The following is a 144179-nucleotide window of genomic DNA, read 5'->3' on the forward strand; positions in this document are numbered from 1 at the left end:
TGTTGAGAAAGAAAAGTTGGCTAGAAGATGGTATCAACTTGATCAAAGAAGTTTGATAGTAAGAGAGTATATCAATCACTTTCTAAACTTAAGAATGTATGTGGACAATGTTAGTGACTATTCAAAGTTGAACAAATATATTTATGAGATGGGGCCTAACCTTTTAGTCGATGGTGTGGTTCAAAGACCTTTGACTCTCTTCCAGGTAATAGAGTTGGCCAAGAAGTATGCTCTAAACATAGAAGAGACATGAACATTCAGCAATCATTTGGACCTCGACCAAAGATTCCAAACAAATAGGGACAATTTGAAGGAACCTTTTGAGAGTGGATTTTAAAGGATATTTTTGGAGCAGAATAAAGCTTGGGAGGCCATCAAAGACCAAATTTTCATGCAAAATGAAATAGTTGTGGATCAATGAGCTAGAGTTTTTCTAGATGGAGTTTGATGCCAAGAACCCAATGCAAGTCTCCATTCATCGATCAAAGTCCATTTGATCCCCCATTTAGTCCCTGCAAGGTTTCATGTCATCACGAAGCTAGCCGTCCAGACGGATCTCAATTCCGAGCGTATTTGCCCCCTTAAAATCGGAAAAACCACTTAGTAGAAAGTGTGAAGCAAAAACTTGAACTGGTTATTTTAAAACCAAACTTTAAGCTTGGTTTAGTAGTGTAGATTTGAAAAGTCGCCATTTTGCAAAACATGGGGGGTGGGGGTGCACCATTTTTTTCAACACCCCCAAATCATTAAAATAATGTCATTTTTTTATGCATTAGGAAGAATCCTCAAGGCAGCATGATGCTCTGATTCCTCACCCTCCATCATGACCAACAATGCTGGAAATGATGCATTATACAAAGAGATCTGATTTCAATATTTCTCTCTCCTCTCTCATCTTGTGGGATGTTCTCATGGATCGATGTAAAATAGAGGGGGATGGAGGCTCAGATTGACATTTTGGTCCAACGATGATGTAAGAGTGGAAAGAGATGTGAATTAGAGTTGACAGACTATCAACAGCCTTGGAAGAGAGTCAACAGGCCTCCAACATCAAAAAATGCACATCATAATGAGTGGTTTTATGAGAAAAAGATAGATTTTACCATTTTATGATGAATTCTTGTTTGAAATGTTTAATAATACTTGGATTTGATTGACAATCCTTTCCTTGATCACTTATGTTGAATGAATCATGAAAAAATCATTCATATAATAATTCTATGCAAAACACGCAAAACCCGAGACTAGGCGGTTTAAGGAAAAATATGTGGTTTTTGGGTTTTTGGTGTGCATTTGTCATTCCCATTGAATGAAGCATGCTAGGAAAATCATTTTCTATAAGAGTAATTAGTAATTATCTTCAATTTTCTATAAATAATTAGGAAAAATATGAAATTTTAGGTTTTTTATATTGTAAAAATAAGATAAAATAAGATTAATGTGTGTGGACTTATGATAGAGCTAAAGCATGAGGCTTATCCTCAATTCAGCCCTATCCTTTTGTTAGAGTGGGTTTTTATCGCTTTCAATAAAGAAAAATACATTGAAAACCATGCCTTACACCTATCAAAGCATACAAAATTTTAAACGGTAAGGAGTACGGGGAGAAATGTCAAAATATTTATGACCAAGAAATGTTGTCTATTCTCCATGCCATAAAGAAATGGCACTATTATTTGTATAAGATATGATTCAAAGTTAAAAGTGATCACAGGGTTCTCAATTATTTTCTCTCCTAGTCAAATCTCACTCCTAAACAACATATTGACATTACTCATAATCCAAGCAAAGGTAATAGAATGGTTGATTCTCTCTTTAGAATGTAGGCATTAAGTTTTAGCCATTACTAAGCTTCATGTGATTGGATTGAAGAGTTACAAGAAGCCTATCAATTGGATGAAGAAATTAGCCATGTACTTCAAAAATTAGAGCAAAAGATCATGGAGAAAAACTCACTTTCAACTTAGAAATTGTCTTATTTGGTTTAATGGCAAGTAAAAGATAATGGAGGAGATGGACTCTTCATCTATGGTTGAACATTTAGGTATCTTCAATACCTATGATAATATTTCCAATAGCTTTTACTCAAAGGTCTTATGGAAGGATATAAAGGATTACGTTTCTAGATGTATTGCATGCCAATAGAATAAGGACATCACTCATAAGCCAAATGGGTTTTTGCAACCATTACCTATCCGTGGGGAAAAATGGATGCACATAGCTATGGATCTTATTGATGGCTTATTTACAACTAAGAAGGGGTAAAATAGTATACATATGATAGTGGAAAGACTCACCAGGGGAACCTATTTTGTTCCCACCAAGACTCAAATTATTGCATCAAAATTAGCTTATTAGTTTAAGAATTATATCTTTAATTGCATGTATCAACATAGGTCATTATTCATGATAGGGACATCAAATTTATGAGCAACATTAGCCAGGTGGTTTTTAGCTGAATGTGGACCAAGTTAACTCCATCTATACCATACCATCCTCAAATTGATGGCTAGATAGAAAGGATTAATCAGTGAGCTAGAAACTTATTTTAGACAATTTTGTCATGATCTGCAATATGCATGGGACTCATGGCTCTGTTTAGTTGAGTTTGTGTGCAAGAACTCTATCCATTCCAGTATTGGATTTTCTCGCTTTAAGGCCTTGCATGGATATAAGGTGCCATTTCCTACAATCTTATTCAATGAAAAGATAAATCCTCAAGAAAAAGAAGAGTTGGGTCACATGGAGGCCCTACTTCAATAGTGCAAGTTGAGTTTTAAGAAAGCCCAAGAACTAATGAAATTGTATGCTAATGAGAAAAGGCAATCCATGGAGTTCCAAGAAGAAGAGTTAGCACTTTTAAAAGTGCCAAGTCACAATCCTCTACTTTGAAGGATGGATTAAGTAATTAGTTAGCACACAAGTTTTATGGGCCAAACAGGATCCTCAAGCATATAGGTGACTTAGCTTATTGTCTCAAAATCCATTCCTCCATAAAAATTCATAATGTCTCCAGCTTAAGCCTTTTGTTGGCACCTAAGTTCACTATGTGGAAATGTTTCAACCCATAGATGAAGAGGACAATATAAAGCACATCGAAGCTTCAATCCTAGTCATGATTATTGAGTATTTGATAAAATGAAAGGGTTTACCTCTTAAGGAATCTTCTTGGAGGCCAAAAACCATTTTGGAAGATTTTTTCCATCTTGAAGATGTTCTTTTGGCTAAACCACCTTAGCTAATGTTGGCCTTGTTTTGCTAGAAGCAGTCCTCAAATAGTCTTCTCTTCTAAATAGATTTTACACTGGCATGACAACAAAGTGCAACCTACATCTAGATGTTATACTTAAGAGAGTCTCACTCTTTAGTCTTCATTTCAATCAAATTATTTGAGATTCCTCAAGATATGTGTATCTTTATAATGCTGAAATAAAGTAGTACTCTATCATTCCCATCATTCCAACCATTCTACTAAGGTTCTACTAAATTGTTTTTTATGAAAAAACTTTGGGTGTGGGTAGAATGTTAAGAACTAGGAAGATATTAATAACTTGAATAACATGGAAAATATTTAGCTACACTAGCTTCGTATAAGATGTAAGAGGCTTTCATTTTTTCATTATTTAGTAATAATAAGATAGTCTCTTTCATTTCACCTTCACTTGTAGCTGTCATGGCTTTTCTCTCTTTCTCTCTCTACTTTTAGTATTTCTCTCTCCTCGTCCAATATTTATCTATATTCATGCTCTCTCTTTTGTAGTCTTCTCTCTCCTCTTAGTCCCCTTCTTAACAATAAGATCTTGAAATTGACATATTTTATTGGTTTTTAGCTTTAGCTTGGCCATTTTAGGTCATTTCAGATGGTATGAGATTCAATGGACAATTTCTAAATATCTACAAGTTCATCCAATATTTCTAGGTGGATTAGTTAGTGCCAGCTTGCAAGGTGAAGAATAAGAATTGTTTTCATAGATCATATAAAATATTTAGAATTCTGAGGTGCTTGGGATATTATAGCCAATTTTGAGGGAAAAGGGTCATTTTAATTAGTATTGACTAATGAGGGAATTAGTGAATAGACCAATGGAACACTACCATATGTGCTTCCAATGTAACATTTAACTCTCTAATAATTTGACCAAATTTCTTCTAACATTAGTAAAAATGTAAAAAAGTGCCATTGAGCTTATCCTCATGAGGCAATTCCAACCAAATAATTTTCCCTTCAAAATGATGATATCTTTTCGGGCTCTTTTTCCTTGCTTTTAACTCCTTGATGTGATTTTTTGAAAAATGGGGTACTTTAAAGTCCCTTCAAAATAATAAAACTAAATATATTTTAACTTTATTTCAAATTGAAGGTTTATTTGAAAGTTTTGGTAGTTCATGCTCTTTTTATATACATTCATCTTGTAACTGTCATTATTTAATTGTCCTAGCTTCTCTAGACTCAATTTTATAATATTTCTATTCTATTTCAACCTCATTCTTCATTCATACCTCAAGATTCATCCTCCATGGCTTCTTCTATACTGTGCTCTACCTTTATATAAGCATGTACATACTACAATTCAAGAGATGATGATCTGTGGTATCCATCAACCTACAAGCTCTAGGACTGGATATCAATGCTTCCCCCTTGTGAAGATCCTTACAAGATCAACATAAAAAACAAAGAAAATGTGATCTTTGATTGGAAAGACAAAAATTCTAGGACTTAAAATATAAGATTAAAAATATTGTGCAAAAATTCACCATGTGTATACTATAAATGATTTTCACTTAGCACCTTCCATATATAGCAATGCTTTTCACCTCATTGTAAGGCAATGAAATTTACCTTTTAAGAAACATTAACATCTTGTAGGAATTTTTACTTTAGTTCATATGGTTTTCTTTAAGCATGTAGACTAAGTTTTGGTTTGTGCATATGTGTTTCCATCAACAAGTATGGAATGGTGGCCACTGAAGTCATTAATAAGTACACTCTGTGTCATGCATCTTGAATTCAAAAACCTTATTCGGGCCAATTGCCCATCATCCTTTTTCATTGAAAATAATTTATATTTTTTATTTGCATCATATATTGTTTCACTAAACACACAAGCATTTGGAAGGTTGGAAGAGCTTCACTTACTTTATCATCTCAATGGGATAACATTTTGGGATAATCTTGACAATGGAACCATCCAAGGCTTCAAGATAAAGATTATTGAAGATATCCAAAATTTCATGAAGATTAAGAGGATATGAAGGAGAGCTAGTTTATCTTTGTTCATACCAAATTATGTTTTTGGATCAATCTTTCAAGGAACAAGGTTTTCATACAATAAAAACAATGTGTTTGGTTGGCAGGAGAATGACATTTAACATAATAATTAAAATCTTCAAAGAAAAATTGTTGTCAATTGAGAAAGTGCTCAAGGATGATTTGTTTCTCTAAAAATGATCAAAGAAACTTGGTACCTTATCACACAACATTTCATGGCAATCACTACATCTTTCTTCCAATATTAGAGATGGAAGAAGATAAAAGTGCATGGATACCTTTGGACTCTTAGGAAAGCAATAATAACTTTACAGTGGCTATTGACTTGGAGGATAAGGATCATATGTGTTTATAAGAAAAAATAAATGGGCATTGGCAGACGTCAAAGCAGCACTTCAAAGTCTATTGAGAACCATGCATACAGGATCTTATTTGAGATAAATGGTGATTTGATTGGAAGAATGTCAAAAAAAGTGTATACATGTGATGAGCTATCCTAGAGTACGTTGTAAGATTTTCAAAGCATTGAACTTACTACCTTTGTAAATATTTTTTCATTTTCCTTTCAAGCGCTTTAACTCATAGAAGACTTGTATGCCTGGAGTGAAATCTACCATTACATATAACAAAACTCATGATCATAGAGAGAATTCTAAACACTAACATTTCACAAGGAGATAAGCCAAAAAACTCAATAAATGACCAAAAATCATCGAGTTAGTATTGATTTTTGTTGGACACAAGAAATTATCTATATTTACAAAGGCCTTGTTTGATACATCCCCAGTTGAGGTATTCCCAAGTATATAGGAAGATGCTCATTTTTCACTACTTGCTTGGTGTCCTAAGGGATCTTCTAAATAAGGGAGGCTTGAGATCTACCTTCCCTTTGTGAGGACTTAAGTGGGACATTTTGGGAGCTATCTAGTGTTCTTTGGGGGATCTTCTTAGTCCTCTATGGAGAACTTTATCATGGCATTTCTGGGAAATGTTGTGGTGGCATTGGGCCTATGTCATCACCATGCTTTTTTTTCTTAATGGCTCTTTTCCTTTGTTGTACCAACCATTTCCCCAATTGCCTTCTTACCCTTGAAAAATGTAACCGTAGTAGATGCAGACTCCTTAGTCTTTCTTATAAATACAAGCTTCTTAGTTGTAGATGGCTCCTTGGCATTTGGGTTGTTGGCAACTGGCTCCTTAGCAACTAGCTTCTTGGCTGCAACTAACTTCTTAATTGTAGTTGGTTTCTTGGTTGCCATTGGCTTCTTTACACTAACTACCTCCTTAGCTACATCTACATTATTAGTTGCAATTCTTTAAGCTTCTAAGAAAGCTAGGTTCGAAGGGAGTTGAACATGCCTTTCAAGGAGAACTTTGATTGTGAGTGCCCTTATTAGCCAAACAAAATATTCTTTATAACAATCTTGTGTAAACTACAAAAATAAGACAAAGATTATAAGAAAGAATAGAAATATATTTATATTATGCAAACTAACTAGAAACTTTCTTATAGTTATTAATTTATTCTCAAGTATTAACTATTATTGTAGAAATCTCCATGAACTTGAAACTATCCTCCATTCACAAGAGGAGGTGTCTTGTTGGTGAAAACTTGTAAGTTGTAAACAAAACCTCCTCATCCCTTTTTAGCACTAGAAAATTTTCCTCAAGAGCATCAAATATACTTTTTGAACACTCATAGAGTATGCTTGTGACTATCATTTGAATTTTACTTGGAATACACTAGCAACACAAAATTCAATTCATACTTACAATTTAACATCCCCATGGAAACCATTGAGGCAAGTCATAAGAAAATTTTTCCTAAATTTGAGGTCCAAGATTGAGGTACTCAAGTGTGGATTGCATATTAAAATATAAATAAGCATGATAAATCAAAGAAATGGCCAAATTCTAATCTATTTGTGGTGGAGACGTTTATGGACAAGAATATACCCATCATGATATAGAACAATGAAAAACTAAAGCTCATCAGGGTTTATCTCTTATTAGAAGAATTCAAGTGGATCTGAGTTTGCTTTTGTAGAGACAAGAGGATCAACCACAAAAACCTTTTTAATCTTGTTAGATGGGAGTGTGAGCATCCGACACCTAGACATGATGAGATTAGACATGTGATTAGGAAAACAGTGACAAGAGGATGTAACTCATGACCTAGAACCAATGACATGTAGGCAAGCAATCTGAAGGTGGCTCACTATCTTTGCGTGCATTGTAGGGTTTGGATCCTTGTTTTTTTACAAAAACTATTTTACACAAAAAATAAGCAATGGGGACAACACAAGTGAAAAGTCAACAATAAAATGAAATACATTAGTGGACTAACATTCCTAAGAAGAACTAGAATTGTTGTGCCATTTATCTCCTTGTCCTTCCTGTGAAGAAATATTGTGTCCTCATGTGAGATAAAGAGGTATTGTGGTTCTTGTTCTTCTCCAACATTAACAACAACCGATTGCCCTGAGATCTCATTCAACTTTCTGGCATTTTTCTTCTTTAGATCCAAGAGCATGTTCAATAAATTTTCTTCCTCTATTTGTTTATCATCATCTTTCTTGTGTTGCTCTTGTTCTTTGTCATCTATCTTTTTATATTGCTCACCCTGTTGTCAAGAAAATTGTCCTCTTGTCCTCCATATGCAAACCTGTCATTTTCATTTCCATTTTCAATAAAATCCTCCTATTGAGACTTTTCTTTATCTTTTCTAGAAGTCGCCTCTTTAATATGCACATCTATATGAAGGGAATCAATTGTGTGGATTGGCATAAGCAATTTGTCAAATTTGTACCTTATCAACTTGGTACATGCATATCCTTATCCATCTGTGACTTTGTGTGCATGTGTAGCACAAACCTAACTATCTTAGAGGAAATCAATCAAGTAGTTCTCATTATATTCCTATAGACATGCCAAGGAATAAATTTTCCACCTAAATCTTAGGCCATATCTATCTCAAATGTCCTTGACAAGCCTAAGGAAAGGGATACTTTGGGATGAGCTTATCAAAGGACATTTGTCCCTTGTTCATTTCCCTTAGGGCATTCATTTGATGCTTCAAACCTCCTCCTAATAGACTTGATAGCACTCTCTTTTGTACTATTGGCTAATGCATGGGCATATGCATCTTGTTTACACTTTTCAAAATTACTTAACTTCTACGTTTTGCTATTTTAGGTCCCTGTGTTGGGAAGTGGAGCCTTTGAATATGTCATTGTATCCTTTGGTATCCCAGGATCTTATCCTTCACTTCATGCTTAAGGATCTACAAGTGCATGGGATACTACTTTAGCTTGTCCTGGGAATTTAGTTGTTGTCTGAAGTATTGCTTCACCTTGGCCTTGAGCTATGTCCTTGGGTACCCCATGGCCATCACTAGAGCTCTCCCTATGAATGTAATTTGATGGATTTACTTGCAATCTCAAAGGTTGGATTTGTGTCTTCTATCCTTTAAGGACTTCCATGCTCAGAAACCTCTAGTGGATTTCTCCTTTCTTGGGTTGAATCATGTTGCTATGTGACCTCTGGTCCCTTTCCAACTTGGTTCATTAGGAGTTTCTTGGTATAGCATGTCTAATTCTTGCCATTGTCTCTACAGATTGCCTTTATGTCAATGCAAGTATTACACCTTGGAAAAAAAACTAAAAATTCCTACATAAACTTACATTTGACAACATGGACCTGGTGGTGTTCAATCAAAATGGACAACCCTACGGTATTGCCCCCATGTGCACCGTAGGGTCAAGATACACACTTCTATACATACCTAATTTTGGACCTTGAGATAGTTGAGTGTGTCCACACCAACCACAAATTTCTAACAAATGTGTCCACAAAAGCTACAAGAGGAGATGGAAAATTTTGGATACAACTTATGGACTTGTGATAAGATATAGGATTGAGCAAACTAATGAAGTTAGCTTCAAGGTAGAGTTATTTTATTCTTCTTAATAGATATCTAAATAAATCAATAGAACTAAAACATATCTTCCCCAATGTCTTGACCAATAGGATTTCTAGGAGCATCTTGAAGGTTTTAATTGTGACTACATGTCATGCTTAGGGTTGGATGTCATATGGTTTCATCGTGCAATGCTTGAAAGCTTTGTCCTAGTTGTATGCATAGGGGATTGCACTTGTCCTAGTTGTATGCATAGAGGATTGCATGTGTCGTGAGTCTTGATGGTGGCATATATCCTAAGTTAATATGTCATGAGGTCTAGGTAAGGTTCTATACTATGTGTAGATTATTAGTAGTAGGTTGATCGATTAACTTGTAGACTAGTATTAGGAAATCAATGCATTAATCAATTATTTGTAGACTAGTATTAAGAAATTAGTACATTAATCAATTAGCTTGTAGACTAGTATTAGGAAATCAGTACATTAATCAATTATTTGTAGACTAGCGTTAGGAAATCAATGCATTAATGGATTATTTGTAGACTAATATTAGGAAATTAGTACATTAATCAATTAGCTTGTAGACTAGTATTAGGAAATTAGTACATTAATCAATTATTTTTAGATTAGAAGATTAGTAGTATTTGGTTAGGAAAAATGCCATGGTGGGTTGGATCCATGCATCTACTAAGATGTAGGACTAGCTAACTTATCAATACAGTGTTTACTATTAGGCCTTGGCTTTGACATGACATTTCCTATTATACTTTAGCCTATGTCTTTCTTTAATCATAGACATGGATACATGTAAAATGACTTTATCTTTTATATGAGTAGTTAATTGTATACTATAAAGGTGTGGCTTGCAAGTTGAGAAGCATCATTCTTGTAATCTTGATCACACTTAATAAGAGAGACAAGAATATTGTGTAAGACATTGATGACATAATGATCATGGATATTTGCACCCTAATTTACTATGTTTATTCTCTATTTCTTCTCTATTTTCTAATGTTACTCTCATTGTACTATAATTGTGTTTACGTCTCATGGCTATAGTTTTTCATACAATTTTGCAAAAGTATGTTGTAATTCTTACATCACTTCTGTAGCAGTTTTGCTATAATTGCTTATTAATTTTGCAATTCGCTATAATTCCTCATATAGTTTAATATAATACCTATAATAGCAATGTAGTCCTTTCTTCTATTTTATACTAGGGTTAGGGCTATAGCACTTTGGTGATGTTGCACATGATGTCTTGTAACTCTAGTTTGAATTTCATTAAAAACAAGATTGTTTGACAGTGAAGTCTGAAGTTCTTCCAAACCTTAAAGAAATGAAGTCCAGAGAATTGCTATTAATGAAGCAACAATAGAAGGTTTTAAAAAAAGAAGTAGGAGAAGTAGAAGGCTCGTCAACCCTGGATGAGTAAAGTGACATGTTGTCCATAGATACTCTCCAAGATGCAAGTTTCCTAGATGCAAAGTTTCCATGTTGTAGGAATAGCGACAAAGAGGAAGCAATACCCTTTGCTTGCCCTACAGAGAGCCTAAATTTGTTTAATGGAAGGACTAATATTTTGCAATGGTTTAATGGATAGCCTAAAGAACTTAATTTTGAGGATTCAAGTAGTCGAGTCAATGGAATGTTAAGGGATGAAGATGATCTAATAATATCATAAGACACTATAATTTGTTGAAGATGTGGCAAAAGATGAAAAAGGGAGGCAATGATATTGAGCACATGGAACCTTGCAAGCAGATTTGAAAACTTTAAAAAGCAGAGTAGTAGGAAAATTTGTATATTCAAAGCTAATAGGAGAGACTCACTCAAGAGAAACAAGATCAATATCAACATCACTATATCCATCCCCAATAGATCCATGTTCTATGATAGTGGCATCATATATGGAAGAAGGACATGGTCAAACAAAGAATCCCAAGAAACATTAGTAATAACAGGGGCAACATTAATGCTCCTTGCTCATGTGAATTGTTGTTTTCCTTGTAGGCATCATATTTATGAATTGAGCGAGAACTAGAAGAAGTGGATGGACTATAACAAGATGAGAAATTTCAAAACAACCCAATGATGTTGTATAGCAAGAGACAGATGATGCATTGTTGCAGAAAGAAGGTCACTGTCTATCTAGGCTTGTTAGTAGTTCTCCATGTAGTAGCAATTCTTTACTTTCCAAAGACTAAGCAATGGCAAACCATAATAATATGTTGTGACATTTTGTAACTATAAAACTTATGTTCAAATTCAACCAACGGCACTTGAGAAAAATAGTGGTTTCTTTAAGATAGGCATTATGGTATCCCTTAAAGCTCATGCTTTCACGAAAGCTATGGCCTACCATAATGTTCAATGGCCTTTATACTACCACAAAATAAGGGCTTCAGTGGATAAGCATGGATGAGAATGGGTGTTCAGGTAAAGGCCTATATATATATATATATATATATATATATATATATATATATATAGAGAGAGAGAGAGAGAGAGAGAGAGAGAGAGAGAGAGAGAGAGAGAGAGAGAAAGGGAAATAGGGAGATTGAAAGAGAGAGAGGCAGAGAGAGGGAGGGTAAGAGATGTTGAGAGTATAGGCATATGAACTCTCCTTATGCAAGAGTGGATAAGGATGGGTAGGTGTGAATGGTCCTGAAGGGAAGGGGAAACCCTAACCCTAGCCAGTTGAGGCTATATAAATAGCCTATGGGTCTACATCGATTGATTGAGTGAGGTGACTCTAGTTGTACTCATAAGCAACTTTATAAGCAAGACATGTTCTTGTATTTTGTTCCTCCTCTCCCTCTTATACACACTTCAATGATGGCTTGCACTCTAATTTTCCACATGGTGTTAGAGCCATCTCTGATCTCTTCAACTTCCTTTAGCATCATACATCACTAAGTGCACATGAGCCTTCATCTTCTTCATCTTATCTCTTGACCTCCATAGCCACAGCTAGACCCCCTGACCTTGGAGGAGCTGGTGTGGGAAAAGGAGGCAATATTAGCTCCTGATTTCTTCTAGAGACTTCACTCCTAGCTTAGGGCACTCTAGAACGGCACATCGAAAGCAAACATTGGGCAACATGGAGGACATCATTACTGAGGTTGCAGAAAACGATGCAGTATGGGCAACGCGACGTCTTAGAGCTTGGCGCGATCAGCAGGTGGTGCAATCACTTCGACTACCATAGGGTTTTCATAGCCCCCCTAGTGGACCATCTCCCTCTAAGAGGGTTTCACCTCATTCCACTCCTAGTGTCTGCTGTAACCAAAACCCTAACTGTGGGTTTCTTGGAAGCCATAGCCAAGAAGCTTCAAGGTTTCCCATTCTCACTTTTTTCAATCTGGGAATTATCAACAATGATTCTAATCACTAAAAAACCTTTTTCAAGACTAGTTATTACTGTCCTGTGGAGCTCAAATGCACAGGTTTTTCTCATCTCATAGGCACTGCTAAGCTCGTGAAGTTCGGCCTTTATTATGAGTAGAAAACACTAAGATTTTCCTTAAGATTGAATTCTTTAGCTTGGAATATAGAGAAGACTTGGAAATTTTTATTTCTCATATGAAGGGCCTCATGGCACAACTTTCTTCAATGCAAGCACCAATCCATGATGAGGATGCTATTGCCATTCTTTTAAAAGTTGTCAAAAAGGTATTTCCCACACTTGTAACAACTCTTACTAATATTCCCAATCCTACCTTGGCAAGTACCATCCAATCCTATTTGGATGAAGAAAAAATGAATCACAAAGAAGGAAGCACCGGTTAGGCATCTACTTCAACATCCCATGACCAAGTCTTAGTGCATACAGTTGTCAATAAGTGTATTTTTTGCAAGAAGAAAGGGAATATTGTAAAAAATTGTTGGAAAAAATACCCAGAAAAGATGAAATGTAATAAATGTAAGAAGACATGACACATTACCAGTAAATATCCTAACCATCCCGAAGTACCTAAGGAATTGGAGGCCAATTTTGCCTCCCAATCCACCGATGATCAACTCTTTTGAGTCATGTATCCTTTCTACCTATAACCATCCTTGTAGCTTGATCTATAAAGGCATCCTATTTTGGGTTAAGGGGGGGCATTCTCTTACCTTGTATTCCAATGCCACCTAGCATTGAGGGGGGGTGTTGAGAGTATAGGCATATGAACTCTCATTATGCATGAGTGGATAAGGACAGGCTGGTATGAATGGTCTTGAGGGGAAGGGGAAACCCTAACCCTAGGCAATTGGGGCTATATAAACAACCCATGGGTCTACATCGGTGAGGTGACCCTAGTTGTACTCATAAGCAACTTTATAAGCAATACATGTTCTTGTATTTTGTGCCTCCTTTCCCTCTTGTGCACACACTTCAATGTTGGCTTGCACTCTGATTTTCCACAAGAGAGAGAGGGAGGGAGTGAAGCAAGGGAGAGATTCTCTCCCTTTCTCTCTCTCTCTCTCTCTCTGACCCTCTCTCCGTCTCTCTCCCTCCCTCTCTCTATCCACAAGAGAGGAGGGTCCCTCTCCCTCTCTCTGTCCATAAGAGAGGAGGGAGAGAGAGAAATAGAATAAGAGGGAGATGGAAATTAAGACAAATATATGGAAAGAGAGAGGGAGGGAGGAAGAGGCTAAGAGAGACAGAGAGGGAGTTACAGAGAGGGAGGGAGGGACGGAGAGGGGGGATGGAGAGAGAGAGAGAGAGAGGCTAAGAGAGACAGAGAGGAAGGGAGGGATAGAGAGGGAGGGAGGGAGGGACAGAGAGGGGGGATGGAGAGAGAGAGAGAGAAAGAGAGAGGCTAAGAGAGAGAGGGAGTGGGAGATATTCATTCCCTCCCTTTGTCCCTATTAGCCTCTCTCTCTTTCCTTTCCTCTCTCTCTCTCTCTCTCTCTCTTTCCATGAGAGAGAGAGAGAGAGAGAGAGAGAGAGAGAGAGAGAGAGAGAGAGAGAGAGAGAGAGAGAGAGAGAGAGAGAAGAGTTGTGTCTTTCTCCTACCATTAATGACAACAATTATGGAGTGGATATAAAGTTCTTTAGGGACTTACATTATGATTGACCTTTGTAAAGACTCATCTTCTTCTTATGTCCTAAGAATATCGGCAATAAGTTGAATACACAAGGAAGTGATTGTATGTGCTTGCCATTTGAGAATTAAGGTTTTACTTGGATAATAATCCCAAGTATTGATATATTGTGCTCATAACTATAACTACCGTTATCAAGTTCTTATACTTGAGAGATAAGGTAAGGGGGAGAAAGAGAGTAAATAATATGGATAGAGAGCATGCATAAAAGAGTGAGGAGGGAGATAAAGACATAGAGAGAGAGAGGGGGCGGGGAGAAGGGAGAGAGATAGGGGGGAGAGGAAGATGATGCCCCATTTATGAGTTCTTATCATTTTATGCACATTGACTTAATTATTATTATTTCATTTAGGTGGCCAACCTCATGCATATTGGCATTGTTTTATACATATGTATTCAAGTCCCCATTATTCGATCAGCCATTCATTTGCATATATCCATAGCAAGTATTGCTAGAGGGCATAAAGCAATGATACATGTTGTTTCTGCACTGTGTATCAAATACCTTGATTGAGATATATGCTTGAGAAATAAAGATTAGTATGAGAGAGATGGTTGAGAGAGGTTTCATGAAATAAGGAAAATGTGTATGAGAAAGAAAGGAAGATAAGTAGGCCTTTTCAAAAGTGGTAGGAAGAATATGGAGTTTTACTTGGTCATGTTTAAGGTTTTTTGTTTTAATATCTAGTATGTTTAATTTTTTCTTTTTTTGTTGGTAAGACATTTAATACATTGTCTTTTATGTTTCAGATGCATATCACTCACTTTATGTGAGAAAGGGTGATACAGATTTGGTTGTCATAGTCATCTATGTGGATGACTTGATTATTATAGGAGAGGCAATAGTGACAACAGGATTGCTAATATCAAGGACCTTTTGAAATACAAGTTTAAGATAAAGGATCTAGGTAAGCTAAGATACTTTCTTGGTATTGAGATAATCAAATGTGTAGATAGTATATGACTATCGCAAAGGCAGTATGGCTTTGATATGCTATCTAAGTATAGTATGATTGCATGTAAGCCTCTTTCAATGCTATTAAAGCAAAATGTAAAGTTTATTGTTGATGTTGGGGATGAGTGTTGCATAGATTGGATGCAAGACTTACGCATAATGAACCAAAAAAGCTCTCCCTTACTCTCTTTTCTTATAAAAAATAATAGCATGACTCATAAAACTCAAAATAGACTAAAAGAAGAGTAAAGTATATTTAAGTGATACACTATTGGGTGCAATTTTCCCCTGTACATGGAGTGGGCATCTCCTCCATGCCGTATTTATAATATTAAAGAGAATCTTACTTTGCCCAAAGATAGGCCCTTTACAATCACTCTTTTCACAAAAGAGTTTGAATTAACTGAATCAATGGTTACAATCAGTTGCACAACCCACAACTGTGCTGAGAGCCATAAAGTATTTCTAAAATTATATCTTCAGCATCTCTCTTAGAATCTCAAATATCAATAAATATTTACAAAAAGGATGTATCCACGCTTGAAAATAAAGGATGGTGCATTTATTTAAATATTTTAATGAAGATATATTTGGAATAAATTGTGCTTGCCACATATATCCAATTCATCTTGCTCTACACATCAAATATTAAAAATTCAAAAAATAATGTTAGAAAAATAATTAACTAAATAAATGCAACTAGCCATAATAAATTAACTAATAATTGGAATTCTATAAAATAATCAAATCATGCATATATTAGCACTTGAGATATGAATATAGTGGCATCACCCACATACGGCTTCACCCGCATTTACACCTGCAAGTCTCACGCTCAAAAGGGATAGGCATCCCCATCGACCTTTGCCCAATATTCACTCCTAGGAATGTGCCTTGCATTAATGGAGAACCGTTCAAGGCACTCAACCCGTCAACATGCACACAAGGGAGAACCATAGAAGGCGCTCACCCCCTCATGTAGGTACCACTTGGCAACATATCCTGAGGGTGGAATAGCATTTTTCTTCAATTGCTATTGGTTGGATGTGGAGTAAACAAATGTGGATAATCATACAAAGCACGAGCAGTCATCCATTGAGCTTCCTCAATAGGATGGTTTTACAATTTTACAAGATAGAGAGGATAAGTATTGCTAGTGCGGATGGTCATGCAATTAGTATCAATAATAGATTCAGGAATTAAAAGCTCATTATCATCTTCAAGAAATGGTAGAGAATCATGTACATGATGGACAAGTAATGAACCTTTAAATAAACTAAGAAGACTAATATGAAAGGTATTATGAAATTTTTAATGTGCATGCAATTCTAATCTAAAATCGTTAGCCTTTATACGATGAAGAATTCTGAATGGTCCATAAAATCTAGGTGCAAAAGTTTAACATTAGGATTCTTCGCAACACTATACATTCTACATTTCTCAATGAACAACCAAACATAATCACCTGCTTTAAAATGCATAACTTGGCATTTCTTACAGCTTGCTTAACATAGGATTGCTAGGCATTAGCAATCAATTGTATAACTTGTTCAAAAATAGTGGAATGAGTATGAACCCAATTATTAGCAATAGAATGTACTTTTTGGCTTAAAAGAAATGTTGGAGTCGAAAATTTATAACCATAGATAATTTCAATAGGCACTTTGTTGGTGGTGGCAGAGTGAGGTGTATTAGTGTGGGCAATTTGTAAAAGGTGTAAATGTTGATCCCATGTGCTAGGTGAAGAGATAGTATAGGCACGAATTAAATCAAGAGTAGTGCTATTAGTAGCTCTAGTTTCACCATTAGTCTCAAGATGAAAGGCTAGACTAAAATAAATTTTAGTATCAAGGTTAGAAAAATTAATAAGTTATCCAAAATTTATTACAAAAATAGGGATCACGATCATATACAATAATGTTTGGCAAACCATGATGTAAAAAGCTATGCTTAAGAAAAATATTAGCAGCTTGTGAAGCAATTAATTTTTTTTTTTCATAGAATAGAATATGCTTGCTTACTAAATCTATCGATAATAGTCCAAAGCATATTATTTTGTGAAAAAGTCAATGGTAAACCAATAATAAAGTCCATTGATGTTTGTTCCCAAGGTGAATTAGAAATAGGCAATAGCATTAGCAAACCATACTGCTAACCGTGATGACTTTTAATACATTTAACAAACAAGACATTCAGAAAGAAAGGTAAAAACATCTTGATTCATATGAGGCCAATAAAAATCTTCTTGCAAATTACAAAGAGTAGAAATGATACCACAATGATCCATATAAGGTGGATTGTGAACTTCTTGAAGAACAAAATGATAAAATGTTTGAGTAATGCACAAACATTTCTCATAAAAGAGGAATCCATCAACAATAGAAATTTATTAATAAGAATCCATTGATTCTGAGACAAATTCAACCAAGCACCATGAAAATTAGAGTCAAATAAGTATTTTTCATACCATCTAATGAACATATAGAAAGCACATAAATATTATTGACAGATGGTCTACGACTTAATGCGTTAGCTACAACATTTTCTTTACTAAGCTAATATTGGATCAAAGGATGGAAAGACTGAATGAAATATGCCCATTGTATATGCCTATAAGAAATTTGCATTTTAGAAAGAAGGTGTTTGATACTTTGTTAATCTGTCTTATAATAAATTTTGAACTCATTAAATAATGCTTCCATATTCGTAATGCATGTGTTACAACTAAAAGTTTCTTATCATATGTACTATACTTAAGTTCAAAAGGTTTTAATTTACAACTAAAATATATAATTGGATGATCATCTCGCATCAATACAGCATCAATGCTAGAACCACTAGTGTCAGTAATGACTAAGGAGAACGGTCTATTGAAATTGAGAAGTTGTAAAATAGGTGGTGAGCTAATGCATTCTTTAGTAAATCAAAAGATCATTGTTGGTTGTCACCCCAATGAAATACAATATCTTTCTTTAATAATACAATTAATGGCAAAGTAAGTAATAAAAATTTTCTAACAATTTTACAATAAAATTTAGCTAAACCTAAAAATGAGTGAACTTCATGCACATTTTTGGATGTAGGTCATGCATTAATAGCCTCAATTTTGCATAGATCAACTTGAATTCCTTTAGCATACAACCTGATATGACCTAAGTATTCAATTTTTGTTTGAAAGAAAGTGCTCTTTTTTAGGTTAGCAAAAAGATGGTTTTGTTTTAGTAAACAAAGATTAAATATAAATGATGTTCATGTTCTCTTTCTGTTTTACTAAACACAAGGATATCATCGAAAAAGACAATAATACAATGCTAAAAATTTAAAAGGTTTTGATTCATCATTCTACTGAAAGTGACAAGTGCATTAGTAAGACCGAAGGGCATTACTAAAAATTTATAATGGCCAAATTGGGTCCCAAAGACTGTTTTGTAAATGTCAAGGGTAGCCATGCATACTTGTTGATAATCAGACTTGAGGCCAATTTTGCTAAACATAGTAGCACCTTGCAGCTTGTCTAACAGATCATCCACACAAGAAATTGGATATCGGTTTTTAACAATAATTTTATTTAGAGCTCTATAGTCTATGCACATTCGATAGGTTTGATTTCTTTTTCTTCACTAAAAGAACAAGACCTCCAAAAGATGAATTGCTAGGTCAAATTAATTTTCTATTTAATAGTTCTTCAAAAAATTTCAAGTTTCTTTTTGTTCTACTTAATTATGGAAATAAGAAGTTTTACAAGGAGGTTAACTTCTAGGTAGAAGATCAATTTGATGATCCTCCGAACGTGATGGAGAAAGTTGAAGAGACAAATCAGAAGAAAAACAATCAAAAGTTTTATTAACAAAATTTTAATGTCTTATGGTTAACTTAGAATTAACAACTTTGACTTCATTAAGTAATACAAGAAAGGCTTTAAATAGTTTTCGAATGTCATGCTTTGCCTGAGTATGGATAATTAATGGATATAACTCAATGTCAGTTAGTCCTTCAAGAAATAGAGTTATACCTTGGTGTTGAATATGCATCGAATGCATGTCATAATCAATATTAGGATTAAATCGATGCTAACAAGGCATACCCAAAATTACGTTGCTACATATTATAACGGTGCTATTAGAAAATTTTATTTTTTTATAAGGTCTAATGAAAATTTCTAATCCATGTACTTCTTTAGTTCAATTATATCATTGCCCTAAAAATGCAGCCTTAATTTTTTAAGTAGACAGAACAATTTTAAGTTGTAATTTTCTAAGTATCTTTTCTGACACAAAGTCATGCGTACTTTTGTCATCAGCCTCATTTTCAATAAAGCATAGATAGAAATTGTACTGGCAGGTTCGTCAATGTTGTTAGATTTTTCTCCCATAAGTGTAGCTTCATCAATATTAGGCATCCCTTCAAGGTCTGCAATTGCTTCATCATCTCCAAGATAATTTAGATACACATTGGGCTTTTTCCAATCACGAATGTTGCCCATAGGACAATAACTCGCATTATGTCCAAAACAATTACATTTTAATAAATTATGTTCTTGGAATTGGTATTTGAGACATTTGGATTAACATTTTTAGGTTCAAACAGCTTAGAAGTAGGCAACGAAGAAATTTTAGAATTAGACTAGCTTCCATTATTATAAAAATTTTTCATCTAGGATTGACAATTAGGATGCTTCTTTCCAAATTGAAAGTTGAAAGTACGAAAAGAATTAAAAACCCATATTATTTTCTATGAAAATTGGAAGTTGTCATCAATCCTTAGTTTGTTTCTTTTCGGTGTCATCCATGTGTCGCTTTCCAATGATAGGTCACATCATATGGTTTTGAGAAACTTATAGGCATGCTATCCAAGTGCCACCTTTTTAGTATTCAAAAAATGTGAATTGGGAGATTCCCAAAATAACTAATATTGTGTTCCTTCTTCTTTCTCCTAGTCAAGAGTGTTATTTTCTACCTAAAATTTGTGATGGCGCACCGTGCAAATTAGAAAGTCCTTTTTTTGCATGAGATCTTCCAAACTAATTGAAAAGCAACTTGCTTTTTGCATGTTATCCTATTCTAGAAGCTTTCTACACATTTTTAGGATATTTATATGAAATAATATAAAAATATCAAAAATATGCTAAAATTGTCCAAAAATCTCTTATTTTTAGCCATATATACTATGGACACTAACACTAATGACTAATATGACATTGACTCTCTAGATCAATAAGAAACCCGGATGATGATGTACTCTATGGTTTTTCACACTGTGTTTGCATAGTGGCACGACATCCACCCCCTCTGAATTTGCATATCCTCATGTATGCACCAAAGTCCTAGTTGTCACCAAATTCTAAGTTCTCCTCATCCTTTGCAACCATATCATTTGCTTCTTCATCTTCCATATCTTCCTGGCTAGCCCTTGTATCATGGCCACTATTTTCATCTAGTTCTAGCAACTCATAGATAATTGATTCCCACCTCTTGAATAATTTGATTCCTTTCCCTACTAACCAGAATTTTTACGGTTGTCCCATCTAGCTCATTTAATGCATAAGTAGCATTATCAAACACCTATCTTACCACATAGGGAACCATCGTTTGGAGACTTTACACATGGCACTATATTGGTTTTTCAAATTGACATCATAAACCAACACCCAATCCCCATCTTGTATTATTCTTGGCCTCAATCTATGTCTTTTGTCAAACCGTTTCTTGTTCTGCATCCTTGTTGCCCTTAGCTTTGTAACTGCTATCTCTATGTCTTTTGACTTCCTTTTCAATTGTCTAATACGTAAGGCCAATAACTCCTCTTTGTAACTGCTATCTCTATGTCTTCTGACTTCCTTTCCAATTGTCTAATATGTAAGGCTAATAACTCCTCTTGATTCAGTTCCTCTTCCCAAGGTAGCACACTCCATGTGATTGTAATCTCTTCTATCAGCAATATATGTTTTTGACCATATATCAATTCGGTAGGCATATATCCTATAACAATGCTATGAGTTGTTCTCTCAACTCACAAAAGCATAAGGAAGCAATCATGGCCGCTCTTTTAGCTTCTCTCCACATGATTTTGCCAATACCTTCACAATAGGTGGGTGATCTCATTCACTTTTTCCATTTCCTTCAAGGTTATAAGCTGAAGTTAAAGCAAGCTTTATCCCCAATCGTGCAAAGAAATCATGGGCTTCATCTACATCCATTTCACCCCTATTTGTTGTAATTTTTCTCACATAGCCATACTAACGAAAAATATCTTCCAAGAGAAAGATACACACTGCATTTATTATCTTGGTACATAGAGCTCCCCCTTCCACTTGATTAGTCAAGTCTTCATGGGCAAGTACAAGATATCTCATTTGCCAAAGAGCTAAAGACATCATGACTAAATCCACCACCCACCTAAAATGAAGAAACAAGGGATATGTGGGCTGCAATCCATCCTGATGTCTCATAGATGAATACATTTGATATGTCATACATGTTTCCACAAAGTGAGCAACATCCTTATACATGCCCTACCACCAATATATTTCTTTAATATTTTCAAAAGTATCCCAAACACCTCTATGACCAATCCATAAGCTTTCGTAAAACTCTTGCATAATGTTTACATGTGAAGCTATGTCACCCAGAAATTGCAATGGCATACCCTGTTTCTTCTTAGTATATTTCCACAAGTACCCATCTTTTAAGAAAAACCCATAGTCTTTCCTCTTGATCTTCTTAAACTCCTCATCTGACCTATTGTCTCTCTTTGTTAATGTGCTGAGGTATTGACCAATTCTCAGCCATTCTTCTACATATTTGTCTTCCAAAACCACTTCTACACAAGATACATAGCATCTAAAGTGTTTTCTCTTTGCTGTCCAAGCTTCTGTTAGTGTTGTAGAAACTCCTTTCATTGCTAAATTCACTCTTACAACTCTTTCACTTGATAAACTAGCTATTCTATTTACTGCATTTAATGTTGTCCTTGCATACATGAGAGTTGTACCTATAGTTACAACAGCTACCAATTTAGTTTCACCAATCAAAACATCATTTTCATTCGTAAGAAAGTCATCTTCTTCCTCCTCATCCATCATCCCATCTTTATTCTCATAGCATGCACGAGATAACATGTTTGCCACTGGGCTATGTCTTCCCACAATATGCCAAAATTCAGGGTTCAAAGATTTTATGTATGCAATCCATCGGAGCATAGCAATGTCTAGGGTAGCATAACTAGTAATGATACCCAAATCAACCTCAATGACTACATGACTCGAGTAAGTTACTCATGAATATATGTGTGCATCACGTGTGTTCAAAATAAGGTATTTTTAAAATACCATTTTTATACATTTTTTACATACAAAAGGGTGTAATAAAAAGGGTTTATTTACAAATTGAATAGAAAATGGTTATGTTTTATTCAAGAAAATTTTACAAATAAAGATATTTATAAATAGGCCTTGAATGCACGTGATGTAGAGGATATCCATATAGTAACTTCCCCGAGCTACATGAGCACCCATAAAATACTCCTTGTCACACAATTTCCCATAATTCTCTTTTTTCCTATGGATATCTTCTCTCTCGTTTTGTCAATACTTTAGAACCAAACTAAATTGCATATCTTTTCCCTTCCTCATCATCTTGCCCAATTGCCTGTCCAATCCCAATTGGACTCGTATCAATAGTAATAATGACAGGCTTTCCATGTGAATAATCAACCTTTCTCAATGTAGGAGAAAATTTCAAGAGCTGTTTTAATTTCTTCATTGCTTTCTGATGCTTTCTTTCCAAGTGAAACCTCTAACCTTTCCTCAAGAGCTGATATAGAGCATCAGCTACATCTGCCAAGCTTGTGCAAAGTGAGGGATCCATATCAAATAAAACTGACATGCAACCAAGAAACTACACACTTGAGATACATTCATGCATACATCTTACATTCCATCAATCCCATCTATTTTCACTAGTGATGGTCTTTGCCCATAGGGCCCACATATATGCCTAACAATCAAAACCTCTTCAACTCCAAATACTAACTTTTGTCTAGAAAGAGTTAAATGCACCTCTTCTAGATGCGTCAAAATCCTTTCACAATAAAAAATATGGTCTGTAGCAACAAACTGTCTATACCCATGAGCATCCAGCTCCCCCAAAGAATTATTTACAGCCCCCTCATACACCAACCATGATCAATATCCACAGGCCATGCGCCATTCTCATACAATCTATGCTCTATGACATTAATCTCAAACCCGTGGTCAAGCAAAGCAACATAAGTACTTTCACGCTCCCCTATTTTCACTATCGTCTCACTGGTAGCCCTTGCCCAATAATTTCTTGTGTAATGACTCAGAGGAATAAAAAATGGAGTCTCTTTTCCATGTTGTTGCATTTGCCTGACTCCACCATGCATATTGCTACAATACAATACATTTTCAGCCACTTTTTTCTCTTTTCCACATGCTTTCCATTGATTGGCAGCATCCTCCATTGATAAACCAACACTTACATCATGCTCATATTCAACCTAAATGCCCAATAAACCAAATTTCTCCTCAAATTTTAGCAATACAACACTAGTGACATCACCAAGAAACTGGTGCTTCCTCTTAATTACATCAATGATTTTGTCATGAAATTCCTCCTTTGGCGATGCCAAGAACCTCTCTAAAGGTGAATTTTGCCCGACCACCATTCTTCAAGAACCTTCTTGAGATCTGTGGCTGTCTTGGTATGAAACTGCAGCTTATATCCTGACTATTGGCTCTTCTTTTTGCCCTCTTGTTTGCTATCATATTTCTGCTCTTTCCCAACCTCTTCCATAACATGCTCGAGAGGTGGTTGATTTGCAACTTTAGGCTAATCCACACTTCTTCTTGTCACTCTCTTTGATGTCTCTACATTATCTTCATTTCTCTTCCATTTCTCTTCCACATGTACATTTGTGTTTTGTACTTTTGCTAAATATGCATACACTAAATATATATCTACTGGTGATTCCCAACTAGTTATGTGACAAATGTCTTGCCCTACACGAGACATTTCACTATCAGTAACTTTCCTCTTTTTAGTTGCATGCAAAGCATGTGCCAATATTGCAGCCTTCAAACTGACCATCACTTGGCCAAGCATTCTATCCAATGGTGGTAGACCAAAAGTAGCAGCATATACAACCGCATAAGCATTTTAGGTAGCCAAGTCTTCCAACAACTTTTGCATATACAACTGCATAAGCATTTCAGATAGCCAAGTCTTCCAACAACTTTTGCATACCTTCCTTTCCAAAATTCAAAGCAAGAGGCAATCTTTTTTTTGTGCATGGATCTTGCCATCTTTCCAAAATATGAGCTCTCTTGCCAAGGCCTCCTGATAAGCAACACAATCCTTCCTTTCATTCTGCAAACTATTACACCACATACATATTTTCCCTAGTTTAGGGGCTGCTACATGTCCCCTTTTCTTTTGTATTTTCTCATCCAATTTTGCAACCTTTAACTGAAGATCCCACATGCCTTTAACCAATCCATCTAATACATCTTCCCTAACAATAGGAACAACAATTATTGCCATAGGGTTAGCCAGAGAAGTAGGTGGGTTATTGGATACACCAACTATTTTGCCCATAACAGTGGGCAAGCTAGATATATGCAAACTTTCTCTTCTTCTATGGCTTTTCACTAGTGCAGTAACAACATCCTCAACATGTCTCCACTCTATTTTCAACCCTATCTCTATAGTCTAATCCTCTAACAAATCATCAAGCTTCTATTGAAGCTCACGATCTGCCACTTGTAGAAACAATTCAATTTTCCAACTTGCAAGAGCTTGTTGTTCTACAAGATCTAACTATTCAAACCGACTTTCAAATTCACTTATTAGCTCTATAGCGACAAGATCATTATTGGGTTTTAGAACCCACTCTCGGAAAGTCTTATGGGAAATCAAACTAGTGTCTTCAATGTAAAATTATTTCTTGAGTGTCTTCTTGAAAGCTACATAGTCAACATTCTACATGTAGAATTCAATAACTCGAGCTTTCAATTCATGTACAATGACTCGTACAAATTGGCTTCATGGAAGTTGAGCCACCCCAAAGAACTCCATCTTTTGAGCATAGATATACAGATATATAGATATAGTCTTGCCATTAAACAACTTCATCTCATGCTCTATTGCCTATAAGGCATTCATTACAATAGTTTTTGTTTTAGCAAAAACCTGCATCACCTGTCATTGTTGTTGTACATGCATAAGCATGTTCATATTTTGCACTAACTACAAAACATCACTAGAAATTCTGCTTGAAGATTCTCTAATCTTGTCTTTCCTTCCAAGGACATTTCATACAGAGTTCACCAATATTAGATGGGTTTTAGTCGAAAAGTTGTATCAATCGGGGATCAAAGAGAGAAGCAACTAGAGAATAGGAGATAGAATAGAAGAAAAAGAATAGGCAAGGGATTCAATCTACCAAAGCCTTTCACAATATAAAGACAAAGCTCAATGATTCAAAGCACTGTGTTATCGATAGAACTTGAGATGATAAACAAAATCCTTAACTGGGACTACTCGAAAGAAATTTCCAAGCATTAGATCTCTTGAAGCTCCCTGGTGTACCAAATACTAGCTTATTCCCTACTGCTCTAACGCACACTAAACACCATCTTCTTCTCTGCTACTTAGACAACAAATCTAATGGTTCCCTTGGCTCCAAAACAAGGGGGGGGGGGAATCCAAGATGCTTTGTTAGGATTCTCCCAAATTGCTCCTTCTTCATCCCAATCCTCTGGAGTGATGTTTGTTGCCCTGAAAACTGTGATCCTACACTACGCGAATTCGAAAGTCCTTTTTTGCATGAGATCTTCCAAACCGGTTAAAAAGCAACTTGATTTTTTAATTTCACCCTATTTTAGAAGTTTTTTCACATTTTTAGGATATTTATAAAAAATAATATCCAAAATATCAAAATTAGACTAAAATTACCCAAAAATCTCATTTTTTTGAACCATCCATATTACGAACATTGACATTAATCACTAATATGGCATTGACTCTCTAGATTAATAAGAAACCTAGATGATGATACACTCTAGGATTTTTCACACTGTGTCCATATAGCGGCATGACATCGCCATGGACAAGGGGGTTGAATTTTTCAATCTTGCCTTAAACTACAAAATTTCTGAGTAGAGATAAAGGGGTTTGAGGTTTTGAAGCCTTGGGAATCCAATTGTGCAGTTAGTTTGAGCTAAGACAAATAGAAGAGCCCGATTGGTTTAGGGAGCTCACTTTTGTGCAAAATAATAGGCAATTGGAAGCTCCAAATGTAAGATGAGATATGATACCACCATTGTGTAGATTATATGTAAGGCTTACATATAATGAACCAAAGAGGCTTATCCTTACTCTCTTTTGTTATAAAATTTGATAGCATGACTCATAAAACTCAAAATAGACTAAACGAAGAGTAAAGTAAATTTGAGCGATATACTATTTGGTGTTAGAATATCAAGCTCCCGCTACTCTTCAGTCAGTCTATCTTTATGTGTGTGATTGACATTAGCTGGATAGAGCTATACACGTGTGTGACATTCAATAAGTCGGTGTAGCCAATGACTTAACCATAGTTATTCTTGGTTAGTCATACCTATGTGTGTAAGTCTCTTTCAGTTAGTATGATTGAAGAAAAATGGAAGAATAACAACAATGAACGAAGGCTCATCTTTCGCTCCACTTTGTCTCTCCCCCTCTCTTCCAACATGGTATTAGAGCTTGAATGCCTAAATCCTGAAGGCTTCGCAGTGGCCATTTGACATCGATACATCAAATCTGAAGAAAATGTCATCAGAGGAGACTATTCTTGCAACCCGTTTTTTTGTAGAAGCTATATCTTACTATAGAAATGGTTTTTGGAGAAACGGCCCTTTCAATTTGACCATTCAACGTGGTCTACAACTTTGCAAAAGAAAGTTTTTTCAAATTCCTCACAGATTTTAAGATATTCAGCACAAACCTGTGCAGACTGCCTATTTATTGTAGTAAACAATAGGTGATTCTAGGGCACTGGTTGCTTTCATCCTAACAGTGCATATGCCCTTATTATCATGTATTTGAGAATGATATTGGAGTGTTAAATGCTCAGTTTTGGAGCTTATTTGCAGGCTGGAAACATTGAACTGGTTGTTGTCCTAAATTTGGAAACAATATACCTACATGGTTGAAGTATCTATGATGCTTATTTGCTAGTGACAAATGCTTGGATCATACCACTTGAGTGGTAGATGCTTTTTGGGATATTGTGAGTGCTGAAAGTCCAAAGTTTGGACTAATTTGTTGCTAGTTATACTAGGGTATTGACTGGTTATTGTTTGTAGGAAGGATACCTATCATCTTCACTTGACATACATGCAATATATTTTGACCGATTGGACATGTATCAACTCCTGCATAGAGTGGCACTAAATGAGATGTTTTGGGGATGTCTTGAGGTTTGAATACTCTTGTTTTAATAGAGAAAATACCGCTGGTTATAGCAATGGGCTGGCTATATTTGGTACTGCTACTTGCATACAATACAAACATTGATACTTGTATGGACATAGTTTGTTGCTGGGATATTTTGCCACTACCATAGAATGTTTTGAATTGATTTGACCTTGCTTTATGCTTAGTTGGATATGCTTTTTCATTGTTGGAATACAGTTTACAGCAAGCAGGTTGTCAAAAAAACTATCCTAAATTGCAAAAAATTGTCCTGAATAGCAGGAAACTGGTCTTGAATTGTAGGAAAATGAGTTAGATACTTACAGGTTGTATACATCACTGAATACCTAAGGTCCAACTATGGAAAATGCTCAAGACACTGACAATATGACTCAAATTGTGGGAGAAAAGCTGGATAACAAAAATTTTGCTTTATGGAAGTTTCGTGTGAAGAATTTTTTGGTTGACAGAGATTATTGGGACTTATGTACAGGTGATGAGGCTGAACCTGAAATACATGAAAGGAATCTGACAAATGATCAGAAAAGGGGTCATAAGCTATGGACTGAGAGAGCATGAAAGGTGTTACATTGGTTTTTCTTATGTATATTAGATGCTATGGTTGTACAGATTACTGGATGCAGTTCTCCAAAGGATGCATGGGACATACTCATGAAAAATTATGCAGTTCAATAACATGTCTAGGAATGGTAGAAGCATTTAGGTCTACACTACAGAGATCAAGAACATAGCGGATCAACTTGCCACCATTGGATCTTCAATGTCTAAGGATGATATGATTGCAATGACATTGAATGGACTTGGCAAAGAGTATAAAGAATTTGATATGTCTATTTCTGTGAGAGTTGAATCCCCTGATTGGGATGAGCTGATTGTTTTGTTGTTGCTGCATGAGGAAGTTAATCTCGGGTTGAATATAGGTTCTAGTACGTCTCAAAGCAGAGACATTGTTCTTTACTCTAGCCAGTGTGGCAGAGGCGGTAGAGGTCGTGGCTCTTTTCGAGATCAAGGAGACACTCGAAACACTTATGGACAGCATCAACAGAATGCCTGGCATGGCACAAATACACAGGGCCGGCTGGCAGCTTTAGAGGCAGGAGGAGATCACCCCATGGTAGAGGTGGTGGATCTAGTTCATGGCAATCAAATGATCAGTCAAAAAGAGATAAGGACTGTCATTACTATGGTAGATATGGACACATTGCAAAGGATTGTTACAAGAAGCAGGGAGATATGAAGGCAAAGGGCAAACAGCATGGGCCCTATGCATCTTCTAGCGGTGCTCATGATGAGCAAGTTGACAGATTGTTTGCCATGTAGCATGTGTCTAAGAATGCATCTAGGTAGAATAGAGATGAGAGATGGTACATTGATTCATGGGCTTCAAATCATATGACACTCCATGGAGAATGGTTTGATGAGATGATTGCATGTTCACATGGTTATGTGTGTACCGAGGATGACACCCAACATGACATTTAGCACACAAGAATTGCTGCGTTGTTGATGCCCGATGGCAAGAAAAAGAGCCTGCATGATGTACTACACGTACCTACAATAACCAAGAATCTTTTGTTAGTTGGACAGATGGAAGAACAGAATCTATAGGTGAGATTTAATAGAGATGGATGCTTTGTTGAAGAATATGGTAATGGATGCAAATTGATTGCTAGAGGCTAAAGAGATGGTAGAATGTTTACTCTTGATGAGTCAATTCCAGAATTAAAAGCAGCCATGTTTGCACATGATGATGGTGCTATACGGGATGTTGAGATATGGCATAAGCGGATTAGCCATCTGAATGTACAAAAGTTGAAATCTATGCAATAGAAGGACATTGTGCTTGGACTGCCTAAGTTCAAGTATCATGACTTTAGACATGTATGTGACACGTATCAGTTTGGAAAGCAAGCACGGTTTCCATTTATAAGACATGTATGGAATAGCTCATGACCCTTCAGTTGGTACATTCAGATGTATGGGGTCCGTCTCATAATGTTTTGTTTGGTGGTGCTCGTTACTATGTATCCTTCATTGATGATTTCAACAGCACGTATACTTGGCTTCACATATTGAAACATAAGGATGATGTGTTTGATGCATTCAAAGACTTCAAGAAGCATGCTGAAAATGATTTGCGTTGTAAATTTTCATGTCTTAGATCAGATGGAGGTGGAGAATATGTCTCTAATTACTTTGACAAGTACCTTGGTAAACATGGGATCGGAAGATAGTTAGCTTGTAGCTATACACCACAGCAAAATGGTGTAGCAAAAAGGAAAAATAGGGTATTGATGGAATCAACAAGAGCTATGCTGAATGAGAAGATTTTACCAAATGGTTATTGGGCTGAAGCAGTAATGACTATTGTCTATGTGCTGAATAGAATCCCTACAGCAGGGATTCATGATGTAACTTCATATGAGAGGTTGTATCGTCATAAGCTTGACATTTCACACTTGAAGGTATTTGGCGGCATTGCATATGTGTATGTTCTTGATAAAAAAGAGGAAGAAATTGGATCCTAAAGCTGTCAAGAGTGTGTTCCTTGGTTATGCACAAGACCGGAAAGATTACAAGTGTTATGTACCATCTACACATGAGACATTGATTAGTAGAGATGTTGTTTTTCATGAGTTGGCATCATGGTATGGTAATCATGTTGCAGTGGCTATTGATGGATAAGCCAGCACTAGTAATGTTGAAAATATACCTACAGTGAGTACATTTATGAGTGGTCCTATAGGTGATGGGTCACCTACAGTAAGTCCTTGGTCAGGACACTTGCGGAGTTGTACTCCTATGTCCACTGACACGGATATGTTAGTGAGGGCAAGATTGGATAAGGGAAAAGAAAAGATGCTTGAGGATGTGACAGGTCCACTTACAATAGGTAATGAGTCATCTAACAGTGACAGTTTGGATAGTGAGTTGGGCATTCCATCTATTATGATGCCTGGAGCAAGGCAGAGTCATCATGTACTCCCTCATGAGAGGCAAGCTCAGAGTGAACCATAGTTATAGAGATTTCAGAGAGTCAGAAAACCAGTTGAGAAGTTTACATACACTGGTTATTCAACCCCCCATAAAGTTTGATGATGCAGTTACAGATGATAACTGGTGTGCTGCCGTGGATGAGGAGTATGCAGCCATGGCTAAAAATGAGACATGGGAATTGGTTGAGTTGCTTGAAGGCAAAGTACCCATTGGCTGCAAATGGGTGTGCAAGGTTAAATGCAAGTCAAATGGTTTGTTAGAACGCTATAAGGCCAAGATGGTTGTTGCAAAAGGATATACACAGCAATATGGCCTTAACTATGAGGAGACTTTCAGTCCAGTGTGGCTAAAATGGCAACATTTAGAATTGTCATGGCTTTGGCAGCATAAAATGTTGGAAATTATGGTAAAGGATGTCAAGAATGCTTTCTTAAACAATGATTTGGTTGAGGAAGTATATATGGAGTAGCTTGAAGGCTATGTTCACTCGGACTTTCCTGCACATGTATGTAAGCTGAAAAAGGCTTTATATGGATTGAAATAGGAACCTAGAGCATGTAATGCTCGGATCAATAGTTATTTACAGCAACATGGATTCAGATTGGGTGATGCATATCACAGTATGTTCACGAAGAATACAAATCATGGATATGTGTTTCTAGTGGTTTATGTAGAATCTAATCTTATCATCACTGGAGATGATGAAGAGGACATTGTTGAAATTAAATCATGTTTACAGGCTGAATTCAAAGTCAAAGACCTTGGTGAACTAAAGTATTTTGTTAGGATTGAGGTAGTCTCTACGCCTCAAGGTATATGGCTGCTACAAAAGTAGTATGCTCATGACATGTTATAGAAGTATGGTATGGCTGAATGCAAGCCTATGGAGACACCTCTTGATCAGAATATCAAGCTGCAAATTGATGTTGGGAATGACATAGAGAATGTGACCATGTATCGACAGAGGTGGGCAACTTGATATACTTTACTATTACCCGTCGTCTTGACTTATGTTATGCAGTGGGGCTGATTAGTTAGATCATACAAAAGCCTCGCAAACCACATTTAGATGCAGTCATGAGGATCATGAGATATGTAAAGGGTACTACAAATTATGGGATGTTTTATGCATGTGGAAAATCCCTTGACTTGACAGGGTTTACTAATGCTGATTGGGCTGGTTGTGCCTATGATAGGAGATCAACTAGTGGTTATACATTTGGATTGGGCAACAGTATGATTAGTTGGCAGAGTAAGAAACAGCCTACTATTGCATTGTCTAGTACAGAAGCTAAGTATAGAGGAGCTACCTTAGCAGCTTGCAAAGTAGTTTGGTTAATGAAACTACTAAAAGACTTGGGAATACAGCTGGAAAGCAGAGTGAGATTGCATTGTGATAACATCAGTAGTGTTATGTTGGCTAGCAATCCTGTCTATTGTACTAGGTTCAAACATATTGAGGTTCACTATCATTTCATCAGAGAAATGGTTCTTACAGGGTAGATTGACTTGATTCATTTGAAGACTAAAGATCAGGTAGCAGACATATTTACCAAGTCTCTTGGTAAAGAAAAGTTCATATACTTCAGACAGCTACTTGGAGTTTATTAGATGGTTTGAGCTTGAGGGGGAGTGTTAGAATATCAAGCTCCCTTTACTCTATAGTTAGTCTATCTTTATGTGTGTGACTGACATTAGCTGGATATAGTTGTACACGTGTGTGACATTCAATAAGTCTATGTAATCAGTGACTTAACCACAGTTAGTCTTGGTTAGTGATACCTATGTGTGTAAGTTTCTTTCAGTTAGTATGATGGAAGAATAATGGAAGAAGAACAACAATGAGCTGAGGCTCATCTTCCGCTCCACTTTGTCTCTCCCCCTCTCTTCCAACATTGGGTGCAATTTTTCCCCATACATGGAGTGGGTAACTCCTCCATGATGTATTTATAATATTTAAGTGAATCTTGCTTTGCCCAAAGATAGGCTCTTTACAATCACTCTTTTTACAAAAGATTTTGAATTAACTCAATCAATGGTTACAATTAGTTGCATGATCCACAATTGTTGAGAGCCATAAAACATTTTTAAAATATCTTCAATATATCTATTAGAATCTCAAATATCAATAAATATTTACAAAAATGATAGCATACTTGAGAATAAATTTTGGTGCGTTTAGTTAAATATTTTAATGAAGAAGTATTTGGAATAAATTGCGATTGTGCCATGTATATCCAATTCATCTTACTCTACATATAAGCTATCAAAAATTTAGAAAATCGTGTTAGAAAAATAATTAACTAAATAAATGTAGCTAGATATAATAAATTAACTAATCATTGAAATTCCATAAAATAATCAAATCATGTAGATGTTAGTACTAAATATATGAATATTGCAGTATCATCCACGTACGGCTTCACCACATTCACATCTGCAAGTCTCATGCCCGAAAGAAATAGATATCCCCATCAACCTTTCACCCAAGATTCACTCTTAGGAATGTGCCTCGCGTTAATGGAGAACCATTCAAGGCACTCAACCTGTCAACGTGTAGTACATAAGGAAGAACCATTGAAGGCACTCATCCCCTCATGTAGATGCTGCTTGGCAACAATGAGATAGAAGACCCTACTATTTTTAGAAAGATAGTAGGGAGTTTGATCTATATGACAATCACAAGGTTAGTCCTAAGCTATGATGTTAGACTTGTGAGTTAGTTTATGCAAGTACCTAGGGAGCCTCATTTGGATGCAGTCAGACACATATTGAGGTATGTGAAGTCCATCTTGCATTATGGAAATTTTAAAGAGGTAGATAAGGATGTGTAGGTGTTTGGGTACATAGATGTAGATCAGGCTAGTAGCAAGTCTAATAGAAGACTTACCAGTGTATCCATGTTTTCCCTTAGTTGTACAACAATTACTTGGAGCAACAAAGAGTAACCAATGGATGCTTTATTGAGTACAGAAGCTGAGTATAGAGGTGCTGCTCTATGAAAGCATGTTAGGTAGTATGGTTATGGTTGGATGACAGAATAGGATTGGAGCAACGAATGAGCAGTTAGCTCCTCCCATTTCTTTCATTATTCCCTCAAGTAACTAGTAGAGTAGAATAGTTACAACTAGGTCATCTAGCCAATATACTAACTATGGTTAAGTCAAAGACCACTGGCTTATTAAATGTCCCACACTTATTGTGTATAGCGGGACATATAGTTAGACTATTGGTGACACACATAGACACATAGATAGAGCTTGAAGTCTTAACAATCCCCCTCAATCTCAAGATAACACATGTACTATCGAAATATACTAAACTTATCTTTACCTAAAGATTGGATAAAGATATCTGCTACCTGCTCATCCATCTTCACATACATAAGATCCACTTTTCCTACAAGAACCATCTCATAGATAAAATGGTAGTGTACCTCAATATGCTTCATTCTAGCATGGTAAACTGGCTTTGTTGCCAGAATTGCACTACTAAGATTGGCACAAAATGGAGTCACTGGAGCATCCACCTGCATATCCAAATTAGCCATAAACTTAAGCAACCATGTAATTTCACAGGCTGCCAAAGCAACATCTCTATACTGTGTCTTAGTACTAGACAATGCAACAGTCGGTTGCTTCTTGCTACTCTAGCTAATCATCCCACTTCCAAAGCTGAAGGCATAACCACTCATAGACCTATGATCATATGAGCATCCTGCCAAATCTGCATCAATGTAACCAATGAGTTTCAGGACCTTATCCTTCTCATAGAACAGCCCATGATCTACAGTGGAATTTACATACCGCATAATCCGTCTAACAACATCCAAGTGTGGCTTTTGGGGCTTCACCAGCTATCTCTACTTCCTTCTACTTCTGATCCCCGGTGGATTCGACCTTTCGACAAAAACCCCTCCGACACCGAGTTGTAGGAGAGTCATAGTGGAGACGTGGTAGTCAGCCGATATGTGCTTCCCTATGTTCGTGCTACGAGGTATGATGCCTATACGTTATGGGATCTCCCTCTGAGGAGAAGGGATGGTAAACATTGGACTATGACCTAATACAAATGCAGAATCGATAGTAGAATTTAGTGTAGAGTGAGTCTTAGATGCTCCTGGCCGCGAGGCCGTGTGGTGGGGTTGTTTGGTGTGTGCATGAGGTCCTGCTAGTGCCATAACCAGTGTTGGCCCATTTTAGATCCCATCAACCCTTAAGCTCATTTCCTATCATCTGTCTGGATTGCCATTTAAGCTTCATAATGGAAGCGCATGCGTGGATAGAGTGAACTTTGTATTAGTTTGTTTGAAATTAATGTAGTCTTTGTTTCTTCTCATATTTACCGTGTGTCCTTGCTCAGATTCTGTCCAATGTGCCATGTAATTTCCACAAAAGAAACTCCTCTTAAAGTCAAAGGAATAGCCAAAAGAAAGCTATTATTCATCTAGTGGCCCTAGTTCCTTATGAGACGAAAGAAGGAGACTTAGATATGGAGTTTGAATGAATAACTAATGAGGCTATAAAGTAAGAAACACATCTAAGTAGGAGATTTTGACGAGAGGCCTTTTGAGACAATAGCTAAAAGTGGAGAGAGGTATTTATATAAGCCAAGAAATACATTTATACCTCTTCCAATATGTGAGGTAGAATCAAAACCTTTGATGCAATCTCAAAGAAGGATAGGGACCATGTTTCCTTCTTTGCTCTCTTTAGAGCTGCTTGATTCAAACATCAAGCGCTTAGATAATCACCAATTAAATATAACTTTGAAAAGGTCCAAAGACACACAGAACTCATTTGTTCACCATCATTGTGGTGATGTGTTGAAAACACTCCTAGGAATAAATGATTTCACCATTGTATTGATGGTTTCTTCTAGTGAAGAATAAGTCTTAGAATGGTTTTAAAAAGTAGTGTTGCAAACTTTATGGAGAAAGATCTAATTGAGACTTCTTATCTTAGATGTCTAATGGGTACTTAGGCACTTGCATTTATGAAATTTTATGACTCTAAGATGGCAGTACATATGATAGATGTGGGTATGATAGAACAAACACTTGTTTATCAACTAAACCCTCATGTTTCTTCACTTGGCACAACAAAGTATTATGCAAGCCCTCATCAATCTTTATGCCAACATTTTTTTCTAAGATATAATAGTAATGTGGAAGCCAAAAGAATGTTGGTTGAATTGCTAACCATGGTAAATCTAGAGGTTCAAGTAGATTTAATGGCATCATTGAGGTATTTTTGCAGTAATAATACTATTCTTTTGCAGTCTTTTCAAGGTAGGGATATACTACATTTTCTTGTATCATTACTAAATCGGTCATCATAGTAGCGATTAGGATATGTAGTGGTATTATTGTCCATTATTATTACAGAGGTTGATGCTAATGAGTGGACCATAAATTTGCACACCTACATTGGTTACACAACTATTGTGGGCTTTGTTGGAAGGGCAAATAGCATGGAAAATTGTAGATATAGGCATGACTTCATTGGTTAAGCTACTTGAGATAGGTTCCACTAAGACCAAAGAATATGTTTCTTTCATTTTTCTTCATCTTTATACTTACAATGAAGATCTTCGTGCTTATGTGGAGATGGCGATAAATCTCTTGCTAAAGAATACTAAATTGAAAAAGAAAATGCTTACATCAATTGCTACTTGGTGCACTCATGAGGGTAAAATTCAATCTTCCCTACAAGATGTGATCATTTATTTAAAACATTCTAATACTAGTCACATGACCAAATGTGAAGAGATGGCCTATGTTGAGAATGAAGTAGATCATGGGTAGCATGTATACTATGTACAATGTCCTGATGAAGAGATTACTCTAATGAACTTGGACAGTGTGTCTATGGAGCTCAACAAATGTAACATTCAATTCTTTGTTTGTTTAAGGTATTGATGATGAAGAAGAGGATAATGGGAAATACGATGGGCACGATGAAGAATAAGAAAAGGGCAATGAGTAACATAATTAACAATAAGATGATTGGCGAGAAGATGAACTAAGAGAGGATAATGAAGAGGACAATGCATATGAGGATCCCGTAGTAATTGAAAAACTACATGGACCATTTATGGAAGAATATGGGTAGGTTGAATCTAAAGATTTTGATGCTTCTGAGCACTCTGATGATGATTGCATTGAGAATTTGCAACAACTTACGCTCTCAGAGGGGTTTTAGTTGAAAAGTCATATACATCAGGGATTAGAAAGAGAAGGAAGTAGAGAATAGGAGATACAAGAGAAGAAAAAGAATAAACAAGAGATCCAAATGAATCCCAAGAATGCTGGAAATCAAGTTCTATTCAAGACATGTCCATACATCATGAAGCAATCATAAAATCTTTTGCCAAGTCTGCCAAAGCCTTTACACGAGACAAAGACAAACCTTAATGATTCATACTGTACATGTATGGCATGTTGTGAGGTGTCCACTAGGCTCATTCCAAGGCACACCTTTTTGTAGTCCATTAGTAGGTTTTCCAAATGACGCCGCCCGCCGGCACTCCCTTAGAACATCACGGGGTTTGTCACTTAGACCCCACTGAGTCTACATCGCAATAGAAGAGTTCTAGCTGAACCCATTAGGATTAACCTAAATATTTGGGTTCCTAAAATCAGATGGGTCTCCTAACAATCAACTAGCATCTATACTTTCAAGTTCCCACTTCTACATGATTACTCAATCTGAAGCAGACTTTCCATTGCACTTGGTTCAAAGAGAATTGGAGACGGAGGGGAGTGTGGTACGTCAACCCTCCTGCCCATAAGGAAAAATCCCATTTCGGCCCCCTAAAACAATGCAAGTCGGTTGTACCTAATGATAGTTAGGCCGTCTTCCTATTTCTATCACCGATTTAGAAAAGCTCCCAACTAACCGAGACCACCCTACAGTGACGGACTCGTCACGGGTTACGCCCACCTACTTGATGTATGACTGAGAATCAATGCTAAAATGTATCTTTAGATACACATGCATTCATGTATGCAATTATAACAATGAATGCAACAAACAATGCATGTATGATGCTCATATGTGAGTGACACGGTCATGGGAATGCTCATTTTCATGCTCAGTGATGTTATGGTGTAGACCATGTGTATGTATGCTGAAGCAATGTATGGTGCCATGGGAGAAGTGGTTGCAGACATACAATAGACGGGGGACCATATTTTAACTCTCTTGAATTCCTACAGGGTGCTATAGATCCTCTTTATCTCTCTTCCATTTCTCTTCCACAAGTACTACATCTGTGCTTTACACTTTTATTAAATATGCATACATTGAATATGGATCTATCGGTGATTTCTAGCCAGTCACATGTCATGAATGTCTTGCCCTGCATGAGACATTTCACTATCAGTACACCTTTTCTCTTTTTAGCATGCAAAGCATGTGCTCATATTGCAGCCTCTATACCAACCATCACTTGGCTAGGCATTCTATCCAATTGTAGACCAAACATAGTAGCATGTATGGCCATATAAGCATTTCAAACATCCAAGTCTTCCAACAACTTTTTCATACCTCCCTTTCCAAAATTAAAAGAAAGAGACAATCCCATTTCTTGTACATGGATCTTGCAATCTTTCCAAAAGACAAGTTGTCATGCCAAGGCCTCCTGATAAGCAACACAATAACTCCTTTCATGTTGTAAACTATCACACCACATACATCTTTTCCTTGGTTTAGGGGTTGTTGCCCATCCCCATTCCTCTTGTCCTTTCTCATCCAATTTTGCGACCTTCAACTAAAGATCCCATATGCCTTTAACCAATTCATATAATGTATTTTTCCTAACACTGGGAACAACAGGTGCAACCATAGGTTTAGCCACGGAAGTAGGTGGCTTACTAGATACGTCAAATAGCTATTTTGCCTGCAATAGTGGCCACACAAGCTAGATACATGTAATCTTTGTTTTCTTTTATGTTTTTTTACTAGTGCAGTAATAACGTTCTTAATATGCCTTCACTCTATTTTAAGCTATGTCTTTATAGTTTGATCCTCTAACAAATCATCAAGTTTCTCTTGAAGCTCAGGATCTGCCACTCGTAGAAACAATTCAATTTTTTGACTTGCAAGAGCCTACTATTTTGCAAGATCTAACTACTCAAAGCGACTTTCAAATTCTCTTAATAACTCTATAGCCACAAGACCCTTATTGGGTTTTAGAACCCACTCTTGGAAAGTCTTGTGGGCATTCAACCTTGTGTCTTCAATGTAAAATTCTTCCTTGAATGTCTTTTTGAAAGCTACCTAGTAAGCATTCTGCATGTGGAATTTAATAACTCGAGCTTTCAATTCATGTATAGTGACTCATATAAAATACCTACTCCATGCAAGTTGGGACACCCCAAAAAACTCCATTTTTTGAGCATATATATGCAAACATATAGATACATTCTTGCCATTAAACAACTTTATCTCATGCTCTACTGCCTATAGAGCATTAATCACAATAGTTTCTATTTGAGCAGAAGCCTACATTACCTGTTGTTGTTGTTGTTGTACCTACATAAACATATTTATATTCTACACCAACTGCTGCAAAACATCACAAGAAACTATGCTTGAAGGTCCTCCCATCACACCTTTCCTTCTGATGACCTTTCACGTCGGGTTCACCAATGTTGGAGGGGTTTTAGTCAAAAGTTCATATCCATCAAGGATTAGATAGAGAAGGAAGTAGAGAATAGGAGATACAAGAGAATAAAAAGAATAGATAGGAGATCCAAATGAATCTCAAGAATGTTGGAAATCAAGTTGTATTCAAGATATGTCCATACATCATAAAGCAATCATAAAATCTTCTACCAAGTCTGCCAAAGCCTTTACACAAGACAAAGACAAAGCTCAATGATTCATAATTTGCATGCATGGCATGTAAACTTTGTTGTACATCCAAGATAAAGAGTCTAAACATTTCAAATGTCAATAGTTTTAGATGATTTCTTGGTAGAGAGCCCAACTACTTCTCTTGGATGATGTAATGATAGAACTTGAGAAGGTAAACAACAAACTTGCTTAGGACTCCAAACACACTTTAGCCGGCCTGTGTATTTGTGCTTATTATAGTAGTCATAAACTAAATCATTTGATGGGTAAAGTCCAAGACAAATGGTTCTTGGACAAATGGGTAAAGTCCAAGACAAATGGTTCTTGGACTATCTAAATGATGTCTACTAGTACTTGGAATCTATCTCCAAGAATTAGATCTTCTGGAGCACCCTGTAGAAGTCTTGATTCACTTATGGCAGCTTGCTTCCCTATTTTAGAAAGTCAATAACAGCTTATAATAGTTCTTAACAAGAGCTTTCATGTAATCAAACTTCTCTTTGATGGATGGAGATGGTTCCCCCAAGGTAGGGGACCTAGGTCCCCATGATAGATCTCTTTCGGAGCTAAAAAATGGAACCTTAAAGTGTCATGGTTGCTTCCAGCCCTATTTTTACTGCTCAAAACAGTCCATTTCAGCGTGTACAAAAACTCTCTTTCCCTCTCCAAAATCATGCTCCATGCAGTCTCCTCCTTCCCCACTTGTTGAGGGCTCTCTCTCCTTGTGTCACACTTGCCTTGCATGATATTTTTCTCTTCATCCAAGTGTCCATCAAAGAGAATCCCCCCTCAGCCTATTTGTGCTAGTTTTGGCTGAAAATAGCCTCCTTTTCTCCACGTTTTTCTCCTTCTTGTTGATCAAGTGATTGTTAAGTCACTTAAGTGACTTCCAACTCTCTATCTCATGTCATATACCATAGTACTTAATATGCCAAGACTTTTAAAGACCCAAGTGTAGAACTATCTGATTATATGACTTAATAGAGATAAGTCCCGCCTCCCTCTTAGGCACCCGACTTTTTGCATTTTCACACCATAGACTAAAGATTGCATGGCAATGCTCAATCAAGATCCAAACTAACCAAGAGATGAGCGGTATACTCTTTTCAATGCATATGCACATAATCATGAAGATTTTCACAATGGCTATTATAATTTGAATGTTGATGATATGGATCCATATGGATATAATGATGGTTATGATATGGATTATGGATGTGATATTGGGGATTATGGGGATACTTCTTTCTACCCATTTGATTTGGGTGGTCATGATCATGTGGTCAATGTCAATTTTCTTATCTTGGATCATTATTATGTTGATATACCGTTTGATTTGGGAGGATACAAGATGCCTTTTGAATATGCTTTAGACAAAAATCCATCATGGAAACAAATATTTGTCTTTAAGAGATTTACTTGGCTAAAAACTAGTCATTTTAACCCATGTTCTATTGTAGTAGGTAGTTTCCAAACAACTTGCCATTGTAGCTCAATTCCAATTTTGATTTGCTTATAAAGGAGAAATACCTACATGGGTTGAAACTATGCCAAATGAGATTTCTTTTGACCCATAGCATACTTGATTCGAATAAGCCCATCAAAAGTTATTTCAATTTTACTATAGCAAGGACTATAGTAGACATCACGCTATCTATTGTTTGCATATGCCTTTTCATGGAGTTATGGTTGTCCAATTCTTAGCCTTATCATCTATAATGGATATACATATAGTATACTTGGTTTTTTTCTATCAATTCCATCCAATACATGACACATATTTGAGATTTTTCTATTTTTCTAGCCATTGTAGCAAAGTAGTACTTTGATTTCCCTTACATTTGAGTCTTTATACTAAGTCCCAAATTATTTTTGAGGACAAAAACTTCTTTTGAGTGGGGATGGAATGTAAAGGATGGGAAATATGGTAGAAAATAGTGGAAAATAGAATAATACATAGCATGTGTAAAAGGTGTAAATACCACTTGTATTGAATATCATTACAAGCCATTTTCTTACTTCATCTCTCTCCTCCAACTTTCATGGCTGACTACTTCTTTCATTTCATGTGTTTCTCTCTCTTCTTCTAGTGTATCTCTCACCTATTTCCACTTTCTCTCTTGTTATGCACTCTTCTCTCTCCTGTGTTGCTCTCTCTCTCTTACTATAGCGCCACCGGGGAACCATACCCCACCGATTCAGCCTCTCCATGCTAGACAGGCCCATGCAGGACATCTTAAGATGACCACGCTCCATGAGCAATTCCACGCTACACTTGAAGTGCATCTAGATTGTATCCAGTCTATATACCATTTTGTACCTACTCACCTAGTTCACCATAACACCAGATAGTAGCTTTATTGGGACTTGGAAAACTTCCTAGACATTTTGTATGTAACATTTTGGTCTCATAGGCCAAGTTGGCCTTTTGTAGATGTTAATATAACTTTCTTTCTTTCTTTCTTTCTCTCTGTCTTTTCCTTCACACTACCATGATAGGATGCTCTTTCTTTTTCTCTGTCTTTTTCTTTCTTTCTTTCTTTCTCTCTGTCTTTTTCTTCACACTACCATGATAGGATGCTCTTTATTTTTTTAATAAATCAATTTATTCTCTTGGGATTATTTATTTGAAAGTTGATATTCTATTAATATTTCTATTACCAACTATGGTAGATTAATTAGGCCATTTATTGTCTTGAGTACATTCAAGACTCTTTGAATAGATCAATTTGGCCTCTATCATTCTAAGTTCTTGGAAACCTCTACACACACACACACGCACACACACACACACACACACACACACACACACACTATATATATATATATATATATATATATATACCTCATTGTTATTACTTATCATCTATTTAGTTTCTTGTTCATTTCTTCTTTTTAGGTAGAGAGAGAGAAATTTTCTTCTTGTGGTGGAATTCCCAATTGATAATAGTATTAATGATTGTGATGAGGCCAAATTATCCATCATGTGAAATATTATCATAGCATTTCCTTATTTTAGTTGAAAAGGCACTAAATATGTTGTCATGCAGGTTGATGAAAACATGCTGGCTAGAGTTTGTAATCTAGACGGATTGGATGCTAAAACTAGTAAGTAGGGCTGCTTTTTGATTAAGTTTAGCACAAAAATTCATTAGTTCAACCTTGAAAGAAAAGAGTATTTTGGTAAGGATAGAGGTATATTGCAAATAGACAGAAATTGATGCATTTGTAAGACATCTAAAGTAGTCTTTGTGAGGTTTGTAAATACCCATTAAGAAGGGAAGCTTTTCATGAGAATGAATTCGTTCTAGATTAAGAATAATGAGGGGTCCATACACCATTTCATTGATGGAAGGTGCATCCAAATCATAGGAGTCAAAGCTAACTCCATTGAATCTTTCTTTTGTAAGGGAGACAATTGACAGCTTACCAAAAAAGAATGGTTGTTAGCAGACTTATCTATTTGTACAATATAAAAGGCATCAAGTGTAACATAGAAAAAGTATTAGGTTTGAAATCATAACTATGGACAAAGCTAGTAAAGGAGAATGCAAAACATAATTTTTGGGTAACATATGAGGAAAATCTTTCAAGATAACCACTTGTATCTAGATTGAGAATACATAAGAATTCCTCAAAACTAGTAAGTAGAGCGTCATGAGTCTCTTCAATATTAAATATTCTAGAAGGGGTATGATTTAATCCCTTAGAAATTAGAAGCCTTGCAACAATTTTAGGGTTAAAAGTACCAAGATGGCACGAATTTTAAAGGTGAAATATTTTATTATAGGAATAATAGTTATGAAGGGGGTGAGAGGTACCATAAGAAGTATCCATGAGTTTCTAGAAAAAATCTCTTAAGGATGTTAAAAACCTCTACCCAAGGATGAGGTCATTATATCAAGTTTGGCAGAAACCTCAGTGGGTTTGTGTATGAATGTGTATATATTTGTGTGTATATGTGTATGGTAGAGAGAGAGAGAGAGAGAGAGAGAGAGAGAGAGAGAGAGAGAGAGAGAGAGAGAGAGAGAGAGAGAGAGAGAGAGAGAGAGAGAGAGAGAGAGAGAGAGAGAGAGAGAGAGAGAGAGAGAGAGAGAGAGAGAGACCTAACTTGCACGCTACATAGAAATGTGAAGCTATAGTTACTTTGAATCTTCTTTTTTTTTTTTTTGGTTTACATGATATCATCACTTAAACGATAATGTCCATTTGTAGAGATCGCTAACTTTGTCACTAAAACCATATCATATTTGATGGAAAATATTCATTGCTTATGCTAAGCATTGTAACATTGTCTGCTAATTTTGTAACATTGCCTCTAAACCCCATTATTTCTTCTAATACACATGCACACATATATATAAACATGCACATATGCACATAAATTCAATTGCATCACATTATAGTTCAAAGTAGATAATAGAATAACATCTAGAATAAACAATTAAAAAATACAAAGTTCATAACTAATAGTAAATTTTTTATAAAGTGAGGTTTCAATATAATACAAATAACATTCATTTATGTTATAACATTATGATTTATTTTCATAAAAGCCATTTTTATTAATATATTAGATTAAAAGTAATAAATTGATTACATTATATTATAATTTACAGTAGATAACAAACTAACATTTGGAATGAATAATCCAAAAGTATGAAGTTACTGATTTTTATTTAGTTGATCAACTTTTTGTAGGGTGGTGTTTTATTACAACATTCATAATTATATTTCCTTTTGCATTAAGAATATAAAATCTATTTAAAAAATTAGTACTTAAAAGTGATTGTTAAGCCTAATTTAATAAATAAAATAAGAATAAAAATCACACATAATATTAAAGAGTTAATATAATATTTTATTTTAGAGCTTTTTCTTATTGCTTTAAACATTACTTAAGAATAAAAACAACTTAAGCTATTATAATAGAAAGTAAAAAGTGAAATATTTGTATAATATGTAATATATACATACATACATACATACGTACATATATATATATATATATATATATATATGCTTTTAATACATACAATATTGATTATTACATGAATTATGCACACTATGCAATTCATGTAATAATGACGTCCCGAACCACACCGCGCGAAGCACCAAGTGGCAGCTAGTGAGGATGATTATGATGATTCTTTATCCTCCTTACTCTTAGACGATGATGACAGCGGCTAGGACTTGCCCCATTCTATAAAATATTATAGTGTGGTGATGCAAGGGGGATGAGCTAGCGTAATGAAAAGGGTAGGGTGCTTTCTGAATCGATTGGGGTTTGGTAGGAGCTGGCCTGGGGAGGGGAGGGGATGAAGCTGCAGCAGCAATGCGTCAGCCTCTGTCTTGCTTTCTGTCTGTCTGTCTGGGTGACTTACTGTGTGGGTCCGAGACAATAGCCGACCAGCAGCGCGTATTACGTGGGCGTTCAGCTTTTGCAGGGGGGGGCGAATGGCGAATGGAAGCGATCTCCCATGCCATGATGCGAGCGTTAGAATTCTTGGGTTGACGGTCGAGCCCACATCAGGCGATTTCTCTGCCCCTCTCTCTCTCTCTCAGTTTCTGTGAGTCTCGTACAGGATCAGTAAAGCTGGCCGATGAGATATATGACCCGGCGATACGAACGGCGACGAGTTAACATTTTGACCAAGACCCCTACTCAGTGCTCACACACACCTTCGCCTTAGCCACTATCAGATCCATCATTCCCCGCCATTAGAGCTTAGCCACCCCATTTATAGGCTTTATCACATAGCCCCCCCCCCCCCCCCCCCCCCCCCTTCCCTTGTACTACTAATGTATGTACCCTCCTTTTTTTAACCTTTTAATGAGAGAAACACAACATGTATTATCAAAACATTGACACCCTTCCCACACTGGAGCTAGTCATCACATTAGGCACACTATGGCTTTTGTAGTCACATTAGGCACACTATGGCTTCTGTAGTAGGACATGTCTCCACCGGCGAAATGGCTCGCAAGAACTAGTTGCCAGCTCATAGAGACGTGTAGGGCACATGTGAGAAAAATCCCATTAAATAAAATTTAAGCCGAGTGCCTACTAGGAGTATGTCCTTAACCCCCTCAACATCATTCTTATTCTCTTATCTTGCTACAACTAACAATCATATTAGGTATTGCTTGATCCACCACTGTAAAAACTTGTGCATCACATGCATTCAAGAGGTATTTTGAAAACCCCTTACATGGTGTATATATTGTTATATATCAAATGACCTACATTTATTTCCTTATTTGTGGGATTTTTTTTTAAATTTGGAATTTCAAACCTTGTTGTTAATGCAATATATTATTTTAGACATCAATTGCATAGCCTCCTTTGATAATTTCACATGCTACACTTACATAATTTAATGTTGACCCCCCATAGGGCCCAAACAATTAGGCACATGATGTGATAAGAGATTTCATGCCCCCCTCTACTAGTGTATGCAAATCAAACATCTCCCAATATTTGGGCTTTAGAACTATACATTGGCAAAACAACAAGGGCTTTCGCAAGGTCCTGATTTCATAACCAGAGTAGTTGAAAAAGCTCCAAAGAAACTAGACATGATTTTGTAAATGCATGACGTGTCACCATTGTTGGGAGTCACAAAATGAAAAGGCATCCTTTGTTACTAAGGGCAAAAAGAGAACCAAATGCAATTGTTAAGGTTTTCTAGGCAAAATAAAGGGGCAAATCTTGAGGGATATGGTCATAATTGAAGCTTTATCCGTCAAATTCCCTATTACCATATCAATGAGAAATGATTATATGCTCTCTACTCTTCCTACAATGTGGATGAACAAAGCCATAATACTAGCCTAAATATGACTATGGCAATATTTTCAAGCAGTCTTAATTTGTAATTAGCGAAAATGTGTATCCGTGTTGGCACATCAAGTTGATTTGTGATAATTGGACCTAGAATAACAAGATGGCATCATAATGCCATGTAGATGACATCACAAATGGTCACTTCCCTCGAAATTGATATTCACTATTAGAGTTTATGTTTACAATGGGTGCTAGACTACACTAGCTTATGGCAGAACTCAAAAAATGCCATGCCCTTTCAGACCCCATTTTTTGGTCACCTCCTTTATCTTATAGCTTCTACTAGTTACTAGGTCACTTGCGTGTTTTATCAAAGGACCCTTTGGGCACTTTATGCTCTCAAGAGGACTCTTTTGTACTATAAAGAGCACATTGCCACCCCTTAGTGGGGCTTGTATCCAATTGAGGTTGTGCACATGCACATTGAAAAAGTACTTTGAGTTGTGAATGTTGTAAATACGAGAAATTAAATTTTGACTATGTAGTCTCACCAAAAATCGAAGCAAGAGAATCTAGATATTGATTTGAAGTTCTCACAGTGATGAAATATTCTATACCCTTTTCCATATTTTAAAACTTTAGTGTTTGCAAGCTAGGTTTGAAGTGAGAGATTCTGTTTGTCTCATGGTACTTTCTTTTATGTATGATGTCTCCAATCAATGTTCATTAACTCATAGAGCTCTCAATATAGCTATCCTCTCAAGCTACCTTCAATTACAAATGTTTGCAATTATCTAATATTAAGGTCTTCCTCGTTATGTTATTCAATGTTCTGATGAAGTTTCATACATTATGGTCATTGAAGTAGCTTTTATTCATAGACTACAAGCTTCTTTATTGTTATTATGTTACCCATTGCATCACTTTGCATATGTAACTAACGTACCCACATTCAATAGAGCACTCAAAGGCCAATATGTTGATGGAGATTACAAATGTACTAGGTAGTAAAAGACTACATGTAGTAACAACTTTTCCTTTATTGGAGATAGCAAAATTGCCCATGTATACTAGAACCAAAAAATCATTTGGATTGTGATGAATGTGTGTGATAAAGGTCGTTCAATCCCTTTCCAACAAATAGTTATTTTTCCAACATTTAGAGGTATATGATTTTCAACATGTCCATGCTTTTCACATGTTGAATATATTATGTTGAAAGCTCGAGACACAATGCCTCTCCCTTTATTAAAGATATGTGATCATGTTGTAAAGTATGAATTCAGCCCTAGAAAGGCATAAACAACAAAAGAGAATTACAGTAGCTTGTAATTTAGGACTTGGAAGATCATTGTAGTGGAGGTAGATAATTAGAGATCCTTGACTTGGATGTTTATGATTGACATCACTTACCTAGTCCATTTATCTACGGGTTGCTAAGAGAGCATTTAAAATAGTATTTAAAAGGGTTTTCAAATCCTTCTTTCAAAACTCCCTTGGGCCACTTCTTTTCCAAATATCAATTATAACACCCTACAGGAAAGTAGTGTCACTCTTCAAGTAACAATATACATGTTCCATTAACATAGCATTAAATTTTCTTCTATAGCATTGACAAGTGCTTGTTATTCCTTGTTTCCTTCAAATAAAGGGAGGTGTCAACTTTATTTATTTTGAAACATAACTTATATTGATTTTGACTTTTTTCACTTTATTTCAATGTCATTTTCACTCTCTTGTCATTTTTGCTTGGATCCAAAGCCTCAAAACCACCTAGCTTAACAAGCCTTGTATCGTACCTAGTTACCAATGAAGCTCTTAATTTCAAGATATGAATTTAGATAAATCCATCATAAACATAATTTGCAAATTGTGAATATTTGAGACCTTTATTACATTCTTGAAGCCTCAACCCACATTTGATTTAAATATTTTGTTTATGGTCTATAGCTCTATCCTTAGTTTTTTAGGAATTTAGAACTACATTGGTACTTACTTATATCATGTCTTTAAATAAACCTACATTCATATACATCGACTACTTGCACTAACATTGATGATTGTGGCAACAAGAAGGTTTGAAGACACATTTCTCTCTTAGGGAATGTCTACATTGAAGTAATGTGGAGATATCAAGTTTGATAGAGCTTTAAATGGCTTTGTTAGAAAACACACATATTTTCTAATATTTAAATTCCTATTTCTCCCTCTTGACATAGATTTTTATAATCATACAATAAAACATTTTGATTTAAGCTCTTACTACAATTCTTTTATGGATAGAAAACTATTGCTTAAATCTCTTACTGAAAAGCATATAATCCATGATTTTTTTTACCAAAATTAAGATTGACTAAAAGTTCAAAAGGAGAAGCCATTTCAATATTATTACATTTATGATGAATACATTTTTTACCTAAACATGTGGACATAAAATAGATATTTTTATGAGAAAGGACTCACATTAAAAGACGGGGAACATCATGTGGACTAGTGATATGTTTAGCTTAGAAATAATAATGATAGAGCACTAAAGATAGGTCAAAGGGAATTTAACTAATTTGGACATGTTGAATTGAGAAGGGCTAGAAATATCCTTCAAAGGCTTCAAAAAATAAGAAGTGAAGCTATAGCTACACATACTCAGTGGTTGCTAACTATAAAGAGACCTATTTGCAAATGTGAAAGACGTCTTTTGAATAATCTTACTATAATGCTTTAGAGATAACCCATGCATGTTGTAAAGAGAGGGAAAGGTGGTTCAAGTTGAATATTATTCTCCACATTTGATAGAATATAACTATTCCACAATAAGAGTTAGACTTTTGTATGTGCCTATATGTAATGTGCTGCTCTTTAATAGAGGTGGCTCCTCCTTCTATAGTGGCAATCCTTCCTTCACCTTTGGTCCTTCAACCACTTGTGATCCCCAAATCTACATTTGTGTTATAGCTGAAGGTGCAAAAGAAGGTGAAGATGTTGGTGAAGATGACAATGATGATGAACGTGATGTTGAAGATAGAGATGATGATGACATAGGGACATGAAGGAAACTAATGATGGAATTGTTTGCTACCTTAGGGAAAGGCCCATTTTTGTTGCCTATGCTGGAGATGTTGACAATGATGTTGATTGTGCCACAATAAGCTAGCAAGGATTGTTGCCAATTTACAACGTGTTTGCTTTTGTTGTGATGATCTTAGTGTGATGCACTATTGGCCATGTTGCTATCAATGATGGGCTACTACTTGTGATGATGATGGTGCGATTGCTATGACAAACATTGTGTTGCTACTGATCATGATGACAGAGATGGTGTTGCTACCAATTGTGATGTTCATGATGTATTTTGTGATGATCGTGATGGCCATGATGGTGTAGGCTCCAAGTGACAAGCAACATGTAGTCATGATGATGACGATGTTGATGATGATGATGCCACTACTAGATAGCAAGTACTGACATCTACTCTTGTAGAAGATGATGGTGATGACAATCGTGCTAAAACAGACAATGAGTGCTTGATTTCTAGCACATGATGGTAATGACGAGGAGGTGTTTATGATGAAGATGATGTTGTTAATCACAAGTAGTAGGTGCCTGATTTATTAGGGGTAGATGATAAAGGAGATTGTAGTGATGATGATGGTATTTGCATGTGATTGATTGGAGAGGGAGGGATCCAAAAAACCGAGGGGGGTGGTACACATGCCTCCTATTGCTATGTCTTATTTCCCTTGCTTTTTCTTTTGCTTTTTCTTTAGCCTTAGGATTAAAAAATCAAGCCTAGCCCTTGATCTCACATGGGAAGCTCCTTCTTCTTCCTTTCATCCAACTTGCCCTTCTTGTGGTGTGGGTACTAAGATTCCTAATGAGTGTACTATTGAAGAAAAACCTTGAAAAAATGAAATACATGCCTGATTGACTCAATTTCTATTGCATAAATTAAACATATATCTTCCTAGGATTGGCTTATATAGCTTGTTCATATCGACCCAAGTGCGTTTTCTTAATTTCCATGCTTTTGTTGCATTTTCCCAACTTCACTATCAATCAAATAAACATTATGAATTTTATCAAAATTTTAAATGTAAAACTATACAATGACAATCTTAATTACTTGCATGCATATTTTAGAGTTGGTGGTCATACACCTCTCCTATTTTGTGATGCATGACGCATGAGTGATTTTATGATTGATGTATCTTGGTCTTGATAATGGAACAAAATCTTGGGCAACACACACACTCAATATCGGGACATTAGGTACACTCCTATTATTTTAAAAGCTTTAACGACAAAATATAATGACTATCACTCACATAGCCTCTCATATGTTTCATGAATGTTGCGATCCACTTGTAATGAGCATGCATGGAATTCCTTTGATTATGAAGGATGTACCTTGCAAGCTCCATGATCCATGATACACTTCCTCAGTTCTTGAATCCTCTATAGACTTCATATGCAATTGATGTACATGCACTTAGGCATGCGAGAGCATTAGAGAGAAGAAAGGAAGCTTCAGAACTTGGTCCCTCACCCTCACCCTCACCCTCACCCTCACCCTCACCCTCTCTCTCTCTTACTCTCATTATCCCCCTCTCTCACTCTTTGTCTCTCGTAATAATGACAAAATGAAAGAAGGAAAGAACAAGAAGGTTGCACACACATGAATAGCCTTTCCACTATATTTTATCCTTTTTATACACAAACTTAGAGTTAGGGTTGCACCGTCCCCCTTGGGCATCCAACCCACTTTTTGGCCTAGTGAATGGTCATTCTCCTTGCATATAACGTAGACTAGTAGATTACAAACAATTTGTGCATACCTAGGTTGTGGTGGCTATCAATCATGGATATAATGTGCATGGGAGGGAGCGTGGATCTCGTTACAACATTCCATACAATGAATTTTCCATAGATATTCTTAAAAAATTATGGGATCCTTTCAAGGTCGTTGTTTTCTTCATGTCTTCTTCTTCTTTTTCTCTTTTTCCTTGTCCTTTACCCTCATTTGGTTAAGAAAAAATCATGGATTTTTAAACCTTAGCCTTGCTTGCTAAGGGTTTTATTAGCCCTAACTCTATTATTTTTTTGTCTTCTTGTTGACCAAGACTCAAGGAAATTGCCTTCTCCATATGTGAATGTTGACTCTTGCTCTTGGGAAGAAGACAACCTGATATGGATGATCATCCTCTCTACTACTTGTAATCCTAAAGGGCACAAATGAACCAATGATTCTCCCAAATAGAAGGTTCCATTAGGAAGAGTGTTTGTTGTTGCTGCCCACATGGTGATTAAGACCAAACAAACAAGCGCCAATAAACAATTTGCTACAATCAATCTACTTGCTACCCATGATTTCTTAACTATCCAAGCCTTGCACAAGAGACATTAATTTGCTTGAAAATAATCACCAATACCTTTGCTACCCAAAGATTAGGCACAAACAACAAGAGAAAAATAGCCCATGATTGCTACCATGATTGCATTAGCACAATAGCTCACTCTCTACAGGTAACAACTTTAGTGCTTGTATGAACTGATCATTAAGTTGTTATTGACAAACATCTCTTGGCTGCCTATTGCTTCAAATGATCATGTGCTTTTGGTAGTTATTTTTCCTATTGGTCCTTCCCACATCAAATATATATATTGCCCATGTATTGATCAAATAACATCCAACATCAAGACTCTTTGCTACCCAAATGCTCTCTAACAATAGGAGAGCCATAGAGCATAGGGAAGAGACTGCAATAGGAGGAAAGATCCACCAAGAGTAGAGCCAATAGGAGCTACATTCTAGCCCTTGTACTACACTCAAGTTTATGCTTTGATGCATGCATCTATTTGGCATGAGAGTGCTCTACATTCATGAAAGAGATAGTTGGGGGGATAGACCCATTTCACACTCTTGGGTCAAGTTGCATTGCATGTGTTGCATTAAGTAAAATCAAGACTATGGTTATTTTTCTATTTGTAAATCATGGTTGAGTTTGAAATTTTTCTTTCTCCCTCTATGGACACTACACTATGAAATAACCTCACACTAGTACACTAGCATGTATATTAGCACACGCACACACACTGACACTTGCACTAACAAATATACTATGTGCACTTTTGTACTTGTATTGCACTGTAAGAAATAGAAACTTGCCTACCCTCCACCTCACACAACTATGCATACATAGTACTAGGCACTCATGATAGATTGGGCTCTTGACTAGTCCATCCTTTCTTTTTTCTCTTTGGTCAGATGCCCATCCTATTTGCAAGGGAGGCTCAATGCACAAAGGAGCAAGAAATGAGGCTCCTTAGAATTCTCATGTGTTTTCCTACCACTCACAAGTATATCAATGAATAGACCCTACATTCTAGCACACCCTTGTGTCCTAGTGTGTGTTTATGTGCACACATATCTCTTGTGTATGCTTATGTACACTCTTGTATAGTCTAGTGTATAGGCACATGCACTGACACACTTGTGTGCACCCCTTATGCACCTAGACTTGCACCTTGCACTACACACAAACACTCAATGACCTCTTACACTTGCATAATAGTCACTGCACATCTATATATTCACCTGGTACCTTAGGACTCACCATAGTATGGTGAACCTTGCACTAGCATACTACTCCTAACAACTTGCAATACAGCAAAATTTAGTGCACTTACCATGCATTGCATACCATTAACACTCTAGTATAGCCACCCATTGGCAATTAGTACTCATGACAGGTGTGACGAGGCACCAAAATTGAAATAGAAAATGATGCAATTATAGTAAAAATAAAGAGTCACAAGAGTTTTTAAAGAAAAAGACAATGGCCCAAGAAGCATTTGTTTGTCAATTGGAGTTCGTTAGATGTCCCATTTGAAGAGTGCATTTTTTGGCGCACCCCCCTCATTTTCCATGATGTTGTCATTTTCCAACAGCCCACCAACTCAGAAGGAATGCTCTTCACCATGAGTTTCTAATTTTCTTTGATCTTGATCACCACAAAAATTATGCAAAAATGATGCATTATATCAAAATATCTTTTTTTTTGTCTTTCTCTCTCACCATAATGGATGTTCATACATGTTGAGAGGAAGAGTAGAAAGGAGTATCCAAATGTGATATGATGCAAGCAATGGAGCAAGGAAGCATGAAGTTGGTTGTTAGTGGTTGTGTGGAGCATTAGCGGTGTCATGCCACTACGCGGACACGATGTGAAAAACTCTGGAGTGCATCATCATTCGACTTTCTTATTGATCAAGAGAGTCAATGATATCTGAGCCATTAGTGCTAGTGTGAGTGGCATGGATGGTCCAAAAGTACTAGATTTTTGGACAATTTTAGCCTATTTTAGATAGCTGGATATTATTTATTGTAAATATTCGAAAAAGCTAGGAAAACTTCTAGATTAGGATGGCATGCAAAAAACAAGTTGCTTTTTCAGTCAGTAAGGGGATTTTTCATAAAAAAGAAAGATGGGAAAAATCGCGTGAGTCGAGATTGCAATTGACAGCCAAAAAGCAACACTTTGAACTAAAAGAAGAACAAGAAGTGATCTGGGAGATTCTGGACCATGTGTGCAGGTGTCTTGGGGTTTTAACCCCCCTTTTGAAGCCAATGGAGCCATCAGATTTGGGTTCCGAGCAGCAGAGAGGAAGTTGTTGTTTGATACATATTTTTGGTCTACGAGGGAGCTCTAGGAGATCTAATGCTTGGAGATTGCTTTTGAGGAGTGCCAGACAAGGAATTTCAGGTTCTGTCAATACATATTGATTCGATTCATTGTGCTTTGTCTTTATTGTGTTTACCTCTTATCTATTCTTTTTCTTCTCTTCCATATCCTATCTCTACTTCCTTCTACCTCTGAGCCCTGGTGGATATGACCTTTCGACAAAAACCCCTCTGACATTGGTGAACCCGACGTGAAAGGTTGTTAGAAGGAAAGACAAGATGGGAGAACCTTTGATCACAATTTCCTGTTATGTCTTGCAACAATTGGTGCAGAATATGAATATGCTTATGTAGGTACAACAACAACAATAGGTGAGTAGGGTTCCGCTCAAACAGAAAGTGTTGTGATGAATGCTCTGCAAGCAGTTGAGCGTGAGATGAAGTTATTCAATGTCAGGAATGTATTTGCATATGTACATACCTATGCTCAAAAGATGGAATTCTTTGGAGTGGCTCAACTTGCATGGAACCAGTATTTTGTTCGGATCATTGTACATGAGCTGAAAGCATGAATTACTCTAAATTGTATATGCAGGATGCTGACTGGGTAGCTTTCAAGAAGACACTCAGGGAAGAATTTTACATTGAAGATACCATTTTGATTACGTGGGGTTTAATACCCAATAAGGGTCTTGTGGCTACATAATTGTTAAGAGAATTTGAAAGTCAATTTGAGTAGTTGGATCTTGTAGAACAGCAAGCTCTTGCAAGTCAAAAAATTGAATTGTTTCTACAAGCAGTAGATCTTGAGCTTCAAGAGAAACTTGATGATTTGCTAGAGGATCAGACTACAGAGACATGCCTTAAAACAAAGTGGAGACACGTCAAGGAAGTTGTTAGTGCACTTGTGAAAAAGCGTAGAAGAAGAGAAAGATTGCATGTCTCTAGCTTGCCCACTACTATGGGCAAAATAGTTGATGTATCCCGTAAGCCACCCACTTCTATGGCTAAACCTATGGATGTACCTGTTGTTCCCACTGTTAGGGAAGATGTATTAGATGAATTAGTCAAACGCATACAAGATCTTCAATTGAAGGTTGCAAAATTGGATGAAAAAGGACAAGAGGAAAGGGGACGGCCCCTAAGCTAGGAAAAATATGTATGTGGTGTGATAGTTTGTAGCATGAGAGAAAGGATTGTGCTGCCTATCAGGAGGGCTTGGCATAACAGCTCATCTTTTGGAAAGATGGCAAGATCCATGCACAAGAACCAGGATTGCCTCTTTCTTTGAATTTTGGAAAGAGAGGTATGCAAAAGTTGTTGGAAGACTTGGCTGTTCGAAATGCTTATGCGATGGTACATGCTTCTACTTTTGGTTTACAATTGGATAGAATGCATGGCCAAGTGGTCCAAAGGCTGCAATATGAACACATGATTTGCATGTAGCTGAAAAGAAAAAAGTTACTGATAGTGAAATGTCTCATGCAAGACAAGAAATTAGTGACATAATTGGTTGGGAATCATCGGTAGATGCATATTCAATGTATGCATATTTAGCAAAGGTACAAAACATAGATGTACTTGTGGAAGAGAAACGAGAGAAAGATGAAGACAATGAAGGGACATCTAAAAGAGTGACAAGAAGAAGCGTGGATCAGCCTAAAGCTACAAATCAACCACCTCCCGAGCATGTTATGGAAGAGGTTAGTCAGGAGCAAAAACATGATAACAAACAAGAGGGCAAAAAGAAGAGCAAGTAGCGAGGATATAAGTTGTAGTCTGACATTGAGATAGCCATAGATCTTAAGAAGGTTCTTGAAGAACGGATCTTAAACAGTTGGGTGGAATTCACCTTGGGAGAGGTGCTTGGCATTGCCAAGCAAGAATTTCATGATGAGATCATTGACATAATTAAGAGGAAGCGTTAGTTTCTTGGTGATACAACTAGTGCATTGTTGCAATTTGAAGAGGAAACTGGTTTGTTGGGTATTCGCGTTGAATATGAGCATGAAGTAAGTACTGGATTATCTATGCAGGATGCTACTAATCAGTTGGACAGCATGTGGAAAAGCGAAGAAAGTGGCTAGAAATGCATTGTCTTGTAGAAATATGCATGATGGAGTAAGGCAAATGCAACAATATGGGAAAGAGACTCTAGGATTTATTCCTCAAAGTCATTATATAAGAAATCATTGGGCTAGGGCTACCATTGAAACGGTTGTAAAAATAGGGGAATGTGAAACTCCTTGTGTTGCTGTACTTGACCATGGGTTTGAGATTAATGTCATTGAGCATGGACTATATGAAAATGGTGTTGCATGGCCTATGGACACTAATCATGGTTGCTGTATGAGGGCTGCAAATAATTCTTCAAGAGAGCTCTATGCTGCACGTCTTAATGTAAAAGTGACAATTGGTGATGTACAAGAAGAGCAACACTTCTTTGTGCAAGATAATTCCTCATATGTGGTATGGAAACAAAGGTTCTTGATGATGGTTTTGCTTATGCAAGAGTCAGAAGAAGCAAGGATGGGAGGAAAGCAGTCCCATTTCTTACTACTTGTGTTAATCATCCTAGAAATCAAGATACTCTTCGAGAGTTTCCTTTGGATCCAAATGCAAGGGAATTCAAAGACCTGGATTTTCATTAAGCACTGTTGTAATGCAAGGCACTATAGTAGTGTTTTTTAGAGGATATACTCGCCTCTTGATGGAACGAAGCATGTATTTACTAGTGGTTATTCTTAGTTTACAGCAAACAGTTTATGTTGGTTTAAGCCTATGGAAGCTATGTGCAAGGCTGAACACATATCTATGAAATGGGCTACTAAGGAACAGAGAGCATTAGGACTTTTCGCTAAAAATGAAGGCATTTTAGGAATCTTTTATGGGCTGAATGTTAATGACATTATGACTGAAATTTCAGCAACTATACATGTAGAAAATGAGGTTGAAAAAAGAGTGTTGTTAGTATGTTCTTTGGACATGTATGATGTTATAGCATTGTTTGCTTAGCAAGAAGGATTACAATGGGTTAAAGCACTTATGGAGACAAAGTATAAAATAGCTGACAAAAAGGTGAAACCAATTGCTTTACCACTTCCACTAGAAAGTGAGGATTTGTATGAAAAAGTGTCAAGGCAACCAAGCTTACGGGATCCTAAAGATATAGGTCATCAGTTTACATCTGAAACATTACAAAAATTGAAAGTTGATGCAGAAGGGTTTCTTTTGCCTACTCAAAGAGACCTTTTTATACGAATTTTGGCTAGGCATGGAAATGCATTTGCATTTCAGCCAATTGAAATAGGTTGTGTGGATCCAAATGCTGTCTCTCCTATGGTAATATTTACTGTGCCACATGTACCATGGAACTTGAGGCCTATTCCAGTGCCTAAAGCTTACTTGACAAAGCTAATGGATTTGCTAAATGAAAACATTTTCATGAAGATATTGGAGCCCTCTTCAGCCCCATACTCAAATTGTTGGTTTACTATGTCCAAAAAGAATGGGGCTTTGAGATTTATTCAAGATATGAAACATGTCAATAACGTGACCATAAGAAATGTGGGTGTAGGTCCTATGGTTGATGAATTTGCAGAGGCTTCTGTAAGTAGAGAGATCTATTATTTGGGTGATCTTTACTTGGGGTATGATCAATTTCAGCTTGCATTTTAAAGTAGGGATATCACAACCATGAAAACTCCCTTGGGGTTAGTACGGATGTGTAAACAAACTCAGTGGCACACATGACAAATGCTATGAATAGGGTACTTAGGGATTTTATATCACAATTGACAATGCCCTTCTTGGATTATGTTCCAATCAAAGGTTGTGCAATGGATGAAAAGAATGAAGAGATGGATGCTGATGGATGAAGATAGTTTGTTGCAGACCATATTGTGGATTGTGAGAGGATTTTGACACATCTAGAAGAGGTGCATTTAACTCTTTCTAGACAAAAGTATGGGACAAAAGTCTGTCTTTAGAGTTGAAGAGGTTTTGATTGCTGGGCATATGTGTGGACCCTATGGGCGAAGACCATCATTAGCAAAAATAGATGGGATTGATAGAATGCAAGATGTATGCACAAATGTATCAGAGATGCATAGATTCTTGGGTGCATGTGTGTTCTATTTGATATGGATTCCTCACTTTGCACATGTAGCTGATGCTCTATATCATCTTTTGAGGAAATGTCAAAGATTTCATTGGAAAAGGAAGCATCAGAAAGCAATAAAGAAATTAAGTAGCTCTTAAAACTGCTCCTACATTGAGAAAGGCTGACTATTCACATGGAAAGCCTATCATTATTACTATTGATACAAGTCCAATTGGAATTGGATGGGCAATGGGATAAGATGATGAGGAAGGACAAAGATATGCAATACGCTTTGCTGTTAAAGTATTGACTAAATGAGAGAGAAGGTATCCACAATTAAAAAGAGAATTATGGGGAATTGTGACAGCTTTTAAATGTGATAAAGAGTATTTTATGGGTGCTCGTGTAGTCATTGAGATTGAGTGTTTGCCGGTATTGGATATGATTACTAGTTGTGCTACCTTGAACATTGCTATGCTCCAGTGGATTGCATACATCAAATCTTTGAACCCTCAATTTTGGCATATTGCAAGAAGAGATAACCCAATGGCAAACATGTTATCTCGACCATGCTATGAGAATGAAGATGGGATGATGGATAAGGAGGAAGAAGATGTCTTTCTTGTGGTTGAAAATGATGTTGTAAAAGTGAATTTAGCAATGCAAGGTGTTGCTATAGCATTAACAGAAGCTTGGACAACAAAGAGAAGACACTTAGATGTTTTGCATCTTGTGTAGAAGTGTTTCTGGAAGACAAATATGCAGGAGAGTGGCCGAGAATTGGTCAATACCTCAGTACATTAACAAAGAGAGATGAATGGTCAAATGAGGAGTTTAAGAAGATCAAGAAGAAAGCCTACCGGTTTTTCCTAAAAGATGGATACTTATGGAAACATGCTAAAAAGAAACCGGGTATGCCATTGTGAGTTTTGGGTGATAGAGCTTCACACGTAAATGTTATGCAAGAATTTCATGAAAGCTTGTGGGCTGGCCATAAAGGTGTTTGGGGTACTTTTGCAAAGATCAAAGAAGGATATTGGTGGCATGGTATATATAAGGATGTTTCTCACTTTGTGAAAACATGTACGACATGCCAAATGTATTCATCTATGAGACATCGAGATGGATTACAATCCACATATCCATTGCCTCTTCATTTTAAGTGGGTGGTGGGTTTAGTCACGATGCTTACAGGTCTTTGGAAAATGAGATATCTTGTGCTTGCCCGTGAAGACTTAACTAATCAAGTGGAAGGGAGAGCTCTATGTACTAAGACAACAAATGCCATGTGTACTTTTCTCTTAGAAGAGATCTTTTATCGATATGGTTGTGTGGGAAAAATTACTACAAATAGGGGTGAGATGGATGCAGATGAAGCTCATGATTTCTTTGCATTATTGGGGATAAAGCTTGCTTTAACTTCAACCTATAACCTTTAAGGAAATGGCAAAAGTGAAAGAGGTCATCCACCTATTATGAAGGCATTGGCAAAAGCATGTGGAGAGAAGATAAAAGAGTGGCCACAATTGCTCCCTTATGTCTTGTGGGCTGTCGGAACAACTCATAGTGTTGTTATAGAATATATGCTTATAGAATTGATGTATGGTAAAAAATCTATCATGTCGATAGAAGAGATGAAAGTCACATGGAGTGAGCTACCTTGGGAGGAGGAGTTGAATCGAGAGGAGTTGTTGGCCTTACACATTAGACAAATGGAAAGAAAGTCAAAAGACATAGATGCAACAATTGCAAAGTTAAGGGCAGCAAGGATACAGAACAAGAAACAATTTGACAAAAGACATAGATTGAGGCCAAGGACCATACAAGATGGGGATTGGGTATTGGTTTATGATAACTGTTTAGACAATCAGCATAGTTCCATGAGCATAAAGTTTCCAAAAGATGGTTTGGACCCTATGTGGTAAGACATGTGTTTGATAATGCTACTTATGCATTAAATGAGCTGGATGGGACAGCTGTAAAACTTCCGGTAGTAGGGAAAATAATCAAATTATTCAAGAGGTGGGAGTCTAATGCCTATGAGTTGCCAGAATTGAAAGAAAATAGTGGCCAAGATATAGGGGGTAGCCACGAAGATATGGAAGATGAAGTAGCAAAGGATATGGTTACATAGGATGAGTAGGACTCAGAATTTGATAACAACTAGGATTTTGGCAAATACTGGAGAATGTGCAGATTCAAAGGGGGTGGATGTCGTGCCACTACGTGAAGAGGGTGTGAAAAAATTTGGAGTGCATCATCAACCGACTTTCTTATTGATCAAGAGAGTCAATGACATCTGAGTCATTAGTGCTAGTGTGAGTGGCATGGATGGTCCAAAAATACTAGATTTTTTGATAATTTTAGTCTATTTTAGATATGATGGATATTATTTATTGTAAATATCTGAAAAAGCTAAGAAAACTTCTAGATTAGGGTGGCATGAAAAAAGCAAGTTGCTTTTTTAGCCAGTTATGGGATTTTTCATAAAAAAGAAAGATGGGCGAAATCACACGCGTCGCAATTGTAGTTAATAGCTAAAAAATAGCACTTTGAACTGGAAGAAGAAGAAGAAGTGATTTGGGAGATCTTGGAACCAGGTGTCCTAGGTTTTCCCCCCCCCTTTTGAAGCCAACGGAGCCATCAGATTTGGGTTCCGAGTAGCAGCAAAGAGGAAGTTGTTGTTTGATACACGTTTTTGGTCTACGAGGGAGCTCCAGGAGATCTAATGCTTGGAGATTGCTTCTAAGTAGTGCAAAATAAGGAATTTTAGGTTCTATCAATACATATTGATTCGATTCATTGTGCTTTGTCTTTATCGTGTTTACCTCTTGTCTATTCTTTTTCTTCTCTTCCATCTCCTATCTCTACTTCCTTCTACCTCTAATCCCTGGTGGGTACGACCTTTTGACAAAAACCCTTCCAACAGGGAGCTGCCTAAGCAATCTTGAAATCATAAAAAATAAAGCAAATTTATGGAATACCTTATGATAAGTCTCATTTTATTTCAAAATGAAAATAATGAATGTATATTTATATAAAAATCATTCTTGCTAAGTAAAAATTAGAAATCTATTTTCTAAATGCTTAATTAACATGCTTTTTATAATAACAATTGGTTTTTAAAGACATTCATATGAGTAAAATTGCAAAATATGGGAATTTGAGAAGAATTGAATGATTAGATAGATCTAGATGTTATGGAATAATACATATCTATTTGTTTGCAATGTTTGTATGGGTTCCATCAGATAGGGATTGCTTCAATGTGGTCTCATATTGTGTATTAAGATGTGTTCCTATATAGTTTTTCCCATTTTACTACATACCTAAGAATATGACAATGCTTGTAAAATTTGTCAATAGGGGATGGTGAGAAGGGGAAAATGAGATTAAATAAGCTTAGTTTTAAAAACTTTTTAATAGACATATAGATTAGTTTTGTAGTGTAAGGAAGATACTAATATGGGGTTTCTCAATACTATCGTTCACATGGTCGCAATACATGTGGTGAGAAGCATGAAAATATATGATTATACATGTGGAAAATGATGTAATTTTTTTTAAATTTGTGCACTTTAGAGCATCCCACCTTACATGGAAAGAGCATAAAAGCATGATGTTGCAACCCGTAGGGTTGAAGGTCACCACAGGGGTTTGGCAAGAGAAGAATGTATGGGGGTTCAAGAGCTTAGACTTCGGAGATAGTAGAGATAAGAGAAGGGTTGAAGGTTTCAAGCAAAGTTCTTGAAGATAAGAGACAATAGGGTGTAGGTAGATTTAAGGAGAGGAGTAGATGGAAGAGAAGGGGTTCGAAGAGATTGAAGAAGTAGAAGAATACTCCCAAAAAGAATTAGAAAATATAGAAGAATACTAACACAGATGAGGCCTGTCAGTTTCTTTCAGCATTATGAGAAAATACAACTCTAATAGACAAAAATGTATACAAAATAATACCTTCCTCTATGTTGCTTAGATCGCCAATTTGATGCTTCCAATGGCTCCGAAAGGGGGGTTAAATACCAGGACATCAGGACACCTGCCCAGAATCCTGCCAAATCACTCATTCTTCATCTCCCACTTTCGAAGTGCTGTTTACTGCCTGAAAACAGCAATTGCGAGTCGCGCGATTTCACTAATCTCTTTTTTTACATAGAATCCTCTCAAATTGGCTAAACGCTACATGCTTTCTTTTACATGTCCTCCTAATCTAGAAGTTATCTATAGTTTTATGGATTTTTTACAAGAGATAATATCTAGAATATCAAAAATTGAATAAAAACTTGTCCAAAAAAATATAATATTTTGAACCATGGATACTAAAACTAATGCCTAAAGTGGCATTGGCTCTCTAAATCTAAAAGGAAGTCACACTGTCAAGATTGTGGGAGAGAAGGAAGGAGTCTCGCTTGAAGCTTTCTTGCTTGCACAATGGGGGAAGACACACAAGGGTGGAGGCTGAAAACAGTTTTCCTCTTCTTAGTTGTGTAAGTCAAAAAGAACTCAAGTACAAAGAAATAGAAGAACCCTATATATGGGTCTCAAACCAAACTCAACTAACTAAGGTGGCATACTAATTGAGCCACGAACTAGAGTAGATAAGGATAGCTATCATGTAGCTATTATTCATGGGCGGTGTACCAACCGCGTCTGCAACTGACAAGTCGGTGACATAAATACACAACGGTCACCCTGGCGTATCACGAGTGGAGCTCGATATCTCAACACTCCCCCTTGAGCTCAATCCCAATTCCTGCACACCAAGCAGGTCTCTGAACTTGCGTAGCTTCTCTGCGCCCAATGCCTTCGTGAATATGTCAGCTACCTAATCCTCTGTGCTGACATAAACTAGATCAATAAGACCTAGTAAAACCCTCTCTCGCACATAGTGATAATGCACCTCAATGTGCTTTGTTCTAGCATGATAGACTGGGTTATTGGCCAAGTGTATACTACTCATGTTGTCACAATAAATGACAATTGGTCCATCTGTAGACTGATGCATATCATAAAGTAGCTTATGCAACCAAGCTACCTCACATGCAGCCATTGCTGCACCCCTGTACTCAGCCTCTGTGCTCGACAAGGCAACTGTAGGCTGTTTCTTGCTGCTCCAAGTGACTGTAGCACTCCCAAAAGAGAACACATATCCACTGGTAGATCATCTATCAGAAATACTACCAGCCCAATCAGCATCAGTGTATCCATGCAACTGTATCTGAACCCCAGTCTCATAAAATAGTCCATACTGCAATGTGGACTTCACATACCCGAGTATGCGTCTAGCCGCATCCAAATGTGGTTTCCTTGGAGCTTGCATAAACTAACTTACCAATCCAACAGTATAGCTCAAATCTGGCCTGGTAATATTCATATAAATCAAACTTCCTACTATGCGTCTGTACATAGTAGGGTCTTCTAAAAGCTCACCTGCATTTGTGCTCAGCTTCACAATTCGCTCCAAAGGAACTGAAATAGGCTTATAGCCTGTCATCCCATATTTGGACAGCATGTCCAATCCATACTGCCTCTGCAAGAGCTATATCCCACTTGGTGATCTAATCACCTCAATGCCCAAGAAATAACGCAGCTCTCCCAAATCCTTCATCTCAAACTTCTGCTTCAATAGCATTTTCACATGAAGGATATCTTCATCACTGTCACCTGTCATAATCAAATCATCAACATAAATGACAAGTAGCATAATACCTTTCTCTGTTTTTCTCACATAAAGTGAGAAATCTGCCTTGGAAATCTGAAAGCCAATAGTGACAAGATACTGTCCTATCTTGTCAGACCATGCTCTAGGTGCTTGCTTCAAGCCATACAAGGCTTTCTTCAACCTGCAAACAAACTCAGGATGAACAGCATGCACATAACCTGGTGGCTGCTCCATATAGACCTCTTCTTGCAAATCACCATGCAAGAAGGCATTCTTTACATCCATCTGATGTAAAGACCATCCCTTTGATGCAGCCATAGCAATGACTGCTCTTACGGTTGCCATCCTTGCAACCGGACTGAATGTTTCTTCATAGTCAATGCCATATGTTTGTGCATACCCCTTGACTACTAATCTTGCCTTATATCTATTCATAGAACCATCTGCATTGTGCTTCACCTTATAAACCCACTTACAGCCAATTGCATTTTTACCTTTAGGCAAAGGTACCAATTCCCATGTAGCATTTGCTTCCAAGGCATCCATTTCTTCATCCATGGCTTTCTCCCATTTTTCTTTTCCCATGGCTTCCTCAAAAGAAGTGGGTTCTAGTTCCTGTATCACTTTAACCATATATGCATAGTGAATGGCTGTAAATCCATCATATTTCAGCCTATCCACAGGATACCTAGCTCTCGTAGACCTGCGCAAAGTAGGTTCACTCCCAGGTGCTCTCAAAACATCCCTGGTCTTTCTTACTCCAGGTGTAACAATAGAAGGAATATCCAACTCATCATCAATGCTCTGTTCTGAGCCACTGGATTCACCATCCACATAAGAGTGACCTGCATTCACATCAAACATGGGCTGATCAACCTTCTCTTTTACTTTTCGTGATACCTGCATACCACTATCTGCATTACTTTGAGAAGATTCTCCTGATCTCAATCTGCTTGTCCATGGCGAAGAATGTGAACCACTGCTAGAGGACGCTCCAGGTCCACTAATATTTTGTGACTGCTGCTGTGAATTTTGTGCAGCATTACCATTTTGTGCATCTACATTATCAATCACATTTACTGGTTTATACCAGCTACTCATCTCATAAAAAACAACATCTCTGCTCATGCATTTCTCAGCTTTTGGATCCAACTTGGATCTCAACTCATCTGGCACATGTACATAGGCAATGCAACCAAAAATTTTCAAATGAGAAATATCTGGTTTCCTACCAGTATACCTCTCCTCTGGAGTCATTCCATGTATTGCTACAGTGGGAGTCCTGTTCATTATGTAGACTGCTGTAGCAACTGCTTCAGTCCAATAAAAATCTGGCAAGTCTTTTTCATTGAGCATGGCACGAGATACCTCTCTAATATGCCTGTTTTTTCTTTCTGCAATTCCATTTTGTTGTGGGGTATGACTGCATGAATATTGCTGCTTTATGCCATGCTCCTGTAGGAACCTTGCAAACTCATTTGAGAGGTACTCTCCCCCTCCATCTGACCATAGGCATTTTATCTGCAAGCCTATTTCTTTTTCAACCATAGCTTTAAGAGTTTTGAAATGCCCAAAAACTTCACTTTTCTTTTTCATAAAATACACCCAAACTTTTCTGCTATAGTCATCAATAAAACTGACAAAATAATGACAGCCTCCAAGAGATGTAGCTTTAGTTGTCCACACATCAGAGTGGATTAATTTCAATGGCTTCTTACTCTCTTGAACATGTCTAGGAAATGGTTTCCTTGCCTGTTTTCCAAACTGACAGGCTTCACATACCTTATGCATTTCTGCAACCTTGAATTTCGGCAAACTTGCAACAATATTTTGGGCCTGCATTGATTTAAGTCGCTGTACATTAACATGACCAATGCGTTTATGCCAGATATCAATATCTGCAACTACACTAGTCCCATGTGCAAACATTGCTGCACTCAATTCAGACATGTCTGCATCCAATGTAAACATTCTGCCCTTCTTCTTTTCTTTTGCTATCAAGCGACCTTTATTTTTCATATCCTCAACAAAGCATCCATGAGGATTAAATCTGACCTGCAAGCCCTGCTCAACCATTTGACCAACAGAAACCAGATTCTTGGTGATATTCGGGACATGAAATACATCGGACAGGTATTTCTTTTTCCCATCCTGCATAGACAAAGGAATTTTTCCAATCTGCACAATAGGATATGCAGTATCATCACCAGTCTCCACAAATCCTGGTTTTTCCATTTTCCTTGCATCCTCCATCCATTCTACATGACCTGTCATATGGTTTGATGCACCTGAGTCAACATACCATACATCGTTGCTTTCTTCTGCACTTGTCACAGAATTGTTCATGTGCTGCACCATAAACAGATGCTCATTTCTGTCATCACCCTGTCTACTAGAGGATGCATAATTTCCTTGTTGCAGTTTTCCATTCATGATGTCATTCTGCTTTTTATAGCAGTTTTTAGCCATATGACCCATTTTACCACAATAGTAGCATTCAACATTACTGTTTGCATTTTGGCCTCTTTGCCATCCACCACGACCTCTTTGGCTCCCCTTGCCTCTAGAGTTACCACGTCCTCCTCCATAGGACTGGTTTTCTTGAGTTTGTTGCATATTCTGATTTCTACCACGGCCTCCATATCGGCCTCCTCTACCTCTGCCTCTACCTCTTCCAGCATTTGAGTAGAAGACAGCTTCTTTTGAAGTTCCTCTTGAAGAAGATGCACCACCATTTCTTTGCTCCTCAGAAATTAGAAGAGCAATCAACTCCTCAAAATCAGGAAATCTTTCACGAACTGAAATGGATGTCCGAAACTGTTCATAATCCTTTCCTAGACCATTCAAGGTCACAGAAACTAAATCATCATCTTCCACTGGTGACCCAATGGAAGCAAGTGCATCTGCAATCTTCTTCACCTTCATGTGGTAGTCGTTGATGCTCATATTTTCTCTTTGCATATTGTGCAACTCTTGCTTGAGCTGCATTTTCCTGGCTTGCGTATTGTGCTATACATTTTTGACAAAGTATCCCATGCCTCCTTTGGCGTACTTGCATCCTGAATATGCACAATCATAGAGTCTGAAATGCTGATAGACAGCCAATACATAACTTTCGTGGCTCTCTCATGCCATGCTTTAAATGCCTGCATTTGCTGTTGATTGGGAACATCAGGAAGAACTGGTTCTTCTTCATTTCCTGCAACAAATTCCCAGTATCCTTTTCCCATAAGGAAATTCGTCATTCTAAACTTCCATGCTTGGAAGTTGTTCTTGTCAAGCTTTTCAGTGACAATCTGTGAAAGAGAATCAGATGCCATTACAGAAGACTGCAAAAAATTCTGTCACTGCAAAAACTCAGCTTCATCCTCACAAGGGCAAATCTGCAAAACTGGCAAAAGTGGTATTTGACCACACAGTCACTTCCTAGTGACGATTTTGCATAAACAGGAACCAAGGATGATTCTGAAACTCCCAATGTCTGTGCGCACAAGCATACGATGCAATTTCTACAATAACTTTTTACCGACCTGTGGAACAGTGGTCGCACAGCATAAAACAGTATTAACAATTTCCATTTCTGGGTGCAGAAAACTTCCACCTCCAAAACAGGCCCCGAAATGGCCTCAAATAAAAAAAACAAGGTCGCCAAGGGCTAAAGCCCTTGCCCGCAGTATATACTGCCCTCTTGCTTCACCGCAAAGGGCGTCTCAATATGAGACAATGCACTCCTGCACTTTCCGGCTGTGCTACCTGCAGAGATCTGCTCCCAAAACAGAAAATGAAAGCAACACTGCTCCTCTTACCAGAACACTGCGAGCTTGGCTTGCTTTCTTGAGCTCCTTACCACAAACAAGGGTCTGATACCATGTCAAGATTGTGGGAGAGAAGGAAGGAGTCTCGCTTGAAGCTTTCTTGCTTGCACAATGGGGGAAGACACACAAGGGTGTAGGCTAAAAACAGTTTTCCTCTTCTTAGTTGTGTAAGCCAAAAGAACTCAAGTACAAAGAAATAGAAGAACCCTATATATGGATCTCAAACCAAACTCAACTAACTAAGGTGGCATACTAACTGAGCCACGAACTAGAGTAGATAAGGATAGCTATCATGTAGCTATTATTCATGGGCGGTGTACCAACCGCGTTGCAAACTGACAAGTTGGTGATATAAATACACAACGGTCACCCTAGCGTATCACGAGTGGAGCTCGATATCTCAACACACACTCTAGATTTTTTTACACGATGTGCGCATAGTGGCACGACATCCACCCCCTCCTAACCTCCACATCCTTTGGTATGTGCCAAAGTCTTACGGATTTGTAGTGTTAGAAGAAGTATATTTTGCCATGTCAATATCTTCATCTTCTGCCTCTTCTTCTTCTCTTCTTCTTCCTCTATGTCTTCATGCTCTTGAAATATATTCAAGTCTTCTAGCTCATATGTTGAAATTTCTCTTCTTTTGAAGAGTTTGATTCTTTTTCCAGTTATGGGTATCTTCATGCTTGTTCCATCCAATTTAGTCAATGAATATGTGGCATTGTCATTAATGACCTGTACCACATATGGGCCAAACCAATGCTTTACCATCTTCCTAGAAGCACTGTATTGATTGTCTAGGTTGCTATCATAGACAAGCACCTAGTGTGGGAGCTTTCGCTCAACCGCCAAGACCCACGAACCACTTATTGTTTCAAGCGTTTCAAGCGAGCTCTAATGGCTATCTCTCACCTAGCCGATGTGCCGTCGATCTTACAAGTGTACTGAGCTTACCTTAGTGCCGATATGAGTTGCCTCCTCTCTCACACACGCTGGTAGCTCCACGATCCTAGATGCAAGCTCAAGCATCCTCCACCTCCAAGCTCCATCCTCCATAGCCACGTGTGCAAGAAGAGAGAAGAGAAGAGAAGAAGAGAAGAGGAGATGGTAAAGAGCTTTACCCTCTTGATCCCTCACTCTCACACACTCACTCCCTCGCACTCTCACACTCCCTCTCTCAAGAGCACACACAAGCAAGAAGATGAGAAGGAGAGAAGAAGAAGAAGACTCTTATTGCCACACACCAAAGAATGAGCTCTTATTTACTTTTTGAAATTTATATATACAAACCCTAAAATCCCGTGCACACCCATCCCTTTTTTACATGACCGGCCATTGTGGCAAGGTCCTTTTTTCCATTTCCCTCTTCTAGCCTTATGCCTCTAGCCTACACTCGTCTAGTATTTTACAATTGGCACAGGAGAGAGCCTGGCGCTCTTTTACAAGAGTTTTTTGAGTTTTTTGAGGTGCCTTTTCATTTAAAGTTGCGCTTTTTGCCCCGGTTCATCTTTAGAGGCCGCATGTGTGTCTTTGCTCTTTTTCCATCTTCCTTTTGCTTTTTCCTTCATTTTTCCGCCATCTCGACTTGGGGTTAACATTACCCCCCTCCTAGATGGGTGGGAGTCCCATGGCACTTCGGCGTTGGGTTGGTGTAAGGGTGAGGGCCACATGTAAACTCAGGCGCTTGTGGAAGCTTAAGAATGATGTTTGTCGAAGCAGCTAACTAGATGTCATGGGTTGACGAGGGCCTTCTAAGTTGGTGGTTTGGTGCTTTTGGGGTGCCTGAAGGAGAAGGTGTGATGCTCTACCTAAGGGGAGTATTTTCCTCAGTGTGTTGGTGCATTGTGCTCGTGCTAGTGGAATGGGGAGGTGGGTCTAACCGCAGGCGAGCCTAGGTGATGTCCCACCCTTTGTCAAGATTGTGGGAGAGAAGGAAGGAGTCTCGCTTGAAGCTTTCTTGCTTGCACAATGGGGGAAGACACACAAGGGTGGATGCTGAAAACAGTTTTCCTCTTCTTAGTTGTGTAAGCCAAAAGAACTCAAGTACAAAGAAATAGAAGAACCCTATATATGGGTCTCAAACCAAACTCAACTAACTAAGGTGGCATACTAACTGAGCCACGAACTAGAGTAGATAAGGATAGCTGTCATGTAGCTATTATTCATGGGCGGTATACCAACCGCGTCTGCAACTGACACGTCGGTGATATAAATACACAACAGTCACCCTGGCGTATCACGAGTGGAGCTCGATATCTCAACACTCCCCCTCAAGCTCAATCCCAATTCCTGCACACCAAGCAGGTCTTTGAAGTTGCGCAGCTTCTCTAAGCCCAATGCCTTCGTGAATATGTCAGCTACCTGATCCTCTGTGCTGACATAAACTAGATCAATAAGACCTAGTAAAACCCTCTCTCGCACATAGTGATAATGCACCTCAATGTGCTTTGTTCTAGCATGATAGACTGGGTTATTTGCCAAGTGTATACTACTCATGTTGTCACAATAAATGACAACTGGCCCATCTGTAGACTGATGCATATCATAAAGTAGCTTATGCAACCAAGCTACCTCACATGCAGCCATTGCTGCACCCCTGTACTCAGCCTCTGTGCTCGACAAGGCAACTGTAGGCTGTTTCTTGCTGCTCCAAGTGACTGCATCACTCCCAAAAGAGAACACATATCCACTGGTAGACCGTCTATCAGAAATACTACCAGCCCAATCAGTATCAGTGTATCCATGCAACTGTATCTGAACCCCAGTCTCATAAAATAGTCCATATTGCAATGTGGACTTCACATACCTGAGTATGCGTCTAGCCGCATCCAAATGTGGTTTCCTTGGAGCCTGCATAAACTGACTTACCAATCCAACAGCATAGCTCAAATCTGGCCTGGTAATAGTCATATAAATCAAACTTCCTACTATGCGTCTGTACATAGTAGGGTCTTCTAGAAGCTCACCTGCATCTGTGCTCAGCTTCACATTCTGCTCCAAAGGAACTGAAATAGGCTTACAACCAGTCATCCCATATTTGGACAGCATGTCCAATCCATACTGCCTCTGCAAGAGTTGTATCCCACTTGGTGATCTAATCACCTCAATGCCCAAGAAATAACGCAGCTCTCCCAAATCCTTCATCTCAAACTTTTGCTTCAATAGCATTTTCACATGAAGGATATCTTCATCACTGTCACCTGTCATAATCAAATCATCAACATAAATGACAAGTAGCATAATACCTTTCTCTGTTTTTCTCACATAAAGTGAGAAATCTGCCTTGGAAATCTGAAAGCCAATAGTGACAAGATACTGTCCTATCTTGTCAGACCATGCTCTAGGTGCTTGCTTCAAGCCATACAAGGCTTTCTTCAACCTGCAAACAAACTCAGGATGAACAGCATGCACATAACCTGGTGGCTGCTCCATATAGACCTCTTCTTGCAAATCACCATGCAAGAAGGCATTCTTTACATCCATCTGATGTAAAGACCATCCCTTTGATGCAGCCATAGCAATGACTGCTCTTACGGTTGCCATCCTTGCAACCGGATTGAATGTTTCTTCATAGTCAATGCCATATGTTTGTGCATACCCCTTGACTACTAATCTTGCCTTGTATCTATTCACAGAACCATCTGCATTGTGCTTCACCTTATAAACCCACTTACAGCCAATTGCATTTTTACCTTTAGGCAAAGGTACCAATTCCCATGTAGCATTTGCTTCCAAGGCATCCATTTCTTCATCCATGGCTTTCTCCCATTTTTCTTTTCCCATGGCTTCCTCAAAAGAAGTGGGTTCTGGTTCTTGTATCACTTTAACCATATATGCATAGTGAATGGCTGTAAATCCATCATATTTCAGCCTATCCACAGGATACCTAGCTCTCGTAGACCTGCGCAAAGTAGGTTCACTCCCAGGTGCTCTCAAAACATCCCTAGTCTTCCTTACTCCAGGTGTGACAATGGAAGGAATACCCAACTCATCATCAATGCTCTGTTCTGAGCCACTGGATTCACCATCCACATAAGAGTGACCTACATTCACATCAAACATGGGCTGATCAACCTCTCTTTTCCTTTTCGTGATACCTGCATACCACTATCTGCATTACTTTGAGAAGATTCTCCTGATCTCAATCTGCCTGTCCATGGCGAAGAATGTGAACCACTGCTAGAGGACGCTCCAGGTCCACTAATATTTTGTGACTGCTGCTGTGAATTTTGTGCAGCATTACCATTTTGTGCATCTACATCATCAATCACATTTACTGGTGTATACCAGCTACTCATCTCATAAAAAACAACATCTCTACTCACTGTAAACTTACGAGTAGAAGGGTTATAGCATCTATACCCTTTTTGCTACAGAGAGTAACCAATAAAGATGCACTTCTCAGCTTTTGGATCCAACTTGGATCTCAACTCATCTGGCACATGTACATAGGCAATGCAACCAAAAATTTTCAAATGAGAAATATTTGGTTTCCTACCAGTATACCTCTCCTCTGAAGTCATTCCATGTATTGCTACAGTGGGAGTCCTGTTCATTATGTAGACTGCTGTAGCAACTGCTTCAGCCCAATAAAAATCTGGCAAGTCTTTTTCATTTAGCATGGCACGAGATACCTCTCCAATATGCCTATTTTTCCTTTCTGCAATTCCATTTTGTTGTGGGGTATGACTGCATGAATATTGCTGCTTTATGCCATGCTCCTGCAGCAACCTTGCAAACTCATTTGAGAGGTACTCTCCTCCTCTATCTGACCTTAAGCATTTTATTTGCAGGCCTGTTTCTTTTTCAACCATAGCTTTAAGAGTTTTGAAATGCCCAAAAACTTCACTTTTCTTTTTCATAAAATACACCCAAACTTTTCTACTATAGTCATCAATAAAACTGACAAAATAATGACAGCCTCCAAGAGATGCAGCTTTAGTAGTCCACACATCAGAGTGGATTAATTCCAATGGCTACTCACTCTCTTGAACATGTCTAGGAAATGGTTTCCTTGCCTGTTTTCCAAATTGACAGGCTTCACATACCTTATGAATTTCTACAACCTTGAATTTAGGCAAACCTGCAACAATATTTTGGGCCTGCATTGATTTAAGTCGCTGTACATTAACATGACCAATGCGTTTATGCCAGATATCAATATCTGCAACTACACTAGTCCCATGTGCAAACATTGCTGCACTCAATTCAGGCATGTCTGCATCCAATGTAAACATTCTGTCCTTCTTCTTTCCTTTTGCTATCAAGCGACCTTTATTTTTCATATCCTCAACAAAGCATCCATGAGGATTAAATCTGACCTGCAAGCCCTGCTCAACCATTTGACCAACAGAAACCAGATTCTTGGTGATATTGGGAACATGAAATACATCGGACAGGTATTTCTTTTTCCCATCCTGCATAGACAAAGGAATTTTTCCAATCTGCACAATAGGATGTGCAGTATCATCACCAGTCTCCACAAATCCTGGTTTTTCCATTTTCCTTGCATCCTCCATCCATTCTGCATGACCTGTCATGTGGTTTGATGCACCTGAGTCAACATACCATACATCGTTGCTTTCTTCTGCACTTGTCACAGAATTGTTCATGTGCTGCACCATAAACAGATGCTCATTTCTGTCATCACCCTGTCTACTAGAGGATGCATAATTTCCTTGTTGCAGTTTTCCATTCATGATGTCATTCTACTTTTTATAGCAGTCTTTAGCCATATGACCCATTTTACCACAATAGTAGCATTCAACATTACTGTTTGCATTTTGGCCTCTTTGCCATCCACCACGACCTCTTTGGCTCCCCCTGCCTCTAGAGTTACCACGTCCTCCTCCATAGGATTGGTTTTCTTGAGTTTGCTGCATATTCTGATTTCCACCACGGCCTCCAAATCGGCCTCCTCTACCTCTGCCTCTACCTCTTCCAGCATTTGTGTAGAAGACAGCTTCTTTTGAAGTTCCTCTTGAAGAAGATGCACCACCATTTCTCTGCTCCTCAGAAATTAGAAGAGCAATCAACTCCTCAAAATTAGGAAATCTTTCACGGACAGAAATGGATGTTTGGAACTGTGCATAATCCTTTCCTAGACCATTCAAGGTCACAGAAACTAAGTCATCATCTTCCACTGGCGACCCAATGGAAGCAAATGCATCTGCAATCTTCTTCACCTTCATGTGGTAGTCATTGATGCTCATATTTTCTCTTTGCACATTATGCAACTCTTGCTTGAGCTGCATTTTCCTGGCTTGCGTATTTGTGCTATACATTTTTGACAAAGTATCCCATGCCTCCTTTGGCATACTTGCATCTTGAATATGCATAATCATAGAGTCTGAAATGCTGATAGACAACTAGTACATAACTTTCCTGGCTCTCTCATGCCATGCTTTAAATGCCTGCATTTGCTGTTGATTGGGAACATCAGGAAGAACTGGTTCTTCTTCATTTCCTGCAACAAATTCCCAATATCCTTTTCCCATGAGGAAGTTCGTCATTCTAAACTTCCATGCTTGGAAGTTGTTCTTGTCAAGCTTTTCAGTGACAATCTGTGAAAGAGAATCAGACGCCATTACAGAACGCTGCAAAAAATTCTGTCACTACCAAAAACACAGCTTTACCCTCACAAGGGCAAATCTGCAAAACTGGCCGAAGTGGTATTTGACCACACAGTCACTTCCTAGTGACGATTTTGCATCAACAGGCAACAGGGATGATTCTATAACTCCCAATGTCTCTGTGCACAAGCATACGATGCAATTTCTACAGTAACTTTTCACCGACCTGTAGAACAGTGGTCGCACAGCATAAAACAGGGCCTTTTCCTGAGTGCGTGCAGAAAACTTCCGCCTCCAAAACAGGCCCCAAAATGGACTCAAATAAAAAAAACAAGGTCGCCAAGGGCTAAAGCCCTTGCCCACAGTATATACTGCCCTCTTGCTTCACCACGAAGGGCGTCTCAATCTGAGACAATGCACTCCTGCACTTTCGGGCTGTGCTACCTGCAGAGATCTGCTCCCAAAACAGAAAATGAAAGCAACACTGCTCCTCTTACTAGAACACCGCGAGCTTGGCTTGCTTTCTTGAGCTCCTTACCACAAACAAGGCTCTGATACCATGTCAAGATTGTGGGAGAGAAGGAAGGAGTCTCGCTTGAAGCTTTCTTGCTTGCACAATGGGGGAAGACACACAAGGGTGGAGGCTAAAAACAGTTTTCCTCTTCTTAGTTGTGTAAGCCAAAAGAACTCAAGTACAAAGAAATAGAAGAACCCTATATATGGGTCTCAAACCAAACTCAACTAACTAAGGTGGCATACTAACTGCGCCACGAACTAGAGTAGATAAGGATAGCTATCATGTAACTATTATTCATGGGCGGTGTACCAACCGCATCTGCAACTGACACGTTGGTGACATAAATACACAACGGTCACCCTGGCGTATCACGAGTGGAGCTCGATATCTCAACACCCTTGAGGACCCCATTTGTGCCAAGGGGGTGCAGTGCCAGTGGCTTAGGGTGATAGGTCTAACCATAGGTGAGTATTACCTCCCTAGGTATGTCCTGCCCTTGATGTGCCCTAAGTGTGAAGTGGGGGAGAAAAAAGGGCTAGGGGATTGGGAGTGGAGCCGACCGATCGAAATCACTGGACACGCCTAACTTAAGGACCTCTAGGTGTAATGATCGTGCTTTTTGTGGTGATAAGTACTTCCTCAAGTGGGTGATGTTGACCAGTCAGTTTTTTTTTTTTTTGTGGAATGAATGACAGCTAGGCCTAATCCTCTTCGTTTGAACGAGGGGGGGAAGAAGGATGGATGGATTTGCACAAAAATTGGCGGTTTTGCATGTACCCTTTCAGGTTCATGCGGACATGGAGAGAGGCGGTGGAAAGGAAGGGGTGATTACACCTAGTGAATTGGCTGTCACTCATGTCCTCTAGGAGAGCTAGGCAAAAGGAAGGTAGTAGGCTAGCTCTCATCATTAAGTGTGCCATAGCGCAGCTATCAATAGCATTGAGATAAAAAAAGAGGGGAGGCAAGCCATTTTTCTGCGGTGTCGGATCTTACTTGAGTAGGAGCTTAAGAAGCCTAGGGTAATTACACTTAGTTATGAAAGCGGGATTGAGACAGGAGGAGAATTCTGGGAGGAAGCCCGTCATGGAGTCGGTTAGGCTTTCTAAATCAAAAAGTAGGGCATCCTCGAAGGAGGTGGTGTTGGACTTGTAGATGATGGGAAAGTCATGCCTCCCATGGAGGGTGGCGACAAAATCCATGCCTACCCTACGAGGATACGCCATGAATGTGGGGTTGTTCCTCTTGTAGGATAGGGTGTTGCAAAATGCCATCCAGGCGAGCATGTTAACATTGCATATTTGCCTTCTCTAGAGGGGTTGGCAGTTATAGCCCCTTACGGTGTGTGGCACTTTGTACACTTTGTCTTGCCAAAATTCTGCTTCCTCCGTGCCCCACATAGTGGGGGTCTTTGCCCTGTTGTCCAGCCATTTTTGGCCCTGTAGGCTATCAGCCGCGAATACCTCCTCCATTACTTTGATCGGCAGGACCCTTCTCAGGCTGTTAGGCATGAGGAAGCTGAAAGAGAAAGGGTCCTTTTCAATTTCCTGCCATTCCCAGACCACCAGCTTCGCGTGGAATTGTGTTGGGAGGTCATCTGGGCATGATGGGAGGGATGTGGATGGCTGCACGACTGGCTTGGCCTGCAGCCTTTTTCTGGCTTCTTCCACCAATTTTTTTAGTCACTCCTTGAGCATGGCTTGTCTGTCCAGTGGCGGGTCAAGTGATTGTTGTTCCTAAATGTGCGGCGAGGGGGGTTGTGGGATCACATCTTCGTTGAATCAATTCATGCCGACTTTGAGTTTGGTTTCCTCCCCCTATCGGTTTCCCTGTGGTGGTCTCTCTTCAAATCCTAGGGCATCCACTTCCTGGGGGTTAGGCCGATCAGCAGTAGGTATTTTCGTTGCTTGTCCAAGCTCAGCCTAACCTCCACAGGTTGGGGTGGCATTTGTAGTCCTGCGTGTAGGGCTCTGCGTGCAATGCTGAGCTTCCTTTGTGCCACCTCCAACGGCTCTCCCTCCTCTGAGCAGGTAGTATCCATGATGGTGTCGAGGAAGGCTTTTTGTTGGGCACACCGAAGGCCACTTGGGCAGTTTCTTCCTTGCTCTCTGCAATGATCTTTTCCTTTTCTACCAGAGCCACATGCCGCGCTAGTGTCTTCACCCTCTTTTCATTATGCACCGCCCACTCCTTTGCTTTATTGTTCATTTCCTCCATGCTCTCCCCTTGCTTTAGGGTCAGTATCATGAGCCTTTGCTCTTGATCCTCCAATTCCCTGATCAGCCTCTCTTGTTCTTCTTTTTCAAAGTTCAATCGATCGGTTAGGCACTCTATCTCTTCTTGCTGCTCCTCCAGGTCCTGCTTTCTTTTCTCATCCCTAGCGTTGAGCTCAGCCATGAGCTCTCCAACTTTAGCAGTTTTTGCGAAGAGCTCCTAATATTGCATTATCAGGAGCTTATGTTCTCTTTGCATCTTCACCAGCTCCTGTGTTTCATTCTCGAGTTGCTGCCTCTAGTGCTCTTCTCTGTCATCCTTAGCCTTTATTTCCTACTTGAGATCTGCGATCTCCCTTTGTTGCATGGCTATCATCCTTGTTTTGTCAAGCTAGAAGGTGGCTATTGATTCCTTCTTAGTTGCTAACTCAGCCACCACCGCTATCTTTCGTTCCTCCTTAGCTCTCTCCAACTGTGAGAGTAGCTCGGCGACGTATTCGTCGTAATTAGCTGGCCCCGTCATCGTTGTTTGGATGGGTGTTGTTGAGGCCTCCACCTTTTGTCATTTAGGATCTTGCCTAGACTCTGCATCTGTGGTGGCCAGTCGCTTTTGTCCTGTAGCCGTAGTCTCAGTGCTCGTCCCCTGGGCTATTTCCTTGTTAATGAAGTAGTGCATCCATGCCACAAGATTTGATATGTTTGTACTGGTGAGGATGCTAGGGATAATGGTGATTGGCTTGGTGGGAGGCATCAATAGAGTAGGAATTGGGTGGATTGGGCCCTTGCCCTTGCCCTCAGTGATGGCGGTGGGCGGCACAATCTCCGACACCTGTGTGCTTGACCCAGGCCTTTCTTCTCTATGTGGGCTCAAACTCCCCAATTCATCAGCTCTACATTGCTGTTCGATGGACCGGCATGTAGCTTCAACTAGGTCCTTTTCCTCCTTCCTTCTTAGTTCTTCCTCTTCTCATCAGCCTTTCTTTGCCTTTCCTCTTTTGCTTTTCTCTGCTCTTCCTTCTTTTTCTCTTTTTCTTCATTTTCCTTTATTTTTCTCTCCTCTGCCTCCTACTTTGATGCCTTCTTAGACTTCTGTAATTTCTCATTTTCCTTTTTGTATTCTTGTTTTTTCTTCTTCTCCCTCTCCTTGGCCTCCCCAAGGGACTCTCTCTTGGCCTTCTCTAAGTCCTCTTTCTCTTTCCTGCGGCCCTCGCCATCCTTTTTCTTTTTCTTTTGCGCTGCCTTCTTCTCGGTCTCCTTGACATGCTTTTTGCTTTTCTGTTCTTCTCCTTCTTCCTCGCTCTCAGTCCTATCACTAGACCTCTCCTGGTGTTGATGAGGAGGTGATCTGTCGAGTGTTTTCCCCTCCCCTTCTTCTGCCTCTTGCGCTCCCTTCACGGCCTCCTAGATAAGCGCCGTTAAGACACCTCCATACCCAATGTAAGATGCCTTGGATGAAGATTTCTTCCTCTCTGTAGCCTTGGAGGCTAGAGACCCTCCACTTGCTGGCACGCTTCCTAAAGCCAATGCTTTAGCTGCTTGGTCGATAGTTTTTCATACATATCCGTTCTAGTCAACTTCATCCAGAGTGTGGGCCACTATGTTCTCCAGCACAGGCACGCTGATTCGATGCATCAGGGAGTTGTAGCGCTAGCTGGAGAAGAGGACATGTACTAGCTTTGCTTGTAGCCTAGCTTCTGCATCAGGGATGCCTAGGATGCTAATGCCATCATTGGTAAGCACCTCCTCCTTTTTCATTTTCAGCATAGCATAGATATCCCTATTCTGTTTTCTCTCTGTCTTTGGCTCCAACCCCAATGCCTTCTCCACCAAGGCTAGGTCTAGATGGACCTGCACCTCCTTGGCACTTTCTCCTCTACCCACCGTCACTGTGCCGCATTCTTGGTCTGGGTCGTATGATCTGAGGAACTCTACACACTTCAGGTGGTCCGGCTCTGGTGAGAATTTTTCAAGGTACTTGCTGAGGTTACATTGCTCGACCACCCTCCTAGCTGCTTCCTCCCTAGCCACCACAACTTCTATGTTGCGGACGGTTCGAAACTTAAGTTGGCCGAAGGCGCGGTTTTCTAGGTGGATGCGATATTGCTCTCTTTCCTCGTCTGTGAACGGGAGTCGGTGGGCGCAGTCTTGCTCCGACATCTTTTGTTCCTGTCATAAACAGTAATTTTTATTAGTGCTTGCGACATAATACTTTGCTGAAAAAGAAAAATTCTATGCTTTTGAATGAATTCGTTAAGATCCAATGTAGATTCTCCTTTTCAGACTTTGACTTTTTGCCCTTTACTTCATAATATATGCTTATGTGTTTCAGTACTTCCCCCTCCCCTTCCAACTTATTAAGAATCCTTCCTAGGATTTAGAGTTAGAAAGGTGAGGGAGTTTGGCATGGTGGCGTAGGATTTACTTGTGAAGGAGCCAATTATAGAATTGGGGGTTGTACTCTAAGTGAGCGTCGCAGTCCAGATCAGAGGGTTTAATCCCCACTTGTGTGATGTATGTGAGAACATCTGTTAGAAAGTCACCAGAGTTGACCCGGCTAGCAATGTGTAACTCCTCCTCGGTCAACAAGCAGTCGAGGTAGGGGTGTCCTTTGATGTGTTCTTCTATGGGATGGCCCCAAAGAGTAGTTAACACTCGATATGAGGTTAGTGTGACATATGTGGGGTCGTAATCTACTGCTTTGATAGAGCGGCACTGCTTAGCATTGGTCAATATTCGGCATCCTTCAACTTCCCATTGCAACCTAAGAGTGTACCAATGCCTTAAGAACTGGGAGTCCGTCTCAGAAAGTCTTGATAGCTCTGCAACTTCTTGGTCAGTGATGGCAAAAGTGGTTCGCTAATCATACGACATGATGAGGCATTGTTTGATTGCTTGTTCTTTGGAGATCTCAGTGCTGAGCAATTCAGCAGTGGAGGTAGCGGCTTTTGCGAACACGAATTCAAACGTTTCCCAAGAACAAGGCATCGTTTGAACTTTGGTTGCAAAAGATTCTTCCAATAGGCCTAAGTCTAGGCGATCGTAGCTCAAAGCTAGCGACACAAAAGTGACGTCCAGTCGCTTAATGCAATCCACCACGTCATCCCCTATTTCTTTAGCTAAATCAACTATACTAGTGTGAGAAAAGATTTCCTCTCATAAGAGGATCTAAGGCCTGCGGTGGGTGGTTGGGGTTTGGTAGGACTTGATCCTTTGGCAACGAAAAGTTGCAGTGGTGAGTGTTCTTGAGCTTGCGATTGGGTCACTGGGACTATGGCTGGGTTAGCAGCAGCCTCGAGTGATGGCCTGTTGCTTTCATGATGGATTTGGAAAGTCGAATCAACTCTCGTGGGTGATGACTCTTGTGATGGTGGCTGTCACTTGGGTCGATAGGCTTGGGTGACTCTCTTGGGTTCACGCGTGGATGAACTTGATGGTTGCGGGTCAGGGAAGCTCTGCGGCTTGTGGTTTTGAGGTTTTACGATTTTTGGGATGACCAAGCTTGAGGCTGGCATACGAGTGGTGCCTTTAGCCGTGTGGGCCTTAGGTATCCATATCCAAGCATTGCTCTCATAGTAGCCTTGTGCGTGCAAGAGGGCTTTGGGGACCCATCTTTGACTGATTACGCATCTATTCCTGTAACTGCGTCTGGGCCTCCTAGGCGTAGAGTCTTTGGTCTTATAAGGATAGGAGCGTCGACTCCTAGGCGGCTGTTGTGGCTGTTTAGGCATCCATTGAAGGCAAAACTGTGGGGCCTTAGCTTTGGCTGCTATGGGTTGCAGTCTATGAAATTCGGGAAGTGGCAGCCGCGCACTACCCCCCTCCTTAGACTTGACTACATATGTTTCTATCGGTGGCTTTGTGGCTCGGGATGAGGTCGCGCAGCCCTTGCTGAAAGCTGTAACAATGCGAACGTTGCCTATTGCAAGGTGGATATACTGCGATGCGTAATCAACATTGCAGTGAGCCTGCTTTTTGAAGGTTTTCCCCAGTAGCGACTCCGTGCCCGCGTCTTTAGTGTCTGGCAACAAGTAAAAAATCAGTGGTACAGTCGTAGACTCGATAGAGACGACGGCTCTGCACTTGCCCCGAAGTGCATATAAGTGGGCCCTGTATGGGCTTAATTTGGCAATGGTGGGTTGAAGTCGCGGTTTGCCAAGTTGGGTCTAATGATCGTGAGTTAAGACATTGAAGTCTGCTCCCTCGTCGATTAGGGCATTAAAAGTGCATGTTTGGTTGGTAGTGACCGTGATATGGAGGTATGCGGGCTCTACGGCTTCCTTGTCCTCATCGTCGATTTCAGTGATTGTGGCTACTCGTACCTTGACACGCGGTTCCAACATCGGTGGCTCATGCAAAGGATGCGTAGGAGGGTAGTACTTCTTGACACGACTGCCATTGAAGAAGCCTATTCCTTCACTGTCTAGGGTCTCAAGTTTGACATTGCTTATTCAGTTGATCGCACGAACTTCAAAGGGTCCAAGACCTCTAAATTTTATTTTTTGCTTACGCCCCCTGACTGAGTAGAGGAGCACCAAGTCATCCTGTTTGAACTCTCGCTGCTTGTTGTGTTGGTCAAACCAGCTCTTGCATCGGGCTTTCTCACAGATCAACACATGGGTGGCTAGAAGACGAGTCTCCGAGAGGCGTTCGAGTTCAACCAGGCATTGTGTCCATGCCTCCTTCCCTTCCCACCATTTTTAAAGCGCTATCCTCAGGCTAGGAACGAAGAATTCTAATGGTAGAATCGCTTGTGTGCCATTTGTTAGCCTAAAGGGGGTTTGACCGACGGCCGTTTTATAAGCTGTGCGATAAGCCCATAGAGCTACCATTAGCTTGTTGTCCCATTCGTTGCGCGAAGCAGAGACCACCTTGGTCATGACATTGACAAGAATCTTATTCATTGATTCAGTCTGGTCGTTTGCCTGAGGGTAGTATGGCGAGGATTTGTGATGGATGATGAGGAAGGTGGACAGAAGATGCACGATCACTTCATTGATGAAGTGCGTGCCTTGGTCACTGATCAGTTCGATGGGGCAGTCGAATCGTGAAATCACTTGCTCCCATAAGAACTTAGCAGTCGTTCTAGCGTCGTTTTTTCATGTTGCTCTCGCTTCTACCCATTTCGTGAGGTAATCCATGGCCACAATGATATACTTGGCCTGCAAATATTGTGCCACAGGACTGATGGGTCCAATGAAATCAATTCCCCATTTTTCGAAGGGTTGTTGAGCGATAACTGGGGTTAATTCCATTTGATCCTTGTGAATTGGAACCTTCGTCCACTCGCACTCATCAGAGTGCTTGACAAATCGTGTTGTGTCACATAAAAGAGTGGGCCACCATAGTTGAGACTGCAACACTTTTCTTGCTGTTGTGTCTTCGCCAAAGTGTCCTCCGGTAATGTCGACGTGCACTTCTATGAGCACATCGTGCATCTCATGCTCACAAATGCATCTACGCAGCAATCCATCTTGCCCCAGCCTATAAAGTTGGTCTGCAATCAGCTGATAGGGCTGGATCTTAAGGATTAATCATCTAAGTCGGGCTTTTTCTATCAGTCGGTCAGGCAGTCTGTGCTCAAGCACCTGGACTGTTTCATCTGCCCAATATGGCGTTAGATCAGCCTTAAATAGATCTCTTTCGCTGGAAAGGTTAAACAAATGGGCGTCGGGTAATTCATCAACAACATCTTGTCTAGCGGGTTCTCCGATGGGAATGCGTGACATGTGAATAGCCATGTAATGTTGTTTTCCCTTCCGTACCACCACGGAGAAGTCGAACTCTAAAAGCAGAAGGAGCCATCGAGCTATGCATCCTGTAGCGCAAGGCTTGATGGTCCACGAAGAAGGTAAAGGGCGTGGCCAAAAGATAATGCCAGAATTTCTTCACAGCGAATACCATGGCTAATCCCTCTCTTTCCGTTGTTGAGTAGTTCATTTCCGTCTCAGTGAGTTGTCTGCTAGCAAAGCTCACTGGATAGTCTAAATTGTGTTCGCCAGGTTGGCACAACACTGTCCCCACTGCAAACTTAGAAGCATCGATATGCATGTGGAAAGTGATGGTCCAATCTGGGGCTCGTAGGATTGGTGCTGTGGTTAGAGCCTTCTTCAACTCTTCGTATGCCTGTTGGCATGCTTTGGTCCATTCGAAGACAATAAGCAGCTTGTACAAGGGTCTAGCGATCAATGCATAATTCAGTACAAACCGCCGATAGTATCCAGTATGGCCTAGGAAGCATTGAACTCCCTTGTAGTTGTTTGGGGGTGGAAGGCCAACAATAACCCTGACCTTCGAGAAGTCAGTGGAAATGCCATTCTTCGACACCACATGCCCTAAGATGCATCCATGTTTCACCCAAAACTGGCACTTTAAGGGGTTCAAGGAGAGATGATATAAGCGACACGGCTCGAAGACTACTCAGAGTTTGTCTAGGAGTTCGATCCAGGTCGAGTGGACACAGAGGTCATTGACAAAGACTTCTAACTCCTTGTGAAGCATGTCCTTGAAGATGGTGCACATGAGGCGTTGGAAAGTGGCAGGGGCATTAGTCAACCCGAAGGGCATAACTATGTAAGCAAAGACGCCCCACTCAGTTGGCGAAGGCCATCTTATGCCTATCCGCAGGATGCACTTGCACTTGGTTGTACCCTGAGAAGCTGTCCAAAAAACTGTAGGCTTCCTTGCCTGCCACTCTCTTAACCATGTGCTTGGTGTACAACAACGGATAGTTGTCCCTCTTGGTAGCAGCGTTCACCTTCTTGTAATTGATGCACACTTGGATTTTTTCATTCTTCTTCATCATGATGACTATGGGCGATACCCAGTCTGTGTGCTCAATTTCGTAAATGAATCTTGCTCTCATCAGCTTATCAATCTCTTCTTTGACAGCGTGAGCGTGTTTTGGATTCATAGGGTACGGTCGTTGTTTGACCAGCGTTGCATTTGGTATCATGGGTATGTTGTGAGTCACAACACTCGGATCTACCCCCTTAAGCTCTTCTAAGGACCAGGCGAATACGTCTATGCACTCTCGCAAGAAAGCGATAAGACTCGTTTCTTATTCATCAGTCAAGTCATCGGCAATGAAGACTGGTCGGGGTGTTTCCCCTTCCTGGGTTAGGTTCACCTCCTTGACCTTGGCTGGTCCCTCGATTGGTTCGCTCATCTCCGCTTGACGTTTGGCACCTAACAAAATTACTACCCTATCCCCTTTTTTGAATTTCGTAAATTGTTTAGGGAGGTCCTGCGGTTTTGGTTGTTCTTCCGTTCGTGTATCCCTGGGTTGTTTTGCCTTTTCCTACCTTGATCGTTTGTGCCTCAGGTGGATGGATAGGTCCCCTTTGGTGCACCTGGTTGTGGGCGGCCTAGGGATTTCTGGATCACTATCTGAACTAACCTTCAATTCAGAGTCGAACCCTCCGTCTTCACTAGAAGAGGTGGTCTCCCCTGGTGGGCGCAGTTCAGATGGTGATTCAGTCCTAAGTACTGATGTTGTTCCTAGTTAGGCTAGGCCTGCTTGCTCAAGGTCTATGGATCCTACGTGTTCCAACTAGGTGTGATCACATTCCATACACATGACTCCTCACTCCATCCTGAAGATACTCTTTTTCTGTGGCTTGGAGTCTGCTCGTATTTGCTCTATTTCCTATCCTTCAGTGTCGTATTCCACGGTATCTACCTCACCCTTACTTTCATCACTGAAGGATTGGCAGTCTTCGTATTCTTGTTAGAATTCTCTTCATCAGACTACTCGTTGTCTCCTAGGGCTTGGTATATCCCTGGTCATTGGTCAAGAACCAAGGCCCAGTTATACATGAGGTTTAAGTCATGCACTCTGGTCCATTGCCACTTGGATTCATCTAAGAGATCCTGGAGTGGTTTGAAATTTGTAGCAGGATTGCTAGCTAGCTTGTCCGTTAGGTATTCCAGTATCTTCTAGAGTTCCCTTTTGTTGGTTGGGACCTGGAAGCTGACGGGGTTCAATTTTCCACGAAGGCTTCCTACCATCATGCAGACTGGTACGAAGGGTGTGTTGTTAGCCTTGCTGATTGTTTTGATGGCTTGGTCATACACCTCGTGATCAGAGAATGGCAGGTCGATTGTAGCAAGGACATGCATCCAATTGCGCTTGTCCTCTGGGCATGGGATATACTTGGTCAAGGGCCCATAGGAATTTTTGACCTGAGCATTACCCTTGAGCATAGCAGAGATGGCATCTAAGTCGACTGGTAAGGTCTTCCAAGTGTCCATCTCTACTCTCACGACGTCCGTCCTGTTGCCAAGGAAGATCAAGCCGTTACCCCAATCTTCGATGACTCTAGCGTTGCGCATCTAGGGTCGGCCTAATAGGATGTCGTAGTCCACTCCCTTCATGACTATAAAGTCAACAGAGAACTGGACACTTGCGATCTACACCGGCCAATTCTTAAGCACCCCGAATGGCTTGACTCTCATACCATTTGCTAGTGTGACATTAAACCTAGCAGTCTCAAGAGGTGGCTTTCCCCAAGTCTGAAGCACTGTGTGGCTAAGCACACTAACCCTAGCTCCTATGTCCACGATTCCCTTTTTCGTTGTACCGCCTAGGACTAGAATCGGTAAGACCACATGCATCTCGAAACCTTCCATAAGGCATTGACATGCAAGGATTTAGGCATAGAGTGCAGCGTCAAACTCGGTATTTGCGTCTCTGCATCATGGTCATGAGGGTCTGTCGTGACCTGCTCTTGTGACTCTTCAACGCACTGCTTAAGATCTTGCCATAGGGTGGGATGCTACCTAAGCAGATCTCCCAAGCTAAGTGTTACGGGGGTAGTTACCAACATGGTCAGGAGATCGTTGGGTCCTTGTCTCTCTCCTAACCTAGATCGTCCTGACCAGTGGCCGTGACTGAGCCGTGGCCCTGTAGTGCCGAGGCTTGGCCTTAGCGGCACTGCATGTGGTGCAGTTGCTTCCCCCGACTTTGGTTGTGGAGGTGAGGTTGGCGTACTTATGCTGGAGAGATCATGATTCCATCCTCTAGGATGGGCTCAGCGTCTTTTAGATGCTCTTGGGCTTCCTTCACCCATTCCTTCACCTTTTCTATGGCCTCTAACTATCACTTTGGATGCGGGTATTCCCCTACCTTAGCGCTTCCATTTTCGACCATCTTAGGGGCTGATGTCTCTGCCCCTGCTTCAAAGACCTTCTTTCCAGCACGCAGAGTTGTAGCACTCTTCGTTTTTAGTGTGATTTTAGCTTCCAACCTCTTCCTCCTCCGTCTACGGATCTTCTTCCCTATCGAGGCTGCATCAAGATTGCTAGGTCCTGGCAGAGAGATGCTGGCCTGCTTCGTTTGGGCACGAGTCATGACCTGCAATGGGATAGGCGTGACCTCCCCATCAAGGTTCTCGACACGAAACAGCCCCAATGGGATAGATGGCACATTGGCTGAGCTAGAAGACGGCTTTCGCTTTGGGCAATCGACGAAGAGATGGGTGATTCGGCACTCAGCACACCTTTGGTCAGCCTTGTCTCGGTTTTGATGCTCCCTTTTAGGGCAGTGTGATGAGACATGACCTGGGTTACCACAAGTCCAACAGGTGATTGGATCCTCGTCTGCCCTCCTAGGCCTTTACCTCGTTCTCTTCCTAACACCATCACCGGTACTAGTCGATAATCCATGAGGATAGCATTGCCCTCATCGTCATGTGAGACGTAAGGGCATATGTAAGCTTCTTCCTCATTTGGTCCTTCCACATAGTGGACAGGCTCGTCACTCAGTGGATGGGTTACGTAAGGACCAGGTGGTCTAGGAATGCCTGTAGGATTTATTTCCATCCTAAGAACAACCGGCTTAACGTCGTTAGGCGCAGGGAGGGCCAATGGGGCTCCCCTTCCTAAAAATGGATGCAGCCTGTTCACTAGGTAAGGCTGGCCATATGGTTGTGAGTATGGAAGTCTTCTTGTAAATCTACAATGCGCGACGTCATGACCGAACCTACTGCAGTTAGCGCAAGGTCTTGACCTAGGGTTTTGACACTCGGCTAGCAAGTGGTTTCCGCCATAGTACACGCATTGAACATATGGGCGCGTTGGTTGTCTCAACATGTCTTGCAACTTGTCTAGTTCCATCTTAACGTTAGCCAAGTCTTGGTTAGGCTCGATGGTTTTCCCCTTATCCTGGGATGATGGGACTCATCGCTCACTCAAGGCTGACACTCTCTCTGAGCTTCGCGAGTTGGTCTCTTCTAGGTTCGTGCTTCTGGAGCTCCGCTCCTTCAGCTGATCGTCAACTCGGATGGCTTCCTCAAAGACCCTAGCTAGCGCATCTCACTGCAAGCTCGAGTTGCCTTTTAAAGCCTTATATAGTTCCTCGTTCTGAATCCCGCTGATGAATACAGTTGATACTGCTCTTTCAGTCGGCCGCTCTCTAGTAGGGATTCTCTTGAAGAGACTCCGCACATGGGTCACGTAATCGCAAATGTCCTCCTTCTCTTTCTGCTTGACGTTCATCAAGCATACTAGTAGATTATCGGAGTATCTGGGCTCGGCAAATCTCTTAATGAAGAGATCCTTGAGGCCATCGAAGTTGGCTTGCTTTGCGGCATCTAAGCTCGTATACCACGTCCTACCCTTGTCACCCAAGCAAAGCCCGAATGTTTGAGAGCGTTGAGTTAGGTCATTGAGGCCATTGGCTTCGCAGATTTGCTCGAACTGCTCAACAAAGCTGTATGGATCGTCATGGGGTTGGTACTTATCGAGTTGCTTGGAAACAATAGGGATTTTAGACTGGCTCTTTGAGCCCTGGTTTGCTCCTAATCCTGTGAGCAGCGTTGTCGCTAGTGCCATGGCACTTTGCTCTACAGCCGTGTTATTGAGCAACCGCTTCATGAGAAGCTCGCTCAGCGTTAAGTCTCCTTCTAGTGCTCTCTCATGGTCCGTTCGATTTCTGCCAGAGCCAGATTCAGCATCCACTGCACCTCTCGCAACTCATGTTTTGCCTTTGGCTCCTAGCCTGCTGATCCCTATTGTATTCAGCCATGCTTTGCAATGCTTTGCGGGCCAGCTTTCTCTCCTCTTCTAGATCTGCGATGATAGAGTTTGCTATCCTACCATGGTGCTCATACCGGGTATGAGCGTCATAACTGCTGACCAGCTATACTGAATATCCTTTGGAAAGACTCCTAAGTCGAACTCCTCGTTAGGTCTTCGGTCTGAACTTTCTTCTGCCATTATCAAATTCTCGTGCTCCACCAAGCTATTGATCAGGTTCAATTGACTTGTCAAATCCACTTCGTCGGCGCCCCTTGCTTGGTTCTACTTTGTGCGTTGATGGTTTGTCTATGTCTTGGGTCCTTTCCTACTGGTGGATTCCTTGAATGGTTTATTTGGTGAGTTCCTTCATTTATTGAATACAATCCTCAATTTATGGCCACTCAATGTGTGTGTCTTTTCTTGTGCACTTGTGCTCAATCAGGCTTTAAGTTTCCTTAAGTGTACTTCAAGTGCGGAAATTCAGGGTGAGTGCAGCAACCAATTTCTAGAAGTCTTATGCATTGTCGCGTTGTTTCGGACCTAATAGGCTTGTTGGTCAATTTTCTAGCTATCTTGGCAGGGTTTAGGGTTTCTCTAATATGTTGACTCATTCGTTTTTGGTCCAATCAGGCTTTACAACTCAGTGGTTTGTGTCTAAGTCTCTGGGTCTTGCAACTGCCTACTTCTAGCTGCGCCCTACGAGTTTTCCTATTCCATGTGTTAGAATCAACTTCTGAGCGTCCTAAGGGATTTTGACAGTTTGTGCTGCTGATTTCTAGCCGGGTCATGCCAAATTTCTAAAAATTTGATAAAAATCTACACTCGGCCCAACTGGTCTGAATTGTAGGGTTCAAGTGGGTCACTCGAACGTGTCGAGGAGCATGGGCCGAGGGTCGAATTTGGGACTTTGACAGGGTGGGCTCGGACAGGCCGAGGAGTGCGGGCCGAGGAGCGGACTCGGATGAAGTCACTCGGATAGATTGGCTTGGACGGGCCAAGTGGTCAACTCGGACAAGGTTGCTCGAACGGGCCGAGGCAATCGGGCCGAGGGGAGTGGGCCGAGGGTTGAGTTTGCCACGTGGCAGAGGGCCGAATTGGTCCAGGGTCCAAATGGTAGACTCGGATGGGCTCGTTAGGGTTTGGGCGGAGTGGGCCGAGCGAAATAGGGCCGTGGGGCGAATTTGGGACTCGGCCCAGAAGTGAGCATTCGGACGGCGATGCACGTCGACAATGAGAGTTTGATTTCGATCGTTCCTTGTGATTTACTCAATCATATCAGGCACAAACCTCTAGATCCTACCTAAGGGGGTAAGGGGAGGGATTCATATACCTGGATAGAGTGGTGGGCTCGTCGTTGGTGCGATCGAATTGAATCGGGCAATAGCTCTCTCTCTCTCTCTCTCTCTCTCTCTCTCTCACTGAAATGGTTGCAAATGAGCTCTCCCTTGGCCTCTTGGCTCTTATACCCCTTCCCAGGTATGGTGTTGGTGCCCCCAATCTCACTGACTTGCCGATCTTAGGCATCACAAGCGAGCTTTTTGCCATTTTTTGCACGATTTTTGCCCTATTTTGCCATGTTTTGCAACAGTAAACCCTACCCTTCTCCGATGCGATTTCATAATCCTAGCCTACTCTAAATGCAACAAGAATTGAAAGAAAAACACTCAAATGATTTCTCCATGTTTCCCAATCATCAAACAAACAAAATAACCCAAAATACTTACTTGTTTTGAAGATCAAAAACACCCAAACTTCCTACCTATCTCAAGCTCCGTTTCGGGGATGAATCCCTTACTTCGATGCTCGATATGAGGGGCGCAAGTGCTCAAACTTGAATCCGTTGGTCCCGGCAATGGAACCAAAATGCGGGAGCTTTCGCTCAACTGTCAAGACCCACAGACTACTTATTGTTTCAAGTGTTCAAGAGAGCTCTAATGGCTATCTCTCACCTAGCCGACGCACCGTCGATCCTACGAGTGTAGTGAGCTTACCTTAGTGCCAATATGAGTTGCCTCCTCTCTCACACATGCCGGTAGCTCCACAATCCTAGATGCAGTGTAGTGAGCTTACCTTAGTGCGGATATGAGTTGCCTCCTCTTTCACACATGCCGATAGCTCCACAATCCTAGATGCAAGCTCAAGCATCCTCAAGCCTCCTCCACCTCCAAGCTCCATCCTCCATAGCCGCAGGCGCAAGAAGAGAGAAGAGAAGAGAAGAAGAGAAGAGGAGATGGTGAAGAGCTTCACCCTCTTGATCCCTAACTCTCACACACTCACTCCCTCACACTCTCACACTCCCTCTCTCAAAGAGCACACACAAGCAAGAAGATAAGAAGGAGAGAAGAAGAAGAAGACTCTTGTTGCCACACACCAAAGAATGAGCTCTTATTCACTTTTTGAACTTTATATATAAAAACCCTAAAATCCCATGCGCACCCATCCCTTTTTTACAAGACCGGCCATTGTGGCAAGGTCCTTTTTTCCATTTCCCTCTTCTAGTCTTATGCCTCTAGCCTACACCGGTCTAGTATTTTACAATTGGCACAGGAGGGAGCCTGGCGCTCTTTTACAAGAGTTTTTCGAGTTTTCTGAGGTGCCCTTCATTTAAAATTGTGCTTTTTTTCCCTGGCTTGGTTTTGGAGGTCTTTTGTGTGTCTTTGCTCTTTTTCCGTGTTTATCTGCTTTTTTCTTTCTCTTTTTGCCATCTCGTCCTGGGGCCATCTCGATTTGGGGTTAAAATTACCCCCCTCCTAGACGGGTGCCAGTCCCATGGCACTTCGGCGTTGGGTTGGTGTAAGGGTGAGGGCCACTTTCACTCAACCGCCAAGACCCATGGATCGCTTATTGTTTCAAGCGTTTCAAGCGAGCTCTAATGGCTATCTCTCACCTAGTCAACATGCTGTCGATCGTATGAGTGTAGTGAGCTTACCTTAGTGCCGATATGAGTTGCCTCCTCTCTCACACATGCCGGTAGCTCCACGATCCTAGATGCAAGCTCAAGCATCCTCAAGCCTCCTCCACCTCCAAGCTCCATCCTCCATAGCCGCACGCGTGAGAAGAGAAGAAGAGGAGAGGAGATGGTGAAGAGCTTCACCATCTTGATCCCTCACTCTCACACACTCACTCCCTCACACTCTTATACTCCCTCTCTCAAAAGCACACACAAGTAAGAAGATGAGAAGGAGAGAAGAAGAAGAAGACTCTTGGTACCACACACCAAAGAATGAGCTCTTATTCACTTTTTGAACTTTATATATACAAACCCTAAAATCCCATGGGCACCCATCCCTTTTTTACATGACCGACCATTGTGGCAAGGTCCTTTTTTCCATTTCCCTCTTCTAGCCTTATGCCTCTAGCCTACACCAGTCTAGTATTTTACAATTGGCACAGGAGGGAGCCTGGTGCTCTTTTACAAGAGTTTTTCGAGTTTTTTGAGATGCCTTTTCATTTAAAGTTGCACTTTTTTCCCCGGTTCATCTTTAGAGGACACCTACATGTCTTTGCTCTTTTTCCATCTTCCTTTTGCTTTTTCCTTCATTCTTCTGCCATCTCGACTTGGGGTTAACACCAAGTTATTTTCTTGAATTGCTCTTGGCCGAAGTCGATGTCACTTATCAAATCTTCTTTTGTTCTTTAGTCTTGCTGTCTTTAGCTTCTCAATAGCTGCTTGAACATCTTCAAGCCTTCTTTCGAGCTGTCATATGCGCAAAGTCAGCAACTCTTCTCTAATGATGCCTTCCTCCCAAGGTAGATGACTCCATGTGAGAATAGATTCTTCAATTGGCATAATTGGTTTTTGTCCATGCATAATTTTAGCTGGCATATAGCTAGTTATTGAACTGTGAGTAGTTCGGTCAGCCCATAATGCAAAAGGTAGCATTTTAGGACATTCTTTGATCTTTCCTCTACAAGACTTTGCTAGAGCTTTGAGAATAGGTTGATGACCTCTCTCACTCTTTCCATTGCCTTGAAGGTTGTAGGATGATGCTAAAGCCAACTTAATACCCAATTGAGCAAAGAAGTTGTGTGCCTCATCAGCATCCAACTCTCCTCTATCTACAGTTACTTTACCCACACAACCATATCTACAAAATACTTCTTCAAGCAAAAAAAGACAAACAGCTTAAGTGGATTTGGTTGTTAAGGCTTTGCCTTCAACTTGATTGGTTAGATCCTCTATTGCACAAGCACTAAATACTGCATATTCCATATTCTTGTAGGCATGGTTACAAGATCAATAACCCATCTATAATGTATAGACAAATGATAAGTTGATTGTAACCCATCTCGATGCTTGACCATAGAATACATTTGACACACATAACAGGTTTCAAAAAAATGTGCTATGTCCCGATACATGTTTTGCCACCAATATTTTTATTTGACTTTACTAAAGGTTCCCCATATGCCTCTATAGCTAGCCCACAGGCTTTCATGAAATTCATTCATTACCTATCGTTGCAATCTTTTGTTACCTAAAACTCGGACAGGCGCTCCTTTCTTCTTCTTTGCGTGCTTCCATAGATATTCTTCTTTAAGAAAAAAACTATAAGCTTTCCTCTTGATATGCTTGAACTCCTCATCAGATCAAGTCTCCTTCTTCTTCATTGTGCTCAAATATTGGCCGCAATCTTCTTCAAGGAAATGAACTAAAACTTGAGCAATGCAATGAGCATGCTGGCTTCTAGTTGACCATCTTGTTGTTTTTAGCTTTGGACCAGTATATGCACTAACTGAAAATGTATTTTCAGCAGCCACGGTATGAAATTCAGCAAGTATAGATTCTTCAGCTTCATCTTCTTCCATCAGCTCTTTTTCATTGTCATATCTTGCACGTGATAGCATGTCAACAATTGGATTCACCTTTCCTGCAATATGCTTTAATTCGGGGTTGAGAGACTTAATATATGCAATCCATCTTAGCATAGCAATGTCGGGTGTAGAGCAATTGGCAATCATGATGCCAGGAGGCATATTCCACGGTGGATTCCGTGAGGTTTTACGATGGACTTTGTAAACTTTGATGACCGGGGCTCATACACAAAGTGGATTCTTTGTGCGAGACGTTGATGGGGACGCCTGTCCTTTTCGGGCATTTCATTAATTTAGTGTGTACATGGGTGATTCCATAGCGGGTGATTCCGCAAAATGCATATTAAATTAATAAACGTTTATGAGTTTAGAGTGCGCACTCGTAATAAATTAAGGTTAGGATTTATTTCTAACCAATTGATTTATTTATGTAGCTGAAGACTGAGAGCGGAATTTAGGTGACGGGAAGTGCTTAAAAATAGCTAAAAATTATGAAGATCAAGGGAAAAATATTCACCGTCAAAGGCGGCGGCTCGATCTAGGACGATTTTAAGCACCAAAGTGCTTTAAAGGCGCCCGAGCGACACTTGTTGATTTTTCATAATTTTTCAGACAGTCGTGCAGGTTGACACAAGCTACTGGCCAATGCGGGATGCTAAGCCGGACGCCCAGGATTTTTCAGAGCTCGATTCCGAGTCCGGACGGGGGAAAGGCCACAAACCGGTCAAGATTTGAAAAGGTGGACTTATTTTTTGCCAAAGTGGGCATGACCTTTGGGGCCCAAATTTTATGCCACATGAAATGTGGATGAAAAAAATCGTGATGAAGATGGAGAAAGCGTGATCAGAGATGGCGCCGAAATTTGCGCCCCATGTTGATCATGGCTCCTCCCTGCCTGCAAACAACCCCCCTATTTGACATTGGCCCTTGCCTACACTCCGTATGCTGACTCTATCGCCGCCCTTTGCCCGTCGAATGATGGCCTGGTTTGAAATTTCTGATTCTAGTCTTTCTCTCTCCTCCCTCTCTCTCTTCTAAAGGCAAGATCATGTGGGAAGAAGAAGGAAGAAGAAAGAATGGTGGAAGCTTGTCTGGCATGGACCGGATTGCTACACGGGCTGAGAATGGTGATTTGTGATGTTGCTGGACATGAAGTGTTGCTGTTTTCCAAATCTACAGCCATGGATACAAAACCCGAAACACGCAAATAAGCGGTAATTTAAAAATTTTCAAAGGAAATTTGAGCATTTATGACTTTTGATGGATGAAATGCTGTTCATGTGGGATAATAATGGTTCATGTTACTGTTTTCCATGAGTTCTTGCTGGTCATGATTAAAAAATCAGAAAAATATGCATTTTGTGGTTCAAAATAATATGCTAAAACATGTAAAACATGAAAAAACAAGGGAAAATGAGGGTTTTTGGCATGAAAATGGAAAAATGGATAGGAACATCAACTAAACTCTCATTTCTCTGCAAGAAGGAACTAAGGGCCACAGCCCATAACCTGTTTTGAATCTTCAGCAATTAAATAATGCAGGAAAATAAGGGAAAATAGGGAAAAACCATGAAAAATAGGGGAAAAATGCATTTTGGGTTCCGAAAAATAAGGATAAATAAGAGCAATGTTTGTGAATGGTTGTGGGGACTGAAGCATGAGGATTTGCCTCAGTTCAACCCCACTTTCTTGTGCTAGTGTGGTTTTTTTCGCTTTCTATACATAAAATGATGTCAAAATACCCTATACACCTATCCAACAATGCATTATCAACGGGGAAAGGTAGAGGAGTTGAAATATGTTTAAATGCCGTGTGAAGTGATGGGAAAGTTGCTGATTTCTATGCATAGCATTTAGGACGGATGATAATTAAAATTAAGAGCTTAATAGCACGAGGATCACCTCGGTGCTAAGCCCATGCAACGAAGCACAAAGCGGTTAGAAAGAAAAACATGAAAGAATGATTTGCACTTGTGCACGATATTGTTTTGCTAAATGTTTGAGCACTAGGCATCCACCTCTTGGCATGATCATTTAGAGGAAATTAAAAGTATCAGTTATCAGCTCCTGGACATGCATTGCAATTGGTTTATGAGGACATGACCTACGTTGAGAGGCAGTGAGATACCCATGCTGTAGGCTAGTCGTGGGATTCTAAAGGGGACAGCAAGTGAGGAAATGGTACATTCCTGGATACGTTTATTTGGTACCTTGAGCGATGTTTGTGCGAAATGTCTAAATGTTGAGCGACGCATCAAGGGGCCAATCCCCAAGGTGTAGGAGAGTCGCAGAGGGTTGACGGCATTCAGCCGTAGGAGGAACCCTATGTGTATGTGATTCGAGCCTTTTGGCTATGTGAAAGGGACTCCCTCTGAGGAGTAATATTGGGTTAGGATCAGTTGGACTACCACGTATTACAAACGCAATGTTTAGGAAGGCAGAGATTTTGATAGACGCTCCTGGCCGCGAGGCCGAGGGGTTGTCTTGCGCATAGTGACGAGGTCCGGCTAGTGCATGAGCCAGTGCCGGCCCGTTTTTAGGTCCATTAGTGGTGCGTCTGCCGGGAGCTGCTTAAAAGTGGCGGTTCTCGAATCCTGGTTGTTTAAGGACCAACTAGCAGTTTATGCCAAAGGATACTGAGATTGATCCGTTATTTATTGATAAGCATCGTCTAGCAGAAATCCAAAAGCAAGAAAGAGACGAAAGAGCTAGGCGACGTGCTGAAATTTTTAGGAGATATTCCCCTAAGCGTAGCGGTGCTGAACCCTTACGAGGGAGTGGATCTAGTGGTCTTAGGACCCCAAGCAGTAAGTTAGGAGAAGGTGGAAGCTCTAGTGCTCCCCTTCCTTCTATAAGCCAATCCACGTTAATTGCGGGAGGTGTAACCCCACCGTTCCCTATTCCTAGTGCAAATCCAATCCTCGTCATGGCGCAGCCTATTGCAATTCCAGCAGGAACGACGGATTTGCCGGCTCTAGGTTACCCGCTACCCATTTTTATGGGTTAGTTGAGGAAGATGCGGAACTCCACATTAGGGAGTTTCAAAAGCTGATGTTTAACTGTCGCATTCAAGAGGAAGGACATTTGATGATGTTCTTCAATATGACTCTCAAAGGAAGAGCCGCTATATGGTATCATGGTTTAGAAGCCGGAACCATATTGAACATTGATGCATTTTATGGAGCTTTTCGAAGGGAGTTTGCCCCTGAAAGGGGTGGACAATACTGGTTGCGTGTACTCAACGTGACCTGCCAAGATCCACACGAGGATATTCGTGCTTATGCGAAGAAGATAAAAGAGGTCTTCCGTAAGTTGGACACCTCTATTCCTATCCCCGCAGCTGCCCAATTGCAATATTTCCTACATGGTTTGGACTTTAATATCCAATTGCAGTTGAGTAGTGTCCCCTTGGGGGATATAGATACTGCCATTACACGAGCACAAGAGGTGGAATCCCGACTACAAGCAGCCTATGCTTCTCGAGGCAATTCGAATATGGGTTTAGTATTGGGAAACAATATGGCAATAGCCAATGGCAGTAGTGGCCAAGGGATAGCGATGGCTAACCCTAATGGGAGAGGGAACATGATGCCGAGTGTCCCTTTATTACCAGCTCCCCCTAGCATGTCGATGCCTACAGGCAGTCAAATGGCTCCAAATGGTGGAGGCCAGGCGGTCAATTCTAATACCATGCCTGTGGTTCAACAACCAGTGCCTAATCGAATTGTTAGGCCGATGGAGCGACATGGTAATGACCAAGGCTATGAGTCGAGTTCTTCCAATGTTCTTGGCGAGGTTAAGGACATGATGAAGCATTATACCGACATGATTACGGAGCAGTATCGACAAATAGCTGTTGATGTCAACTTCCTTAAAAAACAACAAAATTTGATAGGAAGTAGATACCCGGAGGAGGGTGCACCGTCGAGGTTTAGTTGTAAATGGTGTGGCGGGCAGCACTATCCAAGAAATTGCCCAAATGTTAAGTGCGATATTTGTGGAAAATCTGGCCATTTAGCGGCTACTTGCTGGAGTAAGATTAGTTCCCTCCAGCGAGGAAGTCGGCAACCAGGGCCTGTCAATCATCGTGCCCAAGGAAATGACTCCCAGCCAGACAATGGGCCTAAACAAATACTTCAACGACCAAAGACTACAGTGGAGGAGCTACCAAGTGGTAGTGGGGTTAGTTTGATTGAGGCTGTACGCGTTAATGATGTTGAAACCTCTAATTTGCGTGCTGTTCTTACAAGAGGTAAAAAGGGTAGAGAAGCCGACATGGATAAGCCTGTCGACGGAAACCCTAAACAAGGCGACAAAGGGACGCAAGTTTTGGATCCTGCCCTAGAAGGGGGACCTTTGAAGCCCGTAGAGAGTAAAGCCGATAAGGAAGCACCAAAGAAGAAGGTGAAAGTTAAGAAAGAGGCAATAAAGCCAGTTCAGCGACCTAAAGAGCGGATGGTTTGGCGTGAAAAGCGAGCTCTATCGAACTATCATGAATTCGATTTGGCAAGCTCTCTTTGCGAAGTCAAGCCGGATGTGAACCTCTTGCAGCTTATTAAACTTTCCCCAGGAGTGCGCAAGGAATTTAGAAAGATCCTACGTACCGGGTATATTGTAGAACCTTTGGGTATTGCGCGAGTTGGTGATGACTGGTTCGAGCATGCTGAGAAGCATTGCCCAAGGGTTGCAGCCTATGTCGATGGGATATTAGTAGATTATGCTATTGTCGACACAGGATCATCTGTTAACATTATGAGTTCTGAACTGATGGAAAGGTTGGGTCTTGCGATTCAGAAAGTTACCTCCACAATTCTCAGAATGGCAGATGACAGTTTGAGACAGCCGGAAGGCTGCATTACTAAGGTCCATGTCACTGTTGCAAATGTAGAATGCATGTTGGACTTTAGGGTGATTCGTTTTGCAGGGCGGCCAAGTTATCAAGTATTACTTGGACGACCTTGGATCTTGCAAGCGGATTGCCAAGTAGATATACCCGCTGGTCGACTGTTATTCGGCAGAGGTGCCCAGCGTGTGGTGGTTGATGCTTATCCTGAGTCCCCGCAGAGTGAGAGAGCTCCTCTATCTTCTACAGAATTGGAGACATTAGAAGATTTATCTGCTAGTGAGACATCATCGAGTGATGAGTCCAAAGAGGGATCCACCACGGAGGACATCTATCAGATCACTTTGAACGAGCCGATAGAGGCCCAAGATCGTATAAGAGATGTAGATGTTATCGAGCTAGACCTTGGTACGCTTGATGATTCGCGGCCAATCAAATTAGGCTCTATGCTCAGCACAGCAGAAAGGGAGGACTATGTGGCCTTGATCCAGGAATTCCGTGATATTTTTGTCTGGAGTTATGATGAGTTGAGAGGCATCCCTCCCAGTCTTGCTGTTCATACAATTCCGTTGAAAGAGGGCAGTCGTCCTGTATGGCAGAAAGTAAGGCGTATGCCTTTCGAATTGAGGGACGGGCTGTTTGAAGAGTTACAGAAGCTTCGAAAAGCGGGTTTGATTTTTCCTGTGCAACACACGGAATGGTGTTCGCCAGTTGTGATTAGAAAGAAGAAGAATAATCAGATCCGTTTATGTGTAGACTTTAGGGAGCTGAATAAGCAGACAGTTAAGGACTACTACCCATTGCCATTTATTGACCAGATTTTGGATCAATTAGCGAGTAGGGAGATATATTCGTTTATGGATTGCTTTGCAGGATACAACCAAATGGCAATTGCAGAAGAGGACAAGTTGAAAACAACTTTTATCACTGTATTTGGCACTTTTGCTTACCACGTGATGGCTTTTGGTTTATGCAATGCGCCTGGTTCGTGGCAACGAACAACCGATAAGACATTCGGTGACATATCCCCCGAAGAGTTGAGGGTGTTTATTGATGACTTAGGGGCTGCCACCATGAGAGAAAGGCAGTTGATCATTTTGAGAAAATGCTTTGAGCACTGTAGACAATTTTGCATCGCCCTAAACCCACGGAAGTGTGCTTTTGGAGTACCTTATGGGCTATTGTTGGGCCATGTGGTCAGTTCGGTAGGAATTGCGACAGACCCCGAGAAGGTCAAAGTTATAGTTGCCATGGGTCCACCACGCACTCTGAAATAAGTTCATAGCTTTCTGTCTTCGGTTGGTTACTACCGTAGATTCATTAACGCCTTAGCAGAAAGAACGTTGCCACTTACAAATTTATTGTCCTTTAGCTGTTCGTTTGTGTGGGGTGACCCTTGTAAGGTAGCATTCGAGGATGTGAAACAAGAGCTAGCAAGAGCGCCCGTTTTAAAAGCACCTAAAAGAGGTGAGGTGTTCTATATATTCTCAGCAGCCACCATGTATAGTATCAGCTACTGTTTAGCCCAAATTTGGGAAGAGAAGTGGTACCACCCGATTGCTTTTGCTAGTCGGAAGCTGGGGGTATCCGAAATCAATTACACTTACATGGAGAAATTATGTCTAGCGATGGTCTTTGGGACCAAGAAATTCAGGCATTACATTCTTTATGAGAAAGTCGTGCTTTATACGAAGGCGGAGGGGCTTCGACTATTGATGAATAAGTTACAGCCGCCTGATCGTTTAGCGAAGTGGTTGATCACTTTGTAGGAATTTGATTATGAAATCAAGAGTAAGCCACCAAGGTTGCAAGGCATTGTGGAATGTCTTGTGGACTTTGGGGAGCCGAAAGAATCTGTGGCTGAAGGTAGTGACATGGAGATGATATTTAAAATAGATACGGCATCTATTCCCTCCTGGTATGCTGCAATAACGCATTATTTATCAACGGGAGAGGCGGGATCCGAACTATCTAAGGCTGAGAAAAGGAAAATTAAGCAGCAAGCGTTCAAGTTTGCCTTGATCGCAGGTACATTATATCGGCAAGGGGTTGATGATATCTATCGCCGATGTGTGATGCCTGACGAGGTGCCATTCATTTTGGAGGAGTGCCATGATTCTGCTTGTGGTGGCCATTTTGCTGGACGGCTTACAGCCCAGAAGGCTTTAAGAGCAGGTTATTGGTGGCCTGCCATCTTCCAGGATGCGTTTGCGTATGTAAAGAGATGCGATATTTGCCAACGGCATGATAGTCGAGAGAATAGGAAACGACCACTCACCCCTATTATGGCGATACTTCCATTTGAGAAGTGGGGAATAGTCTTTGTGGGTCCTATTACTCCGTCATCGACTACGCAAAAGCGGTACATCATTGTAGCAACTGACTACTTCACAAAGTGGTCAGAAGCACGTGCAACAAGGAAAGATGATGCTAAAGAAACTGCTAGTTTCCTTTTAGAGCAGATAATATGCCGGTTTGGTCCGCCGAAAGAATTAGTGTCGGACCGCGGAACCCATTTCCTGAATAAGGTGATCAAAGGTTTGACAGAGTTGTGGAACATCAAGCATAACAAGACAACCCCATATAATCCGCAAGCCAATGGTCAGGTTGAAAGCACCAACAAGCAGCTTGTGGGCATCCTGTCCAAAATTGTGTTGGAAAAAAAACGGGATTGGGATAAAAAGTTATACGTGGCAGTGTGGGCCTATAATACGACTTTCAAACGAGCCACTGGCCATACCCCGTTCAAGTTAGTATATGGGGAGGAGTGTGTCTTGCCTTTAGAGATTGAGCTGCCGACTATTCGGTTTGCCATCAATCATTCTTTGAGCGATGAAGACGCTCTTTTTGAGCGCTTGACAACACTGGCACATTTAGATGAGCTTAAGTTGCAGAGCTTATTGCACCAAGAAGTGGCGAAGCGCCGAATGAAGAAGCTACACGACCTCAAAGCTAAGAAATACACCTTCAAGAAAGGACAGCTTGTTCTGTATTATGACACACGACGTGAATTATTCCCAGGCAAGCTAGAACCCAAATGGGATGGGCCCTATAAGATCGTTAGGATAGGAAAGAATAAATCCACAGTTTTGTTAGCTGACCTTGAGGGGATAGAATTTAAAAATAAGGTTAATCTTAATAAGATTAAACCTTATTACTTCTGATTGTACTAATGCTATGACTGCTTTGCAGGTCTAGGCAAGATCGATCAAACATCTGCAAGGAAATCGTGATAGAGGTTGATGGGTCGTCTGATCCCTTATTTAGAACACCCATATTTAGAACAAAGATATCATCAGGGAAAGCTCATTTGGTGGAGCAAAGGATACAAGGTGATTGAGCAAGAAGGCGGGACATTCATTTGGGAAATCAAGGTCTTCTGCCATCACTGCCTACAACTTTTGACGAGCATCCCTGTTGAATTCAATGATGATGGAGGGATGGAGCCTACAGTCCACCCGGTGAATATGCTGAATTTCGATTACCATAATTACGCGTAGAGTCCAGGATGGCAGGATATGTAAACCCTTTATGGACGTACACCTTGTACTTTGATGGGGCGTCCAGGGGTGTATGCAAAAAAGGAAGTGTAGGAGTTGTCATCCGCGACCCCTGACGACACATTGTCATGAAGTTAGCTGCTTATCTCGGGGCGAATTTTACCAATAATATGGCAGAATACAAAGCCCTGATCATGGGTTTGAATATTGCAAAAAAGGGTGGTATCCGCCAGTTGTTGGTGAAAGGGGACTCTCAGTTGGTTTTAAATCAACTCAATGGGACGTACATGGTGCGGAACCCGATCCTTTGTATGTACCATCACACTGCCATAGCCCTGCTAGACGAATTCGATAGAGTGTCTTTTCAGCTGATTCCACGAAATTGGAACCAGTTTGCCGATTCATTGGCTAATCTTGCGTATGAAGAGGACCTCTTCTTTAATTGTGGCCCTTGTCCCGATATATCTATTGATGGTGAGACAGGACCTGGTCGTTTGTGGGGTATGCTTTCTGAACATGCCCTCTTTGGCAGACGATGGTTGATTTGGGTGATGCAGAGGGTAAGCGAGACTCATCTGCCTTTATTATCTCAGACCCATAGACTGATCCGACGACATGTGATGCGAACACCTCTTGCGATATACGCAGGAGGGATAGGTCATAATCTACTGCACCTAGTTTAGGGCTACAAGCCCTGTTCCCCTGGGAATAGTATGCTTTGCTGTCTATCATAGTTGTTTCCAGGAGGATGTTATGCATAGTATTGTTTTATTTCATTAGGCCAAGAGGGCCGATTCAGTTTTGTAGCAAAGTCATGTCTGATTTCATTAGGCCAAGAGGGCCGATACAGTTTTGTAGCAAAGTCATGTCTGAATTCATTAGGCCAAGAGGGCCATTTCCCTGTCTAGTGCGGGTGCGTTTAATTGGGTTTTGTTTTAGTGTTGTGCTGGACAGGTTTCGTGGTTCGTGGAATTTTGTGGAGCCTGGAGGAGCCTTTGCTACGATGGAAGCTTCTTGTGGCCACTCCAGGTGATATTTCTCCTTTACGAGTACCTTTCTTTCCTGTTATATGTGTATTTGTACTTGTCAAGGGGATCTATTTTTTTTGGGGACCGGCAACCAAGGCATGAAGTCCCAGGTTTAGGCTAAGTATGTTTGAGGGAGGTCGGAGTAGTCATTGCCTCCTGTAAAGACATTGTTAGACATTGAAAGACCTGTTTTAGAAGGAATTCCTAGTGGCTCTGTTCTGCTAGCCTGCTAGGCAACCGTTCTAGGAGTTCTTGTTAGTAGTGAGGCAGTTAGAGAAGCCTACTAGAAGATCATAATGATGATGCCAAGAAATCCTGAATATCCTAAAAGATGAATATAAATACGAAGGTGTGTAAAAAGGGGTTCTAACCCCTATCAAAGAAAAGAAATGAAATAAAAAATATATATATAAGCCGTTGCTCATTGCCTTGCGAAGGCCTGGTAGGTTCCTGGGGACGAGTCAGACCCGGGGCCGATACCTTGTCTTCCTAGGGGTGGCTTTTTGCTAGAAAAATCATATCAAGACAAGGAAGGTTGGAGCGAAAATAAAAGTGAGCGTTAGAAAAGGATTAAGTGTCGCCTTGCGAGGGCTTGGTAGGTTCTTGGGTGCCGAGACAGGTCCTGAGGCCGATGCCCTGTTCTCCTTGGGTCACTACGCTCAACTCCCTCCTTTTTACATGCCCAAGTATGTTCATCCAATAAAACCCTAAAAGAAGACATGTACTGAAAGAAAATACTCTTTGATCAGGCTATAGGAGTCCTCGCCTTGTAGGAGCTCCTAGTGGTGTTGTCTTTAGTTGGTAAGTAGTTCAGACTACCACTTAGGGCAACCTCTTTGGCAGTTCTTTTTAGTTTGGCTGTGTTGGAGCAGCTGGTTAGTGATTCACTTCGGATCTTCTATTAAATGATGCTAGGCCTCCTCCTTGTGGATGTTATGCCTTGGTTCTGTCTAGGGGTAGGGGCAGCATTGTGCTGAGTTTTATGATGATAATTGTTTTGTATCAGTTTGATGCTTCTTTGGTTGTTTATGTGCAGATATGTTCGTGGATTCGACGGGCTGAGTCGCCCTATCCCGTGGTCGCCAATGAGAGCGGAATTTAGGTGACGGGAAGTGCTTAAAAATAGCTAAAAATTATGAAGATCAAGGGAAAAATATTCACCGTCAAAGGCGGCGGCTCGATCTAGGACGATTTTAAGCGCCAAAGTGCTTTAAAGGCGCCCGAGCGACACTTGTTGATTTTTCATAATTTTTCAGACAGTCGTGCGGGTTGACACAAGCTACTGGCCAATGCGGGATGCTAAGCCGGACGCCCAGGATTTTTCAGAGCTCGATTCCGAGTCCGGACGGGGGAAAGGCCACAAACCGGTCAAGATTTGAAAAGGTGGACTTATTTTTGGCCAAAGTGGGCATGACCTTTGGGGCCCAAATTTTATGCCACATGAAATGTGGATGAAAAAAATCGTGATGAAGATGGAGAAAGCGTGATCAGAGATGGCGCCGAAATTTGCGCCCCATGTTGATCATGGCTCCTCCCTGCCTGCAAACAACCCCCCTATTTGACATTGGCCCTTGCCTACACTCCGTATGCTGACTCTATCGCCGCCCTTCGCCCGTCGAATGATGGCCTGGTTTGAAATTTCTGATTCTAGTCTTTCTCTCTCCTCCCTCTCTCTCTTCTAAAGGCAAGATCATGTGGGAAGAAGAAGGAAGAAGAAAGAATGGTGGAAGCTTGTCCGGCATGGACCGGATTGCTACACGGGCTGAGAATGGTGATTTGTGATGTTGCTGGACATGAAGTGTTGCTGTTTTCCAAATCTACAGCCATGGATACAAAACCCGAAACACGCAAATAAGCGGTAATTTAAAAATTTTCAAAGGAAATTTGAGCATTTATGACTTTTGATGGATGAAATGCTGTTCATGTGGGATAATAATGGTTCATGTTACTGTTTTCCATGATTTCTTGCTGGTCATGATTAAAAAATCAGAAAAATATGCATTTTGTGGTTCAAAATAATATGCTAAAACATGTAAAACATGAAAAAACAAGGGAAAATGAGGGTTTTTGGCATGAAAATGGAAAAATGGATAGGAACATCAACTAAACTCTCATTTCTCTGCAAGAAGGAACTAAGGGCCACAGCCCATAACCTGTTTTGAATCTTCAGCAATTAAATAATGCAGGAAAATAAGGGAAAATAGGGAAAAACCATGAAAAATAGGGGAAAAATGCATTTTGGGTTCCGAAAAATAAGGATAAATAAGAGCAATGTTTGTGAATGGTTGTGGGGACTGAAGCATGAGGATTTGCCTCAGTTCAACCCCACTTTCTTGTGCTAGTGTGGTTTTTGCCGCTTTCTATACATAAAATGATGTCAAAATACCCTATACACCTATCCAACAATGCACTATCAACGGGGAAAGGTAGAGGAGTTGAAATATGTTTAAATGCCGTGTGAAGTGATGGGAAAGTTGCTGATTTCTATGCATAGCATTTAGGACGGATGATAATTAAAATTAAGAGCTTAGTAGCACGAGGATCACCTCGGTGCTAAGCCCATGCAACGAAGCACAAAGCGGTTAGAAAGAAAAACATGAAAGAATGATTTGCACTTGTGCACGATATTGTTTTGCTAAATGTTTGAGCACTAGGCATCCACCTCTTGGCATGATCATTTAGAGGAAATTAAAAGTATCAGTGATCAGCTCCTGGACATGCATTGCAATTGGTTTATGAGGACATGACCTACGTTGAGAGGCAGTGAGATACCCATGCTGTAGGCTAGTCGTGGGATTCTAAAGGGGACAGCAAGTGAGGAAATGGTACATTCCTGGATACGTTTATTTGGTACCTTGAGCGACGTTTGTGCGAAATGTCTAAATGTTGAGCGACGCATCAAGGGGCCAATCCCCAAGGTGTAGGAGAGTCGCAGAGGGTTGATGGCATTCAGCCGTAGGAGGAACCCCATGTGTATGTGATTCGAGCCTTTTGGCTATGTGAAAGGGACTCCCTCTGAGGAGTAATATTGGGTTAGGATCAGTTGGACTACAACGTATTACAAACGCAATGTTTAGGAAGGCAGAGATTTTGATAGACGCTCCTGGCCGCGAGGCCGAGGGGTTGTCTTGCGCATAGTGACGAGGTCCGGCTAGTGCATGAGCCAGTGCCGGCCCGTTTTTAGGTCCATCAAAGACTGCTAGGTATTCACTTTTGTCGGTTTAATCGTATTATTTTACTAACGATTGTGAATGCTTCAGTTGATGTGTAGAGATAGCAGCAGTGGCGGAGGAAAGCATTGGAGGATAACGAGTATTCGATCTATGGATTATATTCTGATAGGCACCACGCCTATATTTTGTCATGCCTATTTACTGAGGCATCGATTATTTATTATTATTTTGTATGCACATGGGCGCACGGTTATGTTATTTCTATTTGACATCGTATTAGGCGTGCCAGACTCTTTGGGCACTGTCCATTAGCTTTATTCCTATTTTTGTAAAAGCAAACTCAAAAGCTAAAAGCTTGTTATATTTTTGTAAATTGGGATATTATTGAGGATGAAGATGAAATATACATAAAATACATGCTTTGTGGAGCGCTCACACAAGGCATGGGGGGAGATTGCACCCAATTGGTCTCTTGCTCTTGTCATTCATGCGTTTTACCTTGTAACTTGTGCAAAAAGTAGAGTTCATTGTTCTTGGGGACCTTCCGATATTCACTACGTGAGCATACAGCGTCCGATCTGCGCACCAGTGGTATCAGAGCGGAGCTGAGATCAAGAGCTTCCAATCGCTGCCCATCTCGTGCGAAGGCGGAGCTCCTGGAATGATCGGGCTCTACGGTCAATCTCATCGCAAACCGTCAATACAGGCAGACTTTTGGCGATCAAGAACCCCTGTTTTTGTCATTAGATCGTGAAGGACCGGGCTACAGCGACAGAGGACCACTCCTTCATCTCCTTCATCAAGTTGTGGACAACCAGAGATAAGCTTTACAATTTCCATAGCTAATTTTTTTCAAAAGCTTAATAATAAAGCTTATAAGCTTTAAAGAAGCTTAAAAGCTTCAAAAACTGGTCCGCGAGGTATCGAAAGACCTCAGAAATTTGCGCGATGGCTGAAAAAAACGCCCCCCCACGAATTTCGCCATTTACTGATCCTTAAGCTTCAAGCTTAATTACTTAAGCTTCCTAATCAATCAAGTTACTACTAACTTCTGGTCACACCAAAAAAATCAAGTTCTGCAAGTATTTTCTGATCAAGTTCTGCAAGTTCCACAAATCGACTAAGTTCTGCAAGTCTGCAACTCTACAAGTCACACAAGTCTGCAACTCTGCAAGTCAGACAAGTCAACTGGAGTCAGAACTCACTTGTGCTCAAAACTCCTAGAAGGGCTGTTCCTATGCAGAAACTCCGAACTGCAAAGTTGTTCATTTGAAGGTACTCTACCCATACGTAGGTTTGCTGAAGCATTTTGAGCATACGAAGAAGGATAAATCGCAGATTTTCTGAAGATTGAGCAAGCTATACCCAAAAACACATAAGCCTTGTATTCCTGAACTTGAGCTACGCTCATCCCGCTAACCTGATTTTGAGTGAGAAAGGTCTTTTGAGTTTTACAGGATGACGGAACCACATATGGATGATCTTATGGCTGAAGGCGACTTACCTGAGTCTACGATGAGCAAAAGCTGGACTTAATCATGATGCAATTGGAAGAAGAATGAAGGGCTAGGGAAGCATTGCAAGCGCAACTCGCAAATTTACAAAGAGCGTCTACCGATAAAGAAGAACCTCAAGCTGAAGATCTTATTCGACGTACCATCGACGCAACTCTCGAAGCTCAAACCATTCGCAAGGAATCAAAGATAAGTAAAAGAAGTTTCAAATTCCGTACTTTCAATGGCATACGAGAAGGAAAAACTGTTCTAGCATTCATTAGTCAGTTTGATGACTATTTCCATGAGGAAACCTATGCAGAAAAAGATAAAATCAAGTGTGTCACTAATCATTTAGTGGACAGAGCATCTCTTTGGTGGACTGTAGTATGCAAGAGCATAGATTGTCTTGATACTTGGGAGAATTTCAAGAAGAAGTTCATGCAGAATTTCCTTCCTCCAGAATTTCATGAGAAAGCTATTAAGCAATGGGATCTTCTCCAACAACGGGATCGTGAGCCTATACCTCAGTATACAGAGCGTTTTTGGAATGCATTACTCCAGCTACGCATGCTTGAAGACGTACCAGAAGCGACACATAAACGCAAGTATATGTCTAGACTCCTTGGGCATTACTACGCTGAAGTTAACATGTTCAAGCCTGCTACTCTTGAAGACACCATTTCACTAGCTCACGACACTGAAGATAAGCTACGAGGTAGAGACAGACGACCACAACAATTCCAAACCAATGGTAACTATGGATCAAAACAATTCAATTCCAATTTTAGAAGATTAATCCAGGTCGTTTCTCTTCATCATCTTTCCGTAAAAATTGGGCAAAACCACCTGCATTACCATTCAATGTCAATCAAAACCCTAAGCCTATTCCACAGCCAAATCCTAATGTACCTAGACTTCCCGCCATTGCAAATAATGTAACCAAAGCCAAGCCAATAGTATGCTATAAATGCCACCAGCTTGGACATCTAGTAGCAAATTGTCATTCAAAGAAGCCACCAACTCATATCAACTACCTTGGAGCAATGGATGAAGACGAAAATGAAGATATGCCTGATTTCACTGAAGATGAGGACGACATTACTACTACTTCCGATACTTTACCAGGTATGCCTACTCCACATTCTTTATTGACTATGAAATGTTTGGTGCATGGAAAGGAAAAGACTGTTTTTCATAATGACGGTAGTACTCGTGATTTTATTTAAGCAAAATTGGTAAAAGAATTGAAATTACAGACTGTACCTACGCATTATCGCATAAAAGCTGCATTTTTAGGCACTAGGTATAATGGTACACAGGAAGTGCAAGACTTAGAGATTCAAATTGGTTCATACACTGAAAGAAGAAATTTCTTAGTTCCATTACAGTCGAGTGACATTATTTTAGGTATGCCTTGGCGTCACCAGCATAACCCAGATATAGACTATTCCACACATTCAATGAATATTACTTTTCAAGGAAAATCTATTACATTATATGGTATGCATGCATCTAATGTTTTTCCACTGCTTTCGCATACTCAAGCTAAACGTGCATTACGCAAGAGTAGTAAATCTTATCTCATTTGGGTGAATGAATTACAAGTAAAAGAAAATCATACGCACCCTAGGCATAAAGAATTTCTTGCATATTTTAAGGACTGTTTTGCAGAAGACCTACCACCTGGTTTACCTCCTTCACGTCCAGAAGACCATAAGATAGATTTTATCCCTGGCACACAACCACCTTGCAAAGCACCATATAGGCATAACCAGATAGAGCAAAAAGAAATCCAGAGTCAAGTTGAGGAATTACTAAATAGAGGATTGATTAGACCTAGCAGTTCTCCATTCGGTGCACCTGTTTTGTTAGTCAAGAAAAAGAATAATACCTATCGTATGTGCATTGACTATCGAGCTTTAAATAAAATCACTGTAAATAATAGGTATCCTATTCCTAGAGTTGATGGCCTTATGGACAAACTGCAAGGCTCTGCTATATTTAGTAAAATTGACCTTAAGTCTAGTTATCATCAGGTGAGACTAGATAAGCCTGACATATTCAAGACTGCATTTAGAACACAGTTTGGTCATTATGAATTTTTAGTGATGCCATTTGGATTGACTAATGCACCTGCTACGTTTAGTAGAATGATGAACCGTATATTTTTGAAATATCAGTATTGTGTAATTGTCTTCTTTGATGATATTTTGGTGTTTAGTCAAAATGAGAAAGAACATTATGAGCATTTGTCATTGGTTTTTCAGTTATTGAAAGAAAATCAACTGTATGCAAATCCTGAAAAGAGTGAATTCTTTAAAACAGAAATTGAGTATTTAGGTCATATTGTATCATCTAATGGAATTAAAGTTGATCCTAAGAAAATTGATGCAATATTGAATTGGCCTGTACCTAAAAATATGCATGAGTTACGCTCATTCCCTGGTCTTGCTAGTTTTTATAGAAAGTTTGTACATAAATTTTCATTACTTGCTTTACCATTAACCAAACTTCTGAAGAAAGGAATTGTTTATCATTGGTCCGAAAATCAACAGAAATCCTTTGACTTACTGAAACATGCATTAACCCATGCCCCTATTTTACAGTTGCCTAACTTTAATAGACCATTCTTTCTAGTAGTGACCGATGCTAGTGGATCAGGAATAGGAGCTGTACTTATGCAAGACAACCATCCCATAGCCTATTCTAGTTGTAAGCTGAAACCTTCTGAGCTGAAATATTCCACATATGATAAAGAACTATTAGTAGTTGTACAAGCATTAAGATAGTGGAAACACTACTTAATGGGTTTAGAATTTATGATTAAGACCGATCAGCAAAGTATTGGACATTTATTTAGCCAACCCCAAATCTCTGACCGTCATATCAAATGGGCCTCCTTTATTCAAAATTTTCATCCTATCATTCAATACCAACCTGGAAAAGAAAATGTAGTGGCTGATGCATTGAGTAGAAGACCTGCCATTCATAATATTTCTATCATATCTTTTGATTCTTTGATTGCTATGAAATATACATATCATCAGGATATTACTTTTCATGCTGATTGGAATAAATTGGTTCAAAATAATTTGATTCCTATTGATTCATTGTCATATAATGATGGATTTATGTTTTATGAAAAGAGATTGTGTGTTACAATTCCATTCCAATCTTTTGTTTTGAATGAAATTCATTGTCCCCCATACCAAGGTCATAGAGGTATCATATCTACTTTACGCACATTAATTGAAGATTTTTATTGGCCGCATATGGATGCTGATGTATCTAACTTTGTTTCTGAATGTTTGATTTGTCAAAGAGTTAAGAGACATCATGGTAAACAGCATGGATTACTTATGCCTTTGTCTATTCCATCTAAACCTTGGGAACAAATTTCTATGGGTTTCATTACTGGTTTACCTAATACTAAATCTAACCATGATATGATTTGGACAGTTGTAGATAGATTTAGTAAACAAGCATATTTCATTCCATGTAAGAAAACTTTAACAGCATCACAAGCAGCACAATTGTTTTTGAAAACTGTTTTTATTAACCATGGATTGCCAAAAGTTATTATTTCAGATCGTGATTCTAGATTTTGTAACAACTTTTGGATTACTCTGTTTGCTAACCTAGGCACAAAGATTGATTTCTCATCTACATTTCATCCAAAAACTAATGGACAAACAGAAGCCACTAACAGCACAATTCTAGATCTTTTACGTGCATATACTATTTCTAAACCTCAGACATGGGACACACATTTGTATTTATTACAGTTTGCATATAACAATACACCACACACATCTACAAAGAAAGCACCGTTTGAAGTGATTTATGGATATAGATTATCTACACCTATTGCATCTTTGTCAAATAGAATTCAAAGTGCTGATGATATTGCTAGTATGCATAATACTATTTTTGATGAAGTTAAAGATATGATTCTAAAGCCCAGCAATCATATACCAAACAAGCCAACAAGAAAAGACAAGCAATGAATTTCAAAGTTGATGATTATGTTTGGCTGAGAATAGAAAAACGTAGACTACAAAGTGTAGATAGACATCCAGTTGTCAAATTAGCCCCTAGATTCTATGGACCATTTAGGATCATTCATAAAGTTAATGACAATGCATTCAAGTTAGAATTACCACCTCATTGGAAAATTCACAACACATTTCACATTAGCTTACTAAGACCATTTAGAGGCCAATTACCTGTACACCCTGTTTATGAAAACCCACCTTTATTAGAGGAAGAGACTGAAATACTTGAACCAGAAGCTATTATAGACACTGATTTTATGACCACTAGAACTGGCTGAAGGTATTCTAGATATCTAGTTAAATTTAAGAACCATCCTGTAGAGGAAGCACAATGGATGCGCACTAGAGACTTAAATGTTTTCCCCACTCTGTTAGCTCCACATTGAGCTAATAGCAATTGAGCTCAATTGCTATCCCACCTCGGGGGTATGATGCCAGGAGGCATATTCCACGGTGGATTCCATGCCACGGTGGATTCCGTGAGGTTTTACGGTGGATTCCGTAAACTTTGATGACCGGGGCTCATACACAAAGTGGATTCTTTGTGCGAGAAGTTGATGGGGACGCCTATCCTTTTCGAGCTTTTCATTAATTTAGTGTGTACATGGGTGATTCCATAGCGGGTGATTCCGCAAAATGCATATTAAATTAATAAACGTTTATGAGTTTAGAGTGCGCACTCATAATAAATTAAGGTTAGGATTTATTTCTAACATGTTGATTTATTTATGTAGCTAAAGATTGCTAGGTATTCACTTTTGTCAGTTTAATTGTATTATTTTACTAACGATTGTGAATGTTTCAGTTGATGTGTAGAGATAGCAGCAGTGGCGGAGGAAAGCATTGGAGGATAGCGAGTATTCCATCTATTGATTATATTCTGATAGGCGCCACGCCTATATTTTGTCATGCCTATTTACTGAGGCATCGATTATTTATTATTATTTTGTATGCGCATGGGCGCACGGTTATGCTATTTCTATTTTGACATTGTATTGGGCGTGACAGACTCTTTGGGCACTGTCCATTAGCTTTATTCCTATTTTTGTAAAAGCAAACTCAAAAGCTAAAAGCTTGTTATATTTTTGTAAATTGGGATATTATTGAGCATGAAGATGAAATATACATAAAATACATGCTTTGTGAAGCGCTCACACAAGGCATGGGGGGAGATTTCACCCAATTGGTCTCTTGCTCTTGTCGTTCATGCTTTTTACCTTGTAACTTATGCAAAAAGTAGAGTTCATTGTTCTTGGGGACCTTTCGGCATTCACTACGCGAGCATATAGCATCCAATCTGTGCACCAAATCATGCCCAAGAATGGAAGACAATCAGTTTCTACCAGTACGGAAGCACCTATAAAGTATTCACAATCACACTTTAATGCTATTACAACTCCCCTCAATTCCCTTTTTACTTGTGCATACCTTCTTTGACATTCATTGAGAACTTTTGCTCCAAAATTGCATACCTGTTACCTTCAAGATCCTCTTGGCCAACAGCCCATCCTATCCCAATGGGACTTGTATCCACAATAAGGATGATGGGTTGACCATTTGAATAGTCAGCCCTTTTAAGAGTGGGGGCTGAAATTAATAGCTTCTTTAATTTATGCATAGTGAGAGTATGCTCTTTATTCCAAGAGAATCTTTGGCCTTTTCTTCATAATTGATAAAGATTTTCGGCTACATGAGCAAAATGTGGTATCCATATGAGATATAATACACATGCACCAAGAAATCTTCCCACCTCTGAAACATTTGTGCATTTATCTTGCATTCTGTTGATGGCATCTATATCTTGATTGAAGAAGGTTTGCATCCATAGGGGCCACATAGATGATAGACCACTAGGAGTTCTTCTACTCCAAAAATCGACTTAGCTCTAGAAAGGGTTAGATGTACCTCTTCTAGCCTTGTCAAAATCCTATCACAATCATGAATATGGTTAACTACAAATGTCCTGCAACCATCTTTGTCAAGATCCTCATTCTTTTCATTGACTTCACATCCCTTGATAGGTACATCATCAACAAATGGAAGATTAAGTTGTGGAATAAAGTCCCTTAAGACTTTGTGCATGGCATTCATGGTAGAGTGCACATGCGGACCAATCCAAGAGGTGTCTTCATTGTGGTAATGTCTCAGCTTTCTAATGAAAGTTGAAATTGGTCATATCCTGAATGTAGGTCGCCCATAGAATAAATTGCTATACCTGCAAAAGCTTCAGCAAACTCATCAACAATTGGACTTGAACCAACATTTAGGATTGTGACACGATTGACAAGCTGTAGATCTTGAATGAATCATAAAGATCCATTTTTATTAGGCACAGTAAACCATCCGTTTGAGTAAGGTGCTAAACAAGGTTCTAAAATCTTCATTCTAATATTCTCATTTAGAAGTTTCAATAATTTGGGCAGATGCGCCCTTGGAACAAGAATGGGCTTGAGGTTCCAAGGTACATGTGAGACCGTAAAAATGACCATAGGAGCAACAATATTTGGATCCACACAGCCTATTTCACTTGGTTAAAATACAAAAGCTTTTCCATGTTTCATTAGCATTTGCATAAAAGAGTGTTTTTCAGCCGGCGAAAGGAAAGAATTTTCAGCTATTTTGAGCTCTTTTATACTTTCAGATGTGAACTTGTGACCAATGTTCGAAGGATCACGAAGACTTGGCTAATTTGCTGTCCTATCAGCGAGCCCTTCACTTTCAGGAGGTAGTGGGACCGCCACAGGTTTGACTTTCTTATCCACTGTCTTGTATTTTGTCTCCACTTGTGCTTCAGCCTTGTTGAGTAAACCATTGTCTTCTTGTTCAACAAATTCTTGAATTGTTTGATAAAAATCCAATGTACATACTTCTATGGACTGATTTTCAGCCTGATTTTTTGCATGAGCAGCTGCATATATTTCAGCCAATGTGTCAGTAGTAATCAGTCCAAAAAAATGCCCGAAATATCTTCATTTTCAGCCATCATGTCATAAGTTTTCAGCTCCCTTTTTACATGACATAAATATTTTCTTTCAGCCTTAGTCATGGCTAGAAGAGACTTGTAACATCCCATACTATTGGCTGTACATACATACAAATTTGCTAGAGACACAATTTCTATAGCATAAGGAGGTTCAATCTTTTTACATGACGTACTACCATAGCCTCCCTTTATAGTAGTGCAGCCCGAAAACCCTTGAATTCTCGGGCATTAGGAGGCACAAGATAATCACGCAGTCGATCTCTGTTTCGATGATGGTTAACACACACAGTAAGAAATTGGGCAGCTTGTTCATTATCCTTGCTTTGGATTTGAGAATAGGAAGAACCATCATCAAGAGCTTTTGTTTCCAAGCGGGCTTCAGAAATGTAAGGTTGCCCAAGAATGATAGGGTAACTACAAGAGTCTTAAACAAAAAAGTGAAAATTGTCTTTTATGTCTCCAATAGTTACCTACACATTAGGACATGTAGCATATAACTCTCCAGAAGAGTTGTTTGCAGCTCTCATTCGCCAACCTGGATCAACTTCTATGGGCCATCTTCCACTTTCATAGAGACTCCTTGCCATGATGTTTATCTCCGAGACATGGTCTAAGAGTGCAATACATGGCGTTTCGCTTTCTCCAATTTTGATGACTGTCTCCATTTTTGCTCTTGCCCAATGCATACGGGAGTAGTGACTGCTTGGAATGAACCGAGCCTCTTCTTCCTCATGCATGTGCTGTAGACGGCCTTCTTTTTGAGAGGTGGGCTGCCCAACTGGTTAGGACCAGCCAATCATTACATTTTCAACTTTCACTTTTTTAATTTTTGCATTCATGTTTTCTTTATCTTCAGCTTCAATTGCTGCAATTAATTCTTTAATCGCTTCAGGTTGAATTCCTTGTGAAGTCAGCTTCTCTTCATCCTGCACAAAAACTTGAAGAACTTGCAAAAAAGCATGCACTGTTTCTTCAGCATCATCACCAACATATTGTCTTTTCCTTTTGATTAAATTAATAATTACATCATGAAATTCACATTTGGCAATTCCAAGAACTTTGCGTAAGGTGAATTCAATTAACTTCCTAGAATTTGCTCTTCTAGGTCTCGTTTGAGATCGGTTGGCAGATTCTATGTCAGACTGCAATTTGTAGCTTGGCTGCTTGCCTTTCTTCTTTCCTTTGGTCTTCTTTGTTTGTGGCACATCTTCCATCTCTTGATCCGGGGTTATATTTTTAGCAAGCTTTGGTTGTTCAAGCGTTCTTCTAGTTACCCATTTCGGAGGGCCAGAAGAGGAAGGCCTTGGTTCATCTTCTCTTCTTCTCTTTTCTTCAATCAAGACTTCTTTATGATTGATGCCAGCCAAATGTGCAAAGGCAGAAAAAGAATCTACTGGTTCTTTCCAACCAGTTATTCCTCAAATATATTGACTAGCATTAGCCAAATCTTCTTTGGCTGCTTTACCACATTCCATTTGATCTAGTGCCTGCATCCATACTTTAGATTGCACATTAGCTTTATAGGGTTTTAAACTTGATTTAATTGGTTCAATTTGGAGTCCATAGGTAGTTGCATCAATTGCTGCATAGGCATTCGTTATAGCTAAATCTTCTAATCTTTTCTTCATTCCACCATTGCCAAAATTTGGCTCCAGTGGAAGACCAGTTTCAGCCGCATGAATTTTTTCGTCTTTCCAAAAGATGAGCTTCTGTGCTTTAGCCTCACGAAAGGCAGAACACTCCCTCTTGTCATGTTGTTGGCTGTCACACCAAATACATCGCCTCTTAAAGTCTTCTCTCATGGGTCTTTGAGTTGATGCTCATCCTCGCTCTTCGACTTTGACATCCATCTTCTCTACTTTGGAACTAATTTCTATAAGATTCAGATGAAGGTCACGCATGCTTTTAATGAGTTCATCCATTACATCATTTTCTAGAGAAACAAAAGAAGGAGTTGGTTGATTAATCAAAGGAATAGGGGATTTTGAAGGTGGAACAAGCTTCATCAATGGAGTTGTTGAAGTTGAAGTAGAGCCCAATCTTAGTCGCATCTGCTCTCTTTAAGCAATGATGTTAACTGCATCAGTAACATCTGTCCATGTAGTCTTGAAACCTGATTCGGAGGTAGCATCTTCTAGGTGGCGATCAGCAAGCTACTCTTGTAGAATGGAATCTGCAGCCTTAAGGAATAATTCAATCTTCTGATCTTCCATACTTTGTTGGTCTTTAGCATCAAGTTGTCCAAATTTACTTTTAAACTCATGGTATAGAGCTGTTGCAGCTAAACCTTTGTTTCAACCCATTCAGTAAAACTTTTCTTCGTCATTAGGCCAGAGTCTTCTAAGAAGAATTCTTCGCATAGGGATTTTTTGGATGCAGCCCAATTCGCATCTTTTTGAAAAAGACCATGGATTCTTGCTTGAATGCTTGGCTAGTCTGGCAAAATAACGGCTCCATACATGTTGTGGTATACCAAAGAAGAGCATTTTTTCAACATATAAGCGAATAAAAACAGAGACATTTTGACCATTAAATTGTTTTAATTCATGCCCAACTTCCTTTAGGGCCTTGATAGCTGTGGAATCAATCTTCTCTTGGTCTTGCCTTTGTTTTTGTTGTTGTAACATTTGGATTTGTTGTTGCTGAGTCTGCTACAATATGCACACCAATTGTTGTAGAGTATCTCCTGAAGAATCCCCCATCTTGGAGTTCTCTTACACTGACCTTCACGTCGGGTTCACCAATGTCGCAGCCTGTAGGGTTGAAGGTCACCACAAGGGTTTGGCAAGAGAATAATATATGGGGGTTCAAGAGCTTAGACTTTGGAGATAGTAGAGATAAGAGAAGGGTTGAAGGTTTCAAGCCAAGTTCTTGAAGATAAGAGACAGCACGGTGTAGGTAGATTCAAGGAGAGGAGTAAACGGAAGAGAAGAGGTTCAAAGAGATTGAAGAAGTAGAAGAATACTCCCAAAAAGAATTAGAAAAAATAGAAGAATACTAACAGAGATGAAGCCTATTAGTTTCTTTTACCATTATGAGAAAATATAACTCTAATAGACAAAAACGTGTATAAAATAATACATTCCTCTATGCTGCTCAGATCGCCAATCTGATGCTTCCAATGGCTCCGAAAGGGGGGTTAAATACCATGACACTTGGCCAGAATCCTGCTAGATCACTCCTTCTTCATCTCCCACTTTCGCAGTGCTGTTCACTGCCTGAAAACAGCGATCGCGCGTTGCACGATTTCACTAATCTCTTTTTTTTTACATAGAATCCTCTCAAATTGGTTGAAAGCTACATGATTTCTTTTACATATCCTCCTAATCTAGAATTTATCTATAGTTTTATGGATTTTTTACAAGAGATAATATCTAGAATATAAAAAATTGACTAAAAACTTGTCCAAAAAAATCTAATATTTTGAACCATGGACACTAAAACTAATGTCTAAAGTGGCATTGGCTCTCTAAATCTAAAAGGAAGCCACACATTAGATTTTTTTTACATGGTGTGCACGTAGCGACACGACAACGGTATCGAAATAAATCTCTTAGATGCATAGCAATTGCTTGAAAAACCCATTGACCCACTTGGAGGGGAAGAGGATCCTCAGCTATAGGTTAGAACATTTATTATTGGGGAAAAGATTATGTGAGGTTATGAAAATTCTCCTAGAATAATAAATATCAAGAAAGGATTATGTTATGAATGTTTATATGTCTCAGACAACACATCTTGGGGCCAATCCTTGGGGTGTAAGAGAACCATAGGGGCCATAACAACCAATTGGGGGACTGCCCTTTATGTGTGTGATTCAAGATGACATAGTCACCTATGTATGGGAAACTCCTTTGTTTGGAGTTAGGAGGGGTAATTAGTTGGTGAACTACAATCCAAAATTGCATCTACAAGCGTAGTAGTTAGAAAAATAATTTATAATACCCAGAAACTCTTAGTAGCAAAGTTGTGTGGGGTCATTTAACGTGTTTAGGAGCTCGCCCGTGCTCACGAATAGAGCCATTAGAGCTAGTGTCATGACTATTTTAGGTCTTGATAGGTGGTGCATTTTCCAAGAGTCTTTAGGATTCCTGTAAGGATCTAAGATTTGGTTCTTAAGTGTATGACTCTTCAATTAGAAGTGAAGAAAAAGCTATTAAGATACGAACATGAGCACAAGCTAGAGATCTCTTGAATTCAATGAGAGGAACATGGAGAATGGCTGAGAAAATATGCATAATTTTTTTGCAAATACTCCTTGGATTGTACTAGTCTAGTATCCCTTAAATTAGAGGCCTTATAGCCCCTCATAGCAAAAACATTGCTAGTATATGAAAAAAGTGATCATTTATCCTTTACTCCTAAAGATGGGTGGTCAACTCCTTAGACCAGCTGAAGTGGTGGATCAAAGCCACCATTTAGTGGTGCCATTAGAAACATTGTAATTGTCCCTCCTAATTCTATTTCTATATCGATAGGGGTGGCATAATCACCTTTAATACCCCCTCAAGCAATACGAATCCTAGTGGTCACATAAGTTCTACCCATTTTAGGATATCAGTTGTTTATCTTTAGTGGAAGTCCAAACAAAGATGCAGAATTACATATCAAAGACTTCCAAAATTTTATGTTTAATTTTCAAGTCAATGAGGAAGCATATCATTTGATGTTCTTTAGCATGACTTTGAAGGCAAATGTAGCCCACTATTACTACTGACTTGTGGCACATTCGATTGCTATTATGTAAGAGTTCTACAATATGTTTCATAGAGATTCTCTCCTCAAAATGGGAGCCAATATTGGCTACATGTCCTAAATGAGACATGGTAAGAATTCAATGAGTGTAAAAGCATATGCTCAAAAACTATGTGAAGTCTTTTGGTGTTTGGGTAATACTATCTTTGCAATTATTATTAAGAGAGTTGTATTTCATGATCCAACTGCACTTGACTAACACTACACTAAATGATCTAAATGTTGCTATTACAAAAGTAGATGGAGTTGAGTCAATATTTCAGGCTACCTATGCAATAAGAGGGCAAGACCTCTCAATGACTAGGATGGTGCCAAATGCAGTGCTAACAGGATATAACTCAATACTTGCACCCCCATTAATATCATGGGTCAAAGTCAGGGGTCTTTAAATTAAGGGTTGCTTCAATTATCCATACCTATAGGGTCGAATGTTTCCCACAACATCTATGAGTAGTGGGAAAGGTCCCACCATCAACTATGCAAGCACCAACCCCTATAAGATCATAAAACCTAGTGTGGTGACAACTCTTGATGCCATTGGTTATGAATCCTTTGCATCAAATATTATTGAGGAAGTTAAGGACATAATGAAACATTACACTGACATGATTACTGAATAATATCTATAGATCAATATGGATGTTAATTTTCTAAAGTGTCACTCAAATCTAATGGGCACTAGGAAGCCTAATGATACGAGTCCATCAAGGTTTAGTTGTAAGTGGTGTGGTGGTCAAAAATTCCCATGAATTTGTCCCAATGTTAAATGTGACATATCGAAGAAGCCCAACCACTTAGCCAATCCTTGTTGGAGCAAGATTAGTTCTCTTCATCAAGGAAGTAGACAATATGTAAGGGAGCGAGACATATGGGAATTATGGGAACAATACCAATCACACTAATGGTATTTAAGGTGTAAGAGGGTTAGGTCATTCATTATGAATTAATCAAGAAACTCCTTTTTCACCTTCACATCTTCCATGGCTTCCTTTCTCTTCTTTATCTCTTTCACTCTCTCTTTCTCTCTCTTCTTCTAGTCCTTCTCTCTCCTTGTCACTCTCTTTCTCTCTCTTTTGCACTCCTTCTCCTCTCTCTTAGGTCCTATTAGGTTCATATCATTACAATCAATATCAAAATCTTTGTCTTTGGTCCTTCTTCTCTCTCTCCTACTTTTAGATTTAGTTTCTTTTTAGTCTCAAGAAAACCCTAGTTACTCAGGCACATAGGTATATAGGGAGTACCCAAGCAAGTAGGCAGCTTGTTTGAAGACCGTGGAAGCCTTTCTTGGAGTTTTAACTAGATCTTTGATCAAATTTGGAGGCAAGTAGACAAAGATGGCAACTCTTTTTTACTCTACACCTCAATTTTTAGAGATGTTTTACCCAAGGATGACTCTTAAGACTTAGAGGATGACTTTATTGTGACTACTTTTCCCAAAAGTGAGTTTCCCTCTTCTTCCTCATAGTTTCTTGAGGTAGCCATGGAACCGCCAGCCCAAGAACTCCCAAGATCTTCCTCCTCTCTCTTCCGGGCTTGAATGCCATCTCCCACTACTTCCTTGATACCTTGGGCATCATATAGAGCACCCATAAGCCTCATCTCACCCAGCTAGAGCCTTTAGAACGTCATATTTTTTGGTACATTTCATGATGATGCATCTTATCCAAAATATACAGTTCATGCTAGTGGATTAGCTTAGAATTCTCTTTCCATGTCTCTTTTGTCTCATGTAATCAAGGCCGATGCCAAGTGAGATAGCAAGCCAATAGTGGGTTGACCCCCTCGCCATTAATGACCCTAAAGTGGTGCACAACCCCCAACTTGAGGGGGGACTTTACACAAACCTTGATTCTTGGAGCCTAAGAACTTTTTTGAAAGTGTAGGTACAATCCATCCCTACCCCAAAGTCCATTGGAGGAACATTCTAAATGTATATGGGATGTATGCCATACATGTATTGGCAATGAGTTGAATGTATGCTACTTGGACTCTTGTTGAGTTTCTCAAATCATTGCATGCAATCATCACAAGCCATGTATGGATGCTATGGGATGATTTGGAGGTTATATATATTCTACAGTCAATTTCTCTAAGGCTTTTGCATCATAAAGGCGTCAAACAATGTTGATTTGGACCAAGACAGACTATGAGACAAGGTGTAGGCATTCTAGGATTACTCTAGAAAACCAATTACAAGAAAAGGGATTTGGAGGGCTGAGCTAAAATCCCATAGCTCATTTACAAGAGGGCTATGTCCCCTTCAAATAGAGTCAGAAAGATCCCCAATCAAAGCTCCCATTGGAGAGTTACAACCACTTTTATGTGCAATGGTCTTGTGGGATAAAGGCTGCACCCTCGTTTGTATAGCAAGCTATATAGCCACTGAAAGTTACTCATAGCCAATTTTGAAAATTTTCTATGATAAAACAATTTTCATAGACTCGTAGAGGACATCTTCCCTTTGTTTTGAATAAGTTCATTGATCGGAGCTCCCTAGATAAAGATATTATATCAGATTTTGTGCCACAGGGTCTGTTTGGACAACACTTAGTATGGTAGGACAAAGAGGCAAGGCAAAGGCCTAGGAGGAGTTTCAATGTGAAATTAGGAAATCTTGAGCATCAATGAATGACCCTAGCTTAGCCCAAGAGGACCATGAGGAGACACTTGAAGAAATACCCCATGAATTGAATTGTTACTCTATGCTTAATCACACATTATGCCAACATGAGAATCATCATCCTGAGAGATATAGAGAGATGATGGCTGTGACGACTAGGCTAATGGAGCAAATGGCCACTCTTGTCTCAAGATTGGCATCTCCCTCAATGTAAGAAATGGAGCATCGATCCAATCTTGAGGCCAATCATCCCCCTCCCTTGTGCATGGCTAGCAAGGCATCATTGGGACACACGATATTCCCTTCAGCACCTATGAGATGGTTGAGCCCTCAAAAAGACATGATGAGCCATCCTTCCATCCCCCATTTCCAATCCATCTAGCCCTTCCATGGAACAATCAGCCACTAGAAATGGTAGCTACATGCCTACCCAAAATCATGGACAACATACTCCACAAGGTACTTACGCACATGTCATGCATGGTACTCATGGGTAGCATGCACATGGTACTTTTGGATAGCAATGCCCTAATGTTCAGTTTGGGAAGCATGGGATGTATGGGAAACATGCCCCACATGGTAATCATAGGTAGCAAGGCCCTTATGGACAATTTGTCTAGCATGGCCCTCATGGACAACATATGCATGGGCAACATGGACCACATGGAATGTATGGGCAATAAGGCACTAATGAGCTGTGAGAAAAAATCATTTTTACCAAGTTTAATGGACAATCCCCATTCTTGGTTTACTTGAAAGAGTGAACCTTTAAGTAAGAGTCTTATTTTCACATGTATCTCATGCTCACACACACATCTTTGTAATAATCCATCATGTCCTAGTCTATAGAGCTAGTCAATTATTAACTGATAAGGCTAAACCTTGAGGATAAGATGCTTTAGCCTAGCCTTCTCTAGAGATCTCTCAAGAAATCCATGCTTTAGGATTTAGACTATGTCATCTGCCTACTAATATGGTGTTAGATAGGCCCTAAATAGGTCTCTCTCATTGGATATGCTAGAAAGGTGCACATTTGGTAAGTCATCTCTAGAATGCCCTGGTCAGCAACTTCTCTTGTGGGTATATAGGACATATGGTCTGCCATGTAGTGTTGCTTACCCTTTCATACAACCACAAAGAATTCAAACCCTAGAAGCAGAAGTAACCATCTAGCTATGGGTCTTGTAGCGCAAGGTTTGTTTACTAAATAAAGCAAAGCTTGATGGTCAATGAAGAAAGTGAAGGGTGTAGCTAAAAGATAATGATAGAAGTTCTTCACGGCGAACACCATGGCTAGGCCTTCCCTCTCCATCGTGGAGTAATTCATCTCCATATCTATGAGTTGTCTACTAGCAAGGCTCATAGAATAATCAAGATTATGTTCACGAGGTTGGTACAAAACAGCTCCCACATGGAACTTTGATACATCAATGTGCATGTGGACCATTATATTCCAATTTGGGGCTTTTAGGATTAGTGTGGTCTCATAAGAGCCTTCTTTAGTTCCTTACAAGCACGTTGGTATTGCTCAGTCCACTCAAATACAATTAGCAATTTGTAAAGGGTTCTAGCAATCAATGTATAGTTTAGACCAAATTGCCGATAGCACCCTATGTGCCCTAGGAAGCACTAAACTCCCTTATAGTTCATGGGTGGTGGTAAATTGACAACAACCTCAACTTTGGAGAAGTCAGTGGAAATGCCATTCTTAGATATCACATGCCCTAGGATACATCCATATTTTATCTAGAACACAACTTGCACTTCAAGGGGTTCAAGAAGAGATTATGCAACCTACACCCCTCAAAGACATCGTGAAGTTTATCTAGGTGTTCCCTTCAATTGGAGTGGACACATATATTATCAATAAATACATCCAATTCTCACTTAATGGTATACATGAGGCATTGAAAGGTATCTGGTGCATTCATCAGCCCAAATAGCATGACTATGTAGGCAAGTACACCACATTCGATTGCAAATGCTATGTCTATCGTCAAGGTGTACCTACACTTGGTTATAGCTTGAGAAGTCATCTCGAAAACTATAGGATTTCTTCCTTACTACACTTTCAAGTATGTGCTCCATGTAGAGTAGTGGATAATTGTCCCTCTTAGTCACAACATTGACCTTTTTATAATTCACACATACTTGAATCTTCCCATTCTTCTTCAAGAAAATCACTATAGATGATACCTAGTCCATGTGCTCAAATTTGAAGATGAATCCAACCTTCAACAACTTATCTAACTCCTCCTTAATGGCATGTGTATGCTTCAAATTTATCGGGTATGGTCACTATTTAACTGGTGTTGTATCAAGAGTCATAGGGATGTTATGAGTCACGATCCTCAAATCTAATCCTTTTAATTCGTCTCAGGAAAAGCCAATACATCCATGTACTCTAATAGGAAAGTGAAGAGATCAGTCTTCTCTTGCTCAGTTAGGTCCTCGGCTATGAATAGCATCTAAGTTTTTCACCTTCCCTTGCTAAGTTGACACAAACTAAGGGAGCACCCCAGCTTATTGTTGTGGCCTACAACTTAGAAAACCTCACACTCAACCTGGGTCGATTGTTCGAGAACAAGTGCTATGCATTCGGGAGATAATTATCTTATATTATGTATGAAAATGTAGATGCGAAGTGAATGCCATATGTGTACAAACAAGTAAACTTATAAATCAATCAGTTGGATGTGCACAAAATTCCCTTTCATGATTTCACTCTAATGCATTGCCTCATTGGCTAAGGAAACACCAAAATAATCCATGCTATTGACCTTTTGAGACTTCAATCAAATGAATCCTACATGCTACAATATGCATAAATCAGAATTCAAATGATATTTAACTGATAACCAAGATATCAATGCAAATATAGGCACCAAAATGTGCTCAACATGGGAACATCTTTTATGAAATGACATTTTACTTTTGTACCATCTTATAAAAAATCAAATATGAAGCTATGTAAAAGTGTGGGTCTAAAGGCTCTCAATTTAAAATACGAAAGGAAAAGTATGGTCAAACACCTTTTGTCCCATTCCAAAAATTGAAGAGTCTTTAGACCTTAGCAAAATGTATACAACCCAATCTTATAATATCAAGAAAGGAAAAGGAGGAGGCTTGTCGGGTGATTTGAGGAGGTGGGAGGTTGAGGTGGTTACAACCTCTCTCTTCCTTTATCTTCTCCTCTCACTCTCCATTTCTCTCTCTCCCATTTTGGCACAACTCTCATCTTTCTTATTTTTATTTCTTTCTCTCTTGTGCTCCTTTGCAAGATCTCATGAAAAGTGAGCAAGAGGATGATGATGAGGATGGTACTAACGATAGATTTCTTGTGTGTCTTCCATATTCTTATGTATTTTGAGACATGGATTCTTGGTGAAGAAGAGGGTTTTCTTGTAGGTTTTTGTGGCCAGCAAATGTATTTGTAGCCTTTACTTGGCCGGTTCAAGCTTTTCATGGTGTCGTGGCAGGGTGCTCTTCATTTGGTGCACTGGCCGGGAAAGAGGTGGCCATGGAGCGTGCAAGAGAAGGATTTGCAAAGGGGGGTGTGAAGCTAGTTGTGTTGATCATCCATTATTAGAGAATATGAGGTTGATGAAGCTATTGAAAAATTTCAAGGTGTTGTGCTCTATACAAGGTGCCCTCTGTGCTATCTTTCCCCATGCTCCCTCTCAGGAAAACATACAACTCTAACTCTCACCTCTTTCCTACCCTCTTCCACTTCCATTTGGCCACTCCTAAACCCCCATTCGGCCCCCAATCTTCCCCGTAGCTCTCAATCCACTGCCTATAGATCTGCCATCTGCTCGTTCAGTCCCACCATCCACACCTACCTCCTATTTTTCCCCTTCTACCTATACCTAGCCCTTCTCTAGTGGGCGGACATGTTCTCCCTCACTCCCTATACCTAGCCCTTCTCTAGTGGGTGGACATGTTCTCCCTCTCTCCCTATGTAATCTCCAAACCCTCCATCATTGTGCCTTAGTGGCAGTCATGCATTGTTCACCCTCTGTGTAGCATGACGAATTCCACTACGTGCAACATGACGTATCTTCCAATATGTAGTGTAGGACACCTCATCTTCCTCTTTTCTCATCATGTGAACTGTACTAATGCTTTGCAATAGTTTGTTCATGGCATCAATGCGCTTGGATCCTATAACTATCCTGCTGCAATGTTGATAAGTAAAAGGTGATGTTGTCAAAATAGTGAGTAGTGTCAGTGAGGACTTGATCATAGCCATGGTACTAGCTTCGTGTTATCCTTATGTTTATGCCTCCTTGTCCTCCACATGATTGCAATGCCCTTCCTCGTCTTCTCGTCTTGAGCATGCAGTGGTTACAGGTGACGACTTCTTGGCCTTATCCATACCACGGGGGGTCCACTAGGGTTTACCATATGGTACCATGTGAGTGTAAGGGAGGGGGTTATTTCAGGAAGGGAAGGTACATTTTATAAGGTAAGGTCCCATAAATAAGGGGTAGATAAGGGGTATTTTCATATATTTCTTGCATGCAGGTGACGTCTCCTTATTACTATTAGTGAATCCTCCATGATCCATACATTGTTGAATGCTAAAATGACTAGATTTTTTGGTTAATTTTTATTGTTTTTAGGGCTTGAATGGTTGATTTTTTATGGATTTTGAGTGATGTTTAGTTATTTTGGAAGTGTTTGAAATTTTTTTGGATGATATTTATTATGTTTTGGAAGGTCATGATGATTCTTAGTAGAAATATGAGGCTCTGTGATGTTCTGATAGGTTGTATTGAGGTTCTGATTGGTTCTCATAGCTTCTGTTTAGTTTCTATTTTGTTCTGATTTTCTTCTATATGAAGCATGGATTGATGATTGATGAAGGTTGAGGTCTTTTGAAAGCTTATTGAATATTTTTTGATAGTTTGGAATGGTTTTAGTATGAGTTATGAGGTTTTGATGTTTGTTGATGACCTTCTATAGACCTTCTATTCCTACTATGTTCCTGTTCTGTTATTTTCTGTAGATCTTCTGTAATTGTTATGTGATATGAGGGTGTACTTTGGAAAATTTTCCTAAATTTTTGAAAGGATGAATCTAAGTTCAAAAGAGCTAAAACAAATGGAAGAAGTAGCTGCTGAAGACTGAAGAGAAGACTGAAGTGAGGTGACTGTAGTGAGCTATGAAGAGACACTGTAGTGGCTCTGCTGCCCTTTCATATCAGACATACCTCTTGGGAGGTGTATCAACGACCTAAGAATGATTATGGCAATTCATTATTGAGTATTGTAGTGAGGAGATGATGTACTATTGATTGAGGGAGAAAGAGAGAGTTAGAGATAGTCAATTTAATCAAAACAATGTATCTATCTATGAGAGATTGAGAAAAAGAACTATGAAGACAATGAAGATGAATACTATGTGATTGTTTCCATTCAAAAGTGGTGTGTTATTTTTTGTTTCTTATTTTGTTGATGGTTTCTATGAAGATGTTGAAGATTATGGTTGATTCTATCAAATCCGTGGGAGATCTACTATGATGTTGTGTGAAGATTTGTTCTTTTCCTTGTTGTGGTTATCAAAAGAATTAAACAAAAGCTTGTTGATGTTACAAGATAGATTTTCTTGTGGTAGAAACCCCTTTTCCTTGGTGTCTTTCTTGGGGCTCCATGTTTTTGTTGCGCAACCAGGGAAGCTTGCCATAAAAAAACATTAGAAGATGTTGAAAATGAATGAGATGGCATTGCCAAGAAGAGGAGAATTCAATGGATGCTTGCAAAGTTACTTCTTCCACTAAAGAGTTGGAGATTCTTATTTCCAAAGCCACTTTCTACAAGAAGTTAATCTCACAATGATGGAAACATATTACCATCATGATGCAATCTCTATGTGGTGGACTATTTATTCTTCTTGTTGACGCAACAGAGACGTGCATCTTGGTGGCAAATTGTTTGGGAACAAACTGAAGAGCAGAAACAGAGAGAATAACCATTCATGGAAGATTTGGTATTCATTGAGAAGTTTCTAGGCATCATCAAGTGGGAGATCGTGAAGAAGCTTCAAGAGTCGTGGTCAGTGGAGATTCACGAAAACAAGAAATAAAAGAGTTGGAATTTGTTCGTGGATGCTCAATCACAAGATATGTGGGATGCTTTTTTGTTCTAACAATCTTTTGCTTGTCCAATTAGCAACCCACTGGAAGTTGGTAGAAAGAGTGTTATTTACAACATACACTGTTGAAACCCTCAGAAGCTGGCATTATTATGATGATGGCACAATAATGATCCTAAGAAGAACGAGTTTTGATACTTTCAGAATGGAATATCTCCCCCTCTGTAGTGGTTTGAAAGATGAATTCAGAGATGTTGAAAAGAAGGAAGTAGAAAAGATATTGGCCAGAGAATCCTCTAGGGACTAAAGTCCCCCTTTGATTCTATTCTGTTGAGTACAGACCAACTGGTTGGAACCAACCCCCTGATGAATGATGCAATCAAGAGGCAAGCACTAGAACGAGTCCAGAGGTATGTGAGAAGAGAGAAGACAAGAATCAAGGTTGGGAATGAGTTTGCAGCAGAAGCCTCCTTTGATGCCTTAAAAGCACTCTTTATAGAAGTCCCCATGATGACTCAATGTCCCCTTCCTGGTCAAATTTGTCCTGGAAATATTGATGAGGGACAAGCTAGCAAATGTAGTCCCATTGCCAATTTTTAAGGCAGAGTACAATGAAGACCCCGATCTTCATGTAGTAGAGTTTATGATAGCATGTGTGGCTAATAATGCTAGAACCCCCGAGCATTGGTTAGCAATCTTCCCTGCCACTTTCAAGAGCGTGGTGTTTCAATGGTATGAGAGACAAGTAGCACGAACTTTTGGCACATGGGATGACTTGAATTTGACTTTCCTCACTAAATTTAGCGTGAAGGTTTTGAAGAACAGATGCGAGAGGTGTTCATGAACCTAAGTCAGTCCTCTGGAGAAAGAGTAGAAGCTTATGTCTCACGAATGAAATCCATCCTGAAGAAATGGACCAATCATCATTTGTATGAAGGAATCTAGAAAGGAGTGTTCCTTAGAGGCCTACAACCAGAAGTTTGCAAGTTCATGAAATTGAGAAGACCAGTCAATCTGCAAGCTGCAGTGGAAGGTGCAAGACTGTATAATGAAGTTGAAGCAAGGCTGTTAATGACCCCAGGAAGAGGAGTCTTACCTCCTCCCATGTCGAGAATGGCATACCCACCAAATGTAGTTCCAGGGACAATTCCCTACCCCTATCCCCAGATGCAAACAATGACACAGTACAATGCACCTAATCCACAGTGGCCACAAACGACAATGCCTCAAATGATGATTCAACCACAACAACAATGGCCTCAAACAATTCCTCCAATGGTGACTCAACAATAGTGGAATCCTACCCACTAGAAACAACAACCCCAAGTCTCAATAGGAGCTCTGAATCAAAACCAGAATAGAGGACCTCCTGGATCAACCCAACCCGTGTATGCAGTAATAATAGAAGCTTCCCAAAACCCTACTACAAGTACTTCAGGAGGTGAAAATTTGAAGGACTACCTATCTAACTCAGTTGCAAGTATTAAGAAAGAGCTCATGGATGCGATTGTAGAACAACTACAGATGTTGAAGGTGAATATCGCTAATATATCCACTCCTGTGGGAGGTGGGAGAGATGTGATGCGTTCAAATACATGGTGCAAAAAGTGCCATCAATCGGGACATTTAGCCACTGAATGTACCCAAAAACAAACCATTCCTAGAGCCTTCTATTAATACTGTTTGAGGAAGAACCATACAAAGGATATATGTTCTCTGAAAGAGATGCACAAATGAAGAAAGAAAGATGAAGATGCAAGATTCAAATTGCTGGAATCCAAAATGACAACGCAGGACATTGGACCGAAGCCTAGGGAGTTTGATCCTAATTTCAATCCAAGGAGGTTTCCCTCTCAAAGTTACAGAGGACAAAAATCTGGCAGTGGTTAGAGATCAGAGGTGGAATGTTACAGATGTGGAGAAAAGGGTCGTATCTCACAGAATTGTCCAAACCCTAGAAGACTTGTGGATTACAAGCCCTTATGTAGTCGATGCAAAGGAGAAGGCCACACTGCAAAAGATTATCCAGCCCCTGTGAAATCTACTTTTGATACCCAACAGAAGACCCAAGAACCTGCTTCCAATTTGGTGGAATTAGAAATGGCCACAATAACGTGAGCAAAGAAAGGAGAACCTGTAGTTCCAAAAGAGAACATTCCTTCTGCCAAGACTGTGAAGTTCAATCTCCCTTGGGAAAAACAGAATAATGCAATCCAGGATAAGAAAGTACAAAGCACTACAGAGCCACAGAGAGCTACAGAGACAATTGCAGAGACAGGACTAGAGGTCCATGAAATAGAGGATGCGGGAGTATCTCCTTATGAAGAAGAAGTGCATATGTTGCCACTCCTAGAAAAAAAAAAGAGAAGATAAAAGTGGGCATGGCTCCATTTCCCAGTCGATTGGAAAAGCCTGTGGATCTTATCAAAGAGTATGATTTGGTCAAAGACCTAGACACCTTTAAACCAAACCTAACATTCTGACAGTTGTTGATGCTATCTCCCAGTTGCCGAAAAAGATTCAAAAGCATATTGACAAGAAGACGCAGCCTAAGGATTGTTCCCCCAACAACAACAAAGTCCAATAGAGCTTGAGAACCTATGAAGGAAGTGGATGTGGCTAACACCTTCCTAGATCCTCGAACCTTGGAGATTAGTGTATGGATAGAAGGATGCTTTATTTTAGATGCATTGATTGATGGAGGCTCATTAGTAAACATAATGATGGATGTGACAATGAAGGATTTAGGTTTGCAAGGAATTCAACCTACATAGTGGCTCATCAGATTGGCAGACCAAAGCAGAATCAAACCCTTGGACATCCTCCCATATGTAAAAACAACCCTTGTAGGAAGAGACTATTGGTTGATATATTTGGTGGTCTTACGGGATCTCATTCCCTCTATTGTTGGAAAGACCTTGGATTTTTGAAGCAAGAGCAAGGATGGACTGGTTCAAAGGAACCCTAACCCTAGGTAGAGGACCCAATAAAGTGGTGTTGAAGTTGTATGGATCGCAAAAAGGCAATGGATCCACATCCATTAAAGTCATAACAGACTCCTCCAATGAAGTAACAGATGGTACATCAGGAAACGAAGTGGCTGTCAAACAGATCTTTCCCAAGAAAACAGAGGCACAATCCCTAATAGTGGGCACTCTAAGCCAACTACCGAGGGAAGAAAAGTTTTTGTCCATGGGAGAATACCTCCTACCTCAACCTAAATTGACTTCTGAAATCGCCTTTGATAGTGAAATAGAAGCATGGATGTACTGTTCTCCCTCTTACATGGCAGTCGTAGAGACAGAAGCAAAGTCAGGAGCAGAGACAAAACCAGAGACAGAGGCAGAAGCAGAAGCAGACACAGAGATGGAGGACCTGTTTTTCTCCTACAGAGTTTCTACAGAAGCAGAGATAGAGCCTCCAGAGGAAGAGGATGAAAATGATGAGGAAGAAAAAGAAGCAGGTTTTGAAAGTGCAATTGAAGAAGTTTCTCTGATAGAGCAGACGATATTGTTGATGTCTCTACAGAGACCTTAGAGGCCGAGGATCTCGGGGTGTTGGATGGAATGGCCATGGTTTCATATGGGTTGACCAATGGATCACAAAGTATGAAAATTTTGCATAAGCAACGGATCAAAGGTATAAAAATTAAGTTCACCACTGGCTCCTATCACCCTGACCATTCATTCTGGAGAAAAGATGATGATGATGCCCCTTGTCAACATAAGCCAAAGCCATCAGAGCCACGGCTTATAGAAGGTCTCTGCTATGTGACATTTCTCGAAACATTATCTGAATATGAATCCCTAAGTCCAGAAGAAATCACCACTCACACAAAAACAAACAAAACTCTGATACCCTTTCAGCAATCCCAACAGACAATTGAGTTATCTATTCAAACGGAGGACATTGGTTCTAGTGGAACATCAGACGATAACACTACTCCCTTGAAGGAGTCACAAACCTCTATCCAGAAGCAATCCGTGGGACTTTTATTTGTGAAGTGGAAGGTGAAAGGCAATTGATGTTCCTAGATGTTAATGGTATTGAACATCACCTGAAGGTGGGTCTAAATCTTCCAGAAGAAGAACTAGTGGTCCTGCGAGACCTACTAAAGAAGAACTTAGACATGTTTGCATGGTAGTATAAAGATCTAAAGGGGATTGATCCCATAGTATGCCAACATCACATTGACTTTGAACCAGATGCCAAATCGGTGAGACAAAGACAAAGGCATATGAATTCCAATTATTCGGCTCTAGTGAAGGTTGAATTATTGAAGCTTCTAGAAGCAAGGTTCATTTATCTCGTGGCTAACACTGAATGGGTTTCGCCCATTGTGGTCGTACCCAAGAAGAACGGGAAACTTTGAATATGTATGGACTTTTGAAAAATGAACTCCAAGAGGAAGAAATATCATTTTTCTATCCCTTTCGCAAACCAATTGTTGGACATAGTGGCAGGCCATGAGCTCTATTCCCTCTTGGATGGATTCAGCAAATATAACCAAGTCCAAATCGCAGAAGAGGACCAATCCAAAACAACCTTCACAACAGAGTGGGGAACCTATGCTTATAGAGTGATGTCAGTTTGGGCTCTGTAATGCTCTTTCTACCTTTCAACGAGTAATAATGGATGCCTTCCAAAACCGTCTACATGATTTCATTGAGGTGTATCTCAATGACTTATGTGTCTCTATAGCCTAATCCGGGAGCATTGGGAACACCTAGAGCAATGTTTTGACGAGAGTATGGGATTTCTCCCAACCCCTACAAATGTGCCTTTGGCATCTCATTGGGAGTTTTTCTGGGCCATATTGTCTTTGCACAAGGGATTGCAACAGACCCGATGAAGATTGAGAAGATTTCCACCTTGATATCACCAACAAACCTCAAGCAATTGAGAGGATTTCTTGACAATGTGGGCTACTACAGAAGATTTATTGCACATTTTGCAACCAAGGTAGCCCCTCTGCACAAGCTCCTAAGAAAAGATACGGATTTCCTTTGGACTGATGACTGCAAAGAAGCTTTCAACACCCTAAAATAGTGCCTCATCAGAGCACACATCCTACAGCCTCTTGACTAGACAAAGGAGTTCCATGTACACACAGATGCATCGGTTGAAGGGCTAGGCATTGTATTATGCCAAAAGGGTTCTTCCAAGTTGGATCAACCAATCTATTATGCAATTTGGAAAGTAACTGATAGAGAGTGGAACTACATAGTGATAGAGCTTGAATGCTTAGCAATGGTGTTTGCATTGGAGAAGTTTCGACACTATCTACTATTGACGCATTTCAAGTTCTACATGGACCATGAAGCCCTATCCTTCTTGATAAACATAGCAGATGTGAAAGGACAAATGATGAGATGGTTGCTCCTATTCTAGGAGTTTGATTTTGAAGTGGTCACCAAGCCTGGCCGTTCCCATGTCCGAGCTGATCATCTGTCCTCATGGATCCCTCAATCTGCAAAAAAATGGACAAGATGATTCGGACCTCCCTTATGCTTCCTTATTCTTGGTTGAGACTATAACTCCATGGTATGTAGACATAGCCAATCTCCTAGAAACTCAATAGTATCCCCCTGGCATCTCGAGCTGTGAGAAGAAGAAGCTATTGTTAGAATCAGCCCCCTACACTCTGTTAGGCGACACACTATACAAGAAAGGAAAAGATGAAGTGCTCAGAAGATGTGTTGCAAGAGACGAAATCGGCATAGTATTGAAAGCATGCCATGACGAGCCATGTGGTGGACACTTCAGAGGAGAAGCAACAGCCAAAAAGGCTCTACTTGTAGGATACTGGTGGCCGACCCTCCACAAGGATGCCTGTGACTACTATAAGAGATGCGATGCTTGTCAGCGCAAATGGGGAAACCCACCAAGACCAGTGCCATGCCACTGCAACCTATCCTTCCCCTAAAGCTGTTCAAGAAGTGGAGGATTGATTTCGTGGGTCCCATTGATCCGTCCACCAGACGGAAGAAGAACTGATACATCCTAGCATGTACGGATTATGTCACCAAGTGGTGTGAAGCTAAAGCTCTGAAGCGAGACAATGGTAATAGTGTAGCCCTGTTCATGTATAAAAACATCATCACACACCCATTTTGGCAATCCCCTTGAGCTGGTAAGTGACATATGTACTCATTTCCTTAACAAGATCATGGAAGATTTGACAAAACTATATAAGATCCGCCATCGCAAGTCCACTCCTTATTATCCCAGAGCCAACGACCAAGTTGAAGTCACTTATCACATCCTTTGCTCGATCTTGACAAGGACATTGTCGCACATTGCTCTGATTGGGATGATCGACTTACAAAGGCCCTTTGGGCATACAGAACCTCTTTCAAGGCAGCCACAATTAAGACCCCCTTCCAGTTGGTGTATGGCACAGAAGTCGTCTTCCTTGTTGGGCTGGAGTGTCCCTCTTTGCGAGTGTTTCTCACCCTCTTCTTCACAAGAATCTATGACTGAAAACACACAAGGACATGGAAGACACACAAGAAATCTATCATTAGTACAATCCTCATCCTCATCCTCTTGCTCACTCTCCATGAGATCTTGCAAAGGAGCACAAGAGAGAAAGAAATAAAAATAAGAAAGATGAGAGTTGTGCCAAAATGGGAGAGAGAGAAATGAAGTGTGAGAGGAGAAGATAAAGGAAGAGAGAGGTTGTAACCACCTCAACCTCCCACCTCCTCAAATCACTCGACAATCCTCCTCCTTTTCCTTTCTTGATATTATAAGATTGGGTTGTATACATTTTGGCTAAGCTTTAAAGACCCTTCAATTTTTGAAATGGGACAAAACATGTTTGACCATACTTTTCATTTCATATTTTAAATTGTGAGCCTTTAGACCCACACTTTTACATTGCTTCATATTTGATTTTATATATAAGATGGTACAAAAGCAAAATGCCATTTCATAAAAGATGTTCCCATCTTGAGCACATTTTGGTGCCTATATTTGCACTGATATTATGGTTATCATTAACTCCCACAATCCTCTTCCCCCTACCATTTAAGATTTTGCATTCATTGGGTAGGTTAAAAGGGTCCTTGACCTTAGTGGGCCCCTCTATCGGTTTGCTTGTTTGTCCTTGCCTCTTAGCTCCCAGTAAGATCACCACCCTGTCACCCTTTTTGAACTTTCTAAAGTGCTTTGGTAGAGCTTAGGTTCCTTTTGCTCTTTAACTTCTGACCCCTTTGATTGCCTCCTCTTTTCCTCCAACTGCTTGCACCTTAGGTAGACTAGTAGGTCCCCTCTTTAGTGCGTTTGCTCTTAGGTGGTCGGGGTATCTCCGGATTGCTCTTGGAGCTCACTTCCAATTTAGAGCTAAACTTACAACCTCACTAGAAAAAGGAGTTTACCTTGGTGGTCTCGCAACTCTGAGGCTGATTTAGTTCTAAAGAGTGGTGTGGTACTTGGTTGAACTAATCTAGCTTGCTCATAGTCTATTACACCTAGGTGGTCTCGCATTTCATCCTGACGACTCCTCTTTTAATCCTAAAGATGTTGGATTTCCATGGCTTGGAGTTGTAACGTGCCTGGGTCACGACAGCTTTAGTAGTCCATCAGGAGTGTGATCTAAAAGACGTTGCTTGGCACTCCCACGAAATGTCACAGGTTTTGTCAGTTAGTGAATCTTGAGTCTATTCCTCAACAAAACGTATTAGCCAACCCTATTAGGATTGACATGAATCTTTCTGGGTTTCCAACAGTCAAGTCGTTCTACAGCCTTCTAGCATAGACAATCTACTTTGTGCAGAGCATCTAAATCAAGACGGTTGCACTTGGTTCAAAGAGAATGGGAAACAAGAGGGATGCATTGCTCGACCTCTCTACCGGTAGGGTAAAGTCCCATTCCGGTCCCCTAAAATGATATGAGCTAGGGTTCTACCCTACATTATCTAAGGTCAATACATTGTTACGCGAGCGGTGATCAAGAGGAAGCCTCATTCACAACCCGATAACAAGATGTTAAGGAGTGCCGGTTGGGGTAATTGACTTTGTTGGATGCACAACACAACACAAAAAATTTAAATGTTTCGACAAACACCACAAGAACCACACACAAAACCAAAGGACAACCAATGCCTCTTGTAGCCCTAACAAACTATAGATCCAAATCCTGGTAGAGCATCACACAAACACAACAAAATGTTCAAAAAACAATCCTTGAAGATAAATCCAACAACATGAAAAATCTCGTACCTTGATAACCTTTGGCTGATAAATCGCACTTCAACTTCCAAGCTCTCTGACTTCATAAGTTAGCACGTCAAGAGTTTGCTCTCTTACTGCGACCCTCCTATCTCCTCACTCACACAAGATACAATTGGAATTGAGAGGGAAGGCCCCTTGCTCTTCTCTTCCTCATCCTTATATAGTATTCACAAGTTCTCTCACATACATTAGGCTTTTTGCTTTTAGCTTTTGGCTTTTGCTTTTCACTATTTTCGTTTTTTTTGCACTATGCATGTTTACAACTTGTTTGAATCATAACTTCATCATATGAACTCCGAATGTAGTCGTTTGGGTACTCAAAATGATCGAAATATATTTGGTCGACAAGTTAGCATGGGTAAAATTGCAAAAATCTATAAAAAATAGGCAACAATATCGATTTTCGTAAATCGCATCATTTTTCTCTATCTTTTATCTTGGACAACTTATTCCCTTCCTTGGCCTATTGTTCTTGTAATTACACACACTTTCATCACATATGTCCTCTTTTTATTCAAGAAATACTTGCTGACGATGTAAAACTTATGACATTTTCCTTTGATCCTTGAGTCTTCAAAATAAACATTCTTTGGATATGAACGTGTTTTTTATGCAGTGTGTCCTAGCAAGAATATGATTTTTTGAAATGAACTCCGTGCCCAATCATTCATGATTTGGAAAAATATGCAATATCGAATCCATGATATGCAATCAATCAAGCAATGCTCACACGAAAAAATATGGATGCATTGAAGAACTGTACCTAGCCTATCTACATGTGCTCATGCATCATGCATAATGCAAAAAATGTTCCTTGTTAAGAATTAATCCTTAACCTCACCTCTTAACGCTTAGCAAAAAGAAAAGATATCAAACTCTGCTCCATCCAAATTCTCACAAACACTCAAGAAAATGATGGTTCTTAAGATGTTGACCAAATAAGAATAACCTATCTCACATTTGGCGGCATCCTTCATGACCCTCTAACTCACCCAACCACCTTACACACTCAACTAGAGATTTCTAACTTTGTGATGAATATCCCAAATATCGTGCGTGCAAGAAATGTGTGTACTCAATGAAGGTGCTCTCTCATGTGCGAGTGGAACTAAGATTTACTACATATAGCTGCAGTAGGCCTCATGTCATGCTAGTGCTCAATGATGGTGCAAAACGTGCATAATCCCAACCCATGGCTTGGAAGTATTTGATAAGAATAGGAGATGACCCCCAAGTGTAGTGCAATGTGAAGTGGTCGTGAGTCCATAATCCCCATGAAGTGCAAGAATCTCAACAAAAATTAAACTTATTCCAGAATGTTCGACAGCTACTAATAAAATCCAGCTTCAACTTGTCAAAAAAAAAAACCAAGCTCAACCAAGGCTATCAAGTTTCACACTCAACAAATCAAACAAAATGATAGAAACATATCCTAAGCTAAACGAACACAAGAAATCAAATTACAAAATGACAAAACAAATTGTCACATAAGCAACTAAGCTAACAAAAACAAAACCTAACTACAATTTAACTAGGGGTTTTGCATTTTCAGAAAAATGCTTAACAACATCATCGCAATTTGAATGTTGAGAAGCCTCCTAGTTCTCTAGGACCACCCTGCTATAGGACGGACCCATCGGGAGTTGTGCTCACCTGCTTTCCTTGATAGCTTTAGTTTCCTACTTACCTAAGGACACGTTAGTAGTAACACATACAAGAAACTTCCTTAATTAACCCATTAGTCACATATTCATTTACGTAATTTTATGCACTGACATGAAAACAAATCAGACAAATTTCTTGAAAGTAAAGTTTATATTAAAATTTCAACAGAGATATAAATCCCATCCATAGGATGATTCCCGCAATCTATAAGGATGCATCTTATTTTCCTGCAAGTTTTCACCCTTACATTAGTAATAGGGCCTCGAGATTTCCTTCTCGATTCACGTAGACCATCTGAGTAGGACCCACAAATAGAGGATTTATAGCCAGAGCCTCCCCTAGCACCCCAGCATCCTCCTATGAATAGACATTTCTACGGAGAGACCTCTCAAGATGGGTTTGGTTCACATTCCCGATGTGGCTATCAAAAAACCCCCTTGGATAGGGTTGGTGGCTAGCTAGGGGTACTCAACACGCCTTTCCCAAGTGTTTCAACCTGAATCCAATTTGAAAAATTTTCTTCTTATCAATTCCTTTGTTAGATGACTCATTTTCCAAATAGGTAGTCCTAAGTACAAACACAAGCAGAAGTGCACAATATGTACTAGACAATTCTTTGTTCTCTCTGTTAAAGGAAATTCCAATTTGATGCGATAGAATCTAATCTCAGCTTTATCCCCGTTATCGTTTGAGGATTCCAGAGATAACCTTATTTAATTTCCTCAATCTTTTGAATGAAGGAGTATCCTTGCAATGTTGATTGCAATTTGTGACATTGACTTCCCTACAACGAAACCCTACGTTTTCGTTTGAACTAAGGTTTGTCATGTAATTCATATAATTAAGGACTTTGAATTCCTTTTAGCTTCAAGCAAGATGGGTCTTGAGAAGAATCCTTTCAACTCTTTACAGTTTGAAGTTCTTTCAACTTCCTAGGAACCCTACGTATTCTATCACAAGTTCAATCTATATTTTGTGAGATGTAATAGGATTTCCTATTATTTCAACCAAGCAAACGGATGTGGATGCAAAAAATCTTTCTAACTTAGTTGCACTTTAATGCGTATTCTTGAAACTTTTCATATATATATTATCATGAAATTTCCATGCAATTTATGTATAATTTAACGTCTTCTAAGTGCAATTTTAATTGATTACCTAAGATGAATGCAATGAACAAAATTTTCCTAGTACGCTCATTATCTTGAAACATACTCAATTAAGTTGCGATAATTAATGTAAACATTTTTTTCTCCCAATTTCTTTTCTCTAATACAACGTGCTGCACGTGATTCATAAGATATTTTTTTCCCATAGTTGTGGTACCTTGGTTTGCAGTCCCATTGGTTGTGGTGGGAGTTCATCATTTGGAGAGATCTTTCACTTGGGGGCCATTGTCCGTAAGTGGATTCGAGAGATAAAGAAGGAGGAATGGATTTGATATGGGAGAGCATAAGAGAAGATGGCTTAGTCGAAGACTGAGATAGTGAGAATTGAGCTAACTCTCTCCCTCACAGCCTCTTAGGATAACTTCTCTCTCTCTCTCTCTCTCTCTCTCTCTCTCTCTCTCTCTCTCTCTCTCTCTCTCTCTCTCTCTCTCTCTCTCAAGCTCCTTCTCACAATGCCTTGGAGGGGTATCCTTCTACCTCCCTCTTTCTACCTCTCTCTTGTAGCCTCTTGGGGTCTCCTTGTGCTTTTCTAACTACTCCCCATAATGCCTCATATTTATAGCTAAACAAGAGAATAAGGGTTGTGGCTGAGAAAAATAGCTCTTTATGAAGGGGATATTGGAAAAATCAGCAATCTAATGCTCAAATCACAATTCTGTCAGTTTGATTGGCTCAAAAAGGGGGGTAAAACTCCAAGACACTTGCTTAGAAATCTTTGAGATCACTCCTTCTTGTTTTCCCTATTTGAAGTGTTGTTTAGTGCCTGTAAATTGTGTTCACGACGCACGCAATTTCACCAATTCTTCTTTTTTACATTAAGTCACCAAAATGAGCTGAAAAAACTACTTGCTTTTTTTACATGACATCTTGTTCTAGAAATCTCCATAGTTTTTTAGGATATTTGCAATAAGTAATATCTAAAATATGCTAGTTTTACCCAAAAATCTAATATTTTTGGACCATCCATACTATATACATTAACATTATTGATTAATATGGCTCATAACTCTACATTGTAATTTCCATGAAGGGTGGCTACAGTCCTTGTCAATCTAGGAAAAATATCAAATTACGACTCTCAATTTTTTAAAATTATTTTTAATTAAATACAAATTGTTAATTATTAATTTTAGTTAGTTTTAACTTTAGTTAGTAACTTTAGTTAGTAACTTTACTAACTTATTAATTGACTAACTAACTTTTGAACTAACAAACTAATTTTTAATTGCGTGGAAGTATTACATCCTCCTCCCCTAGAGAAATCGAGATGTCCATATCTTGAGAGAAACCATGGGTACTACATCCTCCTCCCCTAGAGAAATCGAGGAGTATTACATCCTCCTCCCCTAGAGAAATTGAGATGTCCATATCTTGAGAGAAACCATGGGTATTGTTGATGAGAAGAGCATTCTCATCTATCCATGTAGCATCTTCTTCATGATAATCCTTCCACTAGACAAGGCATTCTCTAAGGGTTCTACTCCTCAATTGTCTCTCCATACTATCTAGGATTTTATTTGGGTGCAACTCAAGGACTCCTTGGCTAGGCATTACAATTTGTTAATGACTCAGTACCATGGCTAGGATTAGGCACATATTTCTTTAGTAGAATAACATGAAATACGTTGTGAAGTTTTACATTTTTAGGGAGTTGAAACTTGTAAGGATTAGGTCTTAGGCTTTTGAGGATCGTGTAAGGCCCGCAATACCTTGGGCTAAGCTTTTTAAATTCTCTCAAGGATAAGGAACTCTTCTTGGGTTGTATACAAATGAAAACCATATCCCCCTCCTTGAAGAGCCGCTCTTGCCTGTTCAAATCTGCATAAGCCTTCTGTCTATCCTTCGCAGCTTTGATGTCTTACTTCAACGGCATTAATCTTTTCATCCATTTCTTCTTGCATCTTCTTGGAAGCCTCTACCCTTAAAGTAGGGTCCAAAAAATTTAATGGAGAATGGCAACCATGCCCATACAACTCTTGGAAACTGTCATTTGAATGCTTTGCTAGAAGGGAGCATTGTAGGCGAACTCCACCAAGGGTAGATATTGGATCCACTTTTATGGGTTCGTGAAAGCAATATGCTCTAAGCATGTGACCCTTTCTATTTGGCCATCAGTTTGAGGATGATAGGCCATACTAAAACAGAGCAGAGTCCCAATAGCTTCAAATATCCCTCTCCAAAAATGAAATGTAAAAAGGGAGTCTCGATCACCAATGATCCTTTTGGGTAGACCATGGAGTCTAAATATGTACAGCCTTATAATTTTTCTTATGGGATGAGATGTGCAACCTTGGTGAGCATATCTATTACAACCATAATTGAGTTGTACCCACATGGAACTGGAGGTAACCCAAAAACAAAGTCCATGCTAATAAATTCCCACTTCATCTGAGGAATGTCAAGGGGTTGTAGCTTTCCAAGCATCTTGATATGCTCTACCTTGATGCATTGGCAAGACAAACATTTCATGACATATTTGAGTACATCTCCCTTAAGTCTTTCCCAATGATAGCTCTTTCTGAGACCATGCTGAGCATCTTAGCATATCTTGAATGACCAAAGAAAGTGGAATCATGTGCTTCCCAGAGTATCCATTGTTTAAGTCTTTGGCTCGAAGGAATACATAGTCTTGTCTTGAAGTAGACTAGGCCTTCATAGACAAAGTACTCTTGGTATTTAACTTTGAGTATGGGACTTTGGTCCTTTTTTAGGATCTCCTTTATCATTTTCTGATATTGTGGGTCATTTTTAGAGTCCTCCCTAGCCAATTCAAGGATAGGGTTGCTTGGCATTGACACCATCGTGGCTAGTGATCTGGCTACTGATCCGACCGTCGAAGGTTTCTCCATAATGATAGAGTTGAGGAATGCTTTATGACTTAAGGCATCAGCGACCATATTTTCCTTGCTAGGTCTAAATCTAATTTCAAAGTCATAATCTTGTAGCACCTCGATCCACAACATTGCCTCATGTTGAGATCAGCCTCCCGGAGAAGTTAAGGAGCTCATAGAAGTCCCAAACATGATATGAAATATGAGGAATCTGCTCCATGCCTCGTAGGTCTGGACACAACAACAATCCTCACATGAGTAATAATTTTTTTTTTCTAGTGAAAACATTACTTCACTCTACCTGATTTACTCTTATCTTGCTTATGTTGTTTGTTGGTTTGCTCTAATACCAACTGTAACGTGCCTGGGTTGCAACACATTTTAGTAGTCCAATCGAGAGTCTAATCTAAAAGATGCTGCCTGGAGCTCCCTTGGAATGTCACAAGGTTTGTTTGTTAGTGAATCTTGAGTCTACTCTACAAAAAAACGTATCGGCCAACCCTATTAGGATCGAACTGAATCTTTATGGATTTCTAACAATCAAGTCATTCTATAGCCTTCTAGTGTCAATATTCGGTCTTCAAACGATCTACTTTGCATAGAATATCTAAACCAAGATGGACTCATATCGCACTTTGTTCAAAGAGAATGGGAAACGAGAGGGATGCATCTCTCGACCTCTCTACTCATAGGGTAAAGTCCCATTTTGGTCCCCTAAAATGATATGAGCCAAGGTTCTACCCTACATTATCTAAGGTCAATATGTCATCACGATTTGAATGTTGAGAAGCCTCCCAATTCTCTGGGACCACCCTGCTATAGGACAGAATCGTTGGGGGTTCCGCCTACCTGCTTCCCTTGATAGGTCTAGTTTTCTACTTACCTAAGGACACATTAGTAGTAATGCATACAAGCAGCTTCCTTAAATAACCCGTTAGTCACATGTTCCTTTACGTAATTTTATGCATTGACACAAAAATAGATTAGAAAAATTTCCTAAAAGTAAAGTTTATATTAAAATTTCAAGTGAGATACAAATCACATCCATAGGACGATTCTCTCAATCCGTCTTATTTTCCTTCAAAATTTTGCATTGCACTAGTAACAGGGCCTTGAGATTCCTTCTCAAGTCACGTAGACCATCTGAGTAGGACCCGGAGGTAGGGGATTTACAGCCAAAGCCCCGCCCTAGCACTCTAGCATCCTCCTACGAATAGACGTTTCTACGGAGAGACCTCTCAAGACAGGTTTGGTCCACATTCTCGACATGGCTATCAAAAAACCCCCTTGGATAGGGTTGGCGGCTAGGTGGGCTGCTCAACACGCCTTTCCCAAGTGTTTTAACCTGAATCCAATTTGAAAAATTTTCTTCTTATCAAATCCTTTGTTAGATGACTCCTTTTCCAAACAGGTTTTCCTAAGTACAAACACAAGCAAAAGTGCACAATATGTACTAGACAATTCTTTGTTCTCTTTGCCAAAGGAAATTCTGATTTGATGCGATAGTATCTAGTCTTGCCTTTATCCATGTTATCATTTGAGATTTCCAGAGATAACCTAATTTAATTTTCTCATTATTTTTTATGAAAGAGTATCCTTATAATATTGATTGCAATTTGGGACATTGGCTTCTACAACGAAACCCTACGTATTCATTTGAACTAGGGTTTGTCATGTAATTCATATAGTTACCTAAGGAATTTGAATTCCTTTCAGCTTCAAGTAAGATGGGCCTTGAGAAGAATCCTTTCAACTCTTTAGGGTTTGAAATTCTTTCAGCTTCCTAGGAACCCTACGTATTCTATCACAAGTTTAATCTATGTTTTATGAGATGTAATAGGATTTCCTATTATTTCAACTAAGCAAAAGGATGCGGATGCAAAAATCTATCTGGCTTAATTTCAGTTTAATGTGTATTCTTGATATTTTTCATATATATATATATATATATATATAAGCATGAAATTTCCATGCAATTTATGTGTAATTTAACGGCTTCTAAGTGCAATTTTAATTGATCACCTAAGATGAATGCGGTGAATAAAAATTTTCTAGTACTCTCATTATCTCGAAACATGCTCAATTAAGTCACGATAATTTATCCCAATTTCTTTCCCTAATACAATGGGGTGCATCTGATTCATAAGAGATGTGTTTCCCGTAGTTGCGGTCCCTTGGTTCACGGTCCCATTGGTTGTGGTGGGAGTTTTAGTGTTTGGAGAGATCTTCCACTTGGGGGCCATCGTCCACAAGTGGATTTGAGAGATAAAGAAGGAGGAATGGATTTGAGATGGGAGAGTGTAAGAGAAGATGGCTTAGTCCAAGATTGAGATAGGGGGAATTGAGCTAATTCTTTCCCTTGTAGCCTCTCAGGGTAACTCTCTCTCTCTCTCTCTCTCTTTCTCTCTCTCTCTCTCTCTCTCATTTTCTCTCTCTCTCTCTCTCAAGCTCCTTCTTGCAATATCTTGGAGGGATATCCTTCTACCTCCCCCTCTCTCTACCTCTCTCTCGCAGCCTCTCGAGGTCTCCTTGTGCTTTTCTAACTACTTCTCATGCCTCATATCTATAGCTAAACAAGAGAAGAAGGGTCGTGGTTGAGAAGAAGAGCTCTTTATGGAGGGGATCTTGGAAAAAAAACAATGTGATGGTCAAATCACAATTCAGATAGTTCTGTTGGCTCCAAAGGGGGGGTAAAACTCCAAGACACTTGATTAGAAATATTCCAGATCACTCCTTCTTCTCCCTATTTGAAGTGCTATTTATTGTATGTAAACTACGATCATGATGCACGTGATTTCGCCAATCCTTCTTTTTTGTATTAAATCTCCAAAACAAGCTGAAAAAACCACTTGATTTTTTTACATGACATCCTATTCTAGAAATTTCCATAGCTTTTTAGGATATTTACAATAGGTAATATCCAAAATATGCTAGTTTTGCCCAAAAATCTAATATT

This window comes from Lygodium microphyllum, chromosome 7, assembly GCF_053477565.2.
Source record: "Lygodium microphyllum isolate KBCC chromosome 7, Lygodium_microphyllum_v1.1.10, whole genome shotgun sequence".
In the NCBI taxonomy this organism is placed as follows: domain Eukaryota; kingdom Viridiplantae; phylum Streptophyta; class Polypodiopsida; order Schizaeales; family Lygodiaceae; genus Lygodium; species Lygodium microphyllum.